General features: G+C 38.3%; 3 protein-coding genes across 5 annotated transcripts; all 3 read right to left on the reverse strand.

The window, feature by feature from the left end:
• Positions 1-8,964: 8,964 nt before the first annotated feature.
• On the reverse strand, positions 8,965-16,793 carry TBR1 (T-box brain transcription factor 1). Its single transcript, XM_066322890.1, has 6 exons — positions 15,873-16,793; positions 15,313-15,467; positions 14,857-14,978; positions 14,402-14,560; positions 13,484-13,545; positions 8,965-11,406 (listed from the first exon to the last, which is right to left on the reverse strand). The coding sequence occupies exons 1-6, from the start codon at positions 16,562-16,564 to the stop codon at positions 10,563-10,565; spliced, it is 2,034 nt and encodes a 677-aa protein (XP_066178987.1). The 5' UTR covers positions 16,565-16,793; the 3' UTR covers positions 8,965-10,562.
• A 3,813-nt stretch (positions 16,794-20,606) lies between these two features.
• PSMD14 (proteasome 26S subunit, non-ATPase 14) lies at positions 20,607-67,608 on the reverse strand. Of its 2 annotated transcripts, XM_066322891.1 has the most exons (13): positions 67,496-67,608; positions 64,261-64,310; positions 62,640-62,713; positions 59,628-59,679; positions 44,816-44,887; positions 44,361-44,480; positions 43,221-43,291; positions 42,127-42,277; positions 30,105-30,212; positions 26,923-26,997; positions 24,438-24,563; positions 23,214-23,276; positions 20,607-21,037 (listed from the first exon to the last, which is right to left on the reverse strand). In XM_066322891.1, exons 4-13 carry the CDS (start codon positions 59,673-59,675, stop codon positions 20,939-20,941), a joined length of 933 nt encoding a protein of 310 aa, XP_066178988.1. In that variant the 5' UTR covers positions 59,676-59,679; positions 62,640-62,713; positions 64,261-64,310; positions 67,496-67,608; the 3' UTR covers positions 20,607-20,938. The 2 variants fall into 2 exon arrangements, with proteins under 2 accessions (XP_066178988.1, XP_066178989.1); XM_066322892.1 differs by lacking the exon at positions 64,261-64,310 and having other exon boundaries at positions 67,496-67,584.
• Positions 67,609-99,413: 31,805 nt separating this feature from the next.
• On the reverse strand, positions 99,414-127,722 carry TANK (TRAF family member associated NFKB activator). 2 transcript variants are annotated; one of them, XM_066322893.1, is made up of 10 exons: positions 127,639-127,722; positions 126,950-127,091; positions 122,538-122,684; positions 119,333-119,441; positions 118,380-118,492; positions 111,137-111,316; positions 109,752-109,822; positions 107,499-107,617; positions 105,263-105,843; positions 99,414-100,934 (listed from the first exon to the last, which is right to left on the reverse strand). In XM_066322893.1, the coding sequence occupies exons 3-10, from the start codon at positions 122,634-122,636 to the stop codon at positions 100,767-100,769; spliced, it is 1,440 nt and encodes a 479-aa protein (XP_066178990.1). In that variant the 5' UTR covers positions 122,637-122,684; positions 126,950-127,091; positions 127,639-127,722; the 3' UTR covers positions 99,414-100,766. The 2 variants fall into 2 exon arrangements, with proteins under 2 accessions (XP_066178990.1, XP_066178992.1); XM_066322895.1 differs by lacking the exon at positions 126,950-127,091 and having other exon boundaries at positions 127,639-127,703.
• Between the last annotated feature and the right edge of the window lie 16,457 nt (positions 127,723-144,179).

Consider the following 144,179-nt stretch of genomic DNA (forward strand, 5'->3'; position numbering starts at 1 on the left):
GATCATCTGCTGCAACCACCAACCCAGCACCACCATAATCACCCCTAAACCATATCCCCAAGTGCCACATATAGACTCCCCTTGAACATTTCAAAAAATAACTCCAACAACTCCCAGGGAAACTTATTCCAGTGCTTAACTACTCAGTGAATTTTTTCTTTTCCAATATCTAATCTGAACTTTCCCTGTGAAAAGTAAGGCCATTTCCACTCATCCTTTTTCTTGGGACATGGTGAAAGAGACCAATCCCACCACACTACCACCTCCTTTCAGGCAGTTGTACAGAGCAACCTACCTTTTGGCTTATTCTTTGCAGATGAAGTATTTTGCAAAATTAAGCAAAAATGTTTGATGATATTGAAAAGACAGCAATAACGAGGGTTTCATATGGGAATAAATTATGATTTAACTTCAATAGATATACCAGAATCACTGGAAAGGTCTGGTTTAGGAATCATTAAGCAGAAACATAAGTTCAATCTTGAAGATAGTCTGAGTGGGATAGGGAGAAGATGGATGTACACAAACAGGAGGTGTTCAAGAGCACACAATTACTAGCATACCTCTATTATGAATCAAGATAAATATGGGGAAGCTTAAAAGTCTGACTACTAAAATCTCTCATGCATTCAAGGCATGCACTGGCTTTGGTGTACACACAGGTACTATAGACTGAAACACTAAACATCAGAGGGAGCTGCCGAAGAAAGCAGTGTCTTCAAAGCCTGAGCCATGGAGAACCAAACACCTCTGCCAACTAACTTCGAAGCAGAGCCTGAGCCAACACTTCTGTAAAGACAGGGTGAGCACTGAAAACTTGTAGCATATGCTGCTATTTACATAACTAATTGTAGCATGCACAGTCAAAAAACAGCCTCTAGCTTTAGCATATACATGCAAAATAATTGATTTTATTATGTACAGAAAATTAGAAGCTGTCAGAAACAAAGCCACTAGTAACAGCCGCGAGGAAGAATTTCGAAGTTTCATCGCCTAGATTGCAGAGGCTAGTCTTCACACAGTTGTGAGGTTTACAGCTAGAATATAAATCTAGACAAGATTCAGTGACAGCTGATACCCTATCCAAGCTTTCGGTAAAACTGACATACACACACCATAGACTCATGGTGGAGACACTCAAGAAAAATATTCCCAGTTTCAGACTAGCTGGGGTTTGTCATTGCAGGCATTGTAATACAAGATTAAACTTTGCAGAGGATATTGCGAATATGATAATAACAACCTAACCTTACACAAAATAAAAAGGAAGAAAAATATGATGGCGTGGAATAAAAGCACTAGCTGAGCTGCTCCTAAATCTCTGATGAATAATAAGAGGACACCAAGATGGGGAAAAATACAGAACAAAAAGCTGCTTTACACCGACTATTTTTCTATGGGAAAAAAAAAAAAGCCAAACCAAAAACATAAACCTCAGTATTTCTCAGGCAAAACAGCACATATGTATAACCCAAAAAAATTGCATCATAGTTATGGAATGTTCTTCTATAATTCAGAAATAATATATTTGAGACAATATTTAATCCTATAGATTAGTTCTATATTGGCTTAACACAACATGCTTTTCTTGCAATTACAGAGCAGATGACAATTTTTTTACAAGTTTAAGCATTTTTATAAAATAATAAATTTTAAGTAGGTATTTTAAGATATCCTCTTGCCAGTAACCTTTTTGAAAATGGTGTTAATTTTTTTTTTTTTGTCAAAAAGCTATTACAAATCGAAGATCAGCAGAGGCCCCATAAATTAAAAAGCAACACCCATAAAATAGGACTTCACCTGCTTCATGCCACTGAAGAGTAAACTCAGAAACTGACACTGATTATACAACTACAAATGCTAAAAAGGTTTTACATTGTAGATTCTTATAAAACATGTCATGTTAAATGTTTTATAGGAGGTAAACCCTTTACAATCAGTAAAAAATGTATGTAAATGTAAATTTAGAAGCTTTGGTGCAAAAGAAAGCAGCCTTGCATGGATCTCCTCTTCTTCACTAATCCTAGCAAGGCTTTCCTGATTTGAGCATCCTCCAGAGAAGGAGCTGCGGGAGAAAACACTTGTCTGCATGCCCTGGTTCTAAACACAAGCGACGGGAGGGCCAGTGAAGTGCTCTCCAGTAAGGAAAAGGATGGTAGAGAGAAAGGCAGGGTCTGGAGCTCCTGGGAAGCTTTGGAGATCTAGCAGGGGAAGAGATCAGAAGCTACCTAGGAACTACAGGTGTATGTGCATCAGCTTGGAGCTCTGCTGCTTCACAACCCAGGAATTTAGCAATTGCATGCATTATCCTAAACAACTCTGGGAGAGCAGGTTTTGGCTTAGAGATAAGCCCATCTCCTACCTGCCTGTGAAAGGGATCACCAGCTTCCTGCTGTCCTGCCCTTGCACCCACCAGCCTGGCAGCCTTTCCCATGCAATAGCACCATCACCATCCAAGTGACTTCAGAGAGCTGAGCTGACAGCAAAACAACCCTCGTGAAAAGGGTTGAGTACACAGAACTACACTTGAAATCTCCTAGATCCTTATCCTGAGGCAACTGTAGATATTAAAGCAAAGTCAAAATTAAATATAGCTACACTTTAGCACATTGTGTATTTAGCACAGGCATTGCCCTTGTCCCTCTATAACTGGGAAATGTGACCGCAGTGACAGAACTGCATTTTAATTACCAGGAGGAAAAAAACCATCCCAAAATCCACAAGAGAGGGTAGTGCCAAAGCAGAAGAGACTTGGGCCCTGATCCTACAAAGACTTATGTGCACACATACACTAAACTTTACACTGTTACAGGACAATTATTCGTGTTGTTTCTCTGGTTACAGTGTATTTAGAAAATAAACATATACCAGTAATGGACTGCTCTGGGGTTTGGCCTTTTAGGTTACATCTGACTATTTAATCCATGGGGCAGTATAGTCCTGAAAAAATCTTACCTTCATATGCCCTTAAAATAAATTAAGTTTATTTTTATAGGCCCATATTTCATTTCTGCCATTACATTTCACATTAGTTTACATCTGCTTATACAAATGAATTCATTTGTGATTTAAAAAACCCACAATTTAAAAATAGTTTTTATTTATATGGTGATGAGAAAGAAGCTATAAGTGAATAGTATATGAAAATAGAGCAACTGAAGCATTTAAAAATACAATACTAAATGTTAACATCAGAGGGTTTTTTAGTATTTAACACAAAGGAAAAAATGAGCTACACTAGATAACACTTCAAAGAAGGTGAAAAGGATTTGAGCATTACAAAATCCTAAACACTTATAAAAAGAACTGAAATACCTGGTTAACTCCTTTCCATTCAATTTCTGAACAGTACTTTTATATTAAAAGAGTATAGCTGGCTAAATATTGCCCCCAAAAGGGGGCAAATTCTTGTATTACATACACCAAACAAATTGCTTTTGATTCCATCAGTAAGACAATTAAATCATCAGAATCAACCTTGACAATAAGCAAAAATGGAGCTTCAATAATTCTTACAGTCTAAACAGTGAAAAACAAAAATGTAAGTAGAGTAAGATGTCCACTGATGTTTTCATAATTATTTTACCACGGGAGAAACAAATTTGTATATCGGTTTGTATATCAATTAGTTACTTGGTCCAATTCTTTCCATCAAGCAGCACCTGCTTTGGATAATATCTCAACCACAAGAGTAGACAATCAGATTATTTCAATACAAAGCAGTACTGAACCAGAGAATCCCATGAAATGACATAACTATACACCAGAAGAGGATTTAATCCATGCTATTCTGACCCTAACTCTGCAACAAATGCCATCCTCGATGCATCACTGAAATAACTGCTCAATGATGTGCCCAAGAATTAAACTGTAAAAGTCATTTAGAACCATAAGCACTGGAAATATTTCAGTGAGATTTTCATAATTTCTAAACACAGGTGACTGAACCACCTGGAGATTTTTAAAAACTGTCCCTACCCTCATCATTTGTGCACGATAGGTTCTATAGCAACGTCAGGAACTGACAATAGAAAGCAAAGCCCTCAATACCCTGCATCTGATTCAAGGGAAAGGTTCCTTCTGATGTAAGAGTAAACTGAGCTTCCAGGAGAGAGCTTCCACAAAGCTTAAAGTAACACCTATGTACAAACCCTTCCTGCTTTAGAAGTGTAGTGGGAAAGCAGCGGGAATGTGGGGAGAGGGGAGATGCCTGGAGGGTTTGCCGAGGGGGGATGCTGTGTGAGGAGCGGTTCTCTCTCTGTGTCACGGCACCACAGATCTCAGTCAGTGACATGCAGGCACTGATCACAGAGCAGGAGGCAAGACAGGAGGTGCTCCTGCCAGGCCCTCGAGTGGACTTCACAGACAATACGGGATAAGCCACAGCTTTCCCCAGGGCCAGAGAGCAGCCACCATATTTCTGCAGTGTCTCCAGCAGGAGGTCTGCGACTGAAGGGTGAGAGAGCAAAGCCGATATTTTGAGTTGGAAGTCAAAAATGTGACAACAAACATTTCCACGAAGGGAAATAAGCTTTAATCAGGGTGTTGATCAATTACAAAATACATTTTTAAGCTTACATTTATGATTTCAGTTTAATTCTTAGTGGGTGGGTGGGTGTCTTCATCTAAACTAGGACACCTTTCAGCAGCATAAAATTTCTCTCAACTCAAAATATCCATGTTGCTCTTTCACCCTTCAGTCCCAGACCATTATCTGCTTTCTGGATAAACAAAAGCAGCCAATGTGTAACTAAATATGGTTAAAGAAAAAAGCTTACTTACAAAACTGAATTGCGTAGCATGGCCCACAGAAATTGACATGACTTTTAGAAAGTTTAATTTATGTGCCAATACCGTCAGTCAAAAAAAATTACCCAAACAAGCCAAAAAATTATATTTCAAATGATTGAAGTGGGAGCTTGGATGATGTGCTTTGGTAACTCATCAATGTTTCTGCTATATTAAAAAAAAAAATCAAATTATTAAGTGTATCCTAAATCAGTCAGTCACTTCAAGGTACACGACTATCACAATTATTGAAAAAGGCCTTGATCCTGAAAACATTTATGTCTGTGAATTTTTAGACAAGTGAATAGTCTTTGTAGGACTGACCTCTTACTTTACGTTGTTCACACATATGAACTTGTATGCACGATCAGAGACTAAAGCAGAAATACACATTTACAAGCTATCAACATTTTACCTAAAATGTCTCATAAAACAGATTCAAAGTCATTACCAGCTGTTTCTTATTTAAAGCTTAATATCCGTGTAATAGTATAGACAGTTTTAAACAGAAGTGTCTGAAGTTTTAATCCTTTTCGCCTTCAGTTTCAAAAAAAATGTCCTAAAAAGTCATCTTAAGACCAAAAAGATCATTCATACTCATATCAGCCCCTTAAAATTAGAAACACTCCAACTATGACAAATCACAGTGGTAGCATGAATAAAACATCGCAGGTTTTATTGGGTAATATATTTTATAAGGTCAAAAGTTACATCTAATCAGGAATGGCAGCCTTGGATTCCAATGGATTCCAAATTATTCTACATCCAAGAAGTAAAATATTACATATGCTCAAAAATTTAAGAGTTAAATACACATGAATTTAAAAAAATATCTGTTTTTTCAGACACACGTATTTGAACAAACGGGCAGCTTCCAAGGGACCATGCTCTGCAATAAGCAATGCTTTTGTCTGCATTTCCAGATTAATACGCATTCTGATAAAAGCATGAAACGTTACCAGTAAGCTGTGCGGCTCTCTAGACCTACCACAAATATATTATCTGGAAAGAGCTGGGTACTGAATGCAAACAGTCTGCTGCCTTCCCTCTGCTTATCACTCTGCTGTTTCAATATTTTTTTCTTTGACTTTGCCCCCGTATCTTAGCAAGTGACACATTCCCTACTGAAAACCACATTTATGACAAGTTTTAATACTTGGAATGAAAACTTTGTCCATTCTGCACAGAACGTACCTGGAAAGTGTATATTCATGCAAAAAATCCTTTCTTTCTTCTTTTCCCAGTACACACACATTCTTTTTTTGTATCACAGAGATTTTTAAATTGTCCTCTGCAATTTAAATAAGACTTCCAAAAACAGTAACCTTTTTACAGGGAAAAATCAGAGCATTTCCAGTTGACAAAGTAATTTGCGAGGGACATGCAAAGCACCTGAAGAAACAGACTGCAATGAAAACCATTTTAACTATAGCAACAGCACTCACTGCATAATGTTAAAAGGAAAATTATGCAATTAGGTCTCTTATCAGACTTATGAAAATTCAGATTATGCCATTTGGGGGAGTAAAAAAAGAAAAATCATTGTTCACCACATCTCCCTTGAGCACTACCTAGGGGAGGGGAGTGATGACCAGACAGTGAAAATTAAGAAGAACGTGTCCCACCTTACGCCTATTCTGCCAATCTGTCGCAGTTGTTCTTCTAGCTCCATAGGTTTACATGATTTTTTTTCCCCTAATTTTTTTTTTTTTATGCTGACAAGTAATACAAGACAGATTCTTGCCTTCTTAGGATCTTGCAATCTAGTTTAGACATAGCACGTCAAGTGGTGATGAAAGAAGGTTAGGGTGGGTTTGAAAAGATGAGGATTCCAACAGTAAACGATGCAGAGACATCAGTTTGGTAATGTACACATGTTTTGCATGATTCATTGGACCAAAATGGCCAAAGGAACTTAAAAAGCTGTCAAAGGCATCTTTACCTCTGACCTACCTAGTCATCCATCTGCTTCCTCATACTGTCAATCAAAACCCTCCCATCCTTATCACTATTCTATTACACACATTTTCCACAACCATTTCTCCTCCAGCTCTTAAAAAATATCTTAGCAAACATTTCAATCAGTCATTAAAAACCTTGTTAAAATATGCAATGTGTCATCAAATATGCATAGCGTACCCGTGCAAAATCTGTAGAGCGTAAATCACTGTATTACATTTGATATAGTATTAATGTGAAACACCATAGAAAGTATTACCAATAGGAACTTGGAATTACTTTCTACAGATTGAAGCTTGATTTTGTGCTATATTAAATAAAGGAAGGGCAATTGAATAGATTGTTTTACACAATAATTACATTTAAACCCCTTCTGCATGCCTAGAACAGTAATACAAACTACACATAAAATTCATGCAATTAATTGCTGTTCTAAGAAATTCATACAAGGGGGTTTGTTTCAACTAAACTGCACACGCTTCACTTTAAACATACCGGGTCAAAACCCGCGCATTTGCTGCTCAGTGAATGCAAACACTTTAACGGGTTAGTAAACATACGTTTAGCAGATATAGAGGTGCATCCCTAAAAATAATATTCTAAAAAATTATAATAGTAATAAAGTGACCTACCGACAGGAAATAGCCTGTTTAACTTCTGTAGCCCTTATCTCTTCCAGTCTCTTGCACAAATAGTTATGGAATTATCCTGTCGAAATAGTTATGGAATAACATCAACCACTCACGCACAGGAAAGAATTTTGTTCAGACCTGTCACACGTTACGTGTTTATTCCAGACCCGCTGGATAACCCTCGCTAAATAAAACCTGTCGGCAGCTCCCTGAGGAGCAGTGTGCCCCAGGTGACCGCCCGGCGGGCAGCGGCCCCGGCCCCGCGGCGGCAGAGGGGAGGCGGGCGGGGCCCGCCGCGGAGCCTCGGGCCGCTCTCCGTGCCCTCTTGGGGGGCAGCGCAGCGGGACTGGCAGCGGCGGGGGGAGAAGGGGGCGGCTTTTGCTGGCCGAGAGCAGGGAAGGAGGGCCACGAACATGCCATGGGTTATTTAGGGTGCGGGAAGCCCCGGGGCGGGCGCCGGGACAGCCCCTCACGGCTCCGCTGAGGGGGCAGCCGGGGCCCGCCGGAGGCGGAGAGGTGCGGGCGCTGCGCGGGGGAACCGTGCGGCGCCCCGGCCCCCGCCGCTCGGGCAGAGGCGGCCGGGGAGAGGCGCGCAGCGCCCGCGCTTCTCCGAGGGGCGGTCCCGGGGGCGCTGCCCCCACGGCTCCTCTCCGGGTGGGGTCCCGGGGCAGGGCCCGGAGCCCCACGGCGGCGCGGGGCGGGCACCGCTCCCCGCAGCCGGCACAGGTCGGCGGCCCGCCGCCACGGGAGGGTGGCGCAGGAGCTGGTGCGCGGGGCTCCGCACCTTGGCGGGGGTGGAGGGGACGGAACGCAATTGGGGTGCTCAGGTCAATACGGCGGCAGGACAGAATACCTCTGACGGCTCCACACCGCGCTTACCCCACCGCGGAATCAAGAGTAAACCCGGCCTGCTACTTCGCAGCCCCTGCGGACTCGGTCCTGTCCTAAAGCCCACAGGTAGTTGTTTCTCAAGGGGATAGAGTCCCGGGAAGGTCGCAGGGGTAGAGATAGTGCTGCAGGAGTGGTGGCTCCGCTCCCGCGCGTAGGGCAAGCTGCTCTCCCGAAAGGGCGCCCGCCTTGGAGGCACTGCGGGGCTCCGCCAGGGCAACCCCCGCCCTGGGAAGGCGAGAGGAGGCTGCGGGCGGGCAGCGTTGTGTCCCTCGCCTCTGCTCCGCCAGCGATGGCACCCCCCGGCCCGCGCCAGGCACCTCTCCCGCCTGCGAAGTGCTGTCAGGGTTTTTAAGCGTCAAACACAGGGATAATTATAAACCTCTCAAAAACCGACGGGGTTTCATCTCCCTCTTTCACCGACTGCAAACCTCCACGCTTGGCCACGCGGTGTAAGCACTGTCCCCTACGCTCTTCCACATCCCCCCCCCAAGCCCTCACTAAAAAAAAAAAAAAAAAAAAAAAAAAAAGGAAAACGCGGGGCAAGCGGACCAGCTCCGTCAGGGAGAGCCGCGGCGGGACTCCCGCTGCCGAGCCTCGCGGAGGGCCGAGAGCGGACGAGTCCGCCAGCCGCTTCCCCTTGGTCCCATCCGACCCCTAACTTGCAAATCGGCGAAGTGCTTTTTCCAACACGACGTTAACGTTTTGCCAGGTTTATTTTACTTGTTATACACAGACGATACAAACGGGCAAAACCCGAAACATTTCTCAATGGAGCATGTACTGGTATAAATTATTCAGTTCCACAGACATAACAGAACAAATATAAAAATCACAACATTCGATTTACAGAAGAGTCAAAAATATACACACGTTTATGACCCTGAATTTCTATTAGGAAATTTCCCCGTCGAGTGTAATCTAGACTGAATATTTAGCCTGATGCATATTTCAGTTCGTAATTTTTTTTTCTTCCATATAAAAATGCGTTGATTTTATAGATTTGCTACTCAAAATTCGAAGACTTATTATTCTGCTTCGCCCGGGGGGAGTCCTGGAGGGATATTACTTCTCCTTCAATAGTATAATAAGAGGTTTACAAGAATGCTCACTCTTACTTTCGATGTGCATTTGATTCCCCAGGAAGTCAGATCTCGGTTAGCTACTTTATGAAAAAGTCAATTCCAAAACTAAATGCAGTAAAATATACAACTCACAACTCATCTTCACTGGACTACACTATGGTTACCAACAATTCAGTCGTCTATATCTTTTTCTTTTTTTTTTTTTCTTTTTTTTTTCTTTTTTTTTTTCCTTTTTTTTTTTTTTTTTTTTTTTTTTTTGATTATCCATTACAAAGATTTACAGCAATATAAAGAAAGAGAGGGGAACTGCAAAGAAATTTGAAAATAGTTTGTTAGCATATTTGGCACCTGCGGGGACCAGTAATGGATTTGGCACTTGGGGGCAGGAGAAGGGAGATTCCACAAAAATAATAATATTGCTGATTTCGAGTTACTCCTTTCAAAGAAAAATAAGAGGCAGTTAATTTTGGTTCCAGAAGCCGTTATGCTCCTTTAATCGACTTTCCTATGAGACGTATTTCTGTTCTTTTGAAGGGAAAGCTGAGCTATTCCGTAGCTGTGTTAGCCCAGGGCACCACGTAATTATTTCATGCGAGGAATTGGAGAGAAAGTGAGAAACCCATTACCCGCTGCTACAGCTATGGACCACTGACATTTCCAGAGGCATTTAGGAAGAGTGTTTACCTGGGGAGGGGCACGAGGAAGAGGGAGCAAAGAGCGGGGAATGGGGTAAAGAAATTTAAACAGGATCTAAGTTTTGTGACTTAACAATGAAAACAAAACAAAAAAATCCAAACAAATAATAAATAAACTGAACCAAAGAAAACTAATCTGTTACAATAAAATAAATACTATGTACAGGCATTTCACAGGCTGTTTTCCCCACTATTACTGTTTCCCCTAGAATCCATCCGTGGTAAAAGGAAGGAAGCGCTGTACGGTTTGAGAGTCTAAGCATCCTACTGATCAGTGGGTTTCGGTGCGGCAGTGCCCCCCACGCCCCCGGGGCGCCGCCGGACCGGGCCGGGCCGGGCGGGGAGCGGGGCGGGGAGGCGGCGACGGCCGCTGCCGCGGCTCAGCCTGCCTGCCTGCCTCCCTGCCGGGCCGAGCCGGGCCGGGCCGGGGCACGGATGGGGCAGCTAGGGGCGGGGGTCAGTGCGCTAACGCCGAGGAGTTATTGTGCAAAAGGACGGCGGGCCGGGGGCCGCGCCTAGCTGTGCGAGTAGAAGCCGTAATAGCCGATGTCCTTGGCGCAGGTCTTTTCGCAGTCCCGCTGGGTAAGCACCTCGCTCTTGAGGGGCGAGGAGCTCTCGGACACCGGGGTGTCCGAGGGGGAGATCCGCCTCCTTTTGGCCTGCTCGTAAATCCCAGAATCGGAGGAGTCGATGGACTTAATGGACGACGGCGTCTCGATCCAGCTGGAGTCGGACAAATCTTTGGGCTTGGAGTCCTCGGCGCCCGGCAAGGGGGACCGCTCGGGGGCCAGGCTCTCCGCCTCCTCCCCCAGGTAGGGGTTGCCGGCGGCCATGCGCGCCGCCGCCGCGCTGTTGGGCCAGCAGGAGAGCACGGAGCCCGACTTGCTGCAGTACTGCGGGGGGCTGCGGGCCCCCCAGCCCGAGGGGTCGGCGTAGTAGCCCAGCGGCCGCCCGGCGCAGCCGGCCGCCTGTAGCGGCAGCGCCTTGACGCCCGCGGCCGCGTAGGACAGCAGCGTGGCCGCGTTGCCGGCGAAGTCGGTGGCCGTGTCGTAGGCGGAGGCGGCGAAGTCGAGGCGATTGTTGGCGGGGGCGACGAACCAGCGCTGCGGCGACGGGGCCCCCGGGTCCTCGGCTTGCTGTGGGGAGAGCAGCCCGTTGGTGTGGGGCACGCTGCGGTCGGCGCCGGGCCCCGGGCCGGCTCCTGCCCCGGGGTGGAAGCGGGACTTGGCGTAGTTACTCACGAACTGGTCCTGGAGGAAGGAGCCGGCCATGGCGTAGCGGGCCCCGGGCACGATCTGCGAGCGGGGCGAGTCGTTGGGGGAAGGCGTCAGCCGGTCCATGTCGCAGCCCGTGTAGATCCTGCCCAAGAGAAGGGGAGAGAGCTGGGTGTCCGCCGCAGCCCGGCGCCCTTCCCGGCGCGGCGCCCGGCCGAACGCGGCCCTCGGGGGACGAACGGGACGGCGCTGTCCCAGCGCGCTCCGGCCCGGCCCGGGAGCCTGCGCTCCTCTCCGGGCTTGGCCTCCGGCATCATCAGAGCCGAGGGCCTTTAACAGGGAAGAGGAAAGACGGGGGCAAGCATGGAGAACAAATCTTTCGAGACCGGTTGGCCATTCCTTGACGGGGCTGAGATCCCTCTCTCCGGTCCGAACCCACAACCCAAAGGCGGGGAATCCCGCGCGGTGACACGGTGACCGGTCCCACCACATGCGCAACAGGCAGCCCGGTCATTTGCCGCGAACAGCATGAGTGGCAGACTACGGAATTCTATCGGCTGTTTAACACTTATTATTGGGAGTCACAGACGAACCATCAACATTTTACTGAGTTTAAATTAAGCTAATCTTTAAACACCTACTGTAGGAAATGTAAAGCCAGACACTTCCAGTGTTCCCTGCTTGGCCTATATATAATTCTCCCATGCTGGGCTGCAATTTGCGATTATAAAAACTTTAATGGATGAATAACTACTATCTGTATTTAATTCAGGCTAAAACTGTGCTTTAATTAACCCTCCACGCCTCCTGGAATTTCTTATCCAAAATAAACTTGGCCCTTAAACAAATTCAACGTGCTAGACAACATTGAATCTTCCCCCTCCCCCCGTCTCCCTTCAAGTGACGCCCTATAAAGTTTTTTTCCTATCAAAAAGAGAAAAGCACTTTCGGCTGGGGCCGAAGGCCACGCAGCCTTTGCCAAGGCCGCACAAAGTCTCGCAGAGCTGCCGGAGAGCGGGCAGGCTCGGCTGCCGCCCTCCGTGGCACCAGCGACTGCCGCTGCCCTCCCGGTGGCAGACCCGCTCCCCGCCACAGCCTCGGCGACCCCTGCCCCTGAGGGAGAGCGACCGCACCACATAAGCTGTTCCCTGGGGAGAGCTGGAGCTCTGTCCCGGGCCCCTCTCGCAGTAGTTCAGCTCTAGTTTCCATCTCGTTTCCACCCTTGCCCTGAAAGCCTGCTGCTGGTGGCTGCTGGACCGCGGTCCAGCGGGGAGGCTGAACCAGGCGCTTGAGGCCAAGTGAGGCCGCTCCTCGCCACAGTTTAGAGAGGAAAAAGGTTTTCCTCCTCAAAGCCGGGGACCCGTCCCACAGGCCAGAGCTTGCAGCAGGACAGGCGACATCCCTGTCGTGTGCTCCTCCGGGTGTATGGGCAGCCCTGCGGCCGCCACCTCCCGCTGCCCCAAGCTGGGTAAGGGGATGCCGGGCGGGTCGTACCCCGGGCCAGGGGAAGCGTGTCCGCAGGGCCTGCAGGCCGGGATAACCCCATTTTTGTCCCGAGGGCCGCGGAAGGCGGCGGCGGGGCCGAGTGTTGGTGCCGCCCCGGAGCCGCAGTCGGAGGGGCAGCGGCCGCCTGTGGGAAGGGCGTCAAGGGCGGGGGTCAGACCGCTGGGAATGCCTCGGAGGCGGACGGGCAGAGGCAGAACAGGGAAAATCCGCGATTAAAACTTCAGAGGCTTTAGCTCCACCCAGAAGGGAGAAGGGGGAAAAAAAATTCAACCCCGGCGAAGCACAGAACGAGACGAGGACATTTCCCTCGGGACCCCGGTTCTGCGGACCTCGGAATGATGCAGACCCGGCGGGTTGGGGGGAACTGAGCCCCTGCTGCTCGGGTGCTTCTTTCGGAGCCTTTACGCGCAAGTGAAACGGAAGCTTGGAAAGAGGCGCCAAGATACGTGCCAGGAAAAACCAACAACAAAACCGCCACAAGTGCCAAAGCGAGATGCGGACTCAGGTGCGGGCAGCGCGGCCTCAGGGCTGCGCAGGGCCTCGCCGCAGGGACAGCCCCTGTGCGGGAGCGGGCGTGTGCTTCCCTCCCGGAGGGCTCTGGAAAAGCCTGACATTACACATCTCGGTGTGAAATGAGCCAGCCTTCATCCTAAATCTCCCCCCTTTGACATGTGTGTGCAGCCGGCAGAAGGGTAGTAAAAATTCGGTTTACTTACGTGTCATAATTGTCTCGGAATCCTTTTGCAAAAGGGTTGTGATCTATTTTCAGCTGTGTGATCTAGAGAAAGAGAGGAGCAGAGAGCACACGTTGTGAAAGCCTGAAAAATATACCCCACTGCAGCCAACACGTTGTTAAAGGATCTAGCTTTGCTCTAGTCAATCATACTGCCTTTAAATGGTGAAAAATAAGCTCTGGTATGCTTATAGAAATCGCTGTCTAATTTTAAGATTCACGTTGTTGTAAAAATTACGAAAAAATCAATATTTAACCCCATATTTTGAGACGTGTTCAGCATTCCTAGTGCATGGTTATGAATATACTGATATCCAGAAATTAGGCAAAACGTACCGCAGAACGGTAACTAGGAGCTTGCATTTGCATCGAGCAAAATAATTAAACCGAGAATGTGGACTGAACATATGTCATCTGAAAAGGGGGCACCAGTCTGTAGCAAAGCCAGACCACTCCGAAACGCATCCAGGCATTAACGAGCTTTTAATTTGAGGAAGTTGCTCCGTCACCCTCGGCGCAATCAATGAGGATGTTAATTGATCTTTGCAGACTTAAAGCTTAAGCTAACAGCTTAACAGCTAACTAAGCTGTTTCCGACTGGGAGATAAACGCCGCGGGCCAGCGCCCAGCCCCGGGCAGAGGGGCAGGATCGCGCCCGTCCTGGCGGCGAGGGTGATGCCGCTGCGGGTGCCCGGAGGGGGCTCCTGAGGCGAAGGCGGCCCGAGCGGCTGCGGTCGCCCTCGGGATGGCCAGGGTGGGATGATACAAAGTGGGGAACAGGGAGCCCCATCTCCCGGAGCCGGAGGCCCGGGGGAGAGTGGGCAGCAGCCGGGTCGTCCCTGGTGGTCTGCCTTGCGGGGAGCGGGGGACCGCGAGGGGAATAAACCAGGGAGCTCTTTACATCGGTGTTTTGGTAGGCGGTGACGGCAATGAACTGCGTCTCGGGGAACGTGAATGTCTGAACTCTGCCCGGCTGGTTGGTATCCTCCGTCCCGTCTTCGTTCACCTCCACCACATGCAAGCGAGGTTGGTACTTGTGAAGGGACTGCAGAACCACCATCTGTCAGGCATGGCAAAAGGAGGGAGGGGGACGCGGGGAGAAAAGAAGAAATAAGAGCGAGAAGGACGAGGAGAGCGATGCCCGCCGGCCGCCGCCTCCCCAGGACAGTTGCGGACTTCCCCGGCCGCACCGGACAGCGCTGTCAGCTTGGACAACGCGCTCAGGGCCGACGAGGCCCGTGGCAAAATAAAATGTGAGGACGTTCTCACCACCCCCCCCCTTTTTTTTATTTTCACCTAATGACACAATCTAGAAAACAAAAATAATTCTGGCAAGGTCTGCGTTCCCCCACTGACCTGCCCGTTGTTGTTTGATGCTCCTTTATTGTTTGTAAGTTTTAGTTTCCCAAAGGAGATTTCCTGACGCATCCAGTGGGCTCCCGTGTTAGGGGAGTCGGGATGCATATACACCCGGTTTCCTAAGCAAAACGACAAAAAACACAACCACATCACAGTTCTCGCCTGTACCCCGGTTCTGCCGCTGCACCCGCACACGAGAGTGAAGGACCCCATTAAGTGGCTAATATTTTACTGCCAAAAACTCTCTTAATTTTAAACGAAAATGATTAAAACAGCTTTCTCCGAACATCTTTTACTTTCTCCTCCACCCTCTTTTTTCCCCCTTTTTTTCTTAAAAAAATCATCGTTGGCCCATTTGCGTTTAAGAAGTCGCCAGAGCCTGTCCGCAAAGGCATTAATTAATCATTCTCACCTACATATGTGTCTGGAAAAGTGTTAATTGGAGGAACTTGCCTTGTACATTGGTGTCCGCCTTGCCGCAAGGAACCCATTTGCCTCCCTGAAATCTCCAGTGATTGGGATCCGCCAAAATTACATCCACAAAAATATTGTAGTGAGCCGTAGGGTCGAGACCAGAAATATTAAAGCTTAGGAAAGGGAACATGCGCCTATAAAAAAAACAAAAAAAAAAAAAAGGAGAAAAAAAAATAAAAGAAAAATAAAGAGAGGAAGGAAAGCAAGCCACCGGCAGCTACGGGCACACGCGGAGCAATCAGCCGTTGTGCTTTATTCTCACGGCTCCCGATAGCGACTGGGAAATAAAAATCAAAAGAAACCCCCTCCCCGGAGCGCCGAGCTTTCCGCCGGGAAGGGATGAGGGCAGCGGGAGCGGGAACTTGCGGGAAGGCAGAGGGCTGCCCCGGCGGGGACCGGCTCCGGCGGGCACCGTCACCGGAGCTCCCCGCGACCAGGGCAGGGGCCCCGGTGACGAGGGGACGGAGGCTCCGGGCGGCTCCCCCGGCGAAGTCCGCGGCTCAGCCCTGACACCCGGAAAGGTCCGCGCGATGGCTTACCTTCCCTGCTTCGTGATGATCATCTCCGTCTGGTGCCGGTGAAATTTCAGCCAGAGTGGCCTGTTGCACAGGTAGACCTGAGCCTTGCCGGGAACCAGCCCCGGCTGGGTGGAGGAGAACTGGTAAAAAGGTGCCCCTTGGTAGGAATGGCCATACTGCTGGGGGTACGGGTAGCCCGCCGTGGGGTAGCCTTGCGGAGAAGAGTTGGACAGGAGGCTGTTATAAGCTCCGTTGGTGATCACAGGATGATGAGCCATGTAGCGGCTGGGACTGGCGATGGAGAAGGCTGGGTGTGCAGGTCCATGCTGGCTGGGATAAGGGAACATGGTACTAGGAGCAGAGGCAGCAGACTGGGGCTGGCTGGACTGAGAGAGCAGATAGCGATCTGCAGCAGATCCATCGAAACTGTGACGAAGCTCAGAGACCCCGTCCAAGACGGGAGAGAGTTTATTTCTCTGGACGTCCCCTGGTGTGTCCTTGGAGTCAGGAAAATTGTCTGTATCTGACTGATTCGTCATCCCCCTGGTAATTTTTTTCAAAGGTGAACTTCTCTCCAGGTTGTCAGTGGTCGAGATAATGGGATGATCATGCAAGGCAAGCTCAGATCCGCCTGCATGTGGGTAACTGCTGCTCACATTGAGAAATTTCTTGGAGAGCATGATAGAGGGAGAAAGACAATGCTCCAGCTGCATAGCTCTAGCACCACAGTAATAACCCTTCAGTCCCTGGATCTGAAAGGGCTTCTTAGTATCAGAAGCTAGACATCCTGGGACCCACACTAGGCAGAAAGCACTTCATCTACCGAATGCATCCCAAACGTTTGATTTACTTTTTTTTTTTTTTTTTTTTTTTTTTTTTTTTTTTTTTTTTTTTTTTTTTTTTTTTTCCTCCCTTCCCAGGGAGAAGAGATTGGCCAATTGACACTATGCAGCAATCAGGAAAGACTCACTTTTGATCTTGCTGCTTGTGGAGAGGATGAAACGGCTTCTGCCATTGGTTAACAGCTGACAGTAATTTAATTAGATAGACATTAATTAGGATAATCACCTGGCTCCTGGTCGCGACGATCATGGCAAATTGAAGGAGATGATTTTATTGTGAGATAGAAGGAAGGGAAAGGGGGAAGGGAAGAGTGTATTTGCTGTGAGACCTCATTATTATGTGACCTTTCTAGCTTTTTAAATTTTTTTTGACTATGGCTGGAAGATAAATCCGAACCCTGCGATTCTCCAAATATTGCTCGCGTGTACCCCACCTTGTGCGTCAAGGAGGAGAGCGGGTCCCGGGCGCTTTGCGGAGCGATTGCGAGGGGATCGCGGGGCTGGGCGGCCCCTGCCCTCAGCTCACCCCCGCGGTTTGTCCCCAGCGGGGCGCAGTCCCTCTCCCCCAGCTCTGCTGAGCGATCCCCGGCGCATCGCCCCCACCCTTCCCACCCGTGCCTGTTTCGCGGGGGAAAATACACCCTCCGTCCCCGCTGACAGCGGCCGCGTATCATCTCTTTTAACTTCTGAAATAATCATAAGCCCCGCAGCCGAAGTGCCCTAATGTATTTGCCGCGATGTTTACGGGTTCTTTATTTTATCTGGGAGCCGTAATGCCGGAGATAATCAACAAAACAGCGTGGAAGGCTTCCACCTCCCCATCCGTCCCCGGATTTCTTTCCTCTCGGCGCCTTCTTTCCCTCAGTGACTCAGTCCCACGGGCAGCTCTCGGGAGGGGCAGATTTTTGGTAGCACCCTTGCCAGGGGCCGGGGCCCGTCGCGGCCGCGGGGTCGATCGGAGCTGAGAAACTCAAACCATGCTGGTGCTGCGGCAGGAGCAGCAGACACCCTCTGCCCGGAGGGGTCCCCGCGGGAGCCGCGGCCCGGGCTGCGCTCCCGGGCGGCGGGGGCTGCGGGGACTCCCAGTGACCGGAGGGACCGGCCGGCGGGGCCCGTGCTGTGCCCGGCTGAGCCTCGAGCTATTGAAAGCAGGACCCTCCAAGGCGTAAAGACGGGCCTGAAGAGTTCAGGGGGCACACTCGCCACCCCGCCTTTGCAAGCACCAGTCTCAATTTCTCTTCCTAGGGAAGCCTGCCCGAGAGTTTATTATAAGCATGGGGTTTGATTTTCGTTTTTTTGTGGGTTTGGTGCGTCTGGGGTTGTTTGACCAGGCAGGAGCTCTCCTGTTCCTTTTTTCTTAGTATTGTCCCCTTAGTGGTTTTGACTTCAGGTATTTTACAGACCACATCTCCTCCCAGGTGACATCAGGAGCCGGCTTCAAATTTCACTGACAGATAATGCAGTCTGAACCACCGGATAATAAAACTGAACCACCGCGTAACTGCCTGAAGCCAGATTGAAACTTTGTAAACTCAAATCCAGAGAAGACTAGAACCAGGATGACTTGTCAGAATGTGTATTTCAACGCTCTCAAATCCCGTGGCCATTTATTTTTCTGTTGCTAGACCATGAGCTACTTCAGTTATTTGGTACTTCGTAGATGCCGATATATTCACACTCTCTGCAAGGAAATTATTCTAATAACATAATTTATGAAGCAAAGAGCAAGCAGTTCACTGTTCTATTCAAGTGGTTCAGCGCATGCAACTTTCTATACACCACCTTCTTTCAGTGTTAAGAAAACAGCTCCATTATTATCAGTTCTAACTAATGTTTCCGACACTTGCTTCACCAGTGCTCACCCTTCCCTTTCCCTGTTTGCAACAACAGAACAGTAATGGACTTATACAGGCAGGAGATGGACCAAAATGCAGATAAACCCTCAGAAACGCTGCCCTGAATTGCAGAGCTACAGCCATGTAGATGCAGAGCTGCAATGAATTCAGTGGTATACTGCCAATCACATGGAAGTGCTAATATATGCCAAAAATCTTCAGTGCACAACTCCTAAACTGGTATAATAGGGGGGATATGCAATGGCAGGTGGTGTTACAGAATCGTCATAGAATGGAGTGAGGTTTGCTAATACAATATGCCCGTCCTTCGCGCTGACAGGTGACAGGGGGTCATGCTGCTAATGAAGGTCTGCTCCGTTGCGGCTGGAGGCTCAGAAGGTGGCTGCTTGAAAATTTCTTTCTTCCTCCAACATCATATACGGGCTGCTGCTTTTCAGGTTACGGCATACACACAGTTCTTCCAAATCCTCTGCGTAGCTCCTAAAGCACTGGACAAAAATAAGGACGGATGCCCCAAAACCCTGCCTTTTTTATTACTCATGTAACATCTTGGTAAATAGAAAATTGTGCCTCCAAGTTAAACTGAGGAGTGAATAGAAAGCAGGGTACCACAGCACAAGCTTATACTATGGGAGATCTGCGTCGCCAACAGACTCCCTTCAGCTACCCTCTGCAAGATGTACATTTGTCAAAATTAATTTAGAATATGTAAGACTCACTGGTTTGTCTCCCTGCTTACACCAGCCTCTCACGCATGTATACACTGCAGCACTGCGCTAGCTCCTCTCCTGTTCTGCAGTGCCATGTTACCCACGACCTGCCAAACTCTGTCTCCCTCGTGGTGTTACACGTGTGTGTGGGAGTAGAGAGCGGCAGGGATGCAGAGCCCCCCTGGCAGACGAGCCCCAGGGCAGGTCCCTCGATCAGCTCCTGCCCCATCTCACCCTGGGCTGCGCATCCGGCAGCGGCGAGGCCCGAACACAGCCCTCGTCAACCACCCGCAGGTCTGCAGTGGCAATCTCCAGAAAGAACTTCCATTTAACTACATGCAGGCAAATGTGGTTTGGTATGTCTCCATTTTCCCAGTCTGATATTCCACTGCCTACTGTGGGGGCAGAGGGAAGGCCATAAGGAGGGCAGCTGCAAAAATCTGCATGTTTCCCTCTGAAGTAAGTGCACGCTAAATATACTTTGAGAGAGAGTTAGTCTAAAATAGTAAATTAAAAGGCCTCAATAAGAAATTTCAAACAAAAGAAAAATCTTTGAATGGTAAAGTGTAAGTAAATATTGGCAAAAGCCAGAAAATAAGACAATTTTATGGGTTATTTCCTTAGTATGCAAATAAGAAGTCAAATTTTTAAAACTTATCTTAACAAGAGATGCAGATAGTTTTGAAATATTTGCTTGCCAGTACTGTCGCTGTTTATTAAAAAACCCCCAAACCAACAGTAAAAAGAAAATTTCTGCCCAGACAAAAGAATGAAATCAGCCTAATCAGCATCCAACATTTGAAAAAAGAACCCTAATGAAAAATTCCAATCAGTCCCTGCCCAAAACCCAGAGTCGCTCCCCAAACCAGATATTTGGCTTTGCCTGCTTCAAACCAAGCAGTCAAACCACTTGCCTTCCTGCAAGTTTTTCCTTCTTCAGTCAGTGGAAATGGTTTTAAATCTCATATTATAGTTGGGACTCTTTCCATATATTTATTTTCCATGGACATCTCATGTACATTCTCTCACAGGAGGGTGGGTTCATCTAACCTAGAACAGCCTCTGTCACTTTAATGTTTATTCTCAGAATACTGCTATTTATGACACCGCTTGTGAGAGTTCTGTGATTCAGTTATCAGCAACTGAATTAATTTCCTTAAGGTCAGTTGTCTTCTGTAGATATTAGGGTTTGAATAATATTTAAATTATTTTTTTATTTATAAATATATTTATCGCAATTTCCTAACAATCTCAGTAGTTTTACAGTGAGGAGAAACAAATGTTTACTAACACTTTTTCTAGTTTGTTAATTCCTGATGTCCTTTCTCAAAAAACACTGTCCAGAACTTAAGACACATTTGTAAATGTATTTTTATTATGTTGCAACAATCAAAATATATATGTACTACTGATTTCCCCCCCAAAATATTAAATGAAAATGTACTACATTTTTCCCCACATTGTGTTCTTGAATGCTTTGGAATCTGTGAGGGCCCTGACATAAAGAAACTGAAGCAAATGCACAATTAGAGACTGAGAGGTGTTATAGTGCTGCACTTACATTGCAAATGAAGTCAGATGTCTCATTTTAATCAAGTAAAGCCTCAACAGTCTCTGTTTTGTGAGTATTAGAAACAATAAACAAATATATATAGAAAGTATCACAAACGGTAAATCAGTTATTTAAATACAACTGTATCCAACATAGCAGCTAAACACTGGACAATGTTTGAGGTCATCAGCACATCCACATGCTCTTCTAAATGACGTTTAGGGTCCTGAAATAAAAAGGATGTCATGAGATGAATGACTGAAACACAACTCTGAAAGATTTCATTTACTTCAAGTCTATTTAAGATGTCTGTGAGTTAATGAACAATGCCAGTAATGCTCCTGAATTTTCCATTCTAGGAAGACCTAGCAAATGACTGAATTTCCATGAACAAAATTTTATTAATTCATACTAACAGTTAACTTGAGGATAGATTTAGGAAGTAAGTTTCTGTCCAGCATATCAAGAGTAACTGTGGCAGCTGTGAGCTTTAAGGACAACAGATAACATGTGAATTTTACTATACATGTCACTAAGGCAAATATTTTAATCTTAGTCCTTGTACATTGCAATTTCTTTTCACATCTTTGCACAAATGCATGTTCTAATCCTGCAAAGATTCAAGCATCATCTAACACAGTCCTTGAATAGTTGTGTTGACTGCAAGAAAATTAGTGTATCTATACCCAAAAAAACATGAAACATGAACAATGCCCTGTTCAAATGCTCTTGGGAATTGAATGTTAAGCCTGAGCAGTTTTCTGAAAATACATATCCCCACGCACTATTACTCAATTGATGTAGGCATTTGTGGGCATCTGCATGCAACAATAAGATTATTTCTGGTCAAAAATCATACCCATGCACTTCTTCAGTTTCACCACTGATATGAAATAATTGATCTCCAAATACTTAAAAAATATTTGGCATACATCAAAAAGATGTATAAACTTTATTATAGTATTATTTTAGTAATTCTTGTGTGTAAAGAAATTAAATATGGAAGACAATCATGCATGGGAATTGTAACTTCTTTAAAAGATGGAATTATTGCCAAAAAGTTAATGAACTCATCTAAATTTATATAGTAGAGTGCTACTGAATCTGTGTACACTGCCCTTCTTAAAAACTCCTTTTCAAAGATCAGACTGTTCTCCAATATTCTTTCTGTTCCCAACAAAATATACACCTAATAATATAATATCCCTGTTGTGAGTGGCTGCTTGTTTACCAAGCTTTTTATCTAAGCTGCATAAAAAATCCCGACTTGAAAATTACTTCATTGAACCATTCTTTTAATTTAAAGAAAACTTCAAAATTTTATCAGGAAAAAATTCTTTTTGAAGAACCATATCAAAATAGGGTTTTTTTCACATATGCGTAACAACTAGTGAAGTGCAAGTTCTGTTTGAGATGACATCATAACCCTTAAAATACAACCCTTCTTACATATTTTATATGTATATATTTATGTATGTGTAGGTGTGCATAAACTCCATTGTTCTGAATGCTACAGAAATACATGAGTGACTGAACAATAGTGCAGATGTGTTATGACATTGCTGCTAGAAGCTGACACATAAGAGCAATCCAGAATCTTTTAAATTCTTCTACTGCTACTAGCAATACAATAAGTACTAGTTCTTTAAGGACACACTATATATTTTAAAAGCTATTTCTTATTTCCTTTGTCCTTCTTGAATGCAAGCTTTTACAAATTTGCTTTTCCTCACAAGAGCACACTTCCTCAATCTTTATGTTGAAATCAAATGCAGAAATAGTTTTTTGTTGAGTCTTTAAAAAGACATAACCTAACATTGCAAAAGGATGGAATGAATTGAGTGGGTGTTTTTGGTTTCAGCTGTGGTCTTAAACAGTCTTCCTCAAACACCAGTACAAAGGAACTCATCCTACCTGCCAAGTGTGTCTGAGAGCTAAGCACTGACAATGTGTTCATGAACTGAAGACAGGGGTGAGCTGGCTCTTCAGCCATGACAGTGTACAAACACCCCCCCCCCACCTCTGTTTCCATGATCACCATTTTTTAAGTGTCTCCACAGCTTGGGTCTCTCTGACAGAGACTTGGATATCTTTATGTCTCTTAGAAGTTTTTAAAACAAATGAAGAAGGAAAATAGAAACTACTGAATTTCAACACTGCTCCTTATCATATAATAAAAAACACATGTAGAACACAGCTTGCAGATATTCTGCCAATTACCTACAGTCAAAGGCCCTGTTCCTTGCACAATGTCCAACAAAAATAAATTTATTATTTAAAGCATCGCAGCATTGAGAATATCATGCACACAGAACTAAAATCACCTATGCGCATGTAAAAAATTAGTATTTAGAATGAACGAAGCATATCATTCCACCTCACTCTAATTCATCACACCTCACCTGCTTGCCAACATTTTTTATTGCCAGCTGTTCAGGTGTCATCTTATCTTCTTCTTCAACAGCCTGTGAAAGAAACACAGAAAAGGTCAGTGTTTCAGATTTAGTTTACTTTTTCCCCAAGCCACAGATTCTCAAAACACAATTCTGTTCCTTAAAAAAAAAAAAAAAAAAAAAAAAAAAAAAAAAAAAAAAAAAAAAGAAAAAAAAATCAAACAGCAACACATTTCAGAAAGTCAAAGGAAAAGGAAAGGTACTTCAGCTTTTCAGCAGACGTGGTTTTAATTACTGAGTGTTAGTGCAAAAGATCAAGGAAAATACTTATGAATGGTTTTATTGTCAGATATTCACCAAAATGTTATTACACAAAAATCTTAAATGAGTGGTATCAATAGTTAAAGATACTTGAAAATAGTTAAAACAGTAAATAAATCTACACAATTTCAACTACTGGAGATTTGATCTCAATAAATTTTTGTACTGTTTAAAGTAATTTATTTTAATATATTTTGATGCTGTTATATTGCCTTCAAATACAATGTCTTCATAAAGTTCATCCACTAACTTAACTAGTGAATGTAATACTGAATTTTGGTTTCAAGGACTTCTAAGGAGTTAAAAAACCAACACTTGTTAAGAAATACTGACATGATTACTATTCATAGAATGCTTGTTGAGATCTAGGATTTGTAAGAAATATTTCTAAGTGTGTCAGGATTAAAATAGTACAAGTAGCTGTAATTCCTCTTACACCACTAGTAGCAAATTTCTTACCTAAGCAGAACATTGAATTGGGCTCTGGAATGCGTTCTAAATACTTATAGCCTATTACTAGACTGATACAGATAACCTTTACTCTGCTAAGTAATTGATCAAGTCAATTGTCCTTGACTGAAGGATTGAAAAACATGACTAACTGCTCATTTTGATCTAAAGAAGTCTTACATTCTCGTCACCAAGTAAAAATACATAATTGATATGATTACTCACATTTCATAGCAAAACATGTAACTAAACACTTTGACAAAAATTTCGGGCAAAAAGTCTGGCGGCAATGCCTGAGGAGCAAATCTGGCAACTTCACCCAGAAACCATACGTAGCTGATTAGTACGAACTACAGTCATTCTGAACAAAGCTTGTGAAAATCAATTAGTTCTGAAATTAAGCAACTAATTTCTTCACTTCATAAACACAGCTACAGTCATACTATTATGGGATATGAATACCTTGTTATAATTTTTAGCTAATTCTAACATCTCCTTCACTACTGTTTCATTGAGTTTGCAATGTTCACTGTAGTCCTGAAGTGTCAAACCTTCCATCCAACTCTTCTTATGCAAATTTAGCAGCATCTGCAAGACAAAACCTCTTTAGAGCATTCACCATAAAATACTTTCAGAATACTATGAAGATCTCTTTGACAGGCAACTGATTCATAGTAAGAAGAATATAAAAAAAAATATCGAACTTACAACATCAGTGTTTAAATAGAGGAAATACAATTATCAACTATTCTGGCTAGAGCAGAAGATAAATTTGCATACTTTTTAAAGATTGAACTTCTTGAATCCTAAATATGAAAATGAGGCATGAAAACATGGGTCACATTTACTTTGACACATTCCTTTGACAGGAATATGTAGATTTGTTACTTTTGCTGCAGGTTGAGAATTGCACAATTGCTTCATAGAGGTCACAATTGCTTCAGGTCTAAGAAAATTGAATACTTTAGCCACCATATAAGGAACAGTTGAAGCTTTTGGCTTGACAAAACTGAAAAATATTTTAATGCTTTTAAATTCATAAAGTAGTCACACAGGCTTCACTGATTATCTCATCTGTATGCAAGCAACTGACAGTTATGATAAAATAAACTTCGAAAGTGACCAAAGCATGACTTTGCCTCATACAGATAAACAAGCATAAAAACCATAAGATAAAATGTGCAAGAGATTTGATGGTGATAAATGCAGGCACTACTAAAAATATTTGAAAGGTTTTACTTGACACTTTCATGTAATCTTGAAAGAGCAAAGGAATAGCTACAACAGCAATTTCTTTATTTTCATGCATGAAGGAAGTGTATTTTGTGGATCTCCTGCACACTTGACTGTAGGGAGGACCTTTTCAGCAAACAGTTGAAGCTTGCCTTCAATTTGTGAACATTTACTAGACATTTTTGAGAACTGGTAATCCCTGTAATTGCTATCACCTGAATAAAAATACCTGTTTCATCCTATGTAGAACTTCAAAGAAACCTGGCTTTGGAACATGTGAACTGAGTTGAAAGTTTGTGTCATAATTTGTGTTAGCAAGATCTTAGCTACTGACAGAAGGAGTCGTAGGCAAACTGCATATGGACAGTTTAGCTAGGCTATCTTGATTTTAAAATTAAGGTTTGGTGTGATGAGCTCCTAATCTAATACATGAAGCATGTACTCTTCTTACCACAGATGGAGATAACAGATCACCACCACCACGAGGGGTGTTTGAGATATGTATGAAGCTGCCTCATGAAAGATGTGAGAGAGAGTTGTTACCTCACAGACTAAAGTCTTTCCAACTTGGTCAAGATTATTCTCCTACTTGTAAAGGTAATTAGTCACTTACGTAAAGCCATTGATGAAAGTACACACTTGGAACTTCACACAAGACTGGATTTGCCAAATTGTTGCATTTGACTGGAAACAACAACCCCCTGGAACCCTCAGGGACATTTCCTGAGAGAGCTGGTTTTGTTGAATCAGTTATTCTTTTCAGTAACAGTGAGGTCTTGGAAGTCTGATACTGCACTAAAAATGGTTGTGCATTTCACACACTCTTTCCATCTCCTTAATTCGCATACATATTCCTCCACTATTTGAAACTGGGTTTTTTTTTTCCTTATTACTTGTAACTCAAAAAGTCTGAATTCTGTGAAAAAACTATTCTGGCCATTTTCCATTTTATCATAAGCTTTGAGATCAATTTATAGCCCTAACAAGGCCACGAAAATGCACAGACATATCAGAGAACATACGCAGAGGACAGAATCTGGCTTTTCAAGAATTAACTTCTGTAGATTGTAAGTAAGCTTTCTTTCTTCCTTTTTGTTTTCCTGATTGAAACTCTCAAGCTAGATTTTGCATGTAACCTGAAGAATGATGCAAAATTAACAAAAAACCCCATTTGTTGTCAGTAACTCCATAGTGTTTCTTCAGTAAATGCAGGATATCACTACTTCTTGATATTCAGTGATGTCTTGGGGAATTGCAATCATACTAACTGGAAGCACCTTCTGTCAAAGTGATTATAGCAAACAATAACACAACATCCCTTGATTATACATTCCATTTTGGAAAACACAGTTAAAAATTCTCCTAGCTTCAGGAATTCCAGCCTGTGAAAACTGAAGGGAGCCAGTATGTCTTTCAGCTTCATCACTGAAAACTTGAAACTTTGTACAAAGTCAGGTGCAGAGAAAAACATGACAACTTTCCATAAGGTGGACAAAAATGTTGTCAAACTATTTATATGGTCATTAGAATGTGGTTGTGGAAAGTTTCATCACCACGACTTACATTCAAGTGATTTCTGGAAGATAAGCCACCTATTCCAGGAAAGTTAAAACAATTACTGAAAGTAACAGCCATTGAAATCAGAGTATTGCCACAAATTTTAAACAGTTTGTATAATGTTCCTGGTACTCTGAATTAAAGATGAAACAATTACCTTCTGTTCTAGTTCGTTCTTCCTGTAGTTGATGGTGATGGAATAGTAATGTCTGTTTAGTCCATGGATTAATGCCTGCAAAATTCAGGAGAGAGATTGAGTTAAATCACCCACCATTGGAATGAAGAAATATCAGAAGGAGAAAACTAATTTCAATATAAACATCTTTAAACATCATTTAAATAAAAGAAAAAACACAAAGAAAAAAACACAGGGACTATAAGGAGATATGAAGTAAATATACCTGGTTCTATTTCTCTTTTTGTGTTCATTAACTGACAGTTATGCTTTCTATTTCTAAACCAGATTTTTTCACACAGTAGCAACTATAATAAAAAAAAATGGTAACTGCCTTCAAACATTTGACCGATACATATGCACAAACATATTTCTCTCAAACCCTTCCTCTCTCAATAAATTTGGTTGTCACTCCTATTAAAATATTCTATTAAAATATTCTGTTACAAACAAAAGACTACTTGCTATCTATTTATTTATAAACACTGTCAGCATTCCCAAGTTTATTCTCCAGGGTACAACATGAAAAGGGATTAACTGAAGCAAGCAAAAACCTCAGTTACACAATGTGCATCAAATTAACCTTGGATATTAAAACTAGTTTTATTTTTAAACTGTAAATGAAAAAAAAAAAAACAAACCACCTTTTTGACTGTAATTATGCCCTCTGCAAATACAATCTGATCAACTGGATTATTTTTAATGATAGCTGTGTGTATATATTTTCTATTTTGCTCACACGTATTAGGTATTTCCTTTTACATTTATGACTTAAGTGTGAGTTGTATTTTTTTGGCAGGTAAAATGCTATGATCAATCCTCATCACAACTAAAGAGTCTATTTTCAAATAAAATTTCACATATGAAGAATACATTTACAAACTATATAATAAATCATATGTAAAGTATGCTGAATTAGTGATAAATACTTCTGTTTCAAGCATTCCACCTAATTATGTTTAAATGTATATTTAGAGCTATACAAAATTAATGTGTATTTGCATCTTATGAAACTTAATATTTCAGCATTACAAAATCATCTGTATGAAAGCTGAAAATGTTTTCATATATATTTTTTAAAGAGATTTCTATTGCAAATACATAGACAAAGATAAAAAGTACTTGAAAAGTTATGAGAATTAGCATTTACATAAAACCATTACTTGTGCGACTTATTTTAATTAAACTTGTAAAATACAGATTTTATCATCAACAAAGGAATTTATAGTTGAAACTATTAGCAAGTCATTTCCACTGCCATTTTCTTATCTCACTCAAAGGGACTGCATATGAGATTTTGGTGTTTGTGTATAAACTGAGGTGTAGAAATTTAGGAAGTTTTCTCAAGTTCTTAAAATTTGACAAACGGGTTTGCATTCTCTCCCTTTCCTCCCCCCGTCCAAAAACTACCCTTTAAAAGAGTGGGCAGATGTCAAAGGTAAACTGTAAAATAGCTGTTGGCAAGGGAACACAAGGAAAAAAAACCACACACACAAAAAGGGAGTGAAGCCAAGGCATGCACTATTCGATTATTCTTCTTTTTGAGATTTTAAGTAATGTCTTATAATTCCTGCTACTAACCTAGCTGAAATCAATATTTAGTTTGCTTCTGTCCTCAACTGGGTCAGAATTCTATTCATGGCTTAAAATAAAAGCAAAACAACACTGTAAGAGCTCTTGCAGCTTTAGGAACATTAGGAGCATCATTTAAAATTATGATTTTTATCTTAACAGTGACATTTGCAACAGCTTGCAAAAACTCAACACAAACAAAACCTACCCATTTTAATAACAGAAACCCAAAACCCCATGGCCAAAATATGCCACGCTGTACTGACAGTGATCTTACAATAATGAAGCAGAACAATCCTGCAGGGGTTTCCAAGGGAAAGCATTACACATGGTCTAGAAAAGCCCAGTTAGAAAAGCCCTGAAACATGCAAGCATGGGCTTGCCTACATCCAATCAAGAGTATTAGTGGCTTATTTCATACTCATTATTGTTTGCAGTTTTGACCAATTCAAAAATCAAAACTAAAACAGCATCCTGAAGCAGACACTCTTCAATTTTAAGACACTTTTTTGCTAGCATTTTTCATCAACAGCAAAGAGTTTCAATGTATTAGTAACAAAAACCCCTCAACTTATGTTTTTAAACATAAGGGCATGGTGGGCTAGGACCTCCCATAGGATGGCTCTCGTAGAGCACGAGTTCAGCCATTATTTCGGTTCTGCTCTGACTAGTGGATGGCCTTTTTCTTGAAAGTTTACCTAGCAAAATATTGCTTCTATTGTTCAAGTAATGAAACAAAAAGCAGGAACTGGGCTTCATGGTTTCAAGGACACATGCCTTTAGAATACATAGGAAGGGGGAAAAGTTTTTTAAAGTAAAAAACTCTGAGGCAGAAGAACAACAGGGATAAAAGCATTAATTGCTCCAGAGGATACTTGTTTCAGGATAGAAGCTATTTCTCAAAATAAAGGCTTGCTTCAGTGAAGACCAAAATTTTTGTCTTTTCAGTGAAAGTCAACTTCAGAAATCAAACTCTGAATATTTAAGTTTCACAAATGTGTATGCAAAAGAAACATTACAGCAGAAGCTAATCAGGCATCCATTTTATCCATTGAATACCCTCCTGCACCATTTTTTCAGCAAATTACTGCATTACATAAAAATCAGAGATTAATTATTTAAGACACAAGGTTTAATCTAGATTACATAATAAGCAAGAACCTTGATAAAATTAGAGCAAAAAGAAAAGAAAGAACTTTTTCCATAATTTGCTCATGAGTAACTATCTTGAAGAAAGTTGAGATGTTGACAAGCAGCAGTTTTTCAGCAGGACTGAAAACAGCACGTATCTTGCATCACATGCTATGTCGTCAATTGTCACTTTTAAAAGTTTGCATTTCCATAAATTTATACTTGAATCTCTGCCGTACACATTAAATACATGCATTCACACTTAAGTAGCTAATTTAGGGCTCAATTTTAAACCCCACACATATACATGTCCAGTGATGAATCATATAAATTATAAATGCATGTGGAAAAATGCAATAGAGAGAACAATAAATAATTTGTAACCTGTTTTAAGCACCTTCCCCAAAAATTGATGAATTACTCTTGCAATTTATAGGACTATCAGCAAGCACTAGGTTTACCTGGATGGATGGCTTGTTTAAGTGACCCAGATTCGAAGTTGTTTGTCTTGGTTCATGTCCTAAGACCATCATATTAGCATTGATCAATCTGAAGGCATCAATAACAACCTGTAAAAACAAGATGTCAAGTCAATTCTTTTTAGAAAATGCAACTAATAGAGCCAAGCAAGAGTGGACAAGGCACAATCAACTCTCATGTGTTTTTGGCCTTTATCCAGAAAATCATTTAATTATAATATTAATAAAAAAGAACCTCCTGCTGGCTATGTGATCAGCACACTACACTACCTTGCATTGTAAAGGTGACACCAATTATTACCTTTTCCATGGAGCTGTAAGTTTTATATACATTATATCATCATATAACACTGAATTTTATGTACACTTACTCTAAGCCTCAAAACTATGCATATGTTTGTCACCTAAATCTTATCCAATCAAAATGAATGACAGAGAGAGACTAAAACTGAAAGTGAGCACAAGCTAAGGGACCAAGTCTAAAGCCCAGTCCTGTCACATCAATTATACTACCACAATACTTGAAATGACAACAAAATTATAGCCAGCAAGGAACTTGCCCCATGTATTCCCTTCTAGTCAGATGCTTTTTGCTTCTTGTGACTACGAAAGGGTCTATAAACTGTCTGATGGATTAAAAAGTCCTTGTCAGTGTCATGCTCAGGAGTAAAAAATAGAGAAAAAGAAAACCAAGGTCATTTATGATTTAAAGGTACATGGCAGGCAGGATTCAGTGCTGTTTTATGGCAAATAATGTAAACTCATCATTGATTCTTACTCTGTCCTGTGCTAAATTTGTCTATGAAATTTTTTGGAAAGAGAAATTCATGGTCCTGTGCAATAAAATCCCCACCCCTGTCCAAAATCTACAGGAGCTGAAACAGACTAACAGACTGAATGTAGCAACAATACACTCAAACCCCTATGTGTCCTGAAAAGCACAGGTTCATAACTGCAAGAAGGATTCTTGTTTAGGTTCCAGTCTTTTAACTGAACCAGTGCAGCTTTGCACATCCACTAAAACAGTACCAGGCAGACTTTGCAGGCATCATGTCTGCACATATTTGAAGAGTTACTAACTTAAAGCTCCTTTTAACAGCTTTTCTATAATATTTTTTAATATTTTCTTTTCTGTACTATGATTTGTACTATGTACAAATATGTACTATGTACTATGACTATAACAGATGCATTTACATGGCTGGTTTGATATTTTGAAGAATTAGATTTGAACCTTGTTTATGTTGAACAAACAAGAAATCAACCACTGTCACTGAAAGTCTACAGAGAAAGTGACACTGAGTCTCCTACCTTGTTTCAGCACCTTCCTCTCCATTTACACATATATTAATAACTAAATAATGTGCAGTTTTTAGGATTACAAGAAAAAATATTAAGGTCCTTCATGTGGAAATGAAATTAATTGGCAAGTATTTATAACAAAAAAATCATCAGGTGTAAACAAAAACCCCACAAACGTATCACCTGTTGTGATTTACTTTTGAGACCCAAGTGAGACAGCGGTGCTGACTAAGTGCCACTAAGGGCTATTCCTTGGTCTCTCAGCTGCTGGCCAGATCCACCCGCATATGCCATGTTTTCAAATCGCATGCAGAAAACCTTCCTAAAAAAGATCTTTATTGAAAATGTTCACTTGTGACCCAATTAAAGTGAGTTACCAGTGATATTTTTCTGAACAATAAAAAACCACCATTCAGATTTAGAATGCAGCAGAAGTATGCTATCTGATACCAATGCTACAAAAAAGGAATTACATTTAGAAGAATTCTCAAAAATATCAGAAACAGTTACTATATATCTATACATTCTTTCTCATAACATAAGTAGTAATTTGGGTTGTTTTCATTTTTTAGCATTTTCTCTATCTTAAAACACTTGTGACAAGCTTTTTGTATGTATCTTTGTATTCCTTTTTAACCAGATGCTCGAATTCATCAACACCTGGAAATGCCCAACCATAACAAACAGGCAGTATAAATTAAAAAGTCAAGCAAAGCAGGAAGAAAAAAAAAAGAAAAAAAAGAAAAAAAAGAAAAAAAAAAAAAAAAAAAAAAAAAAAAAAGCACACCACCAGTTCTCCAGAGACTACCTAGATAATGGAAAAAAAAACCTAAGCAAGCAAAAATTTACCCTGAGGAGCAAGAAACATGAACTTGGCAGTATTCAAGAATGACAAGGAGTTGCTTTATAGCTCACTAACAGCCCCCCCACCCCGCTTCTAGACCTTAATTTAACTGAGAACTTTACTAGACAACATTAAGCTTATCCAAAAAGAATGGTATTGTCCAGCTTGATTTGTCTTAGGGCTTCAGCCATACAAAATAAAAAAAAAACTACATTTTTTTTACAAGAAAATTCAACATTTCTGTTAAGAGTTTTCAGATTAGTTAAATTTCACCTTAAAATATGAGAATAAGTTCCTGAATTATTTATGAGTGATACTGAATATTGCTCAAACATCTTAATTCTGATCAGAAGTAACTTCCACTATGTTTTGGGTACAAGCTGCATGGGAATATACTGCACTCTCTATCTACCCTGAAGGAATGATGTGCAAGTATTTCCCAAGCAGAACAAATATAAATCTAACAGAAAGCAGTATGAGAAACTGAAATCACAAACAGCAAACATTATGCTTTTACAAGGGATAAAATGACAAATGACAATTCCTACAATCTCATGAGAGTGCAAAAAGTACACATGAAAACGCTGTTTTTCATCTTAGCTGCACTCTGATGACCAATGATAACTAAATACTTTAACTACACTAAGATTAAAGGAATTTGCTGCTATCACTATAGCAACCATCTTAAAGAAACTAACATGCTCAGCAACCTGGAGGCTAAATTTAGACCTAATACACAATAAAAACATAAATACAATAATAAATCTTACATATTCATTTCTAGGAAATGTAGTTGCTTTTTTCATAGCCAGCATAAATCAGTCCCGCCTTTAGAGGATTACATAAAAATAAATAGACTCATTAATGTCCAGTGTACTAATGAGCAATGGGTGAAGTAGGTGTTAATTATGCCACAGTAAGATCCAAGAAAAAAGCCCCAGTGAGCACTTGGAGGTGTGTACAAGTTGAAGTCTCCTCTCTATGTTTGTGTATTTCGAAGTACAGAATGATGCAGGCTGATGACAGAAACATGGTCACCCCCTATTCTATGATGGAAACTTTAGACACAGTATTTTGAACAAAGAACTTCTAAAGATTAATTAAACCCAGTACAAATCACCACTCAGTTACTTAGATTTTTTATTGTAAAAAGTCAGTATTTCTCAAACAAAAATTTTAAGCTTTCATTTTACTTAAACAACCTATATAATATAATACAGCTCTTTTAGTAAAAATTTGTTTCCGAGCTTCATGCTAAATTTCTTTCCTAAAAAGACATTAAGAAGTTAACCAGAAGTCTGTGCTATTAGGATGTTTTCCAGAAATTTGAAGGTAATTTTTTTTTAATGCACTTCCATAGTGCAACTCTTTCACCACTCTGACCATTTAATTTTCCCTTGTGTAAGTGTCTCCAGACTTTTCAGAGGTCATTTCAACAGCAGACAGCTTATAACAAAACCATTAGCAGTTTGGCTAGCTTAAGGAAACCTCTTACTTTCCTTTTTTGTTTATTATCACTGCATGAATCTGCAGCATATGAGAGTTTATAATTTCTCAGGCTTGTTAAATTCATGTTAAAGGTCTGTTTTCTTGTTGAATAAATTTTGTTCATATAATGCTGCCTATTTCATATACTGAGTCTTTAATAGCACCTTTGGTCTATGCGCAACTCACAGATCAAAACAGAGGACTAAAATAGGGGTTGATGATGCTATTTACATGTGTGATTCCTGCTGTCTTCTTGTTAGTAGCTTTAATATAATAGAAGACCTTGTCTGTTTTGTAATTAACACATCTTTACTGGAGAGATATTTGGAAGTGATTGCTGTGAATATACTGGTTAGTAAAATAAACACAATCACACACCACTTTCTGTTATCAGACAAATTTGTGAATTGTACACATTATACTCCAGATCAACAAACTGTGATATAACAGCCAAGTAGAAGACACATTTATATAACCCTTTATTTTTCTGAAAATATGTATTCAATCTGACCTTGCAAATATAATTAGCTTGTGGGATGTGTGGATTTCAGTACCATGGATGCTTTACTAATTGCAGTTCTTGGAAATAGATACTAAATATTTGGAAGCTGCCAATACAAAATAAAAACTGCATCTTTTTGTACATCTGTCTTAGCTTCAAAATGTGTAATAATCTAAAAAAACAATAACTATACAGCTTTTTTTAGCATTTGCCTGGAGTCAACAGCCCATACTAGAGTTCATAGAATGTATTTTTAGAAAGAAAATTTACAATTATGTCCTGTGTAAATTTCAGGACAGCTGTAATTAATATGATAAAAATCTACTCACAATCTAAGTACTGGACACCTCAACTGTTAGCTAGACAAAAATCTGGCCTCTTACAGTCCCCACACGGTTTTTAAAAATAATGGCTTGATGAAAATGTAGGATATTTAGTAGCCAGACTTCTTTTAGCTTCTCCTGAAAGTGTGAATGCTATCACTCTTTAGTTTCTTACTATCAACTGAATATTATCAGTTTTTCGAAAACTGTCTTCATAACTTTGTGAGGTATTACAAAAAAAAAAAAAAAAATAAAAAAAAAAAAAAAAAAATTAATTCAAGAGTCCTTTACCTACTTGATTCTTAAATCCTTCCAATATTAAATTTCCAAACAATCTTGAATGAAATAGCTCTGGTTTTCAAGTCCCACTATATTTTAGTGGTAAACTTCAGTTCCATGTAAGTCAGCCTTTATTGTTTAACTTTATAAAATCTAAAATCAATATTTTTCCAGTTAAAAATCTATGGCATATGGTGACTATCTTTAAAAATGCATTGTGTCCTTGGAATTCAAGTATCAGTGTATTGTTTATGCCATATGTTTATGAACAAACATACCAGTGCTTAAAGACAACTGCAAAGGATAGTGTGGTTATGCCAGGTGTGGAAAAAGAAGTAATGTCCCATCTAAAATCTCTTTTATCACTTGCAACTGACCTGTTATCAAGTGCTTAGTTTGTTTCTAGATTCTTTAAAAATGAAATGGAACATGTGACCAGAGAAGTGCAGCTGAGGTTTATGACCATTTCGTTATTTATGCTGCCATGCACTGTTAGACAACTACAAGTGAAGAACATCTTCTGTCCCCTGCAAGCCCACAACATAAAAAATTCAAAGAAATCTTACTTTTTATGCCATTTCCAATGAAAAGCACTAAGAACTGAAACTGACTCATGCCAAATGCATATCACTGAATTGCTGTGATTGTGAGTTTGAAGTTTGCAACATGGAAATTATTTATAAAATGTCAATTTTAGCTCTGGAAAACATATTCCTAGGAGTATGTGCATTTTCCTTCTCCATCCTTGGAGAATTATTTACTTGTGGTCAAATCTGCAGTACAACTTCAATATCCATACTGGAAGGGGAAGAGAACTACAGCATAATACATTTATCTTGACAAGTGAGGGCATGCATCCATAACTCCCATGTAGCTGAGCCACAAGTTTTAAAGCTATATGCCTTAATGAAGATAAATGGACTATTCTACATCCACCACAGCAAAAGGAAATTAAACATTTAATACTTCTCAACCAAGTCTTGGAACTTTCTGTTTTAGGGAAGGGCATGAACTCAAGTAACCTATGTAAACTGTTTAGTAGGTAAACATACATTACTTAATTAAATCACAAGTCCAAAGGACATTACATAACAAACTTTGGAACATCAGGATTGACATTAACAATTTCAGCACTCCATTAAAAAAATAGGAGGTAAAATATGCAAAATACGTTAATCTGGATATGTATGACCACTGTAGGAAACGTAACGAAATAGTGGTGCACTGGCAGTAACAAAACTATGTAGTTTATGCCTAGGTTTACACATCCTGAACGGAAAGTACCAAGTGGCCAACACTGTGATGCAGACACAATTCATCTACTACAACTATGATTCTCCAGGCAAAAGAACATCAATCTTTACTAAATCAACAGTGATCAAACCCGCCACAAACATACAGCTTCCTTACTCTTCAACCCAGGCTCCTATTGAAACTTGATTCTTCCCTAGATCAAACCACCATGTTTCTGTCCAGTCAATGGCAAGAAATAGCATAGTATTGTGAGAGTATCTAAAATTACTATACAGTGTGCATAATGTTCAGAAATGTGCTCTTGATATGTGAATTAAAATTACATACTGCAAAGTTATGTTATCTATTTTAGATTTTTTCCATTTAAAATAGAAAAGTGTTAGCTAATCCAATTCTAACAATGGAAGTTGTTCCAGGTATAAAAGATTCTGACAAAATTGCAGGCATCATGTTTTAAATATATTTTCTTCTAAATGCTATCTGCATAATAATTCACAACAAATAGGCATGTCTCCAAAGTAGTGACAATACAGTCAATTTACTGTTTTGTTTAGTTGGTTCTAATTACTAATTTCAACTGTGTTACTTATTTTTAACTGTACCCTAAAGACTGAATTCATTTGTGTCTAGGGAAGACTTGCTAAGGCAAAAAACAAGACAAGCACATGAAGTGGGGAGGAGGAGTTGGGTATACCAATGAAGTCTTCTTAGGTGGTTCCAATCTGCTTACACTTTTCACAAATTTAATTCTTAATGGGCTATTTTAAATTTCAGACATTACACCAGTGTCTCAATATATCTCATTTCAAGGATTGCCCTTTTTCTGCCTTCTTAAAAAACAATGTCTCCTGAAATCCCGTGGTTAATTCAAACAAAGAAGGGAAAAAGAAAAGTTCAAAGGAAAAATAATAGCGGTTTGATAGAAGACTAGAGGTTTAAAACCATGCAATCTTTCAAAAAACTGGTGTAAAACATGCTCAGCTGAAGAAAATCTTGAAGCTAGATGGTAATTTCAATATTCAGGAAATTGTTAAATTGCTGTCTTCTACCGGTTTCAGTGTTTTAGACTAAGAAGTAATTATCAAATTATGAAACCGTTCACACACATATTTGTTTTGATAAACTGGGAAGATTTGCAGCACAAAAATGGAAGTCAGCATTCTGAAACAGTGTAATATACAGACGATTTAATCTAAACTGGAACATAAAAGTAGCAAAAGAGATCAAAACTACTTGTAAATCACTATTTTTATGGTCAGCACTTTTGACAAAATATTATTGACAAAATGACCATCTATTACTCTGAAAAGTAAAAAACCTGAAACCAGGTATTAACAAACCTAGAATGCTCATATACATCACTAATTACACAGAGGTTGTCACTTAGATTTACAAGTACCAATGGACAAAACCAGGGAAAGAGGTTGCTAAAACAAGTCCTCCAGCCTCCTCAGGGTCATCATTTGTATAAGGAGGCTAAAACCAGCATGTATTTTTCTCTTGTTCCAGCACAATATGATTAATTTTTTTCATACTTCAAAAATTACTGAAATAACAAATTATGAAGTCCAGTACATTTCTTACTCCTTTTAGAGTAAAATTCTAAAGATCTCGTTAAGTTGAACAAAAAAAAGCAATTTTCAACTACCAGTGAAAAGAAACTGCATGCACAAAATGGTTTCAGACTACAGCCCACATTCTGACTCTTTTAAGTAAAAAAATCTTCCAGTTCCAGAAGAGGTTGCTCAGACCACAGAACAAGGGTTCTTCAATGATGTATGTAGACAGAGACAGTAGTAATAAACTGAAAGAAGTTACTGACCATATGCATACAAATGGAAAAAAACCAACTGCAAGAAAAATAAAATATTGGAACTAGAATTGCCATGAGGCTGTTGAATCTCAAGACTCAAGTGGACAAAACACTAAGTGAGCTGATCTGAACTCAATGTTGAAACTGTGCTCAGCACAAAGTTGAGCTAGATGATCTACAGGGATTATTCTCAACTAGAATTACTTTGATTTACGAGGCTACCCAAATGTACATATTTATTTTCTTTTACCATATGAATGATTTTCAGATAAGGATAAAGTACCATAGCAAAATCCTCTTATGAACATGGCAGGATCTGGTTTAAGCACAAGATTAAGATGCACAGCATATCTGTTTTTATCTGTCTAAGGTGACTGAAACAGATTTTATAAAGAAGTTATTGAAAACCTATTTTCCTCAGCAAACAATAAAAAACAATTTGCCGCAAACCAACAAATATTCCTACAAATACTTCTGACAGTGCCTTTCTAGGAAAAAATATGACTTAACAGAAATGAAAGTTTGCTGTGTGAGTAAGAGATTTTGCTACCAATCCTGCTAAACACCACAAGTGCCATCAAGCTTCTCAGATGTACAAAATGGACTTCTGACAATTTTGGATATTTTATAGATCCTTACAAGGGAAACCAGTTAACTCTCTCAGAACAAGAAGTCATTTTAAAGGGTAACTTCGTAATTAATAAAGATCTAAAGGTTAAAACAGTTCAAAAAAGAAAACACTATTTTTAAAAAATTAATTTAACAATACAGTGAGTGCAGCACACTAAGTTAATGCTTTCAGAGTTAAAGATACTATGTGTTACAGTGGGTTTAGTGTAGTTATATTTTCCTTAAGAGGTGATGAACAGCTGCTAAGTTAAGGTCCAAAAAACCACACTTATTTTTAACATTTGGCAAAGGTTTATGGTTGTCTGTACAGACATTTCAAAGTGTATGTTAGAAATAAATATGAAATGTCAATATTTAGCTGTATTCCAGATCTTTAATGAAATTACTGCTTCTGTGGAACATTCTAAATATGTATTGCAGTTTCCATTGCATAGACTGGAAAACTGGAGAGGATAAAAGAAAAGTTTATAAGTAAGTGTAAAATGAAACAACAGCTAGCCAGGCTGCCCCACTGGCCATATTTCAGCATGTTTACTTTGATTTCATTCAAAGAAATCAGACTAAAAAAAAAATTCAAAACAAAGCTTTTCCTCTCTGGGTTCTGAGACCACTGACCTTCAGTTAAAACCCACTGCTCTGTTGGGAGTTTATTTTACAGACATCTAGAGCACTGTAAGCCTAAATATTGCAAAATATGGTACACAGTCATGAAAAAACATACTTTGTTGTGCAAGAATATGTACGTAGAGTAGTAAGGTCAGTATTTGAAATTACTTGTGCTTCATGTGTCCTACTATATTTATACAAAAATATCCCAGCCCTAAAAAGGCCATTAAAGCAGTTGGCATTTAATCCACAGATCTATATGAGGGGCTTATTTTTATATAAGGATTTTATATGACTTTTTATTTTTGCTCATTGGCTTTTAAGACATAAAATGACTGGTTTGGTTTTTTTAACTGATGAGAATTACAGTTATACTTATTTTTAAGCTGCAGTCATACATCTCTGTGCTATGTAGAAAACGTGTATGGAGACAAGGCGGTTAACAAAGAACAAATTTTCATTTTCTACAGTAACAGGGCAAACTGCTTTTTAATGTTTTAGCCAGTCAAGGTGAAACTGAGGTTCCTCATCAGAATTCACTGCAACTTCCTGACACATGAAAATAACCTCTGCCCCAGTTATTCTTTACTAGCACAACCATGACTGCTTCACTGACCATAAACTATGGCAATTTATATGGGCATGGACCTGCCCTGAGGCAGCTTTAAAATTAGCTAATGTGTTATTCTGGTCTTTGCTTTTAAATACATCTAATCTCAGACAAAACATGCCATATTAAAATCTTCTATGCCACATGTTCACTGTATTTTTTTTGCCAGACAGTCCTGCTAGTATAAGGTATAATGAGTAATGATCTTGGACTCACGTAGCTAAAGCCCACAAGTACAGTGGTTACTACAACAGCAAAATTACCTTTGCAAGTGGATCTTCATTTGCTGGTGCTGGCAAATGCAGATACTTTCCTGAAATAGGCTGAGCTTGACTTCTCTAGCACATGAAGAGGCTCTGGGTGCCATGATAAGTTGGCCAGGCACATGAAGCACTGAAACCTGACCTAAGAACCCCCCCTTGAACTATAATATATCTCTTCTTCTCTCAGTTCATCTAAAATCCAAGCACATTTTAGTGTAAGTGATCTTGCCAACCAGGATTATAAAACTCAAACGCATTCCACATCTTCGAAATCAAGAAGTTAATTACAAGTGGTATTCATAATTTGGGAGATTCTTTTTATTTCTAAGCTTTAAAGGAGGCACTTGCCAGAAACATGACAGATGTAAAATTTTTTTAACGTGAAACCCGAGAACGTAATTTAATCTGACTGTAGCAGCTAAAAAATGTGTATGAAAAACAAACATTACAAGACTTCCAGTAATCTCAAGTACTGGCAGTAATGCCATAAGAGCAGCTGTAACTGAGAAATGCTTAGATGGACAAAAATTTATTCATATTCAAAATAAATATGGAAAGATTACTTTATTGAAGATCTCAAAGACCTCAAAGATAGACATCTGTGTTAACAACAGTGGCAATAAAATCGTTTTAAAAAGAAGCACTTAGTGAGCAAACGTGTTTTAAGAGCAGTGTGACTTATTGGGAAGCTTTTCTTCTTAATGGATTTACTAGCTAGTGAGGTCTAAATTAATTACTAGTAATAGTCTTGACAATTATGTTTTGACAAAACAAAAAGACTCCTAATTCAACATTTTTATTGGAGTGGGAAAATAAAAGGAAAAATAAGTTAGGAATAATTAAGTGTTCTTCTGCCTCTTTCCCCCTCGCCAAGACTACCTGTATTTCCTTCTACTCTTTAAGCAATTTAAAAAGGAACAAAATTTATACCGGTGCCTAATACCTTCCAAACAACCAGAAGCTAGTAATTTTTCAATTGCCTGTTACATAAATGTGTTTGCTATAAAATTCAGAATTGAAAAAAAAAAACAAACATGAAAATGCAACTGGAGCTTCAGAACATTCTGCTGTGAAATTAAGACAACCCATAGTGTTTGGTATCTTTAATAAGATCTGCCTCATAGGAAATATGATACTACAGTTTTATACAAGATGAACACTTTTAAAATATTTATAAATTTACATTAATATCATCCACATATACCATGACGCATTTCAATAATTATTCTACAATACAATGGGAGTGCATGCTCAAACAAAACACCTCAGCAGTATTTTAAAGCAGTAAACCACCTAGCCAATTTCTGTACGTTCTGTAGTTTTTCTAATCCACTCTCCCTGTGGTTGAGCAAAATCGAATTGCCTCTCACATTTGCAGACAGCTCTGTGAAGGTGATAATAGAGCTGCTCCCTGCTGTCATGAGGCAGGAAATAGGAAAATGGCATATGGGGCTAGAAAGAAATAAAAAGAGAACTAAACAAGAACAAAAGAGATTTCAACAAAGGACAACTATAACCCAATATGCTTTGCAAGTTAATCTCTTTTCATAATAACTTAACATACTTAATCATTTATCTGCACACTTCTCAAAATTCAAATGCTTGATATCAACTTCTCTGTAAAGTTTTATTGCCCAAAACATTTGGAATAGGAATTTTAATAAAAATCATCATATGAAACGCCTGCAAATCAATGCATTCTTAGTACCCATGTTAAGGGGCTGAATCTATTCCAATCTGTTAGCAATTGATCTCAGACTTTGTAGCTAAAATGTAATGTATAAAACAATGTATACTTGGATTATTAGTTGTAAACCTGTTAAGTGACAGCTGAATAGCAAAATATTAAGAGAGGATTATGATTGGTTATGGGTATTGACAATGTCAAAGACTTCCAGCCTGTTTAAGGACTACTTATGTAAGATGCAGAACAAACTGGAAGTTATCTTTTCATTAACAATGAGATTTTGGTTTTATTTTTTTTAAATATAGTGTGGGCCTCCAAAAATGAAGTACTTAAACATATTTACAGTGCTTCAGTATTAAATCTTATTGAAGTACCTTAAAAATAAAAAGCAAGCCTACTATACCTTTCCTTTTACACTCTGAATGGGATCCACCACCACAGCAACAGCTCTTTCTGATAAGGCTTCAAAGCTCTGCTGAGTATTGATATCTACACCAGACAACCAACAGCCAAAGCCAGGATGACTATGATACCAACCAACTACCATCTCAGGTCTGAAACAAAGAGGACATTGAGATTTTTAAAAATACAAACACTTATCACAAGAAGAAATAGGAACATATCAGGACATAAATTAGGACAAGCTGTGAAAAAACACCATTAGTAATATTTAAATTACTCAGCACAGGATGGTGAAAACATGGACGTGAATAAATGCGACAAAAGAGGGCTATCATTAAGGGATACACATTAGCAGTGGTAGATCAAGCTTTCAGTTTTTCACCCTGTTACCACACCTTCCCTGAATCAGTTTTTACCCTTTCAGCACTTGAGTAAATATCTACTCTTTAACTCCTTGGCATCGAAGGTTGAATTTTCACGGCAGAAAGTCCATTTCAGACACGGACAACGGGAACCAACGGTGGGAAAGGATTAAATATCAATTAAACCAGCAGTAGAACTAGGAACTCAGTCAAAAAGCAATTTGCACTGTTCTGTTCAGCTGCTGAGCCTTTTGCTAACATTAATTTTGAAGTTTTTCCCACAGTAAAAGAATTTGAGCAAGCAGACGACAACTGTTGAGAGGTAGGAGTGAAATAAAAATTTGCTTAAATACTAGGAACTTTTGGAAAACTATTTTCCCTTTCTTTTCATTAAAATTGCTCATGAATAAGTTATAACTTCAAAAATTTTATATTTTTTATTTAAAGGGTTAAATAAAAAAATTAATCTTTTAAGCAGGTGTTGTGTAGTAATCACCTATGCTAAACTGAGCAGCATTCTAATCTTTCTGGGCGATAATCAAAGCTGTAGGTTTAACAGGAGTGACAATCTCCTGACAATTGAAATGCATGAGTGGGACTGAATTACATGCTATGCTACTTACCTAATTTGTGGGGCAATTATTTATTTTTAAACATGATTAAGAGCCCTTAAATCACTAGTTTTTCATGGAGGGAGTACTTGCTACTGTCAGCCCTCTTTACAGTGACTTACCTTCCTGTCTGTTTCAGCATATCCAACATTTTTGCTTGAAATACAGGATCAACTGCCTCCACACTGACACCCTGATTTAAAAGACAGACAAAAATCATAGTAGTTTTACATGAAGCAGTATTATCTTTTAACTTGTAACTTCGCACAAACAAAATATTCATAAGCATCTGTTTAAAAAGGCAACCTGAATACTTCAGTACTACATGACAGAACACCCTTAAATGTAAAATACAATTTTTAGAAATATATTTCAATGCGATTTTCAAAATGCTAAAAGATTATTTTGAATTGCTATTAAAGTAATCTTTACTATGAGTTAACATGATTAAATAGGCATAGGAATTCACCTTTTTCTCCTCTGTTTGGTCTGCAAACAGTGGCCTGTTTGTTCCAAGTTCAGCTCTACACGTTTTATTCAAGATGAAGTTGGCTTTTTGCAGATTTTTATATTATGCACACATATAGAACAAACTCAGGACAAAAGAATTTGAAAATTTCATGGAGTGCAGCTCTGAGTTACAAAGGAACCATTCCATGCTTGTTTTGAGAATATTTCATTCTAGTTACACAAAATAAAGCATCATAAATTCCAGTTACACCCCTTGACTCTTTAGTCTCTTTCCTCTGTTCATAAAATGGATATTTTTACTCAAAATTTAAATACTTTTTTTTTTTTCATATCACAGAAGTATCATTTAAGAGGCATGCAACTAAGATCTGTCAAAGAGAGCAAGTTTGAAGTATATAGCATCATCAGAATTAAGGGCATGACACACTTCTAATCAAACCTTTAATCTTTTGAATCTTTCTGCTGACTCATAGCATATGAGTTCTGAAAGTCATCAATTTATAAGTCTTAAAAGTGATGTTATACCACTACATTTATATATAAAAAAGGACATAATATCTGCATATATCAAAATACACGCTGAAGTACTAGCCTTTGTTAAAAAAGAAGCTTTGACTTTTTTTTTACTGAAACTCTTTAACCATTAGACTTGTTTATATTATAACTCACAGCTTATACCTTCAGATTGCTTCAATGAGGTAAAACACAAAAAGCTTTTAAAAAATAAATTTACACTAAGGAAAAAAACCCAAGCAAATAAAATTATCAAGGTCTAGATGCGAAGAACTCACCGTCCCAGACTGTGGCATTGCAAAAACATCAATCACTCTCACAGTATAATCATCAACAAATTCCCCAAGCATCAGACCCATAACTTCCATAGGGACACCAGCACGACCATGCTTCAACATCTGGAATTAAGACCAAATGACACCACACGTTTAACAGAAGGTTCAAGTTTGATTGAGGTAGTTTTTTCAGCCTTTGTTGAGCTCTAGCTAATTTGAAACTTGCAGCACTTTTGGAAACTGTAACAAACTATAAATAGTAAAAACAAAGCCAACAAAAGAGAACTAATTAAAATAAGTTTCTGAGGGTTCAAATCAGTATTAATTGATTTTTAAAATACATCTGGCCTTAAAATACATCAGCACTTAAGCAACACAACTCCATTAACTCTGGACTGCTTCCAGGTGTTCTAACACCAGCATTATATTCAGACATAGTATGTACACAGAACACTTACTTTCAGCAGTGCAAGGGAAGAGATATAAACCTGTTCTGCTGTATCGACTGCGGGAGCATCTGTTGGTGGCCCCTATAAAAAGAATAAACGATTATTTTCAGCATCATTGTTATTCTGCAGTTTCTAAATATTTTGTCTTGAATATTACAGAACTTATAGAAAAATGCATATGTAATTGTGACTTCATGGGTCAGATGTAGTTGTTATAAACAAAACAAAAAACAGCACACCCAATCCTCTAAACCTTCTGTCAGTAAAATTATTCTGTAATAGGTCACCCAGCCATCCTCCTGTCACCCCCCAGCCCAAACAACAGTCTAAAGAACAATCTTATCAGAGCCAGTTAAATAGAAAGCAGGCAAGTGTTACACTGGATACAAACCTGTTACAAGCCATTCAGGCTAAGAGTCAGATAAGTTTCCATTAGTCAGCCTTGCTGCAATGCTAACCATCGTCAGCTGTAAAATATGGCCAGTTCTCCAATTAACTATGTGTTTCTTACAGTGGTGTGAATGTAAATGCTGCTGGGCTAGCATGATTAACTGGCACCAACACAAACAGCAATCTCCCTTTGCTTCATCAGCTTTCAGCTAAAGAGGACTTGCAGATAAAGGCTATGGGAGTACTTTGCAGATACACTGGTACAGTGAGAGAAAAAACGGACCTCTGATCCCTAGGTGGAAAAGCTGTGAACAAAATACTTTGCTCTTTGCCTTATGAGTAGTTATTCAAAAATTAGCACAACTGTCCCAGGTGTGAATGATTGGTTGAAACAGGTTCTGTGTACTGCTGAAATTGAAAAACACAGGAGGCAGCAGTTTAAATGTCCCTTTCTTGAGGAACAAGAAAATATTGCTGTTATATACAGAATTCCATATCAGCGTGCCTCATTACAGCCAATTAACAGCACATTCATTAATTTATTACCAAATTTCCACTGAAAGGACACAGCTTACTTCTGCACGAGGTGATGTAAACTTAGAAGGGCAACAAAGCAGCAACAGAAAAAAAGGATACTCCTCACCAAGTTAAAAGAGGAAATATGGTGCATTTACACACTTTATAGATTTAGAACTTTGATTCCATAGTGATAAGCAAATTTGAAAAAAAAAATTGTTTTGAATAAATTCCTAGTTTTTCATTTCAAGTGAAAAAATTCAACACAACGTGCATCCACATAACATCACACAAGACACAGCAATCAATCATTACCATTACACAAGCCATTACCTCCTAAATACAAAACCAGATACTTAAGTAATCAACACATTACATCTGTACAGGAATTACGCTTTCTGCATATTTTGATTTTCGCACATACAGAAAAGTATCAGTCTTCAGAATAAAGCCTTAAAGACAGTAAGAAAATTCAGTTCTGGGGCTTTTCCCCTCAAAGTCAATGAATCTATGAGTTCTACATCCAATCTTTATATTATGAATCCAATTTTTGTATTTTGAAACTCACATACAGGCATGGATACATCAACCATACCCACTTCCTAAGAGCTTCAAACCTCTATTTCCAGCTTTGATGCTGCTGCTCATCATCTCTTGATATTTGCCCTTCCTCACTTCTTACAACTCACTCCTATTTCTTCCGTCACTTTGGCCTTTTCATCAAATCTTCCAACAGCTTTCTCTGCTTTTCACCTTCCACAGTATTCTTACCAAAGGTCCATTTTTCATCAGCTTCACCCCTTCATCAAGTATTTCCCTGGCCTAGCCCTAGCCCAACAGTGAGATGCTCCAGCAGAGAAGTGCTCCTCTAGCACTGACACTGAAAAACTCTATAAGCAGTCTTCAGAACATTTCCCAGAACCACATGGACAGAGCACCTGCATTACTTATCCCCAATTTTCTGCAATTAAATTGTTTGACCAGCAAAACTTCAAACGTCCAATCATTTTGTAATGCTGTTCTCATGGTTTCTTCTCCATAAACATGTCAGTTTACTTCTTAAACTGTATCTCTCCTGCTTTAAGTCGATTCACTTAGAAGTGTTCACTTAGAATTTTCAAAGCACAAAGACTCATGTTTCCATTTAATCAATGCAAAGAAAAAAGCCCAGGTAAGTTGAGCTTTAATTTTAAAAGTAATTTACTAGTTTGTTAACAAACCCCTTTTTTAATAAATAATGCTCTCCCAGTTTTTCTCCAGTTCTAGACCAGAGATGGTCTGAATGGAAGATAAAAAAACCTAGTAACCTTGTGCTTCAGGAAGAACCATAATACCCATGCTGTGATCACCAAATGCATTCCACATTTGTTCCAGATTCACGGTAAGCGACCATCCCATTACATCATTCAGTAATTTTAAAAATAAAGAACAGTGTAATAAAAATCTCCCCCAGATTAGCACAAATAGGTCCATGATTTCTGGAAGGCTAATCTTGCCGTTTGACTGAGACTAGCTCCTCAAAAATCAGGAGCCTGAATTAAAGCTTACTCCACAATCTATGGCTCTTGGATGAGTTCTCCTCTATAGAATTTCTAGTGTCTGTTAAAATCACACTGACACCTGTCCTGCAGCTGAAGCATTAATCCCAGCTCTGTCCTCTATACAGATGCCTGTGCCCGCAATTTATAAAAGCCTACTCTTCAAAACTTTTCTTATTTTAGGATCAGTCAGTAGATTCACCACTTACAGGGAGGAAACAAAGACAAACATTAATACATTTTGCTTCTGTAAGAAGGCAAATGAATCACCTTTAGTTAAAGTGAAGGTAGGAACTAAAGCAGGGTGTTCCTAATATTCTCTTATAATTTCTATATTCCTTGGAGCATCCAAATGCTTATTTACCTGGATGATGGTGCAGAAGAGGGGATACTTAATCAAATACTTCATCAAATACTTCATCAAATCTTTAGGTATTATATGAACTAAAATAATTTTTTTCAAACTTTACACTGAATTCCTGTTGCAAGCACTCATAGTAAACAATTTATTTTCAGCATAGGAAATCCTCCTAATCCAAAAAGGAATTCTTCATTGGTATAAACCAATTTGCTTAACTTTAGCTATTTTTTTAAAGCCATAGTATTCACTGTGAAGGATTTTACATACTATATGTGTTTAAATATATATAAAAATTACTACATTAAAGATTAGGCAGTATCTTTCATACTGCATACTTCAGTGCTTCATTTGAAGCCCATGCAAGACATAGTAAAAATATCAAACCCGAGTTTCTACTCTTACCACACAGTTCAACCAACCTACCTAACTTGTAAAAAATTAGCTAATGGCAGTACACAAGGCAGGTTTGATAATGCTCAGTCATCTTATAAACACACAGCACATACCAAGTATTTCCTTGGTCACTGACGCTTGTGTGACCTCACACAATATGTGTATGAATTTTCATGTTACTATTCCTTCCTTTGTTTTGGATATCACTTACAATGAACTGCTTAAAAGAGTACTGAAATTCAGGAACTTTGAGGAGGAAATGATCCATAAGTCAAGTTTCACATTATTTTTCTACCAAAGACAAACTGCCACATAAAATACTATAAGCACACATTTATTTTTCTCCAAAAAGTTCTAAACTAAAGTTCATCAAATTCTCAACATAAAATCTTCAAAGATTTCACAGATAAATGCAAATGGAACGTGCGTCTTGCAAGTAGTTTACTTGACTTTAGATGATTTGAAAACAGAGACACTTGAAAAGTGGAACCAATTTCTTCCATCTCTGATCACCTCCCTTTCCACAAATGGCTGATAATCTAACATAGCCATGGAGTGACAGCCCCAGCTTCTGCACGTTAGTTACACAGTATGTGGGAGCCAGCTACGAGTTACGTGTTTTGAGATCTCTTTGGCCTGTTTCTGGTAGTCTTTCACAAAAGTTTATGCATTTCTTTCATCAAGCAAAGAAGAAGAAAGATTTTATTAGCTAATCTCTACATGGAGGCAAATATTTTACACTGACCCTCCACAGCATGTGCTATTACCACTGTTCATAAAATTCACTGCCTGCCAACTTTAACAAAGAAGCACCATCCTTACGAAGGCGAGCACCAAATTAAATTAACTGGTATCAGGAACCCAGACAAGAAAGTGTTTGTGTCTGCAATGCAAAAGAGCTGCTGGTATCTTTGGTTACATTATCATATTCAAAAGGCAGCTATCTCATTGCATAGTTTTGGAAGACTGTTCATGTCACTGCAAAACAATATTGCATACCTACAGCTTTACTGGATTATTTCTTGGAGAACTGGATAAAAATTAGATTTGGAAACTGCAAGGAAAACTGAACATTTTTTTCCCAAACTATGCATAAGCTAGATACAGTAATTATTAAAGAACTGCTGTAAAAAATACTGTTATGTGTTCCTGAAAAATTGATTCCTCTCCTGAATCAACTCTATGCTTCCAGTCACTGAAATGAGCTGCCTAATGGCCACCTCATGAAACCCAACCAAGCTTTAGGTTTTTGTTTAGAATGGCAGAATTCCAAGTTCAATAATAATTGAAAAAATTAAGTTACCACTATTCAAATTTTTTTTTTTTAGTAAGACTTTTAAGGGAAAAAAAAAAACCACACACACGCAAGTTATGGAAAGAAGATTACACTGTAATATTAAATTATGCATGTTACTATTTTTGTTTCAAATAGTTAAAGAGATGATCCAATATAAAAAGCACTCCTTTACTTGGGTAGCCCTAGCTGATGAAGTGTTAAAGGCATTTGCCATTCTTACAGGATAAAAACTAACGCCTTGAAGTGTTACCTACTAGGGCCTTTTAGCAAATTTGTTAACACTTTTAGGAATATTACTTCACCTTTCTCTTAGTGTGAACCAATATAAATTATTTAGCTAATTTTATTATTAAATGTAAACTAAACTGTCATTTTAGAGCACTGCTCTTTATTAGTACCATTTTATATTTATTCAAATAGGTATAGAAAGTGGACTTGATTAATTACATAGGAAACTGAGAAATATTCCACAAATGGATACACTTTGCATTGTTTAAATGGATCTTAAACACTGCTCTGGTTTCATGCTAATATCACAAAAGATGATTTTGAAATACACCATAGCTGTTTCAAAGAAAGTCAGTTTTGCAGGGGCATCTGTAATAAAAATCCAAAGGCAGTGAACTTAAGTGCTGTAAAGCACATCTCAGCTTTAATGCACCAACCAACATATTACTGTGTAAAATAAAAGAATCATTACTACTTCTATTTATTTTTGTAACTGGAACAATTTAATCACAGACACAGGACACACAAGCAAACAATGACTGCTATCATGTTTTATTTCTTTCCCAGTAAACTAAGAAAGAACCTTTTAATAGTTTAATTTTGTGAGTATTAAACAACTAGTGTGAAAAACAAGCTGCATGTAAACTATTTCTACTGCCTCTGCTTCAATGACTAGCTGAGGCAACCTGTTATAGGAGGTGTTAATTGGCAATAGGAGTACAAGTCAGAAGCATGTTCCCCATCGTCCTAACCCAGCAAGGCTAGGTCATTAAAGTGGAAATGAATTCTTTCATGCCGACTTAACCCTTTCACTACATATTTTCAGCTGTTATATCCAAAGACAATTGAGAAAGATTAGCTTAAAAAAAAAAAAAAAAAAAAAAAAAAAAAAAAAGACAACTCCCCCCTTGGATTATTTTTGAGTTTATTCACCCCACAATTTTTCTTCACTACCCTTCTCTACCTCCTCCAGAACAAGTGTTACAGGTAAAGATGACATTTTATTATGTAGACAAGGGGGAGAAAGGCAACTGAGGTAGAAATGCAATGACAATCATTATAAAAAAATAATTTATCATATTAAAAGGTGCACGGAAAGATGAGGCACTTAAAGCGAGCTTAAAGCTACTATTTTGTGGAGGTAAATTTAACTTTTGTGTATACCTTAGTACAAGAGAGCTGCAGAGAGGGCAAACGTGAGCAAGTGTGCAGAGGAGGTAGAGGTATTAATGACAGCAAGGCCTTAAAAGTCCACCAGAGTACAACTGCTCTTCTCTACTTTTTGCCAGTAAGTAGTAGAACTTGCTGATACATTGATATAAAGAATAAGAAATTTCTTAGATCAACACAGTGTTTTTTACATATTGCTAGGTCTAAAAATCCAAGCAGATTTAGGACTGTGGAACCATTTTCTTCCTGTACTGAGACAATACACTTATAGAAATTACTAACTCATGTTCCATCCGTGGAAGTGGCAAAGGGAGTGAGGCATATTCTGGGATCTCAATGATTCTAACAACTTTGTCATGACGAGCACCAGAAGCCATGTATTGCATTTTCTGCAGTACAGGAAGTTAACATGATCAGCCATGACAGAGAAAATTACTGAGGTTATACAAAAATGTTAAAAAATTAGTGAACTCAATAAAAAGAGAAAATATATTACTGTGCACTGTCAATCACACACTAAAATTAGGAGCAATTTGAAATTTTATTGCTATTTTCAAGGTATTACATACACAATTTTGTAGTTAGTTCCACATCAACAGGATTAGATTTTGAAGCTACCATTATGTCTAAACAGTTTGTATGTTTAGGTCCATTTTTATACCAATTATAATCAAGCATGCATAACAGACCACAAAATACCATAAGTCTCAGCAAACAGCCTAGATTTCTCAAAGGATCACATAGTCTTGTTACACCATATGTCAGATGAAATAAAAATTGTAGTAATATGTTTAGTCTCAGAGACTCCAAAATGGACTAGGGATACTGAGGAAACATTGTGGCATCAACTGCTACCTGAAATCAAAAAATCAGGAAAAAACCCACCTTAACAGGCAGGATAAAAACTGTTTCAGTATGCTTTACAAAACTCTGTCTCCTAAAAAAAGTTTACCTAGGTTCACATTTACAACAGCACGAACAGCAATATAGATGGACTTGAAATATATAACATTTCCCATCTCCCTTCCTCTTCAAAACCAAAATTACAAAACACAGAACTTTGTATAGCTTTGAGCAGTTGGTTAAACGGGTTGGGATCATAAATTTGCCAACACCTCTTTGGTGCAGAGCCAGAATTTTACTGCTTAGCTTTTCTGCTTATTTAGGATTTTAGTTTCTGTGGGGTGGTTCTGTGGTTTTCTTTTTTAGTGTGTGTGGGGTGGGCTTTAGTTTGGTTTTTTGCTAGCATTTTTTGGCAGGGGGACGGGCAGGTATTTCTGTTTTGTTGGTTGGTTGGTTATGTTGTTAGTTTTTTGGGAGGGGTTGCGGGTTGTTTTTTTGGTGGTTTTTTTTTTCTCTTTTTTTTTGGTTGGTTTGTTTTGTCATTTGACTGTTTTTAATTAAGCAGAACTTCAAATAAAAATAGTCTCTAGTTTAATAGGACAACTCAGACAACATTATTATTAGAAATAAACATTTCCTTTTCAATATTAACAAGTATTCATGATATAAAATTACTTACATATATCACCTTGATGCAATTTGCAATAGTCACACTTCCTGCAATGTTCCCAACACAACCATTGCATGAAATGGCTGTTTAAGTTCAATCTTCCCTGGGTCAGTGTTTCCTCTGTCTTTACCCCATTTAATCTACACATTCATTAAGGCACATAACCCAAAGGGATAGGTGTTGTGTAGTACTGTAGTTACTGCTCCTTATCAAAAATAAGGACAATTTGGACTAAATGACCTTTAAATGTCCCTACCAACACCACCCATTCTATGATTATATGACAATGCTACAGTTAGCAAAAACCATAAGATTACGGACACAAAGCAAATTCCCAGTAACACTATACATCTTTTTCAAAAGAACTATTGTTTTTCACAGCCTCAATCTACTGGAAATAGAAAGAAAATACAGAGGTCAGTTTCATTCCAGAATAAAGTCAGGACTAATCTGTTATCTACTCCCATCAGCATTACAGAAGGTATTGGGATTTGGAACTGAGAGCCTCAAAGCAGATAACGAGTCAGCATCTCTAATTTCATCTGCCTCCAATAGTCTTGCTCTGATGCAGATTTCTAATTACCTTATTCTATACACAGCTCTGCCAAGAAGCCAGGGTAGCCCTCAGCACGTTCTGCTTAAGCTCACCCTGAAGTACACTTTGTGAGGCAAAGCAGTTAAAGGTATCTCTTCAATATGAAGAAGAATGCACTGGGTTCTATATGCCTGTAGGTTCACTGTTGTGAAGAGCTGGTCTTCTAGATACAAGCAGGTGAACTGGGAGACTCAGTTACAATATACAGCAAGGTCACTTGTTTGCAACACTTCAAAAAACAAACCAATCAGCCAACACCCACCACCCCATCAGATCACAATGCTATAACACAAAAACACTTCAAACTTTGAAGAAGAATTTGCAGAGGACTCTTTTACACAGCAGAAAGATAAACCCTTGTTCAAAGGTGCTGCATAGTAGCATTGCAACTTAATATTCAATTGCATGGGATTTCACAGAGATACTATTTCCAAGAGAAATAAATTAAATCAATAACTATAAGGCAACTGTTTCTTGCTTCCAGAAGGGAACATTACAAGTGAATAGGTATAATTCAAAATGCACAGATATCTCTTCTTTACTCTTTCTTCCCCATGTTCTCATTATGGCTACACTCATTTCCTTGTCCAAGCTCCTTTGTCTCTTCTGGGGAAAGTCAAAAGTCAGCTGGACTACATTGCCAATTAAATTGAGGAGAGAGAATCTAATTGCCTAATTATTAGAAATATGAAAGTTTAAGATGTGAGGCCAAGAAGAGGCAGCTAAAAATGTTCTCCAGAGTAAAACAGCAGATCAGAAGAAACTGGTGCTAGGACACAATCCACTAGCTTTTTTAGTTTTATGTTTGTTTGTGATTAAGATATCTAAGACATGTCTGTCGTGCAGCCATCCTATCTAAAGACAGCCTTTATAACACAAATTATACACAGGGTTTAAGTAAAATTATATGACTGCTCCTAAACCAGTTCTGGAAAGTTTTTCTTTCCCTCTCCAAATTAGCTCCTTAGGAGACAATTCACATTACAATGACCCAACTGTACTTCAAATGTATGAGAACTACTCTTTGCTTTGCCACCTCCAGCAACTATCAAACAAGCCTAAGTGACCTGTGGAGTTACTGTGACCAGACCCAGGCCACACCTAAATTTGGACCCTAAATTTGATATGAAGCTTTTGTTGAACCACCCTGTACTAAAACATTAATCAATGTAGTAAAACATTCATCCCAGACAGTGAAAGTAAAACAGCAGTTTACTATCTCTAAGATGTTTTTTTTCTTTTCAAAGCAAAAATATATTTTGTATATAAAAAGTGATTCTGAGACCTTCTACAGAAGATAATGCAGGCAATTAAGTCTTCTGAGCTATGGGATTTCATGCTGGATATTTTTAATGGAAGAAAAATGTTTGTCACTGAGAAAACTTTTTTTATTCCTTAAATGGGTTGACAGCTTCCAAGGAAAAAAGGTAGAACGTGAATAACCCACCCAAATTGTACACCACATCATCTACCTGGAATTACATTTGAGTTCTAGGAATAGTAACGTTCTTTGTACTTGAGAACTTTGCTGGAAAATGTCTCAAAAGCAATGGCACAGAAATGATGCACAATTTTAAGAGCTATAATTCAGATTTATTCTCCTGGCAAAATATTCTCAAAAGGTGCATTTAAAGCTTCAAATACATATGAGAAGCAGTCAACAGTGCATCACCACAAATCAAACCATATAAAGAACCCAGGAGACACAGAAAGCAGAAAGTCATACAGCTGAACAGACGCTGAGATACCAGAACACTCTACAGCTTCACAATGAAGAAGATACTTAATTAAAGACAATGGATTTGCACCCTTCAAATTAAAACACAAACTGTTTCAAGAATCAATGAACCAGAATAATTTTCAGTAGGATATTAAGGTGTTGCAGCTTTTCCTGTTTAAGTTGTTGGTCTGGTTTTGGCTTGTTTTGTTTGGTTTGTTGGTTGGTTGGTTGTTTTTTTGGGGGTTTTTTTTTTGTTTGTTTTTGTGTTTTTTTTTTGGAGAGGAGGGATGAGGGTGTCTGGGTTTGTTTTGGTTCCAAGGCTTTTTTATTGTCGGTGGATGTTTTTGTTTACATGCGGAAGATATAAGATGCAAGAAAAAGTCATATACTTCAAATGACACATCAGCTTAATGAAGTAACTCAAGCAAATTTGCATCTAATTTTTAATTGGGAATGATCTACACTGAGCCTGACCCTTCTCTGTCTGCCATCCACTCCTCTTTGGAAGCCTCACAAAAGAGTGCACTGTGCTGTCCTCCAACAACCACCCTGACTAGATTAGCACATGAAGGAGAACTTTAGAGCAGCAGCAGGTCTCCCAAGTTCCCATGGTGCCACAGATTTACTAAATAAGATAAGCATGTTCTAAAAAACCCAAGATCCTATGAGGGGAAAAAGGTTCCACAGCACCAAGCAGTGCAATATTCGAAACCTCTTAATCAAAGTGACAGTTTTCAAGTGCCATTTACAATGCCCTAATCTGGAAACATCCCAGCTAACCCATCTGATCAACTATTTCACAGATGGAAGCACTTGATGGCTAATTGGCAAGTCCATGATTCAAATAAAATAGCTATCTGCACTTCTTTTTCTATATTCCAAGTCAAGGTGTAAACACTCCTTATAAGACACAGGTCAGTTCTCTGTCGCCCCCTCCCTTCCCATTGGAATTTTCCCCCTTCCCCTCTGTCATGAAATATGTTAATTCAAAAATACAGAACTAGTTTTATTTTTCATTTATTGTACTAGAACAGTTGTCTGCACTAACAGAGCAGTGTAAATGAGTATTTTCAAAAATCTACCAAGCAATGAAATATTACCTTAAAAAATTCTTTTAAAAAAGTGTCATTATTTCACTGCTTCCTATCACATCTGGATTCAGAAAAACAGACAGCATGTGTAGTATGGACAAGAACTTGCTTAATTTGAATTACTGTTCTGTAAGTTATGGGGAGAGAAAGCTTGGCTACAAATGTACTTAATTTGCTCACACCCTTTGCAGTGGGATTGCCTAATAGAGGCATATGTGGAACTGATTTCACCAGCAAACAATAGTTCAGCATACAAAATGAAGAGGAGTGTTGCTCCAAATCCCCGCCTGCTACATAAGCAGAATGCTTTTATGTACCCCACAAACCTGTTCATTTGTCTGCAGCAAATGTACAATGCAAATCAAAGTACTAAACCACTAGTGAAATTGTGTGGTAGGCAGTATTCCAGAGGGACAAACAGAAAAGAATGGATCAGGAAAGAGAAAATAACTAGAAAAACCCAACATGACATGGGGCAGAAGGAGAGAGAAAGGAGACCATATAAGTTAGGAAGAGCAAAGGCATTGCCAAAATCTTAATTTCCCAAATCTTAATTTCCTATTAACTACAAGAGGGAAATTGAAGTACTAAGATTTTCTTTGAGACATCACAACACTGTCAATCTTTTACATCTTTTCTAAAAGGCTTCAATCATTCATTCATCTTGTGCGTTTATCCCAAGAACATAAATTCAAGACAAAACAAACTTATGGAACAGGTCTACAGCACCAGTCATGTAAGACACAAACAACTTCTGCATGAAGCAGTGTACCAAAGGAGGTCATACTTCCAGCATTAAGTTCAAAACTAAACACAGGTACCTTGCCATAAAAAGAACACACAGTTAATAACCAGCAGCACTGTCAGAAAATACTGTGAATGTCTTATGTGATGCCAAAAAGTTGTAAGATTCTCTTCCCTTTTCTGCTCTTGTCCACCTCCTGCCCTACTAAGACAGCTCTTTGTCCACCTACGATTGAAAGAGAAGAAATGCCTCAAGATTTCTAAGCCACATGTCACTAGAAGGAAAGTTTATTGCCGAAGTATCAGTTTAAGATTACTTCCTTAAAGATTCGTTCATTAGCCATTTGAAGACAGGTAGATGGGATTTAGCACTGACCATCTCTGGACAGCTGAATGCCAATCAACCATTCAACAGTGTCCTGAAGGAGCAAGAAGTAAGGAAAAAGAACCACAAATTCAGTGACAGCAGTTCTCAAGTGTAATACACTACACCAAAAGAGTTGAAAAGCATATTGCAAACACATGAATTTGAAGTGCATTTGGGACAACAAAATCTGAGTTTGGACTTTAAAAAGATCCAGAAAACCTAAATGAGAAAATAATCAGAAGAGGTAATTTTGCCAGGGAGAAAGAGCCAAGTAACTGCTGCTGAAGAAGATAAAACAAGTCACTGAGAAAGAATGCCTTGGCAGAAATCAAACAGGAACTGTGCTGACCAAGCATCTGCTGGTACTTTAACATCAGTTACAAAGCAAATCAAACAGGCTCTTAGCAGACATATGTGATGCAATCCCCTTGCTATGCAGATTCCAATCTAGAAGAAAATGAAATCTCCAAACTATGTGATAAAATTACTTTGAAAATGCCTCTTTTTCTACCAGACTATATACACAGATGATTCTTATGCTGGGAAGAATGACTCAATCAGGTGTTTTTACTATGTTCAACTCCTAGAACAACTGTGACACAGCAATAAGAACAAAAAGCTTTATACCATCGTTTAAAACACTCTACAGCAAACAAATGGTAACAATTTCACTTTCTAGCATTACAAAATATATCTAAGAAATACCTTCCTCCTCTCTTCTATCTCAAAGACATCTGATTCACTCTGGATTATCTCTCAATCTCAATTATCATCAACTAATACTCAGAATATAAGTGACCCTTCAAGATCCTTTGAAACACAGTATTTTAAGGACATAAAAATAATCTATTTGAAAAGCCTTTCTGCTGATTCAATAAACCAAAAGACTACAAATGTAGTCAAGACATCCAGTGCAAGCAGCAATTTGAGTAAAGAGCAATTCAGTTTTATGCTTTTTTTTAATCCAACACATACTCATCAACTCATTTAAGAGACAAATCCATATTTAAACAAACACAGAGCAGCTTTGCAGGCCAAAGCTACCAGAGGAGTTCAGCGAGCTTCCTCTGAATGTTATGTTCTATTGTCTGCCACAATTTTTCTAGCAAGCTTTAAGTTAAAGATGAAAAATTCAGGAAACAGCAGAGAGTTAACCGTAAATTTGAAAAACAGCTTTGATATGCATCAAGTTCAGAGAGGACTAAGAAGTGAAAGCTTGAGAGATTAGACTGCACAGATGTTAAAAAATGAAGAGTCATGAAGCAGGCTGGCAGCTCAGAGGAACAAGAGAAATAACTGTTTAAGAAAGTGAAACTAAAAATAACTGAGGGCGGCTTGAAGATTCACTAAGAGAACGTGAATAGAATTTTAGCTATAAAAAGGGGAAAAAATTATGCACCAAAAGTTACAGCTTATTTGGCAAAATATCTATAGTCTGTATATCAGCCTGGAATATTTCACCAAATGCTTCAGTATTAAACTGCTCCTGGAGTTATACTGGACACAAACACAGTATACACAACCAAAAGGAGCTAGGATTTACCAATTTCAAACATCCCAAAAGAAACACTGCACACACATCCTGAAGCCCAAGACATACAGAACTGATTCCTCCAGAAGAACAAGAGTCCGGATTCTTGATTTAGAAAGAGACCAGGAGGCAGATGAGGAAACAGAGAAAGGCCAGCTACTGCAGCCAACCAAAGGAAAGGACTACAAAGGGAATTACACTGGAGCCCATTCTTTAAGGAAACAATTCCTCCTACAGACCTCAAACAAAGAAGTTCCTTATTATTTTTCCCCTGTACTCACAGTAATCAGCCCAATGTAACAAGATCAGCTTGATTTTATTTTTGAAGGCTGCTGGCCATGCCAGTTGATCAAGGAAAAAAGCACTAGGACTTGCTGTAGGGGCAGGAGAAGCCATACAATGTGAATAGGTCTGTGGATGCTGACAGGCCTGGTCAAAGAGAAATTTTTAGGCATCAGGCAGCAACAGATCCTGTGGAAAACAAGTCAGATAGAGTTTCCCAGGCACTGCTCTGGAGGAGCTGGGAGAAGACATTCCGAACCATTCCTCATCTCTGCACCTGCTGCTTTGCCAACTTGTTTACTTGCAAAGGTGTTTACACCAAGAGGTGTTGGTTTGAATGACCAATCACATCTAGTTGCATCACAATGGTGTATAAAAAAGGTTTGCTTTCTAATAACTGTTGCTATCTGCCCTTCAAGAAGACTTGCAGCATGATATTGTTATTCTCTGTCCCAACTACATGATACAGGTCACTCACTGGAACAGGACAGCTGCTGGGGAGCCCTTTTTGCTGTGAGCAGTTACAGAAGTGGGGACAATCAACAAGAGGACAGACAATAACACACACACAGGTAGCTACAACCACCCATAAGTGATAAATTCAATTTAAATTACCTCTTGAAATTTATGTATATTTCAGTATCTTATAATGCCCCACTCACAATGCAATCCAAGGATTGAAACACATAATTTATGAAAGAGATGTGGATGAACTTGGCCATTAAAAATACCCCTCATGTTCTGAAATTACGTATTACTGGAAACTTTAAAAAAAATGTATTATGTGCTTCAAATGCTTTTCAATACAAATTTTTAGATGTTCAGACACAAAAAGAAAGGTTTATAAACATTCTGTAAACTTAGTGCCAACACAGGTATTCATGTTTACAAAAAAAAAAGAGTCAGGTTAACAGAGATTTGCATAAATATATAAAATTTCTTGAGTCAAAGATTATTACTGTGAACTGTTTTTTGATGCTGATTTAAAATATAATAGCATAATAGAAGGAATACTCTAGGAAGTAATAGAAGGAGTACCAGAATTGATTAATTTTAAAGAAAAGATTGACAAGCTATATACTAACCTGTCCCAGCCCAGGCATACCTCCTCCCAGTCGCAGAAGTCTATCCATATTTCTAGAAAAACAGAAACAAAGGAAAAATGTTCCCAAGCTCGAAATGTTTACTAAATTGTTATCTATATAATTCACCTTCAGTCACTCAGTATGTCAAAAATATTGGTGGTAATTACAACACAACATCAGACTTCCTGTTAATTAACACCACATATTAATTCAAGAAGCTGTCTTCCATGCTAATTAACAGACTTTGTTTTATTGCTTTGGTTTTGGGTTATCCCCATTTCTGAAGATGAACACTCTTGTCAAACTTCTCAAAACTTTCCCATCGTTCAATTAATTGGGGGATTTTTGTTGCTTATGATCAGCACCTACAGCCAGAAAGTTCCTAAAACTTATTAGATATACAATCAAATTTACTTTAGTTTGCTCAGAAATCATCAATAAAAATCTTAAAGTAAGAATTTTAGCATCCTCATTAGTAAGTTCCGCGCTAATTAACTTACAGCTTGTCAGTTATCATCAAAACTACATGTGAAAGACACTAAGCAGATTATGGATCTCTGAATTAGCATCAAAAGCTTTTTTTTTTAATGAACTCATTATACTAAAAGAAATACTGTAAAGTAAACATTTAATGTGTATATAGTTAGAAGACTAGTGACAGTACAGTCATTTATTACATTCCCAGTGTTGCATGTGCCATTGCTTTAGTGCAAGATTATTGCAATCAGTGAAACATCTTACTTAAAAAAACCCAGAAAAACACCCCACTCCACCATTAGGTTTTGTGTCTTGTAACTTCCTACAAAAGGTTGATCCCCTTTTGTAACAGGAATAAGGGCTGTTAAGATGCCCAAACAAAAAAATTACACTGCTGTTTTTCTTTACAGTTTCTTCACTTTCTGTTGTTGAAAAGGCATCTACAATTTCAGGGTGGATACCTAATTACAGGTTCTGACCCAGCTTTAGCAGAACTTTACCATGCATACTTGGCTTTTTCAAATTCTTAGCTCTATGTAACAACAAAACCTACAGATAAAATAAAAAAAAAAAAAAAAGCCTACTGAATATTAATTTTTAAACATCTGTTTTCAGCAAATCAAGCAATTTCCAAGGCTTACAGGAATCAGAAAAATTTACTGGCTTATTTGTGAAATAGAAGATACAACATACAGCATTGAAAATTATGGTCTTAATTGGACAAGTTTTAATACAACACAACAAAGCCTGTTTAGGTGATATGAAAGCAATTGAGAGCACCAAGTCTGATTTCCAAAATACACTCATTCTGTTGCATGTTACATTACACATAAGAGAATTATATACTTGATTTCAGATAACATTAACAATACTTATTCAATAGCCTTCTTTTGAAAGTGATTATGCAAAAGAACTTGAAAACTGTATTTACTTTGTATATGATGAAGGTGAACTTCACCATCATTTTCATAATGTCTTCTGATATTTGCCAGAATTTTTACTGGCTAAAGACTAACAAGTTTTATTTCACTATAAGTTTAAAACAAATAGTTTAACAAAGAAGCAGCATTTTACTTCCAACAAAGAAGCAGCATTTTACTTCCAACAAAGAAGCAGCATTTTACTTCCAACAAAGAAGCAGCATTTTACTTCCTACTTTAATAACTTCATAACAATATCCAAGATACATTGATCATAAATACCTGCTCTACTTTCTAGCTTAATATGCCTCACTCTCCTGATTTTGTAAAACCTGCAAATCCAACTAGTGCAGCCTCACCATGCAGTAAGTACTTTCTTAAAGCTCCACTGGCACAATATAAATTAAAAAGGAGTTTATTAACGGGTCAGTGGTTATGCTTCACTTTTTCAGTAAGTCATTGAAACCAAGCTTCTTTTTTAGAGGCAAAAGCTGCACACAGTGTATATGCTTTTCTATCCTGAACTACAATAAATTCCAAATCAAGTTGGAGGATTTCCTTGGAAAGGTTAAGTTTCTGTTTAAAGATATTATGTAAGCATATGTTAAATGGCTTCAATAAAGCAGTCACAATGTTAACACAAATTAACGCCAACTACAGTTCATTTTACCCCTCTGTGGTAGATACTCCTCCATTGAACCCACAATGATTCATCTTCCGTGACACTAAAGAGGGCTGAAGAGTAACTGAGAAGTATATTTAAACTACTAAAACTATTATTTTAATCCATCATGGTTGTTAGTTTATTTTAAGAAACTTTTAGTCTCTACAACTGGTAACCCTAAAACTGCTAGTTCTGACAACTACAGCAACTTCCACAGACTGATGAGGTATGTACATTTAAGAAACAATACATTTGTACATGTACATTTAGAAACAATAAATAAATAACAAATCCTGTAACACAAGTGAAAAGCAATAGCTCGTACTCATTAATTTTTTATTTACACGGTTTATTCAAGTTTCTAACCCAACAGTATAGTACATCAGTTATAAAAGCCATATATTTTGCCATATTAGAGTTGGATTAGACTGATAACAGTGTTAAACAAACTGATTACAACAAAATCTCACTGTCTTACAGAACTGGAGGGATGTAACATTCCCACAGATGAGTCAATGAACTGAGATAATCAGATTTTCAAGACAGCAGCACACACAGGAAATATTCGAAACCCAGTTCTAGATGCACTGCAAATCATTTCACTAGTTCCATGACTTGATTCTGGTTAGAGTTTTGGCAACCGATGCTTTACTTGCCTATCTGCAACTGAATATGTTTCTATATATAGAAACATATATAGTCTATACGGATCTAAACATATTTATTGAGCTGTATAAACATCTGAAAAATTTAGGTTAGTGAACCATGTTCACCAAAACAGATTTTAATTTTTGTTAATCCATCTAAATGTTATTTCAGCCATAAACTCCATTCCTCAAACAATGCTTTTGTAAACCTTGAAACAGCTTGAGCAAAATTTTCAGACATTAATGAAGTTAACTTCAGCCTTTATAAATAAATAAATAAATAAAGCAACTATACATTTCTAACCTGGTGCTCAGAGAACAAACTTGGCAGCAGCTCCCACTTTTTGACTGTAAAGATGACACCAGTAGGTTTCTTTCCTGTAGAAGGAAATAGAAACGAGAAAGGCAGAAACTCAGTAAAATTTGGAAACCATGGCACATGTAAAAAGAAATGTTACATTGATAAGCTGCAAAAGGACAAGGCATCGTTGAAGAATAACCCAAAGAATTTTAACTGGTTGTTTTTGGGTTTTTTTGTTGTTGTTGTTTTTTTTTTTTTTTTTCCTTTTACCATACAAGTCCTTGAAAGTGGTACTGGACTGGAAAGCATACAAGTCCTGGAAAGCAATGTCTTGCTCAAGTATCCATAATACTGCAAGAAGCTTCCAATTTTCTCAAAATTACATGTAAAAATATTCTAAGAATTCATTTAAGCAATTTAAAGCTAATTGATCATTTTAAGCACCAAGGGTAAGAGTGGTCTGCAGGTACAGAAATCTTTCCTGTTTATTTCTGCAAGAGCAGTTGGAGTGACTGGAAAAGTCACAAAGATCTTTAGGTTTGCCTGAATTCAGGTAGAGAAAGGCTGCTTCACATTCAATTTAAAATTCATGTTATCCTTCTCCCTGAGAACATTGCCCATTAATTGCATCCACTCAATCATTTGTAGAGCAGTGTTTTAAAACAGATCTGTGAAATGATCTGTGGCCATGATTTGATAGACATTTTTTTCAATGTCAGTGTTAACATAAGGAGCAATGAGGAAGCTGCTGCTGCTCACCAACTTGATGCTGCTTTCTCAGTACTGCCAGGACAGCCATTTGTGCAGCCCTGCAGCAAACTGAGAGGCTATCAAAAATGCTGGGTTTAACCCTATTCACTTCTCTGAGAGGCTTCACACTGCATCCCAGAAATAGTTGTCTTGGCATAACAGAAAAAGAGGTCCTGGAAAAGCTGATTGCTTGTAACACTAATACAGGCTCCAGAAGACATTTCTGTCAAATCATTCTTTAAGCTAAAGCTGCTCAAAGAATGTCTGTGGGGTTTGGGGGTTGGTTTTGGATTTTTGTTTGGGTGGGGGATTTTTGTTTTGTTTTTTAGTAACTGAGGCAATTTAACAGAGACCCTTTTGAAGCTGATCTCAAAGTAGTACAAGAGTAAAGGAAGATGTGTTCACCTTAGCAGAAAGTTGGAAAGAAAGGACAAGTCAGAGTTTCTCAGTGCTGACAGGCTGCAGTGGAAATCACTAACAAGTTGAATGGAAAGTTACTATCCTTCTGCCAGCTTTGCAGAAGGAAATGATCCAGGAAAGAGCACAAGAGCCAGTAGCCCAGGCTACAACAGAACTGCAGCCACTTCTTCAACTGGGCTTTAGCCCCTCACCACCCAGTCGTCTTGCATTACCTTCCCCACTTATGACAAAAATACAAAGGAAACAAATCTCTGTGAGCTTAGTCTGTTCCCCAGGGAGGCACACGGTAACTTACAGCTGAGAAGTACTGCTACAAAGTGCAAAAGCTGGGTTGATTAGCAACCTCTCTGTTGGCTTTTCCCTATATTCACACCCACACACAGAGATATTTACACTATATATACACATAAATAAAAGCCAGAAAAGTAAACAAACAGTTCACAGTAAATCTCACCTCTTCTCCTTCTCAAGTTGGCAAAAGGTATTTTGATTGTTTCCCTCTGTCTGCAAGGAAGAGTTAACAGCCTTTGTTTAAAGTGAAATTTTAAGGAAGTAAATGTATCCAATGGTTCTGTATCAGAAAAAATACAGCAGGATAGTTATCATAAACTTGCATTTTGGTGCACTGCAGGATTTGGATGGACATGCACTCATCACTGAAATCAATATGGTCACTAATGGCTTTAAAAAAATAATTAAACAGCTTCTCTGCACATATATGTCCATTACTAGAAACACCATAACTAAAATTAGCTTGGCCATAGGATGGTATTTAAAAATCCAAACTTCCATCACCGAAATTTTCTTTTAACTGCCCTTACCTCAAAAGGGAAAAATAGTTGATATTAATAATGCAGTGAGAGTATACATAGAGCATCTCAAAATGGATCTGAACAGAAATTTTTAAACCCATATCTAACATTTGCTCCTAATACTACTGTTAGGCAACTGTAATAATTGGAAAGAGTTGCCCATTTGGAGAGCACTGGTTCACTACTCAGTTGTTCTTTGGTATTTTCAAGTCACTTAAATTCTGACTTTTAATAATGAAAACGTTTTTTCTTAGGTAGCATAGGGATGAAGTTATATAAAAGGACTATGCACAAATGTGTACACACACATAGGTATAAACCAATAGCTACTGTGTTTATACTTGACATGTTTCAGCATGCATTCTGAAATCAACTTGAAACAGTCTTAAATCACTCTATCTCCTTGCATGAGACACATGAGTTTCACACTACAGTGCACTATTTTTATCTAGCATTAACACTCCACGATGTGATCCCTCAACAAAAGACGGTTCTCCTGGTTTGGCAACTTTTGAGTTAGTAGAGAAATAAATATCAAAATCAGCTTTGACATACACAGAAAACAACGGCTACTAAACTGCCCTATTAGTGGAGGATGTATCAGGCTACACACAGGTGACAGCAATTTACTTTGCAATTTGTACACTGAGTGACTTGATGCAAATCATTTCATCTTCGGTAACTCGGTTTCTCCACCTGAGACTTCATAACAAGCTTTGCACAAGCACTTCCAGAGCTCCTGTTGAGGAGTTACATGCAGCAGATGATCAACAATTTTATTAACAGTTCTCAAAAGAGGCTCAAGGTTTTTGGTGCAACTGCAACCATTTCAGCTTCACTTAGGGATGATAAACAGCTACAGAGGTAAGTCAGCTGAGAACCTGTTCATTGCAGAAAAACTTTATTTCACCAAGGAAAAAGACTCGCTGCAATTAAAGTCATCAAACCTAAACGGAGACTTCACATGTGAAAAGCTGGGGGGCAGGTGCATCTGTCTATCTTCCTATACATTTTGTATGAAAAGAAGAAAAAAAATGTACATTACCATCAATTCTAAGTAAACTGTTCATTAAAGCTAGAATTTAATCATGTCATGCATGAATGCAGTCTCAGTAGCGCAAGTCCAGAGTTACAGGACTCTTGCTTCCATACTATGCCCAGTTCTGTAAACCCAAGCCCTGTTTCTGGACCACACAGACCTGAATCTCAATAGACCTGAGCTGGACTAGGTGCTTTGCAGGTCAGGTTCCCACACTCTGCTTTCTGACTTCCAGAAGTACAGCAAACCTAATTCTACTACATTGATCGCTGAGCTGGAGTTACTTCAAAAACAGATTCAAACACACTGCTCTAAAGCTACTGAAGTACATTCACATAAAACTTACAGATAACAAAGATTCGTTAATAAGCTGCACCACCACAGAAACTGAGAGAATTAATTTTATGTAATATATGAAGTAATGGCCTTCTCTGAAATCTGCAGAAAGGCAAGCAGACACACAACTATTGTGGAACTATGCAGTAATCCAGCAAGTAGTACTGGACTCATCATACCAGTTCTCTATTATTTCAGGTGTCCTTAACACCTGCCCTTTCCCATCATTCTAGATGTTACAAGGTAGTTATAAGTACTACTAGTTTATACTCCATAATTCTTGTCAGGAGTGAATCACTTCCAAGAAAGCTGACAAACTAATTTATATACTGGTATTATTCAATACTACTTTTTAAGTATTCTCTAACTTATAATGTCCTAAATCATAGTTTTCAAATGAGTATCACTGAAATGGCATGTTACAACAGAAGACAGAACACAACATTTCCCATTAAGCTACAGACTAAACCCTGTTGCTCCAAGCAACACTAAATGATTCAGAAGTAACTCATATGCAGGCCAATTTCTGAATTTCTTCACAAATAGGTATTTTTCACTGTCTCAATAAGATCACAAACAGCAAATGCTCCGCTCCACAGAGTTTACTCCCTACCCGAAGCACACAGGACACCTTGGACTCCCAGGGCCGACAGCTTTAAGATGAACACGAATCTGTCAGTGTTTTCAGCTTGCCTAGGACCATTTCAGTTATATATAGCTTTGAGACACATTTACATAGGTCTTCTTTCTAAAAAGTAAATCTCAATCCCTGTTGGTCTTCAGTTTTTCCACAGTACACCGAAAACAACTGCAACCTTAAGACATGACTCCAGCACATTGTTTACAAGTATCCAACTATATGACGCAAATCTGTTACAGAAACATTACTTAAGTCAGCAGCATACTAGAAACAGCGCCGTTAATTTTTGATTATCGCTCCTTTTCTACTTAATTCTGCTTCCTTCCCCTTCAGATATCCCCGCCAGTGCTTTGCCTTCCTTTCCCCCCGTGCCCCTCTAACTTCAGCTGCCTTGCCGGGGACCGTAGCGGTGCTGCGCTCCGGGAGCAGCAGCGCTGCCGTCCGTGAGGCGCCGCTGAGGGAGCCCAGAGCGCTGGCCGCAGCACGAACCCGCGGCTGCCGGACTCTGGCGGCCGCTGCGGAGGCGCCGGGTGCCGGGGCCCGAGCGGCGCCGAGGCCCGTCCGGCTCCAGGGGCTGGGCCCTCGCCCCGCGCCGCTCCGCGGCCCTTCTCGCCGCCCTCCCTCAGCCCGGTCGCGGCTGCCCCCGCCGCCCTGAAGCGCCCGGACTTCCCAGCAAAAGCCCAGGGGCCCGGCGCGTTCCCCGCCCGGGCCGGCGCCGCCCGGCAGACCCGCCCCGTCCCGCTGCCGTCCGCGGCCTGCCCGGCGCTCGGGCCGACTCCCCGGGCCGCCTTCCCGCCGCCGCCGCGGAGAGGCCGCCGCGGGGCCCCTCAGCACCTCAGCGCGGAGACGGCCGGGCCCTCACCTGGGCCGGAGCCGCCTGGGCCGCGGTGAATCAGCCGGATCTCATTCAAACCGAGCCCTTCCCGGTTCACAGGGCACCCGGCAGCGGCTTCCGGCCCCGCGGCCGGCGAGGAGGAGCTTCTGAGAGCGGAGAGCGCTGGAGGGGCGCGGCCTCGGAAGGGAACGGGCCGGAGCGAAGCGCCGTAAACTGCTCTGCTGTAAAGTGCTGTGGGATGACTTGGTGCCTTTGCAGCCCAGCGTCGCCAGCGCTGGAGCGACGACACGGTGGGATGGCAGAAGAACCGACAAATGAGTCATCAGTAAAAGAATGATTACTGTAATAGGAACAGCATTACAAGCGCTCCTCGCAAAAACACTGTAACAAAATATACGAGGGTTTAGAGAAGAGAGGTGTGAGTGACCATCTGTATAAAACCAGCACAAGCAGAAATGGGAAAGCGTGAGAATTTTGGCCAAGCAAAGATACTAGGGAGATAATCACATAAAAGCATGCATGCTGATGAATGATGCAAACTTTTCTGATGCAAACAGAGCAGCAAATTGGAATTTCTATTACCCATATGTTAACTGGAGCAAAAAACTTTGTTGGAAATTAAAAGAGGAGGACACAAGGCCAGGGGAGTGCATTACTAGACAGCATGTGTGCAAGTTGTGGATCTCAGTGCCCCTTACAAACTCACTATGGCTAACAGAATAAAAAATTTTAGAAGTTGGAGTATATGTAGTTACTGAAATACTGCAAGTATTTTAGACAGTATTGGGACAGCTTAAGAACCTATACAAGCAATTTATTAGGACTCTCTGTAGAGAGTTTCTGCCATGAAGAGCCTCATGGTTTATGTGAAAGCTACTTTAAAGACCAAGGATGTAATATTCGAAGATGACCAGCATTTTCTGCTCACAGTCCAACTACATGGAAGCAGATGAAAAGGTACTGAGTTATATATTACATGGGAGTGACCTCAGACAGATATAGTCACCACTTCCAAAACACTTAAACACTTAGTTTTTTATACCATGAAGTATAAAACTAATGCAAAGAAGGAGGAAGGGAATTACCATTATATGGTATTCTGCTTTTTAAGAGGAGCGTTATTTTCTCTTCCATTTTGTTTTCAGATGGAAACATCCCTAGGCTGAGGGAATCTCAAGAGTTAAAATTTCCAAAAGATTTATTTAAAAGCTAAAGGTTTAAATTGTGGTTTAAATTGCAAGTCAGTAGTTTCTTTCTCACGTTACTAATGCAAAACCTATTAGTGTAATTTATTACTGCACCCACTGCCAAATTTCTCAGAAACAAAAAGTAAAACCTATGTGTGTCTGTCTATGTGTATATATTTATCTGGGTGTTTGTCTCAAGCAGAAGAAATCTTGCACCCAGCTTCAAACAGGCTATTACAGTCCTTCCTGTTTTAACCTGGGAAAGCTTAGCTCCTATAGTCTGGAGACTGTATTTTGAGACTTGTGCATGTCTTAATGTTCTCAGAAGTCATTATAGTAATTATGCGGCCAAAGGTTTTCCTTTGGATTAAATTAATGAGGTGAAGTATTAATTCAGTGGATTGAAATGCATTATATGTTTTGCTGGTTTGTACCATGAGTTTGAGAGCAGTCCATTTATTCCTCCATATTCTCTGGAATTCTGACACCTTAAGGAGAAGCACCCATTGTATTTGGGTTCTCACTCTGCAATCATGTGTCTTTAAGGTACCCTGCATTTCTGAAAAAAGAAAGAAACACAAATATTTATTTGTGAAAAGTCAGCGTTTCTCTGGGTTAATGTCTATGACAGGGAAGAGCAACATAGTTAAATCTTTATAATATGCTTATACCCACTGACTTAAATGAGCAATGGCATTTCAAACCATTTGAAGATTTGGCCCTTCTTCGAAACACAAAGTGAAACAGACTTTCATTGTTATTCCTAATTACATTTCAAGTCATAGTATTGACTTTTTAAATATATACATTTATTGAAATTTTATAAATAAATATAGTTACAGAGAAAGAAAAAATGAGAAAATAGGAGAAATATTTACACTAGAAAGTATAGTGAATTAATTGGATATATAGAGGCAGTATCATGGTTGGAACTTATGACAGATGGTATTTTATATTTTTATATAAAAAAGATATATTCTTAATCGTGTATGTCAAAGAAAAGAGACCATATGTTGTTAAACACTTCCAAATTGTCATTTTATCTGAAGGGCACTCTCTCGCGTGCTACCAAATCTCTCATTGTTTTGGTCTAACCAGTGCTAATCTATAGAAGATTTTATTTAGTGATTTGCAGTAATGCAGTGCAAGAAAATGTTCAAGATTTTTTCCCTTTTATATTATTTGGGTGGCTCTCATAAGTGGTAAATACTAGCTTTGATTGGACCCTTACATTTTTCCTGGTTTCCCCATGCTAACCTATGCTTGTTTGTAGTGAAATGATCAACAGAGATCAGACTTGCTAAGAGATCACATCATTTTTTCCTAACTCCTGGTATATAATTTTCCCTTCAAATCTGTTTGTGATTTGACTAAAGCAGCAATACTGCTGAAGCTTCGTAATTAAATAATTCAATTTTACATGACTAGGTGGCAAAATTTAAGAATGGCGTGTAGAATGCGAAGAGTATGCTGAGAGATTGGAGACAATATTCTGGCAAATCATATATGTAGAGAGTGCTGTTTCTGCTAAGACAGGAGGAATTCTCCAGGACCAAGTTATAATAATAAAAATAGAATTGTCAACACTAAAACCACCAAACAAACCTAACAGAAGATACAGTTTCAGAAAGCCTGGTGTTCGAACACCTGATGCACTTTGAGTTCACCAAAACAATGGAGTTGTGAATATTTTTGTTTTCTATGTTTAAACATATAGAGCAGAGCATGGGGAATGAATATACATCAGGGAGTATAAGAGATGACATCATCTTTTTGAGAGGGTAATAGAGCCAGAATCACACTATTTTATTGGTTGATTGATTTAGAATTATGTTTGGTAGTTATACATTGAAAAAGTAATGAAGGAATAATATTGTTTAAAACTGCAGCCTTTCACCCTGGGAATGGACTGAAACTCTGTCTTGGCAAACCTGTAAATGGGGAAATCGTTTCTTCTGTTATCCTTGGCAAGCACTCACTCTGTTGGAAGTGCTGATGGTGACCTCTGTGACATCCCCAACAGCTTGTACAATGCTTGATCAACTCCTTGCTGCATGCAGAGTAATAGCAAGTCTTGTCACAAACAATGAATAAAATTTTACAGGATTAGTTAAAGATAGTATATGAGTGAGATTACTTTTTTTAGACTACTCAACAATTCTACAATCAGCTGCAGAAGGCTGTTAGAGGCTTGAAAGAGGCTTCATTAATCATGAAACATATGATTATTGAAAACCTGCAAACAAAACTATTTGCATCTCTTTCAGATTACAGACCTGCCCATTAAAGTATGACAAGTATAAAGTCAGTTTGAGTGAGAAGAATGGTAACAATGTATTTGGATATAATCCATCCCAGTTAAGAAGGCAGAGGATATTAAGAAACATTCCTTGCAGTGAGCCATAAACATCACCCCAGCCCCCCTCCAGCTGGTGCCAAAAGATCTTGTTTATATTGGAATTTTTACCAACCACAAGTTTCACATGCACAAGTTCCTAAAGGAAACTGGACTTTTGTCTTTTTAAAGCCTATTTAAAGTGATGGCTGAGTTGTGAGAACTATCTACAAACCATCTGGAGAAGATAAGGCCAAGAAAAAAATCAGTCTTGCTGGAAATGCTTATGTTGGGGGTGTCTATGGAAAATTTTTATGAGGAAACAGAGAAGTGGGTTTGTGTCCCTGGCAATTGCAAAGGTGCTACTCTGTGAGAGACAGTTTATTTAAATAACTGTGTAGAAGACTGTAAATTGAAAACTGTAAATTAAGAGAAAGGTGGTATGTAAAGTGGACATACTGTGGCGTTTTTTCTGGATTGCTGTGGGATGGGACAATACTACACCTTTTTTCCCCCCCCCTTTATTCAGTGGGAGATTTTCCCCTTATTTGTGACACAATAAAATTTAATTTTATACTTCCTTTAATACTTACGATATTTCTGATTGGGCTGAAACATTACTTTTATAGAAGCGCTGTGTAATTGGCATAATGCTTTTCATCAATTTCAGGTAGTGTGAGCCAACCAACAAAGACAATTCTAATTATTTCTGTGGTTAGGGAGTAGTACAGACTAGAAGGAGCAAATGTGTGGGGCTAAATACACGTTACATTTCTGTTAGCATTTTTTATTTTGGACAGCTCTACTTATGTCCCACGGGTGAATGCCCATTTGCAACCAAATAGTATGAAGCATGTTTCTGCTCTGCCATTTTTCAGTGCTACTTCCTGCACTCCCAAACTTTGGTTTCCTTCACAGAGCAAACCAGAGCACCAAACTGCTTTGAGAGTTTTGCTTTAAGGGTACACTCTGGATGCAGACTTAAACAATCATGTAGATGCACGGTATGTATCTTTTTTTTTTTTTTTTTTTAACACACAATTAAAGAATTGTGTGTTAAAAAAAGAATTAACACACAGTGTGTAAAGATAGCATGGCAGAAAGCTGGAGAAGAGTGAAATGAAATTGAAGAAGGTGAAGTCCTCCACATTGCTACACATGGCATGCCCAAAGCACTGGGTATATACAATATGTTCTATGGAGAGCCTGAGGGACCTGTAAACTGCTAGATAAAAACCCATTCAGTGAATATTTTGATCCTCACAAGAATGTCACTTGGGAAAGGCACATTTTTTACAAGAAACCAGCTGCCAGATGAGACCATTGACCATTGTTAAGATCTTTAAAATAAAGCCAAGTAATGTGAATTGGAGCAGTTAACAGATGGATGAATTACTTGTGATATAAGTGATAACCAAGTCAAAGCAAGGTGAGAAAAGGACTTGACATTGCAAAGAACAGCGGATATTTGCAGGGCTAGTAAAGACTGCTTCCCAAATAAAAGTGTTAGCTAGTGGTGAAAGAACTGGAGTGTATCTAATTAAAAATGCATACCAAAGCATAAAGAGAGAATACAAGGGTAAACAAATGGCAGAGACCAGACTTGTTTTCAATAGATGTAAAATCAATCACAACATGGTGAAAAGGTCCTACACAAGAGGTTCGGTGTCCTGTATACAATGAAAGCAGCCATTTTGCCGAAATTAAATTGCTTTCAACTCAACTTATAAAGATCTGCCTAAGAAAAGCTGTCTGTGACTGCGCTGCTGGAGGACAGAACGGATGACAATGGTGATTACAATGGCCGAGTAAAAGGATGGTAGGGATGATACTATTCTATAAAAATCAGGTTTTCTACTGGGCCAGAACTTTACCTTTGAAATTAACTCACAAACAGGATTGCAATTCACAGATTTTGGAAATTGTCTGATGACACGAAGTAATGAAGAACTCCTAAATAGCTTCATTCCACAGAGTTCTACATAAATGAAATAAATCTATAGAGATGACATTACTTATCACAGAGATATTGCAGTGAATAAAGTATTTGCAATCTTAGTGTCTCTACAAAACAAGGTCTGTCCATCATTTGTAATTTGCGCTGGTACTCAGGATGTGAGGAACCTGTACTCTATTTAAATAGAAACTGGAGGTAAATACAAAATAATGTATCTAACTTGGACATTAAATTTGTGACTTCTATATAATCTTCAGAATTATGAAAGTTATCAGTCAGATATATTGACTCTTCTCTTTAGGGTGGTTTTAGTTCTTGCAGCCCTTCAAGATACACCATGGCATTTTTTCCTCTTCATTACCCTGGCTCTTTTTTGTCGTCCTTCGTAGAATTCTCCACTGTCCTTATAAACATTAAATCATGATGGAGCCCAGTTGTATCTGGAATTTTTATGCGATAATACAAATTATTAATAAGTAGCTAAGATAAACTAGATATTCCTCCTCCTTGACTGGTTTAGAAAAAAAGCTATTTTATTGATTAAACATTTATGGCATACTTCAGTCAGTTCAGCTTTGTGGAACATGAGGCATCAGTAGAAGGAAAAAGAAAATAAAACATAGCAATTGTTTTTCGGCTGTGCACAGTCTGTGGAGTTGTGATCATGCCTTGTTCTCTGTCTTGTGTCACAGAAAAAATACTAGAAATACATAGGAAAGGTTAGTTTCATTCTTGTAGTACCCAAATTGACAGAAATGTAATTATTCTTGACTTTATTACTGAATAGACAAGCTTCATACAAACACTGAGAGAAATATTATTTGGATAGGCACAGTACTTGCAATTGCCAATAAACTATTCAGGTAAGGCTAGATCCTTATTTTAGCTATATTGGCTATGTGCCATAAATAAATACAGCAGCAATTTATCTCATCTCACTGGCTTACTTGATTCAGTTGATTAAAGGCTATAAACTGACTTTAATTATATGTTGAAACAGTTGGTATTTGGAGACCTAAATATTTGGGTCCATGTGGTGGCAGTTTTAGTCTCCATTGTAGAAGGGATCTGGAGAAGCTTTAGTACTGCCCAGATTTCTAATTTCAACTTTTTTTTTTTTTTTAATTAATATGCCTCCAGATTTTTTTTATTCACTTAGGGGGTCATGATTCTTTCAGTTTGACTACTAAACACTTTTTTTTCCCTGTCTTATTCCAGGTCCAGAGATCATTTTGAGCACCAATTGAACCTAAGCCTTTTCTCTGCAAAGGTAGGATGTGGAAAATGCAATGCATTCCAGATATTTTTTGCTAAGATGATTGAGGAGTGAGACATTTTATCCATGCAGAAATATTACACTTGCACATGCTATTGTTTTATAAAATTATTTGCAATTTTTTTAAATTCCTGAGAACTGATGAGGCAACTCTCAGTATCAGGTGCTTAAGGCATCATTGATTTGTTCTTTGAATACTTTATTAAATTAAATTAAATTAAATTATTTAAAATTAAATTTAAACTTTATTTTACTATTTTATTTCATATTTAGTTACTCTTCTAAAAAGAGTAAATATTATTCCCTTGTTTATTCTTGCTGTTTAACTATTAATCTTCACAGCACTGTCTAAGTTATTGTATTTTGTTTCATAGATAAAAATTAATCTAAATCCAGGTAAGAAGAATATTTAAAGCAAAAGTAAATACAAAAGCTTGTTGTAACTAAATAAAAATATTGAAATCATAATGAAAAAGGAATATTCATTGGGTCTTACAAACTGTTGTATTGCTGGTATTTAAGTTGCTGGGTTGTTAAAATGTAATACAATACACATCCTTTAACTCTTGTATGGAGTATTTTGAAGAAAGTGGGTTTGAATTATTATAGCAGAGAAGTATCTTAAATTGTCTTGAGACCACTGATTTTTCTACCTATCTGATTAAGTCAATGTAACTGGTTTAATACCCAGATAACTTAATGCAATAACTTAAATGGCCAGTTACTGAAGCACAAGCAAGTGCTTCAGTATCTGCTACCTAGTTTTGGTCATATTCAAACTTGATACTAGCTAAAACCTTAAAGTTTGCTTTGGCTCTTTAATGTACTATGTATGCCAGTATATGGCAGTAGTTTTTAATTGCTTTTGAGTTGGGAAGTCATAAAAATTTCAGTGGTCGAGGAATTACATTAGAAACATAGTTTGAAGACAAAGAATACTCCACAGGCACTTTTTTACCATAGTCCACAGGTCACTAAGTCAGCACTAAACATCAGCACTTTAAAAATCCTTTGGAGTATTTGACTGTTTTTCATATATGTTTAATATATATGAAATAGAATATGATTATTCATATAGCATATTTGCAATACAGAATCTGGGGTGGAATAAATGCAATGGTGATGATCTTGATAATCTTTTTTAACAGCAATTATACTCCCTAGTAACTACCTCATGCCACAGAACCTTATACTATTTTTGTGTATATTTTAGGAGCTTGGAGTTTTTGAGTAGTGTTTGTATACTTAAAACTTACACTGTTGCCCTTTTGTGATAACCCTCTCAGTATTAGTCCAACAAGTCAATACAATTATTTACTCCTTTCAGCCTAATTTTGCACTCATTATTGAGAACCTTTCCTTTCTCCACAAAACTTGGATTTAAAAATTAATTAAATTACACATTTCTAGTTTACTGAAAAATATGTTAAAGCAAGAGCCATAATCTCTTCTAGCTAACAATTACATTTTATATTCAACATCCTTCACTTGTTATTTTCAGGAACTGTGGATAGCCTCTAAAAAATCATCAATCCTTTGTTGCTTGTTTCTTTATGAGCACAGATGCTTACAACGTCTATCGAGTGACTGTAAATAACATCATTTTTAATTAGAAATGCGCTGATTTAAAACTGCCTGCTCATCTTAGCTCCATCTTTCAGGTAACTGGAGCTGCTAATTACTTTCAAAAACCCAGGTCAAATGGTCAGTGTCTGAATTCATTACCCACTCAGCAAAATATCTCTCTCCCTCTAAAAAAGAGGGAAACTTTACAAATATTTTTAAAGGTCAAATGTTGTGCTCCACTTTACCCATTGACGTTGCTCTTGGTAATAGATCTGGGATTTTGTAGTATCAGTAATACATAAATTGTTAATATTGTTTAAATAAGTGGTAGTTAAACAAGCTCTGTTCTTTTTTAATGGAAGACAGCAAAAAATTCTGTTAATGGTGTACATAAGCAGCAACATTTTAAGATCTCTGTCGCTCTGAAAAACATTCAAATCCAGTTAATTTAAATTTTCTTCATGCAATCTTTTATGTTTCTATTTTTCAAGTAAGTAAGAGAAAAATAATTAACATTTGTGATCATCATGTGTAGACTATCAAATAATGTGTTCAAATAAGCATAAAAATTTGGTCTAAAGCCCAGGTGTTTTAACCCATTTGTTCTGACCACCTGAGTGGGACAAAATTTTAAAGGAAATGTTTTCTACTTTTAATTTTTGAGAAAACAGTTTGAAGCTGTTGTAACTTTTTTTTTTCTGACAATATGGAAATTGTCCACTCTAGATCTGTACTTTTATGTGACTGATATTGTTATGAATACAAATATTTAAGGAACAATTTTATAAATGCAAGCCACTCTAACTTTGTCTTGAAGCATAAGAATAGTCTGCCCACTGTGTGAAAAATAATTGTGGCTTTAATTCTTTGAAAATACTTTTGATATTGCAGTTAGTTTTCAAACAACCATTATACTTAAAGCTGGTGTAATGAAATAAATTTGTATTAACAAATTTATTTCATTAACATGGTGTAGGCCTTTTAATTTTGTGGTGCTTCTTTCAGGCCTTTATTTCCTGAATATTTTTTAAACTTTATTCACTGCTTTACCATTAAAGTTCTAGCTAGTTTAGATACTTCTCTTGTAATTGAAACTTAGTTTCAGATATACTGGGGTAATGTGGATTATATTCATGTCATCAATAAAAGAGTGTAAGGGTTTTTTTAGTTGTGTGTTGTTATAATTTTGTGCAGTTATGATGTAGTTAAATTTTGTTTCTCATTTGTTCTAGCATTTTTACTACTCAGATAGAAAAAACCCTTGATATCAAGTCTTTTTTGTGACAGAAAAAGGAGCTATCTCTTATATTTTGGATGAAGTGGTATTTTTATGGAGGAAGAATGCACTCCACCTAAATTTGGACATTCAGATATTTTGCCTCTTGAGGTCTTTGTCATTTTAGTAGTTGAAGAAAGAGGGTGCTTTCTTTTCCCCAGAAGCTAAGAGTGCTAAATATACTCTTTCATAGAGCTTATTGAAGAACAATTAAGAAGTTTTATTTTATTTTTACACTGAGTGATGCCAGTAGGAGGGGGGGCATATATTATTATGCAATATTGCATACAAATTTATTTCATGTTTTTATGAAATATATATTTATATTTCTTTAGAAAAAATTGTTCAGGTGCATCTTCAAACACAATGAAACACTGTGAATAAGGCTGTCTTTCCGTTCTGAGTTACAAATGTGTTCTATGTGACTCAAGCCATCTTTGCACAAACCATTCTACAGTGCCCAAGGAACATAGAATCACAGAGTCGTTTAGGTTGGACAAGACCCCTGATATTGAGTCCAACAATTAGCCTAGCACCGTCACCCCTCAACCATGTCCTCCAGTGCTACATCCAACATGATTTTTGATCAGTGATTCCACCAATTCCCTGGACATCCTGTTTCAGTGCTTGACCACACTTTCAGTGATGGCATTTTTCCTAATATTTTTTAAAACCCAGTCTAAATCTTCCTTGGCATAACATGAGACCAGTGTTTGGTTTTATTGGTCTATATTTGGTCACTATCGTTATTTAAAACTTAGAGTGGTAAGTGGTTCCAGAGTGGTATGATCATTTCAGCTAGCATTGCTCTTATTTTAGACCAGGAGTGCCACTGCCTTTCAGAAGAGCACATAGTAAAGGTCTTGACTTTAAATGGTCATCAGAATTTATGATGTTTAGTATAGTTGCTGAACGCAAAATTCTTCTTTAGTAATTGTTCATCTAATCCATAATTATGTTATTACTGATTTCAACTAACAGCAAGAAGAATTTTTTATATACGTTTTCCTTCTTCTACATTAAACTATTGCAGATGATGGCTGTTGGACAGGTGTGCATCTGTATATACAAAACCATCCATCTATAGAGCAGCATTTTAAAAAACCCAAAGCAATAGACTATATCTTCAATTTGGATGAAAAAAAGAGATTGCAAATTTGCTAGTATTTATGACCATTTACATTACATATCTATGCTAGCTGCATGCGTTTGTTCTGCAAATGTTGGTGGAAAATAAGGCCATGCATATTCCTACAACAAAGCTGTTCATTGTATAATTTAGTTTTTAGCTGACTCTGAGCTTACTGCAGGTGAAAATAAGATGATCCAGATCTGTCAGCACTGATATACATGTAGGTGGTTCCATTATTATAATTTGTGAAAAGCTCACAAGCTGTCTTTGTGAGGGTGCTTATATAGAGTAATGTATTAAAAAGAGGCAAGATGTTCTACCTTATGATGGCATTGCAGTTGTGCAGTTTGTGTAAAGTAATCAAGTCTTTCTAAAATACACATGAATAGTGTTTGGAGAGGAAAATTGATTAATATTCTTGTATGGGTTTGTGTGTAATGTAATGCTTCATACTTTAAGAAGGAATTTCCTTTTTTATGGGACAGATATGTTCCAATCAAATGAACTGATAAGTATTTATAAACTAGATGCTCTTTTCATGAGTTGTGAGTACTACAAGACTAACACCACTATTCTTGTAGAGAACATAGATGTTAAAACTGCCCCTCTCTTGAATAAAGAGTTGTTGCATTAGAACTGGTGAAATCTCTGGACTTCTTCCACTCTTTTGAGAAGACCACCCTGCTTTTTTCTGTCTTTTCTTAAATTTTTGCTTTCAGTTGTTGTTTAAATTTTCAGTGATGAGCTGTATAGTATGTATAATAGGTATTATAACCAGTCTGCAACTGATGAAAATAAATTATTGGGGGAAAAATTACTTCAAATATCTACTTCTGATAAGCTTATTAAAAATTTTTAATGTATAAAAATAAAGTAGTAATGTATGTGGATATAATCCAGTATTTTATAAGATGAATTTGAGTCTTCCCTCCTTCCTCTCCTCCACGTTCAGAACAGTGGCAAAATGATATTATGAGGTTTTATTGAGACTGGCTGATATACTTAGAAAGAAATAGAAGAGCTTTTGGACTCATGGTGATTTCATAAAATAATTCTGCTTCACTTACTTTCAGTGAAGCAAAAAGAAAGAAAAAATCTGAAATTACACCAATTTAAGCTTGTGTTCTTGTAACTCTATAGGTATGTGATTTTGGGGCTCTCCGTGGGGTCCACATATGAATCCATGTTTGATTCATGTTTGATTCTTAAATAATAGAAAATGGCCAGCTCTATGATGCAATAAAATTTTTATGAGAAGAGAATGAGCTGTACTCACTTAAAATGTGTTAATCCTTTGAATGTTTGACCATATTCTCTACTTCGGTCACATGATTACAGACAGGTTTGGATGAATAGAGCATTCCTAATCTGAAGAAATCATTTGATGGGCACTTGAATAAGCAGGGTATTCCTCCTTATGTGAAATGAAGGGCAAAAGTGTGCTGTATCTATCCTTGAAAACAAAATTCCTGCCCTCAAGCATAGTCAACTATATAAAAAATAAAGTATTGTGCAGCCTGCTTTATCTATCTCAAATCTGCGCATTGGAACCATCAAATTTTTGTTTAAGTAGCAGCTCTGCTTTTCTCTTCTTAAGTTCTGGCCAGTGTGCCATTTTTGAAATATTCAAACAAAGAAACCACAAACCGCTAGTCACACCACAATACCAGCTTGTGTTTACATTTTCAGCTCTCCAGATCATGATCCTATTGAGTGCACATAGAGCGAGTGCGTGTACACGCGCCCATCCACCATCAGGAGAAACGAAACTGTAAACACAAGCTGGTATTTTGGTGGGGGCACACTAATATGGCGGTTGGTGGGGTCGGAAGGTGGAGGGTGAATTATGGATCCAGAATTTCCTTGTATTTTTAAGTCAGGCTGCTTGCAGTATCTGCTTTTCAAAATGAAATGTTAGGTTGTTTTATAAGACTAAGGCCTAGTTTCATTAATTCTAAACTATGCATTCAGACTTGAAAGATGATGGATGAAAGCGCTAATGCATGACAGATTTAAACTGGACAACGACTTACAAACGGTATTACAGGGAGTCCTGATTCCTTGAGTGAAGGGTGGGCAAGAATGATCTCACAGTTATTACCATTTATGGAATTCTTTGCTGAACCAACTAGTGAATCATCTTGCTTAATATTAAACTAAACACTAAAGACATTGTTAAAAATAATTTGATGAGACCAAAGTGACTATCTTTAAATTTGCAGAATCTAAGATACATATTTGAATATAAATTCTTAAAATATAGAGCACTTGATGGGCAAACTGAGATGATGAAACATATTCAATTAGATATCTCTCAGAACTTCTTCATGTTATTTGTTGGATAATTTAAATATCCCTGCAAGTCCCTAAACTTTTTTTTTTTTTTTAAATCAATGAAGCAGTATTATTTAATTAAAGCTAGAGTGCCTGAGCAAAGCTTTTATCTGGAGAAGACTTGGTTTTGCTGCTTACAGATCAGCTGTTGCCATTAATCTTTATGGAGAGCTCATATTTGTGGCCATCTGAAGTTGGTAGGTCTTCCTTACTGGCCATTTGCAGCCACTTTATTTTGTCTGCTCCTCGAAGAAGAATAGTATTGCTGAAAGAAGAATTATATTGCTGTTTTGAGAGAACAGGATGCTGGAATGCATGATCAAGTCATGGCCTTAAGGAATAGAAGAGAGACAAGAACAAAAGGGAGGCTGTTGACTTCAGAAAGAAAATAATCTCCTTCTAAAATCTAAACAGTTCAATAGCTTTTCCCAGTGTGAAAACAGCATGGCCTAATTTTCAGTCCTGCTCTTGTATTAGCACATTGTGTTAACAACAGTATTTCTGAGCTCACTCCTTTACAATGCTATGTGTTGTTCTTTCCTCCATAGCAGACATTCTAAAGCGCTACTAATTAAACCACAATTACAGATACTAAAGTAGTTCCTTTATGAATTAATTGAAAATTTAAACCTTAAAAATAATAACATGCAGACATAATAATTTTATCTCTGAAGCCATAAATCCATCTTTTAGCTGCAAGTTTGATTACTTAGCACACAATGCCCGTATTTATCTGATCCTTAAAAAAAGAAGTATGTTAGAGGGAACAACACAGTACTGAAAAAAAAACATATCATAGGCTTTGTTGTGAACTGTCTACACTTTATGGAAATTACATAACATCTTAGTTCTTAGTAAAAGTCTGGTTAAATAGAGTGGAAGAAGACTGTGTACCTGCACTTAAAGAACTTCTGAAATTTGATATGTGTGTATTTTGAGCATTTGAAATTACTAACTGTGGGAGACTAAATATAATAATTGCTTATCCTTACAACTGATGTGGTCATTTTGGAACAATAATATTCAGAAGACTGTAATTTTACCACAAGATCTGGAAATATACCACAGAGCTTTGAAAAAAAAAATAAAAATCAGGCTGCTTAAGGCAATTAACTGAGATATTTTCATCTACCCCTTTAGATAGTTCACAGAATATCAGAGAGAGATTAGAGAAAGAGCCAAAAAAGGATACATTTTCATTCTTACTGCTGTCATGCTTGTGCTGTTAAATCACTGATATTTTTTAAAGGTAACCTTTAAGTTACTTGTGTGAAAAATCATGTTTTGATTTGATTTAATGGAAGATGAGATTGTCAATGAAATCCATCACACAATATTGAGAAATTTTCAGTAAAATCATTAGGGTTAGCAAACAGCCAAAAGCTTAGTGTACTAAAGCTGAAGTGGCATGACTTGTTAGATGACTTGTTAGGTGGCGGGCAGTCTCATCTCACACTCTTACCTAAATAAATGGATGATAATCTATTGTTTTTGCAAGGTTTTTAGTTTGTTGGGTTGGGATTTTTTCACGTTTAGATCCCCTTTCTTTCACGCTGAAAGACAACAAAATATTCCCACCTAGACTTGCTCCTTATTTCTGTGGACCTTTCATCTCACTTGTTATTCATGGCCAGGGAACTCATCCAACAGCAAGAAAGAACTAACCTTTCCAAGAAGCTACAGTAGCCTCAAATATGAAAAATTTGGGCAGAGCAATAGAGCTCCATCAGGTAACCCATCAATACTGCAAGGAGCTGTAATTGTGAGAGATCTGCTCAGTGTTTTTCCTGGAGAAAATTACGACAAAATTATTTAGCAAGAAGTGATGAATACAAATACTGCTAATGTTTCTCCCATAAGCATTTTTCTAGTAGTAGGTTTTTACTACATTTTCCTCTAAAATTTTGTTACTATGAAATCCTGTCAATCCAAAATCTTCTGATTTATGAATTAATACATTTTTCTGTCAAAAATACTAAATTATTATGGTATCATATGAAGGAACATTAGACTAAAACATTAATACAGCTGAAATAATAACTATAACTGAATAGCCACTAGTATTTAATAGTTGCAGTCCTGTCTTGTAATACTTCTGTTTCAATACAGAGATGAAAAAAGTTAAATTGGGAAGATTCCATTTCTGAATGCCACATCTGAGGAAACTGGCAGAGATCAGTCACTCTTTAATTCCAGTTTAAGATGCACAGAGATAAACCCCCTAATATTGAGCTAATAAGAAGGAAATTCCTCAGACTGATATGCAATTGAATGATTGGTGTAAATAGGAACAGTGTAGCCAAACCCCACCTCTACATACTTTTACCTTCTGCCAACATGCTGCTATGACACTTTTGCTTTATTTATTAATATGAACAATTATTAACAGAATTTTTAAGTGTCAGTGGATTGTTTTCCATATTTACTATATATATATGTGTGTTGCATATATTTTGATGCAATTTAAAGAAAACGGCTTTAAAGTTTTCTCTTTACATAATTTCAAATTTTATATTAAAATTAAGCAATAGTAGTGAAAATATTAAGGAAGTATATAAATAGAATATAGTAAATAGTTTCATTATATATAAACAGATTTTAACATCATACCACCCAATAGAGGAATACTTTCAGAGTTGTTTAAATGGAAAATTTACTCCAGAGAGAGCTATTCTTTTGAGAGGCTTTTACTGACATTTCAAAGTAATTTGATGCATATTTCACAGAGTAAAGAGTAAAAAACTTTTAAAATGCATAGCTTTGCATTTACAGTTTAATGCTTTAAAAATATTCTTTGAAGGGTCAGATTAAATCTTGCATAGGTAAAACTCAGTTCAGTATCAAGTATAATCAACTGGTAGACTCACATGTTGTATGCCAAGTCGCTGAAAATACATTACATGAAGTAAGTTACTATTACTATTACTATCACTGTAATTGATGTGCTTCTTGGGGTTTTTTTCTTGGAGGAGGAGTATGAAATGACTCGCCTTATGTTTGTTTTGAGGAAGTTCCTTCAGAATTAGATCTTATTTACAGTAAATCCAAGCCTGTGGTTCCACTGAAGCTGAAGCCAATCTAAATGTTGATTGCTGCAAACCCTACTTTTGGCCATATGTTACCACCGCTTTCCCTTGAGCTCTCTTTGCTGTGCTCTTCTCCAGCATTTTCACTGGCACCTTCATTCATCTGACTTTAAACTGAACTGACTTGTAGCTCAGGAGCCTTCTTCTAGTACAGAGATCTTATCTTACAAGATTTTTTTTATGCCTCTTTAACTTCTCTCTGGGGTCAGATCATTATGTATGCCAGGGAGGATGGAGCCAGGTTTGGGAACAAACCAGAAGTTGGATAATTTCTTTTTATAGGGGATTTGGTTTAGACCAGCCTAGTTGCATTGTCAGGCTTCACTCCGAATAGAATTCTGCCATGAAACAACTCATCTCTGTGGGAAGGCAGTGGGGGACAGTGGCCTTCATACTCTGATGCAAGAGAGAAGGCAGAAACACTTGGCACAGCACACAGTGGCAGCTCCAATGTAGAGCTGTTCAAAGTGTCATGAAACTGCAGCTTTAACTAATGAAATTGTATAGTTGGATACATGTTGCTTAGGCTATGTTAGCTTTTAATTTAAAATAATGTCATGTTTATCATTAAACAGAAATACTGTAGTAATGTTTAAATGTATTAATTTAGGATGGCACATTAGAACAATTTGAAATCAGTCATAACATCATTCCATTTTTAAATTATTGTACAATAATTGCTATTATTGTAATTAATGTTTTTGTAAATATTTAAGAATGGGAATCTGAACCTGTTTTCCTTCAAATCCCTAGAAGTTCTGGTTCCCAGAGCAGGATTAGACATACTCACAAATACCCTAAAATTTGTGTGTGACAGCATTGTACTACAGATGCCTAACTACACGTTATAGCAGTATACCCCCTCAGATTTTAAACATTTAGATCTGTCATCCATCAAGGCTGTCTTCTTATTTAGGAATGTCCTGTTATTGCATCAATTGCTCCAAGACTAACAGTGCTTCTAATGTGATACACAGAGCCTTTAAAAAAAATAATAAATAAAGACTTATTTAAAAGTATTTAAAAGAAATTTTAAAAAGTCACTAGCTTAAGTTGTATCATATTAGAATGTGCAGTATTTCATCATTTAAATTATCCTTAAGCATTGTATCTGAATAGTATTAATGAGGTTAATATCCATAAGAAGACAGATTTAGAATCTCATTGCTAAAACTGGTCAAATAATTCATAATGAATTATTCACCTTGTTTTTTTCATGAACTCTTAGTGAACAGATTGTGATTTTCTCGGAAGGATTAATTATTCAAAGTTATTCACCAAAAAACTTAATAGTTCTTGGGCTCAGATTCTTAGTGAGCAATATATTGTGAACATCTGACCAGCTCCAGTATTTCAGATCATACAAAAGTGGATTTTTCCTACTTCTCCCAGTGACTTCTCCCAGTCAGTTAAGGTGTCTCTGAGATGAAATGTTTATGATACTTTTTTTCTCATACCATCTATGGAACTGTCCCTTTAAATCTGACAGAGACAAACAGTAGCAGTCCTGCAACTAATACAATATTGTTCTTGCCTTTCAGTTACTACGTACTGTATGCTCTATTATGTCTTTACCTGATTTCCCTTTACTTATTCTTGGGGAGTTGATTCATTGTCAGTTATGTATGGATGATATGGGTTTATATATTGAATATCACATTCAAAATTTTTTTAGAATTATTGCTGAAAATGTTCTGTATGAGTGAATAATATTGCAAATTGCTTATACAAACCAAGAGAATTAATTTTAATGTTTTAATATTATATTATCTAATTTGCTTAGTATTCGGAGGACTTTTTTTTCTTGTACTGGTTAATATCCACAAGAACATTGCTTTCTTCTTCTCTCAAATATGGAAGTTATCAATCGCCACTGTGATCTCTTCACTTTCTGCAAAAAACATCTTCAGTGAAATGGCTGCAGTTGCTGGAATAGCCACAGATTAGCCAGGGTTAATAAAGTGTTGCAAATATTATTTAGAGATGTTGGTTCTGTCACACGTTAATTACTTTCCTGTATAGTCCTTTCTTTCTCTCTTTCTTTCTTTCTTTCTTTCTTCTTTCTTTCTTTCTTTCTTTCTTTCTTTCTTTCTTTCTTTCTTTCTTTCTTTCTTTCTTTCTTTTTTTTTCTTTCTTTTTCTTTCTTTCTCTTTCTTTCTTTCTTTCTTTCTTTTTTCTTTCTTTTTCTTTCTTTCTCTTTCTTTCTTTCTTTCTTTCTTTCCTTTCTTCCCTTTCTTTTTTTTCTTTCTTTCTTCCTTCCTTCCTTTCTTCCTTTCTCTCTCTCTCTTTCTCTCTCTCTCTTTCTTTCTCTCTCTCTCTTTCTCTCTTTGTCTCTCTTTCTCTTTCTCTCTCTCTTTCTCTCTTACTTTCTCTCTTTTTCTCTCTCTCTTTCTCAAGAAAAATCCAATTCTGAAGTTTACTGAAGAGCAACTCTGCCTTTCAAGGAGGCAATATTCTAGAGAATGCCTTGTGGTTCTTCTTTTACAGAATGCTCCTTTTTTTTTTTTTTTTCTTTTGTTTTAACTTTAATAAGAAATTTAGTCTACAGTGTTCAGATCTCATCCTTCAAGTGCAAGAATATAGTATCACCTTTTAACATTAGAAGACTATATTATTAAAGTGCTTAAATATTGTGAGAAAAACAATAGGAAGAAAACAAAGTCTTTTTCATTGGTCTCTCAAATTGAATGGAAATAGCCAACACAGGATCCTGCTGGCTTTGTGACTCTTCTTTTACCATCACATTTAATGGGCTTATTTTCTTCTTCAGTCTTGGCTGTTCACAGCTTCTGTTTAGTAATGTCTGGAGAATGTACTTGTAAAAGTGCATCCAATTTTCTTCTGCCCCAATCAACTGCTGTAAAAGTTGAAGGATTGTTTTCTGCATCACAAAAATTGATACTGATTTGATGAACAAAGTTCTGAAATTCACTGTGAATTTCTTTCTTACCTGTTGTCTCAGGACCATGGAAAACAGTCCAATAATGAAATACTAGAATACTTAAAGTGAAAAGCTGTTCAATTAACATTAAAACTGATTTGTTATGGTTCTGTTCCCTGTATTGCCCTACCCACTCCCACCTCTTCAGTATCCCAAGTTATCCTTGGGTTATTTCTATATCTTAAGACCTCCAAGACATGCTCTGTTCCTTTAATGGAGCATCCCCGGGAAGTTTCTGGCTTTCCCCTTAATCTCTAGTTTTGAATTCTGGCCTGCTAGCTAGGTAAGAGACATCACATGGTGAGACAGGTCCAGGAGCTTATGTAGATTTTTTGATCAACCAACTGCTGCTAATAAAGGTTGGCTTCTTTATACCTTGCACATAGTAGTAACAAAGCTTGTTCTCATTTATAAAAATGGGGGGGGGGGGGGAAATCAGTATCTTAATGTGTATTTTTCACTCAAATTGGTTGAACTTTGCTTACAAGTTTAAAAATTATTAGACAGTAGGCCATCAACCCACTTTTTCCTTTTTTATCTGGAGATGAGAATTTTAAAAGACACCACAACATGGTCTCCTAAAGTGAGATAAATGAACACATTTAAAGTGTATGAGCAGAGTACTCAGAACATTTTTTAAAAATTGCTGTTTGCACAGTTGTGTGTGTGTATGTATATCTGATGCAAATATTCCAGCTACCAATTGTGTGAAAATCATACCCAAAGTTGAGAGAGAGAGGTTGTGTTCTGCAAGTCCAGATGTCTCAAAGCAGTGAATGCAGTTGTACAGCACCGCATGTTTTCCACTGTGCTGTTTTAATTAAGTGAACTCAGGATGAAGGTCCAAACCCTGTTCTCCTTAATAATGAAAATAAGCACATTATTTTTGTTCTGGATTTCCTGGATACAGTAGATTGACATGACACTGAAAACAGAAATTTTTTATTAGGTTATGGCTTACATGGCTTACAATTATGTATTCAATATTTTCTATGCCTAGTTCTTTAAATTTAGCTGATTAATGAGATTTATGTCATCAGTGAAACAGAAGAAGCAAAGGATTTGTGTAAAGGCAAGATATTTTCTTTATGTATATACAAACATACATTCAGGAGAAAAGTTGAAGGCCATTCTTTGTTCAAACTAAAACTTGAAAAGCAAATGATTTAATGAGAGAAACTATTAGGTCCTATTGTATTCTATACAAACTTTGGCATATTGGTGAGAGTTAATAGTAGGAAGCTTTCAGAGAAACTGAAGCACTTTTCAAGGATGGCTGTGTTCTATGTGTTTGTGAGACGCTGGAGAAAATAAAGGAGTGAATTGACAAAGGTGTTGCAATCTGGAAAAAGGCATCACAAATTATAATCCCAACAAGCAGGGAGATGGTAACCCATCTGAATGTAAATACTGCTTGATGAATATCCTACAAACAGATTTTCCTGTCTGTGTCCGATTGAATTGATATTTTAGTCAAGCTAGTCTTCCTTTTGCTGTAGTTGACTTCAGGTGAGGATTTGCATCTTTCTGCCTTTGGAACCCTGGTATTTCAGGGCAAATCGGCCTTCTCAAAGATCTGACATTTTAAGGATCTGTGAATATAAATGGATATATTTTCCAGTTCCTGCTGAAAAGCAGAGCGTTGGGATTTTTTTTATATCTCCGCTTTCCTTTAAGTTGTGTGCGATGTTGATTTGATAATGAAACAGAACGGTGGAGAATTAGCGTCTACTCTAAAAGAACATTCTTTGTCGGAGTGCCTGGGCACTGCTTGGAAAGCCGCGGAGGAGCTGGCGGGGGAGAAGAAGGGATGGAGAGATGGAGGGATGGAGGGATGGAGGGATGGAGGGATGGAGGGATGGAGGGATGGAGGGATGGAGGGATGGAGGGAGGCGCAGCCGGCCGCGGGGCTGTGGCGCGCCCCTGGCGCTGGGCTCCGCGCGGATCGAGCGGCGCCGGTTGCGGGTCCGTCGGCAGCGCCCGCCGAGCCAGCGCTGGGAGCCGGCGGAGCGGAGCGCCGAGTTCCCGCTGCCACGGGAATTACTGAGCCGGGGAGTGGAGAGAGATCGGGACGGGAGCGCTCGTGGCCGCGGGAAAAGACGGCAGAAGTGGCGGTGGTCGGAGGCAGGCTGCCGCCGCACGGCAGGCGCCGCACAAACCGCGCCACGCAAACCCTTTGCTGAGGCGCCTGCCTCTAGAGAGGAGCAAACTTTCTGGCCTGCCTTCGTGGAGAATCCTAATCTTAAAGACGCCGAGATATTTAACCGTGAAAATAAGACTATTAAGAATTCACAGATTATCGAAAACATCAGTTAATCACCCCACGCCTGTCCTAGAAGAGACAGACAGACGTTGGGGAAAGCGCTGGGGACGGGCTGGTGTGAAATGCAGCAGCCTTGCAAAGTCTCCAGCTCCAGCCTGCTATAACAAGAAAAGGATCATGTGAGGATCCTTTGAAAGGCAATGTTCTGACTTAAGCAAGCAACTGCATTAATTGGGAGTCTTGTATTCATACATGCTGGGCTAAATAAAGCAAGCTGGTCTGCTGCGGCAGCCTGGGGAAAACATATAAAACTAATCCTTCAATTACTCTGTCGCTGATTAGAGTATCCATAACAAATGTAAGAGTCCCATGTAGCACGGAACATCTTTTCAAGGAACAGGACAAGCGTCCTAAACAAAAAACAAAACGACCTAACTTTTTGGGAGGGTTGTTTTTTGACATTTGGTGAGGGGCGGAGGGAAGCGCAAATCGCCACGATTCCCTGCTTTCGAGAGTTGCAGCTACAAGGTATCCCCTTTTTCTTTTTAAATCCCCTGAAGTTAACTTTCATGATGGAGAGAAACTCGGCAGGACAACAAAGCTTTGATCTTTGTGTGAAGAAAGAAAGTAATAGAGTGAAAGTCTCTCCAGAGGGTAATTATTCTTTAGCCGCTCAGGAAAGAAGTTCCCTGTCACTCTTAAGGTTAATATTAAGGTAGCTCTGCTATACTTTCCCATATTAAAAAAAATAAAAAAAAAATACACAACCACCAAATCAACCCTCCCCAGAATGTTATACTATTAATTGCCAATTTGCATATGTGTGCAGCTGCTGTTTTGGCTCCGATCTTCCATCCGATAAGCTTGCTGGAGGTATCACAGAGCACTTGGCAGCTTTCCTATTTGAAAAGAAAGCCTTCCTAACTACAGAACAGCTGATAGTCTATCAGTGATAGACCCTGATGGCGTGAATTACAATTACACTACTTTTCACACTAAATCTGGGTGATAGCTACTTGGAAAGAAGTTTCATCATTTTTTACCACAAACTGGAAAAAGAATTACATGGTCATGCTGTGCTTTTAAAGGCAGTTTGGTTCACTTTTGTCTATTTAACACCTAATTCCGAGGAGTCCATAGGCATCTGGAGATCTGAACGTCGCGTAATGAATTCACTGTTTAGATGGGAGATTTTATAAATCTACCTCAAATTACATTTATTAACAAGGAGAGCAGGAAGTGTTAGAGTTGTTAGACGCTTCATTTATTAAATAATTTGTGGATATTTTCAGTTGTCATATCCAGAGTCATGGGGGTTTACTTATTTTTTAATTAGCAATTCCAAAACAATGCTACCACAATTTAACAATTCATCACGTAATCTGGGGCTGTTCAGTTCAGCCACTAATGCTGGATAATTCAGATTGTTATTTTGATCTGTTGATAACTCATTTTGTTGTGATAAGAGAACTGCTGCCTTGAAATTAAATGGCACGTTTTCCTATGGACCTTGTTGTGACCTAAAAACTAACTATATAATCTTTGTCTACCTATTTCTTAACATTATGCCTAGTATAGCAAAGCAACAGTAATTTTAAAATGTCACTTATTTGTTTTCTCACTTGATGATTGGTCTTTATTTCACATTAATGTGTTTTCATATACCACTGCGCAGGAGGAGGTGGGGAGAAATGCAAGTGTCAAAGTAAATTTAATTGTATAAGTAAGTAACCCACATTGATGCCAAGGTCAAGATATCTAAACTTTTTCCTTTATATGTCAGAAAGTTAATTTAGTGATGTGCTACCCTGATAGTTAAATGTAGCTGCTTAAATATCTTATAAAGCCATGGTGGAAAGCCTGACTCCTGACGTAGCTAACCCAACAGAAAATAGACTTTGTTTTCCTTTTTTAGTTGCTAGCTTTATTAGATTTCTCACTCTCACAGATTATCCAAAAACTACCCATTGATTGATCGCCCGTAGAGCTGCATTTGGTGTAAAGAAAAACTTCACAGCTTTATTGGCTCCCAGGAGACAAAACAAACATAACAGATATTCGTATTAATACAAACAATGCAACAATGAGAAAACCATCACATTTAAATAAGATGGTAAAATCAGTCCAGTGTACATCCCAGCCTCTGATATAGTAGACATGGCAGTTCAACTATTCACCAGTGCTCTCAGGCATGGGTCCCTCTGGGAGTTGTGTTATTGCTCACAGCATCTCATCACCGCGAACAGTTAACCTCAGAAAATGCCACCAAGTAAAACTCAGAACCCAGCCGAATGGAATTTCACTGCAGCTTTGCAACTGTAAATACAAAGGTTGAAATTAGTCTGTTTCTTCAAAAATTTTTTGAACTATGGGGTTTTTTTGAGGTTTTTTTGTGCGTGCCTGGACCTGGAAGTTGTTGCTTATTTTTTTAGGGCATCACATATCTGATCTTAATAAAGCATTTATTTGGGGAAGTGTCAAGATTCGAACTTTCTGCCATTTCTTCTGAAGACAAAGAAAGGGATGTGTCCCTTTAGCCTAGGCTAAAAAAAAAAAAAAGGAACAGTTTTATTTTTAAAGAAAGAAATTTTCCCTCCCAGCACAAATACACCCACACATGCCACAAATACTTTTTTAAAAGAAAGCTAATGCCCTCTTAACTTCATCTCAGAAAGGAAAGGTACCAGTTTTGAGGAAAGCAAGCTAGCAAGTCTACTCTCTATGTTTTTTCCTCCAAAGTCTTAATCAAAAGATGCAATCAGCCTGTTACATTTTCTTCTCCACAATTTCTTATAATAACAACTTTAATAGAAAAGTCACTTAGGCCCAGTGGAAAATACGGGCCTTCTGAAATGCTATGGGAGTCTTAAAATCCTTATCATCTTGCTGCCCTCACACAAAGGCTGGGAAATTACTGTTCTGCCATACTGATGGTAATCTTTTCTGGTGATCTCTATGATGAACTACTAAATCAAAGTGAAGCTGTACTTGGTGGCCATGTGATTCCTTTGAGGCCCATAAGAGATCTGACAGGTCTGAGAATCACATCACTTTCCAGATCTTGCATCCACTTTCCACTGGATGGTGAGGTCAAAAAAGGCTGAGGGGATTGCCTTTTCTTTCTGTGTTTGTAGTGTTCAACAGGCATTTCTTGGCATTCCCTGCTATTCTACATGAAAGAAAAAACAAGACTAACTATAAATTGTGGCTGCAGTTACACCTATCGCATTTCAATGGGGTTGTGAGCTTGCATGCAGGACTGCAGGCTCTCTGCCAATGACATCTATGTTGGTCTTTTTGCACACTCGACCATCGATCGCCCCACACGCTCCCCACACAGAGCTTTCTGTGGCAAATCAGATGCCCAAAGTACACAGTATCCAGTTGTCTGCAAGGGTATCACTTAGGTAGTAGCCTCTTTTGTGGGTAGATCAGTGAGACATGTAAAGGAGCAACATGCACATGCTTAATTAATAAAATTTAAAAAGTAGAACTTAACTAACTTTAAAAGAATTTGTGAAGCATACAGCATTTTCTTCTCTTAGAAGAGGCATTCACAAGTTACTACAAGTCTTCAAAGAGTTGCACTTGCAGTCATGGCATATAATGCCAAGTTATCACTACACAAAGTAAATTTTAAAATGATGACTCTTAATTTCTTGCAAAGGTGTAGGAAGATATTTCATAACCAACTGATGTGACATTTCATATTACTTTCCAGCTGCGTATTCTTCTCAATATTACTTGCCTGAAATGCCTGTGTGTGTACACAGAATTATATAGGATAGAAACTGCAAAAATGCAAGTATGCTGAAAGAGATATCAGAAATGATACATAGGAATGAGAGGAAGTATGTTAGAAAGAATGGTAGAAGTACGGAAAAAAGTAAATTGAAGGTAGGTGTAAACCTGCTGTTCATCTTCCCTGGGCAGAAGGAGGTCTAAACCTAGCAGCTTTATTCTGGAAGATTTTTATCGTTCTTTGAATACTTAGGGACACTAAACTCCCTGAATAAAGAAATCAGATGAATCCATTCTAATTAGGGATATTCCTGTTGCTGCTGTCTTGTATCACTTGAGGCAACTGGGAATCTATAAGTAACAAGCTTATTTGATCTGTATTAACTGCAGTTAAATGGACACATGGATAAGAACTCTATTAAAAAATCAGTGTATGCGATTTTGGCTGCTGAGTCTCCGTGGGCTTTCACATCTCGGATGGCATGGAGCCCGAGGTTTCTCTCCCGTGATCCTATTGAGCTTGGACGTGGCTTTTTCTACGCCCCCACCCTTATGTCCAGAGTTATGTACATGTTTCCACATATTAAAAATGCAGTCTATACTGTTCAGATTTATATTGCTAAGCCTCTCCCAGACGTATCCATCACCAGGTCTATGTGCACTCTGAACAGTACCATTCCAGCCAGCTAGTTCCTCTGGGCTGGTCCTGTACTGGCAGAGAACTTGCATAAAACTACAGTGATTTTTTTTTTTTTATGCTCACTTTACATTCTGTACCTCTTCCGACAATTACCGTAATCCCTTTAACCCCACAGAAACCTCCAACACTCGACTGTTGATAAATTGGTAGGTCGTATGGCCTTTCACCTGGTTGTCACCACTGGAAAGTGCTAATAGACATTTGTAGATAGGATTGTCCCCTGACCAGAGGCTCAGTTTCTGCTGTGCAGGCATGGGCTTGTCTCACACGCCCTTTGTGTTCATATACTCTTTTGCATGCACACTGACCCCAGGAATAGTTTCTGTGTTTTTTCAGGGCAACTGTTATAATAAGCAGATGTTCTTATTAGAACATCTTATAGTCCGTGAACTCAAGGACTCATTTCATTCTGTTATCCTGTGTGTGTGGAGTAACCCATGTAGAGGAGGATCATGATGGTGAGAAGGGCATCTGATCAATTAAAAACAAACAAACCCCCCTAACAAGCTACACCCCTCCCCAAAAAGAAAAAAAGCCCAAACCAAAAAAACCCCCAACCTTTATTTGTCACTCCTTTGCTGGCAGTCAATTATAAAGAAGAAACTTTGAAAGACTGCTGTTAGCAAGGATAGGAGGGGCAGCAGTGCAGATGTACTGCCTGGGTTCATCCATCATTACCCAGCAAATGAGCTGACTAGCTTGTGGGCAGGTACAGAAGCCCTGGCAGGCAAGCAAGAGAAGAGATTATTTTTGCATATCTTTTATGAATCTCCAGGGAATTCAGTGGCATTCCTTATCTCAAAAGCTTGTAATTAAGAGGATGGCATCTTTGGGCTGGAGAATTCCGGAGAAAATCATTTTCACAGCACCTAGAGGGCTCAATGTTGTGCTTGATGACAGATGGGAAACCTTTATGAAGGCTCCATAACCTCTTGCCCTCAGAGACTGTACTTTTGACACTGCAGAAATTGGGAGGATATAGATGTTTTTACTCGGGTGATAGTGTGGTGATTTTTTAAAACAACGAGTCATTTATTAAAGTATTTTAATGAACTCTACAAACAGTGAAAACCTGACAAAGCTTGTGTCATTGCTGAGAGCGAAAACATAACTATTAACTATAGAGTGTTTTGCTTATGGATACTTTTCTATTGCACGCAAATAAGATATAGGAAAAGACTAGCAGATAGAATTTCATGTTTCATCTTTTCAGATCATGACCTCAGGAGTGTCATGCCGCTTCCATTAATCCTTTCTCAACTTAAAGACCCCTGTGAATATGAATAAAGTTGTATTTTAAAAACGAAAGAAAGAAAGAAAGAGAAAACAAGACTCATTCACATTCCGAGTCTGGTTTCTGTCTCACACGTATTACATTTCACAAAACAGATAGAAACAATAGAGCTTATTAAGAAAAACTTGTTTTGAATGGCAAATTAAGCATAATGAAAATACACACGTTTTTACAAGTAGTTATTTTTTAGACCAATTGAATATTTTAAACCTTTTTAAACTATGTACTTGTCTCTGCAAAATGTTTTTCTTTTAGCTCATTTGCACCATATCACCCTGCTATATATTTTTATTTAAAAATTTAATTCAGTCAGTTCAGAAACCTGGATAAGCACAGCACCTGGTCCGCAGCCAGGCCGCAGTAACAGTAACCAATAGGGATGCCCTACCCTGGATATTTATGAGCAATATCAGTGTTGGTTGCTGAGCTGAACAGGCTGATGCATGGATTGCTCCACACTGTGGCATGTTAGGCAGGAAAAAAGTTATTATATTAGAGAAGGTATCTTGGCATTTGTCTTTGATCCAAATACCTTTTTAGTGTAAATCATCAAAATAGATATAATAGTCTGTTTCCAGTGTGAAAAATTATATTAAATCAAGAAACAATCCAAGAATCTTTTAATGAAAAGTAAACTTGACCTAATGAAAACTTATTTCTGCATTTAATCCTTATGTACAAATATATTGGTTTGGCACAGCCTGGTTTTTGGTAGCAGGGGGCCGCAAACAAACCACAACCACAGTTAAAAAAAATACAGACAATAGCAAAGGCAAGTTTTTATCTCCATCCCCCATATCTCTAAATTCAGAAGCACATAAAAAAGGGTGCAGAGTTTATCTTGAATTTTGCTTTATACTGTAAATGTCTTCCTAATATGCACAAACTTGTGTATCTAGTATATAAAATCTCTTAAAACATAAAGGACTCAAATTAAGGTGGACTGCATTTTTCTATTTCTTAGGTATTACAGCGATCTGGGAATTTATTTTTACAGCCTGAGATGTCAGTATGCCACAGAAGCATGAAAATCTCACCATCTGTATGCTCATGGACAATCTCATCAAGTACACTCAACGACAGACTTAGAATAACAAAATTTAAACGCTATTACTACCGCCTAGCTGTACATGCACTCAAATCTATTTTAAATAGCATTCAACCTGAGTTATCATGCTGCTTACCTCAGGCCTAAACCAGTTTATTCCCTTTCAGTGTTTTCTTATCCCCATGAATCCTGCTGTAAACCAGGCACATGCTCTTTGAAATAACATTTGTTTAATTAAATGTGAGGTTACACACAGACTTACATCATTTAATTTGGCCAAGTGCTGATCCTTAACCCAGGAAAGGTCCAGGAGTCGAGCAATGGCTTCACCTGAGAGTTTACCTAATGTGCTGGGCAATGTCCTTCTGGATATGTGTTTCTTGTCAGTGCCAGCAAGCAAGGATATGTTTTAGTTGGAACTCTGTTATAACAGACACTACATAGTTTAGATTAACTCCTTTCAGTAGTACAGCATCAATGTGTTATTGCCTTAACATAAAACATACAGATTATGTAAATCTGTAATAAATACTATTTTGAAGTGTATAGTAATCAAAAATCTTTCAGGGCAGGATGGAATGGAAACTGAGAAATATTGGAGAGTAAACATTCCAACGCTCATTCCTCTGCTTCTCCCTGGCAGAGCGGAGCACTTACTGTAGCTGGGCTGCTAATGCTCCAGCCCCGGGGTCTGCCCTGCTAGTCCTGCGGAGCACGGACTTCCTGGGAAAGCCAGGGCCAAAGAGATCCCTCAGAAAGCATTTCTGCTGGCTCTGCAGACCCTGTTGCAGTGTTTTGTGAAAGGGAATGGTTTTTTCCCGGTCCGAGAGAGGGCCAGACCTTTTAGTACCTCCTCACAAGGCACACACTGTGTACATGCAGAGTCATTCAGGCTTGCAAGGCCAAGCAATCCAAGAGGCAAAAGGCAGTGGTGAAGAGAGGCCGCACCACTTGCTTACTGCATGTTTTAGCATTCCGGTCTCTAGTTCCTGTGCAGAGCTGAGAGGGCAACGGAGCCCCTGGAGTCCATCAGTAATTGGCACAGCTCTGCATCTCCCTCACCTCGGCGGCCTGGTCTGGGGCGCGGCAATAGATTGTCTCTCACAGGGCAGCCTGCTGCGCTGCCGGCCGTGGCCTGGGCTCTGGCGGGGCGGCGCCGGGAGGTCAGCGCGGAGACCCCCCAGGACTCGTACGAGGAGCTCCTCGCCTCTGCCCCTCGCGGGGAGCGCATTGACGGGCTCCTGCCAGCCCGGGCGCCAAGGGCGAGCTCTGAAATCTACCACTGATACCCAGCAGCCTGCCAGGTCCCCCGGGTGCCGCCAGCCCCGCTGCGCGGTCCCGCTGGAACTCGCTCTGGGTTACCACCTATGCCGGGTGCGGTGCCGCCTGCTGCGGAGGGGCCGGGTAGCGTTGGGCTTGCCATGCGGCCAGCGAGAAGGAGGGATCGCGGCAGGCAGGCAGGCGGAGGGAAGGAAGGAAGGAGGCCGGGCTGATTAGCATGCAGCAGCGCTCGCAAGCCCGGCTCCATTGTTTTAACACCTCCCCTCTCCTCCGCGCCAATCTGTCACCGTTCAGCAGGCGAACGCTGCTGCCTCGAATGCTGCTCTTCTCAAATGAGACGGATAATTAGCTGCCCCGCACGAATGGCGCACTCTTCTCACCCCTGATTGCTATCACCTTCTTGCTCCTGGCAGTTTTGACACCTCGTAATCAGCCTGCTGCTTTTTCTCTTTTCTTTCCCTATTTCTGATTTTTTTTCTCCCCCTTCCTTCTTTTTTTTTTTCTTTTCCTTTTTTTTTTCCTTTTTTTTTTTTTTTTAATGCAATCCCAGTTGCCATTTGGATTGAGACTCCTCTGTTGAGTTAACCTTGTATGATTGCGGGGGAAAGGGGAATGTACGGTAGGGAGGGGAAGAAATCGCCTCCTCTATGTCTCATCTGCTGAGTGAACCATGGATGGGGGTAGAAGCATCTCGGTTTGATCCTCCTATGCTTTTGTTCGTAAGGGGGAACAGCCTCTCCTGAGCATCTCTGAATTAATATTATCTCGGATGGGGTAGGATCGTGTGTTGAGCGACTCCTCCGCTCAGTTAATGGAGAAAAGACTGCATTTCTGTTATCTGGTTAGATACAGCGTACGGGGAAAGGATTTTAAAAGCAAGTTCACAAGGCCAGGAAGCTCCCTCTTCCTCCCGGGTAGGCAGGGGAAGGAAGATAACTTCCTCAGCCTTTAGAGCGAATTCACGGTTTCATAGGATTCAGAAGAGAGATCTGATTGGAGTGCGAGATGGGAGAGGGAACTTCTTTCCTTCTGATTCTAGAGAAATAAGAAATCTCAGTTAATGCTCTGGTGATTTCTGCGAGATTTTAAAAAACAAGAGGACTCGTGGAATCTGTCATAGGAGCGTTTTCCTCTCCTTTAACAAGCAATGACAGTCTAATTACTGGAGCTACGAGCAGCTGTCGAGTTAGCCGGGGAGACAGAGGAGCTACATGTGTTCTACCCGGCCGCCGGCACTGAGCCCTCGCAGCAGGCTGAGGCAGCCGTACCGCCGCAGTGTCCCTCAGAAAGCTCCCGACAGGAATTTCACTAGAGAGCTCCCGATAGGAAACGGGAGCAGTTTGTTTCCTTGCGAGCGCTCTTGCGAACGCTGGCTGTGAGCGCGGGGGTTCACGCGTCGCGCACCGTCAGCGCGGGGCGGGGTGACAGTGAACTCTTGCGGGAGCCCTGAAACTGCTCCAGCCCCGGCGCTGCCCCGGAGAGGGCTCCGCTGGCCCTGGCGGAGTTGGAATTCGGTAGAACACCTTGGCACGAGTTTGCTGCTCTTCCTGTCCTCTCAAGTTCCTTCCACCATATTTATTGTTTTTAATGACATTCTACTTCCCATTTGGATACAACCTCCTCTGCCGGGTTGAGCTTGTGTGGAAGAGGGAGGGAAGAGGAGGAATACTGAGCCTCCTCTGGTGAGTGTAATAAAGCAGATGTCCCTGCTGGCAGCAGCAGCCGCCTCCAGGAAAGCTGTACAAGGGGGGCCCATTCAGGGACCGCACTCGCCTCCCACTCCGAGTCGCTCACAACTGCTTAGCGTGAGATCTATCTATCTATTTATTTATTTATTTATTTATTTATTATTTCAAAACTAAACACTGCGAGTGCTCCTCGCAGTGGTCTGATCGGCGAGCCTATCTGGATGCCCTCAGGCAGCAACAGTTTTACGCACGCAGGATTAAACAGCTTTCTAAAACGCCGCGCCAGGCAGGAGCCCTCACAGTGGGAGACGGATGGGTTCTGCTGGTCGACGAGACTTTGGTCAACCGTGTTCCCCCCACCTCCTGCCGCCCCCCTCGCTGTGCCCTGGCTGCGGGGGACACCAGGCTGCCTCCAGCAACAAAGAGCCGTGTCCCCGCGCGGGGACTCGGGCTCGGCGCAGGGCTGCCGGCTCTGCCAGCTCAAGGGCTCCTGGGGAAAACGCATCCACGCGTGGGGGCGGGAGGGAGAAACAGATGACTTTATTTTCTTCAAAGGTGATTCGCAGTTTGTGCATCTCTTAATAACGCGAGCTTCTGAGCTCGAATTTCACGGCTGAGAGGACGAGTCGGTGCTGCGCGTCGAGCTGGCTGGAGATGTGCGAATCCCCGTCTCCTCCTCCCAAGGCTGGAACTTGCGCCTCTCCCGGGCACCACCCCCAGCCGCGCTCTCCGGGGAAGTGCTTCACACTCGGCACGGCGCGGCCGAACATCGCCCCTTCAGCGCTGCCGACCCGCAGGGTTTGGAGCGCCGAGAGTAACAAACTCTTCCTCCAGGTCATGTAGCAGACGTGCACTGTACACTGCTCTTTATTACAGTACGCTCTGTTGACAGGCCGTCACAAGCATGACGTGTTTAAAATAGAGAAAATAATTGCAGAAAAATCCATTTCTAAAAAATTTCGCAGGTGTTAATTCTTCCAGAAACTTGTCACCTGCAAACAAATCTTTAAAGAGTGTTTTGCTTTGCTGCTATGAAAATATTAATGCTAATTATCCATATCAGGGCCAAATTCTATATTCAGTTCAAATGCAAAAAGCAAGCACCCTTTATCATTAATTTAAAATACTTGGCAACACCCCTATTTTTAAATTTGATATCAGTAAATCCAGAAAATGTGCAAACTTTATCAGACTTCAATGTTTCAACTAAATACAAATTTTAATTGCATTGAGAAAGCCACTAAGCATATTCAGGTTAAAAATAAAGTCACTGACATTTGGGTGATTAGGTTTTCCCCTTTCCTTTCTAGTCTGTACCAGACTTGGGCAATCCATCACAGCAGACCAGAAGGGAATACAAATAATCTTTGGTATTATTAGTTTTGAGGAAAGTTTAACCTTTTCTATCCTTCATATTAATATAACATGTTCCCTGAAAGCATTTTCAATTATTATTAATGCTATAAAGGTACATGAAAAAGTTGGTTTTTTTGTTTTTTTTTTTTTTTTGTAACATGTAACAGATATTCATAAAATCATTACAGTTCTACTTTGGCAAAATGGTATTTTCTGTGTTACTTTTGATTACACGCTTTAGTAAAAAATTCATCTGGGAAAGTCAACCATTCATTTATGTTACTAGTGAACAAGCCCATCCTAATTCTGGCACACCTGGATTCAACGGTTATGACAATTTTAAAACAATCTGAATTAAGAGGTTCACTATTATAAGTTAAATTTGGAAATTATATAATATATATGAAAAATGAGGGCCTACTTATCTTTCTGTTTACTTCAGGGAGAACACAATTACATCAGTGGACACTGTAAAAAAAAAAATCCTAGCATTACACCAATTTTTGCCAGCCAGATTAAGGCATTAATCCTGCACATCTACATTCATAAATACAGTCACAACTTCAGGCCTATTCAGGCAAAGATTAATTGGGAAAAAAAAAGTGTTTGACATCACTCTCAAAGTTAATAGTGAAGCATAACAAGCAATAATGTGAATTACACTACCGAGTGACTTAGTTTCATTTTGCCTTGTCAAAAGACAACTAAAAATGTGCTTATCTGACAATTTCAGTCATGAGTTCTTGTTACAAGAAGTCTTAATTCTTAAACTCTTCTATCTATTGAATAAAACGTATAAATGTATGCAAAACCAGTGAACCATTGCATTCTCATACATTAAGACTGTACTTTAAAGTGGGAATTGAGATGCCGAAGAAAATCTTCCTTAGATGTTAGAGATGGTGGGAAAACTTCTCGACAGAATTCACATATTCCACACTGATTCAGTTCAGAGTCTGCATATGCTTGTGCCAGCAAATCATTGTCTTGAGGCTGCCAAATGGCCTAAAAGAAACAGAAAATTATTATTGCTGAGGTTTACAATGTGGTTTACATTATGCTGTAGTTTATATTTCTATTAAAAAAATACCTGACTCTTTAAGTTAGGATTTCTTTACACCTGCCTGGCCAGAGACATTAACTAGAGGGTTCTCATTTAAGAAAAGCAAGATAGGACTTTGGTTTTTTTAAGGTTTTATAAACACACTATCCTTGCAAATACTTAAAAATACCATGGTATTTATTAACAATAAATATTGCTATGAACAGAAATCTGTAATATCAGTCTGGTACATACTAAAGCTTTTCTTTAACTTTGCATTTCAGTATTTTACTGTAGAAGTCACAGTACACAATAGCCATTTAGCAGAAGTGAGAAAATACATTTTAGCTTAGAATAAAATGTTTCTTGTACAGAGTCAATATGATTAATATTTTATTTCCATTCTTATTGACATACAACAAGTTTTCAGCTTATTTCCAAAATTACTACATCCATGTCATGGCTTAAGGTACTTATTTACTCTGGCTGCCTTTTAGTATAAATGTGTCATAAATAATCTTGTTTGGGATCCCTCCTGCCATGACAGCATCAAAACTCACTGGTACCATCTGAATATCTATCCATGCACTCAGGCAATTCTATAAAATACATTGTACTTGGTTCAGCAGCTGCACTGCTCTTGGTCCCTGAGCTAGTTAGTTTCAAGCTAAGAAGACTGTTTATTCAACACTGGAATTGAAGGCACTTAAGCTCAGAGTCTTAGTGTACACTATTTAGAATTGTACCAAATAGGAATCAGAAAGTCTTCTATCAGTTTTCAAAGTGAAGTTAAAACTAAAGTTTCATAACTTTAGTATTAGCAACACAATATCAAATAGTTATGTTACATATAACTTAATATGTACCTTAGGCCAGGACAATCAGGTTTTGAGTAAATTTAAGATCAAATGCATCCTGTTGTGACTACAAAGTAGAAAGAATGGCAGCAAGCTGGTATGAACTCTGTGTGGGGATGGAACTTTGAAGAGAGTGTGCCCTAAAGGTTTTTATTTGGCGTAGCTTTTTCCTCTTGCCTCACTCACACATGGGAAGGCAAGGAAGAATACTTTACAAAGTCGTTTCTTTAGAAGTTTTAAATTTCTTGCCACTGATACCCACGATTCTTTATTTTCAGCTCTTCTTTAAATTTCATCATGGCAAATAGTTACAATCTATTGTTTATTTCTCCCACAGCAACCCGCTGTACAACTAAGCAGGCTTTCATAGCAGTTAAACCTTTTAAAACCGCCCTGAACTTCTCGGGAGTCAATTTCCTGCCCATTCTGTATTTAAACAGTGTTTAGCTTATCACACAGCAATAGCAGATTTACTGTCTTTCATTATGGTCAGCAATCCATATAATTAAATTGACTAATTAGTAATTAAGTGCAATCACACCACTTTTTTCGGCTCAAAGAGTCTACTTATTGTATGTTGCTGGTGTAAATTGCACATTAAATCTATCTAGACACTGACACACTTAAACAAGTTAGCACACTTAAATATGCTACATAAATGTGTTTAGAATTATTTGTTTCTGATATGATGTAAAGCACCGTTTGAAAAAAAAAAAAAGATAAAATAGTATTGTAAAAAGTATTTGTCATCTTGGAAACATAACAAGGGGAGGTACCCATGCAGCAACCCACACACGCAGGCACTTAACTTTCATTTCTTGAATGCTGAGCTTGTGCTTAATATCCTTGTCAGAACAGGGATCTATTTAAGCAGACATTCAATTTCAAAAAACATTAATATTGAGATTAATTGACTACTGATTTGCTTTTAAAATCATGAACATACTTGGAAGTATTTTGGTGGAAACAACTCCCTCAAACTGCAAATACCAATAAACATGTGCATCTATATAAAAGTCTCAGCTAAATGTAGTCTGTAAAATCCTAGGTTCACTAATATCCATGTTTATTTTAATCTACTGCTCTTTTCAGTCACGTTTTTCTTTTTTTTAAGTTACATTTTAAGGAAACAGTACTGAGTTTTTAGATTTAGTATCCACATAGAAGGAAAGAGCTAAATTTATTACACCAACTGAGAGCAGTTCCAAGAACTTGCTGTTGCCAAATCTATTGCATTTATGGGGTTTTCCATTTTATAAGTTAACATATGTAGTAAATACTTGAAAGTTTTATCTACACTAGGAAAGAAAAAAAGAGGCATATAATTCTCTCCTTTTTGGCTTTTCCTTCATTTTTGGAGGGGATGATAGAAGCTGTAAGCAGTATAACCACCCTCTAGAAAGGTGGTAAAAATACTAAGAACAAGCTTATGCATAAATTTTGCTAAGGTTAACACCGTGAAAAGGGCATGTATACAAGTAACTTTAAAAAATACTACTTTAATCTACATATATATTAGCTGTGACCAAATCTTTAGCACAATTTACAGTCAGAAAAAACCTCTAGAACTGAGTCCAATTAATTGGAAAAAATACTTAAAAGCCTGTTTTGAAAGCAGCTGAATAAAGGTGATGGATATTTAAATATACTGATATACACAGATGTACATTTAATGGATTCTAAAGTAATACTGGCTTGTTTCAAACAAACTTCTGGATAAGAAGTAACATTTTAATCAATGCAGTGTTATTGTAGATATGACTTCAAATACTAACCAGTTCACTATTAGCTTTCTTTTTCTTTGAGTGCTAGCATTAGTACATCCTTCTCCACAAAATAGATCATTCACATTTTAAAAGCTGTCTCCAAATTAATTTCCTTATTTTGCAGAAATACCAGTGGTAAAAGCCTTACTGCTATTCAACCACTGTTCTGTACTTTTAAAGCTGCATACTCTCCTATCAAATTATAATCACATACCAGCTGTTTCACTTGCTGTAATGTACAATGCAGGGTGCCATCTATTGAAAAATGAATACACAGACTAACTAGTAAAAGAACAGGCTGGAGAGGGAATACAGAAAAGGAGGATAGTAACAAGCAGTGGAGTGAATTCTTCACAGTTCTACAGGAATTCTACTAGCAGTAAAATGAATGTGTTAATTTGTTTAAATTAGTCACAACTTTACCTGAGAACCCAATGAAAAATACAATAAAAACTGTAATTAATAAGTTGGTAAAGAATTGAGATCGCTTACATTACAAATAGGTATTTAAAATAGCTTTTGAAAAAAATCAAACTTATAGTAGCAATCTTTCAATGCTTTAAAATTTTCATTCAAAAGTGGTTTGCAATAGAAAATTAAACTAGACTGGGTAAATTTTAGGAGAAGAAAACATCAAAGCTATCATGTCCTACAACACTCTCCAAATGCTGGCTTTGCAGTTCATGCAGTGACCAAATGAAGAGGTAAAGCTGCTGCATGCACCTTGTCATTGGGAAAGAACATAAAACTTCATCCATGTAAAGAGTAAAAATAGGTGAATTCTACCCTCAGAGAATTCCTAATTGTCACTATTTGCTTATTCTTGAAAATCTGTCCTTTCACAAGGTACCAGAAAAACCAAAGAAATAAAAAACAAACAAACAAACACAAAACCAGTCTAAAAAGCTCCATAATTTTGCCAGCTTTCAGCTGAGGCAGGATGTTACACAAAAGAAGCAAAGCACCCAGAGACGTGAGTGCCAGAATATGTCAAAATGTTTTTCTGCATTACAGCTACTGGGCCTTGTTTTTGGAAGCTCCCATGGACTTCAGGCTGTAACTGAACTTTAAGCCCAAATTACATACATAAACCTAAAAGAAAGTATTTTAGCAAACTTTTCTTCATTCAAAAGCATAATTTTTTTTCCTACGACGACAAAAAATTAAGTTTCTTAGAGCAGAGGAAAAGGGTATTGTCGATACCTCAGATTGAGACAAAAAGTAGTTGTTTTTTTCATAGTGAAAGTATTTATCTGTTTAGCTTTTTAATTGGTTCATTTTTCCTATTCTCTGCTGTACATGAAAAACAATTAAGACAAATGTGTGCCCTATACAACTGAGATCAAGGGTAGAAAGAAAGCAATCTAGGGGGCAATTTAGGATTAATGACAGCTTTGAAATAGATATAGAAGCAATTAATATCTAGATGAACTGAAATTTGTAAAAGCATCCAGTGCTTATGTCTGCTTATATTCCTGACATTTCACTGGAAAAGCATCTTGAACACATCCTGCAGCATTAAGAAGAAGAAATGACAGGAGATGTTGTCTTAAAAAAAGACTGATGAAGTTTCTTAGAGAATATATTAATCCAGTCTCAAAGATCTTTGCAAAACGTGTGTCTGAATCATTACCATTTTTGAAATGTAGAATATTTATAGAAAGATACCTGATGAGGACCTCTGACGGTTGTTCCAGCAGCTTCTAAAGAAAAAATTACTTCAGGTACACCCTGGTTTGTGTGCTTAGGTGCAAATGTGAAACCACTGTCTGTTGTTTTTAAACATGGTTTGTCACAGATATTTTCTATGGGCATCTTTGCATGATCTGAGGGGTTTGTTTTGTCAACAGTAGTTAAGCTTTGTAAAGCTGAGGTCATGAGATCAATGCCATGAGCTTCAAATGAGTTAGGTTCCAATTTACTGAGGTTAACAGCATGGTCTCTGTGCTCCAGGTTAAAATGGTGATCTTGAAGCATGTTTTCAGATATACCAGTACAAGGAACTGTTGGTTTTTCCTGAGTGCTCTGCAAGAAAGCAGAGTCATTGTCTGTAGGTGGAAACTTGACATTAAATTTAGAAAGTGATTCTACAGAGTTGTTGTCCTCATCTTGGCCCACTCCTCTTGGTGTGATAGATGTGATGCATGATGCACCTCTATTTATATCCTTTATAACCCGAGGCTTAAAAAGCTCTTCTGCTTGTTCATCAGTTTTATCAGTGCACTGTATCGGCATGGAAAACTGTATTTCTGTGAAGAAAAAAAATGAAGAAAAAATTAAATAGTCCATTGAAATATAGTTATTAAAAATGTGGTGTTGAGGGGATTTTTCCCATCTTCCTTCCCTGCTTTTTTAACTGTTTATTTTCTCTTTAAAATCAGACTGAGGTGTAGTTTTCTTTCACAATAGTTCTGACACAAAAAATGATCAGAGCAGAAATAAAAGGAAATACTCTCTCCTAGTAATTATATTTCTCTTTGATTTATGGCTATAAACATTTTCATTTTATTGAAAATTATGTTGTCCCATACTCTAAACACATACTTGCAAATTTGCTGAAGTGTTCTGGCAGAAATAGAAGCTGGAACCCAAACCATTTCACACAGTGCCAAGAACATGCTAGGCACCATAAGCACGATTTTAGAAGGTATTCAGGTACCCATCTCCCACTGGTTTCCAAATTAGTTAAATATTTAAACTAAATAACTCTTCAGAAATGGGACCATGTTTTCCCTTTGATTCGAGAATTCACCCTTTATTTTTGGCACTATATTAATAAAAATGGTAATGGTTACACCTAAACAGGTGAGAGAATAGCTTCAGCAAAAACTGTTTGTACAGCAGCCTTCTGAAAGTGGAACACAGAAGTAACAAATCAAACATTAAATCTATATAACTTTCATGTATACCTTTACACACAGTTGACTTAAGCACTTCTTTTATCATCTATATGGCTTACATCATGTATGGCTTTTCACACAGTTGAGTGAGGCACTTTGTTGGAAAAACAAAACCATTCTTGTAAAGTAAGTTGCAAAATACACTTCCTCCAAAATTCCCACCCTCAAATAATGAATTTATTAGCATTCAATCAGACTATCACAATACAGTTCAGACAGAGCAATTTGAAGCAACAAGATACATGTCAGCACTTTATGTAACAAAACTTCAATAACAAATGAACTAAATTAAAATCAAGTGCTGAAATCAGCATCTTTTGCTTCAACTGTGTGCATTTGGCAGGTGTTTACTGAAATCACTTAGGAGTCTGATCCTACTATTAAGAAAAGCAAGTAAAGAATACCCAAAGTAGCTTACATTGTATTAAAGGTAAGCATTAGTGGAACTGGACATTCAGGATCTCTTACAGTTTCAACAAAAATCAAGCCTTTCCTTTGTTTTCAGGAAGTGTTGGATTAAGGTCTTGTCCCATTTAAGAAAATGGTATTTAAAAGTCTGCACAAGGAAGTCTAGAAAATAAGTTCTGAGTCTCCTCAGTCCTGCAGTTTTCCTCTAACAGATATGGGGCTAGAGGCATTCATAGCAGACATCTTTTGAACTGACAGCTAAATTAAAAGCAAGCAAGTGCTGTCATTCACACAGTATGATGGGATATCACATGTAGTAAGTGCCTGCCTCTCACTCCAAGGGACAAAACAATTACAAGAGCCATTGATGTGATGACTGTCTTTTATAGCATGTGATTTGGAGCATTCGTCATTGAATGCCAAAACTGGCGGTGCGTTTTCTTGGTGAAATACTGAGCACCATGTGAACAGACTTGAAAAAGGCAGATGGTAAACAGTGGAAGTACTTCTATGTATGTGTAATTTGCAGTATTTTCAAATATAAAGCAAAGCTTTCAAACAGTTGAATCACAATAAGAGCTTAAGTATGATATTACCAGTTTCAGGTTCTGGCTTTATCTTAAATATACTCAGTTGGTCTGTTTGTTCCCTGGCTAGCATACATATTCGATGACACTCTTCTTTCATGTCCTGGAAAATGGTCTCCAGATTCTCTCTGGAAGATCAAAATTGTAAATTAAAGAGTCAACCAAATCAGCTTGCTGTGACCTTTAACCTAGTCACACCCACAAACCAGAGAAAAACAATAGTATAAGCTACTTTTCTTGGATATCTTGTTCCTCAACATATGTATACATATTTTTGCTCTCCTCAGTAAAAGCAAGCAGAAAAAAGGAAAAGGAAATGTTGTCAAAGAGCTTGTTTAGTTCTATCATACACATATATATTTGAACATAGGAACTGACCCTGCAAGAACCATCCCCAAAAATCCAGCCTTTCAGTTCTTTCAGTCTTGCAGGTGTTTTGTGGAAGAGTTTATCTTTTCCAAGGATACTGTTTCCACCTCAGTTATAGGGAAAATAAGATGCTGCCACTATTAGCATTAATTGTTTTCTGTTGTTGCCAGTGTACTTCAGACTGCAGAAGAAGGAACACACAAGCATTTGTTACAGCTCTTTCCTTCTCTGTCTACCTTGCATTTTGGGGAGGAGTTTGTGAATTCAGCCCCTCTGGTTTCGTACAATATCATATGATTTTTCTTTTTATTCTGAGAGATGTATTGTCTTATATCTTTTCCAGAGTATAATATGGAAGTCTGATATTTAGTTATCTGCACTGAGGATGCTAAAATAGTTTATGTTGGTATGATTTTATTTGTCCAAAGGCAATGTTATTTAGATAATGATGCATCCATAAAATTCCACTGTGAAATTTTGATAAAGTTGCTGAGTAATTTATATTTTTAAGCACAATAAAATGGATTTTATAAAATGAACTTCAAACATAAAAAAGTGAAATTGGATTTGTGTTCTCTTTTGCATCTTTACATCAAAAGATCTCGAAAGGGATTTTTCTTTAATCCAGTGAATTGTTTTCTCTTTTTATTGCTTATTCATATAGCAATCAGACTGTGTTCCTACTTCTGTCATGTTTCTCTCTTTGAAGACACAAATGTCTATTTGTATTTCATTTGAAAAAAGATCTATAGAAGTACTTAAAATTGCTACTGTTAACACATTCTGATGATTTTCCAGATGTTTTGATAAACAAGAATTTTTAAAAAATGAAGTTTCTAATCAGAACTTCAAAATATAGCTATGATTAGATGAAGCAGTCTTAATTTGCTAGACATTTGTGGTACTATAATCTTACTAGTGTAAGATTACCAGTAATCTTACCAGTCACATACCTCTTTCCAAGAAAACAGTAAAGTAAGGAAGCTATTTGAGAGCAGGGAGACAGAAGACAGGTAAAGGTTTTTCATTTTTTAGATATAAATCAAAAGACAAACAAGTCTTTCTCACATTACAGTCTTATTTCCTCTCTTTCTTATCATAAAAGAGTAGTGAGCCAGACTAAAGATCCATGTGGTTCACCTAGCCTATGGCAGTGGTCAAAAGCAGATGCTTAGGCAAGAGAATAAGAAGACAGCAAAAATTTGATACTTTCTCTTATTACTCCCCTAACCTCACCTTAGAGAATCTTCTATTTGACCCCAGCGAAGTTGTTAAAAGTGGTATTACTGCCTATCCTATGAAAAATGTAAACCTCAGATTTTGGTCAATATTTTCCCAAAATCACTGGCAGAGAGGAAATCAACTGCTTTTGACCTCTTGGTCATAGCAGTGGCTTGCTGGCTTCAGCTTACAGATAAACTTGGTTTCAAACCATCTCATTTAGGATGGATCAGGCCAAGACTTATTTCTTCATTCTGCCTATCAGACCTCTTCTTGGGAGCACAGCAGACTCCTGTGCTGTGCTGCCATCAGTTAATCCATAATGGCTGTACATTCCTGTCCAGAAGAGTTAATGCAAGGCAGTTAATGCTTATCCAAAACCCAGCATTAACATCCACTGCTGTTTCCCAGAGTTTAACCTCCTGCTGAACCAAGTGGCTTTCTCCCTGCCAGCTAAGTCCTCCATACTTGTAAAGCCCCAGCTATGATTCTACATAGTTGTTGGCTCTATTATCTTCCTGCATTAGCTCTTTGACCTTTGATGCTCTCCCCCTCCCGACTCCCTGCCCAGCCAGTTTTTAAGGTACTGTGTAGAAAAGAGGGCAATAGCTGGCCTTACTTAATTGCAGAAAAGCCAAAAGCAAATTTGAAAAATGCTGCAGAAACAGTTACCTTTCAGGTGAAATACAAGACATCCCTAGAGATAATTCAGGCTTATCTGGAACAACTTTCTTACTTTTCCCCTGGAAGTAAAATATGAAAATATTGAGCAGGTTAGCATATTAATTTTGTGTTTCACCTTAATATGAATAAAAATGTCATGGGGTCCTTCACCTAGTTCTGTTGAAAGTTTTTCCAAAAGCTTTGTAAAAGCATTGTCAAACAAGACAAAAGCAGTTTGTATGAAATTCCTAGTTCCTTTTAGGTTAGCTTATTAACTCAGTGTGGCATTTCTCTGCTCATACTCCCTTGAAAGGGAACTAGTTCTAAGAATATTGCTTGATCATAATTAATTTTCAGTCATGTATAAGGTAAGATTCTGTCTTTTGTATAAGCTTGTTACCCAGCTATTTTACCTCTTAAAAATCAGTTTATTCACTGAAAATTTCAATGAACACATCGGAAGCTAATATGTCAGGCGTTCTAGCAGTTTTTAAAATAAGTTATTAACTTTGACTACCACCGTGTGGTTCACTCCAGTATTACATGGTTTTACATCTGCCAGGCATTACGGGAAGTTTTCATAATAACCAGTCACCAAGCTGCAGTTCCACTGCAGCTACATTACCAGATGGCCTGGGTAGTTCATATGTGCTCCAAGTCAGACACGAACTTGAGCACGCCTGCCAAATCAGCTGATTTCAAAGATGTGTAAGCTTAGAAATCTGCATAAGCTGATACTTCTGATACTTTGCCTATTACCACAGATGTGTCTTACCTGTAAGGCTGAAGTGCGGCTGCAGCTCCTGTAGATGCATTTGAGCTGCATTGCACCCAGCAACACAGAATACATGTCCTTGCCACAGTAAGCCAAGCAATGCTCAGGAAGTCTAACAGCAACAAGTTCTGTGTTGCTGTGCTCCTCCCTATACCTGTGTTCAATTTAAATTAGGTACCTAAAATGTGCACACATGGTTAGAGTCACATCAATGACTGCACTCTAGGTACTCCAGAGACTAGTACCCTGGATGCTATTCTGTAGCAAAAAATAGGGTGGCATAAAATTGAAAAAGTCAACTCAGTTTTGGTGAAAACTTCCAACTGAAAATTATAAACCAGAAATGCTAATCTGGAGTTTTCACAAACATGAAAATTTTCAAGACATACCATAAAATAATTAACATAATTAACATACCAACTAACCAATATGTATTTAATGGTGTTCCCTATGTGCTTTGTATAACTTGACAATTTCCTAGTATTTATAAAATGGTGAAATTTAAAATAAATTTATTAGAATAATTAGTATGAATTCAAAATATTTTATGTTTGAAAGAAGTAACAATTTACAAATGTTTGTCATTTTTATTTTATCACTACTTGGTTTCTTATCTTACCTCCCTTTTATACGTTGGCATCTGTATACCCTTTTGTGCTTCATTTAATTCTTGCAATCTGCTTTCCAGATTTCTTATTTTATCGTCTTGATTGGAAATAATAGATAAAAGCTTCCTTTCCTTTTGATTGCTTTTGTCCTCAAGTTGCTTCAATTTCATGCTCTCACTGTCTAACTGTTCCTAAAAAATAATTTTAGAAACACCATACAATTAATAAATTTGAGGCTTGTGGAATATCACTATTCAGCAGTCTATAACAAGCTTAATATAGGTTTTGCATCATAAGCAAGGGTCAGTTTTGTTTATTACATTAATAATTTTCAATTGATAAGAAAGACCTTCTACCACTACACATAGTTGTAACTCATCATAGGTATTACTCAAGACAACTGTATCTTCTGAACTTCTGAAAGTTAAGTTAGTATTTATACAAAATAAGGACACTTTCTCAGTTCACTTACTGTATCATCTGCATTAACATTTAATGTAATATTTTGCATATGATACATAGTATTTAATTAATTTCAATCTTATACCATTTTGAATATGGTGATAATTCCACAAACTGAGCGAACCCAAGAACACAATCACACAATCACAGACTCCTAGAGCATCTCCAATTGCAAGGGATTCATCTGGGTCAAGTCCAACTCCCTGCTCTTCACAGAACTACCCAAACCTAAACCACAGAACTAAGAGCATTGTCCTGACCCTCTTTGAATTCCGAGAGGCTCGATCCCATGATGGCATCCATAGGGAGCCCATTCCAGTGACTCACAACTGTCCTAGTGAAGGACCCTTTCCTAATGTCCAACTGAACTTCCCCTGATGTGTCTTCATTCCATTGCCTGGTCTCCTGTCGCTGCTCACCAGAGAGAGGAGAGCAGCTCCTCCCCATCCACGGTCGCCCTTGAGGGAGTTGTCATGACGAGGTCACCCTGAGCCTTCCCTTTTTCAGGCTCAACAAACCAGTGACCTCAGCTGCTCCTCCTCAAAACCTTTCACCATCCTGGTCATGCTGGACATGCTGTAATAGTGTGATGTCCTTTTTGTGGCACCCAGAACTGCACACAGTGCTTGAGGTGGGGCCACACCACTGCAGAGCAGAGCGGGACAATCCCACCCCTTGCCCAGCTGGAGGACCCCCTAGGACACAGCTGGCCCTTCTGGCTGCCAACACACACTGTTAACTCCTGTCAACTTGCTATCTACCCAAACTCCAGAGGTCTTTCTGCAGGACTGCTCTCCAGCCTCTCATCCTCCAATCTCTACGCATAACCAGGATTGTATTGCAAATATTACATCCTATAAAGATTTGTGGAACAAAAAAGCCCTGGCTGCTCTCACTTTGATGATCTATCTAGTAATTCATGAAACTTTTAACCATGTGGGGTTTTTGTGAAATAAAGAAGATAGTAACAAACAATTTTTAAAATATGCTCAAAGATAGTAGTTGCAAAAATTCTCAAGAAACAGTTAAAAACTGCTGCTATGAAAACCTTATAGTTGTTAGTTTAGGAAATCTAGGAAACTGTATTGAGTGTCACACAAAGTGTCCTCAAGCCCCATGATTGTCCCTGCAAGAGAAGTAAGCCCAAAGGTTTAACTCTTACAGAAGAATGTAAGTGAAATGCAGTTAAATAGTCTGTAGACAGGTAGGATAAGAGGAAGAGGAAAGAAGCAACTAAGTGGTTTTCCAAGACCTTTTGTTTTATTTTCAAATGGAACTTACATAGGGTGAGGTTGTGCATTTGGAGATTAGGTAGGTAGGGGCTACCCTACAAGACAAAAACAGCCATGCAAGGATAGTCCAGAGCTGGTTTACCAAGACACCAGCTGGCTAAGCATGCATGTGTGTACATGCAGCTGACACAACTGTTTAGCCTCAAAAAGTTATACTAGTTGGATAAAAAAGAAAAACCTTTAGAAAAATAGCTTTGAAGGCATTGGTTTATAGTCTCAATTGCAATTTTGAATAGCAAATCTACAGTAAGAGCTTCAATGCAACTCCAGACTTGGGTGGTATTTTAAAGATCCAGATTAGGCCTTATTCTGATTCTGCTCAGCAACTTCAAAACATTGTCTAAGAATGTTTTAATCCCAGCAAAACTCCTTAATCCTAACTCTTCTATGATTTGCATTTCTGATAGGTCAAATTCAATTTCCCATTTAAATAAGGTGAGGGGATATAGCTTCTCCAGAGCTTTCCTTCATCATTATTTGCTGGAAATCCAAATACATAGGAAAAAGTTTTTAGCAAAGGTAACACATGCCCTTGAGGAACTATTGTATCTTAAGGACAGTAAAATAACTCACTGAGCCTGTGATACAGCATAATTTATCTCTTTGAGACTACTACAGCTTCAATTCACATGTGGGCTTTCAAAGGCATTCAGATAACTGGAGGCACTGCAGTAATGGCCAGTAATCTCCTCCATTTCTCCTACATCTGCAGGAAGTGAGGACAAGATTTAAGCAAGCAGAGAAAAGAGCCACACTAGAAGAGCCACACAACATGTTACAGTGAAGATGTATCAGTACACACTGATGGAAATCATCATTCCTGTGCATGATCAGGATACCAGGAAAAAAACTGCAGAAACAGTTATAGCTTTTAGGATCTTTCAATAATACAACCCATCATAGCTTGATGGTCTTAAGAGTTTCCAATACTATGCCTGGTGGTTTGCAGTGGTGTGTTAATCTTTATAAACTGGCTGAAGACTACAAAGCTAATGCTTGATAAACTTCATAAGCTTTATAAACTTTATAAATAGGTCACAAATTCCATACCTGCTCAGTTAAGTACTTGGCAACACAATGGATCTTTTAAGCATGCTGGTAGTAGCTCCCAGCAAAGTGGTTACACATGTATTACGAATAGATCAGTATCTTTTCTTTTGCAGAGGCTTCATAGGATCAGAGGATAACTGAAATTGGAAGGGACTTCCAGGATCTTTAGCTTCTAATCAAATCAGGGTTAGTTACAATGTCTGATCAGGTTACTCAGCTTGGTCTAGAATTTCCCAAGCATGGAGACTGCACAACCGCTCTGGGCAACCTTTTCCCATGCCTGGCTGTCCTCATGGTGAAATGTTTTCCCCTATGTTCAGTGTGAACCTTTCCTGCTTCATCTGCCCATGGTCTCATACTCCTGCCATGCACCACCATTAAGAGCCTGGCTTCATCTACTTGGTAACCTGAATGTAGGTATTGGAATGCTATTAGCTTTCCCCAAAGCCACCACTTCTCTGGACAAGAGCAGTTTCTGCATCTCATGGGATATGTACTCCAGCCCCTAGTTACCTCAGTGTGGCTTCTGCTGAACTCACTGTAGTTTGTCAATGTTTTTCCTGTACTGTAGGTCCCCAAGCCTGATGTAGTATTCTAGATGTAGACCAGTGAACACTGAATAGAGGGAGATACTCAGTTCCCTGGGTGTGCTAGCTTGTGTTCCTGTTCATACATCACAGGGAGCTATTGCCCTTCTTTTCTGTCAGGACACGCTGCTGGCTCATACTCAAGATCTAACAAGATCCCAGCTCTTTTCCAGCAGAGCTGCTCCACAGCCAGTCAGCCCCCAGACTGCACTGCAGCAAAGGCAAGTCCCATTATTTTTCCCTAAAATGTGCTATAATGGCTGATTTCAGTGGCTTCCCAAAACAAACAACTGGTCAGGTAGTTTCAAGGAGGAACACAATTCAACAAGATGAACTATAAGTGGTCTCAAGGAATATTAACTGAGGCTTTTAACAGTTTCCCCACAAACTATTCTCTATTATTGAGTAGAGATAGATTAAACAGATGAAGCAATAGGAGAAAAGGCCATCAATACCAGAATTTCTTATATTATGGCCTAATCCTACTGCATGCATCGTACCAGCAGCAAAGAACAGCTAAATGCACAGTATTATCAGCCAGCAAAAAAATCAAGTACAGTTTACTTTGCACTGAAGATAGGAAACAAAGTGACACTAGTGAAGCTGGTATGGACTGGAACATGGAACTCCACAAGACTGCTGCAGTAGCTGCTCTTAGTTATGTAAGTAATTTTAGCCCCATAATTTAGAACATTAAGATGGCTACTATATGTCTGCCATTCCTCTGCTTATGTCCTGCACAAAAAAGAAGAGCTAAACATTTATTGCAGGGTGAAGAGTTTTGTATAACATTTGCATCATTCATTCCTGACACAGTTTCCTCTTCTTTTCATGGCACAAGACACTGTTGACAAACAAATTCCAGACAGTGTTTAATACTGAGATTCTTGAACCAAAATGGGATCATTGGCATGTTTCCTTGTCACAGGAGTTGACTTTAGCTTCATGTCTTACTAAGTTTCACAAGGATTCTCATGTCTGACTGTACTAAAAAGCGGAAGCTTGACATCATCTCATCTCCAGGGTTTTTGGTTCACTGCACAGCTTTGGCTCAGAGTCAGTAGTGAGACCCCAATTCTTCCTACTTAACAAAATTTAGCCAGGGTCTCAAAACTAGGCAGCAATATAGGCAGGCCCCTTTGGTCTTCTCAAGCAGAGGGCTGAAAAATTCTGGTAATCTTGTTTATAGTTTGGTACTGGTCACCAGGCTGATCTGGCACACTCACCTCTTTCAGTGAAGACAAATTTGAACAAAAAAAAATCGTAAAGTGTTTCGTGACACACAGTCAACATACCTTGGCAACAGCATATAAAATACACATGTATGGCTGCCTACTAGAAAACAAAGAAAAGATAGCTCCTCCCTCATTTTAAACCTCTGAAATTTAAGCTCTAATCATGCACCTATTATAATCAATTCAGGAATTCTATTAACTTTTCTGCTGAACAGAATACAATCTACTGAAAAATCCCACTGGACTTCGCAAATGACAGTTTCAAAAGGTATCAACAAACCCAAGCATCTTCTGCCATGGGAGAGACTGAATTTCAAGGACACTGTAGAGGACAATGGCTGTAGGAATAATTTATTTGGTTTAGAGCAGAATGTGGGTAGAATATGATTAGAAAAAATACAGGCTTTCAAATAGAATATTCAAACTTCCAAATTTCAATACCTGAAAAAGCCAATACTTTATTGAATAATGTACAAGAAAACTATACGAGACAGTGACAGGATGGTGGATTTTGAGTTTAAGAGATGTCAAAATACGACATCTGGAGAAAAAAAAAAAAAGTACAAGAAAACAGGAGACCCTCATGGTATATCCATTAATAAATTCTCAGATCTTCTTAGTAGTAGTTTCTATCTATTTATTAACTCTCAACAGATGTCTCTTCCATGGAGTTGTCCAATTTTCCCTTGAAGAATGAATTCTACTGGCTTTGTGGGTTGTTTTTTTGGTTTTTTTTGTTTGTTTGGTTGGTTTTTTGTTTTGTTTTGTTTTTGTTTTGTTTTAATTCAATAAAATGATAACTTGTGTAGAGACACTGCTGCGTATCTTCACTTGGAGCCATGAATTGCATGGCCAAGACGCAGCCAGAGCCGTGTGTGTGTGCCTCTGCTGTGCTGTCTGGACCTTTCTGTATCACTTTTGCCAGATCAGTGCAAGTTTACTAAACATACTTTTCCTCAAGCTCCACACTTTTTCCCAGCAAGAGGAACATAGAATAGGCGAGGTCAACCCAACTTTGCACGGGTTTAAATCTCTACACATCCCTCTAAAAAGACCATATTTGAATAGCAATGTGCCTGGGTTTAAATGCACCACCATGCAGACAGACTTACATAGTTCGTTCTGCATAGAGGTATTTCAGAAATATTTCTGTTCATGGAATAGAGGAAGGAAAATCCAGATTATATATCTGATGCTGAAAGGTAACTGCAGTAACTGGCTATACAAAACAAATATGCAGATAAAGAAAATAACCTACATTCCATTAGGAAAATAGCTCCAGAAATAATGATTCCAGCTTCTCATGCATTGCCTATAATCTCCTGTAGTGATCCCATTATTTTAGTGTTTCCCCATAAGAAAAGCAGATAACACAGCTTCCTTTCATTCCTAACTCATTTTATGACTACGTTGCTTAAAGCTATTGTTCTTTAGTAAGCATTCAGAAAGAAGAGTATGAAATACTAGAGTTGGTCAGATCTTCATGTGCAACCATAAGATATCATTTTTATCCAGCTCAAGACAGCAAACTGCAAAAATATGCAAAGATGTTCCATCAAAGAATTAACTCTTCAGCTGTGTTTTAATCCAAGTAAGTGCAAAGATTAGGAAAGAAGTGACATTTTATAACTACAGATTCTGGTGTAGAAAAAATATATAAATACTTCCTTTTAAATAGAGAAAGAGTGTATATAAATATTTTCTGACAGTATGTTTAAAATGTTTGCAAAGGCTTAATCTCGTATAAGATTCCTTCAGGATAACTAAGCAAGCACCAGTAATCCAATGAAATTACTTTGGGGATCTAATGGAATTACATTTCTAATAAAAAATGTGTTTCTGTGAATTTTGCACAATTAATTTGTTTGTAGCTTAGGAAATAAATCCTGAAATTGATTATTTTTAATTCTAATGCCTAATTTCTCACAAGGGTCTTTTTATAACCCTTACAAAGTCTCTGCTATGGAGATTCACATTCAAAAATAAGAGACTTTATGTTACAAGACAGTTCTCAAAAACCACAGTGAGATGATTTACAATAAGAAAATGTCCATCTCTGTCACGTCTTTCCTCAATGTGTAAAATCCACTCAAGGCATTTCCCAGATATTTTGGGCTATTACTTTACTCTTACTCCTGTTACATTTAATTTGATGTAGTGAAAATCTTAATGTTAATTCAGTGAGAAGAGGCAGAAGAGACATCATCCTAACTCTGGCTATTTAAAAAACCCAAACAAATCAGCATCTCCGGAGCAATGTTCACATCCCACTCCACTACTTTTTGAGTGCAGATTCTCCATTTCTTGCAAAAATACAGAGACCATTGGCAATGTGAAATGCTCTTATAAGAAAGAAAAAGCCCTTTTTTAGGTTTTGGCAAGTTAAGAAATAAATAAGCAACAAGTTCCTGCTTTATGATTAAAACTGTTCTAGAGAGCTTGATGGCCAAACAGAGATTTCACTGAGAAGGATCAAAGATAATGCTTTGTTCAGCTAAACAGGCTGCAGTGGCACAGCACTCATGGACCTCATGTGCAGGTCAAAGGCACCAGTAAAAATCTCACTTATCTTCTAGGTTCCCATAGTATAATCACAGCACAAAAGTGAACTTACTGCAGGTGACATACCTTTAGGAGTTTTTCTCTTTGCTTTGCTATGTTCAGTTTCTCAGAGAGCTGGCTGAAAGGAAAGTTGGATGTTTCAATGTCTTCCTGCATCAGAATGTAAGGATGCGCATTGCCTGAAATGAAAAAAAAAAGCAACTGACTATCGCTGCATTTTTCACAGTCAGCTTCTAAGTACAAGCAAAATTAAAAGAAGCTAGACTTATATTAACTTCTTTATGTTCTTCGAGCCTTCAAATTTAACAAGCAAGAGGTGCTAAATTCTGTGCTTAGACAATGCAAGACTAAATCAGCAATAAAGAAATGAACATGTACTCTTAAAAATAAAAGTCAGCCACTTTGCTAGTATTTATGAAAACCAGGAGTGTTAGGCTAGTGTGAATAAATATTTAATGAGTATGGCAGATTAACACATGGTTACTTTGACTCTTTTCTCTTATTTGTGTAATACAGTCAAACAGTGAAAAATTATCCATCAATGACTATTTGATTTGAAAGAGAATTACCTGCTTATAAAGTTTGGGTTATGCAATAGGGTTAGCATCACAAGACTCATCTAACATAAAAGACATATGATCATAGCACTCACATCTAGAACAACTTGAGATAAACTTAATAACAGGTAAGGGGAAAAATAATTATATAACAATTAAAAAAATTTTGTAGTGAATGATTTGAACCCATATTTTCATAACTTTTATTGGCTTCAGTGTAAGCAGATTCTACCTCTATAGAAAATCTCACCATTTCTTGAAGAGGATAAAGAGAGACCCCAGAAGTGTTGAATTTTATAAATAGATCTTGAAACGGCACATTTGTGTTAACTCTCACATTCACAGGAAAGTATGATACTCATTTGAAATATGTATATTGTAAAAACTGAAGTAACAAAGTCAGAACTATTCATCAGTGCAACACAGCATAAAAAGCAGTAATGTGCAAACTGGAGTACATACCTCTATTAGCATTCAGAGCAGCCAACTGTGATTTCAGTTTTGCAATAATGCTGTTTTGAAGCTCTATCTTTTCCTGCTGTTCACGTATTTGCTGCATGTAGTTTTCTGTCTGCAAATATAATTTAATTAGCATTAATCTTACTCTGTTTTGACTAGGGGTCTCCTGTTTGGCATATAAAAAGCAGCTCTGATTTTTAAAGATAACTGTAGTTGTGGTCCTCTGTGTAAAAACCTTTGGCAAGTCCATCTTTTGGGGACTGTACTGATTAGAAAAGGTATTATAGGAAATAACCCCTGAGTTTTAATAACTTTTAGCTGTGGCAGTTGTAACTTTTAAGTTAGGATTCTTCATTTGCAGATGTAGAATACATGAGGCTTAAAATTAAAATTTTAGTATTCTTCAGAATGCTTGTCAGTTAGTTTACTTATGGAAAAATGTAATTTTCTCCCCGTATTTTCTACAAATTTTATAAAAATAGGCTTTTAAAAAGACAGATTTTAAATGGGAAGCAACAACATTGTTTATTCCATACAACAGATACTCTATAAGCCATTTTGACTGCCTATGAACAGTTTTGTATGTTTCTTTGAATGTAGCGGACTAGTTTTCTAAGCTACATAATGGGGCTGGGGAGGAAGGTAAGCAAAAAGCCTTATCCTTTGTCTCTAATACTACAACTCATGCTATAAACAGGCCACACAGACTCGTCTAATAATACTGCTTGTATTTCATCCAACTATAAATTTTGGTAGATAGTCCATTAATTGAATGAATAGCCAGGTGGCAGGAAGAAGCTAATATTCAAAACTATTATTTCATTAGCACATGCCTAATGCTGCAGTTACAGCAGTGCTAAAAACAAGCAAGAAAACTTGTGAAATCCCAGCAAGAAAACTCTCAGGAATGCATTGAATTTTTCTGAAATTAGGAATATGTCTATTACTAAACAGGTCACCACCTGTCATCATCTGGGACAAGACTCAGCGTTGTTTTTATGTCTATTCATAGTTTATCCATCGTACTATACCTAATTTTCAAATCTCAGCCACATTTAAATTCTACACCCTCCTACTGTCCTCTGTGTTTGTCTGTAAAGCAGGCAGGAAAAAAATCTACAAGCAAAATTGATTTTAAAAGGCCAGGTAGTAGTTGGTAGTAGTTGTACTATGAGAGGATTTTTGTTGTGTGTGGTTTTTTTTTTTTTAAATTTAAAAAAAAAAAAAAAGTGATCAAAGAGCAGTACACTCCAGCAGCTATAAGAGACCTCATGAAGCAGAAAAATCACTGAGAACCAAATTGAAAATGTACAACAGCAATGTCTTGTCAACACTTCTGTACAGAGCACAGACATGACAGCTAAAACAGACAGAAGAGAAGATGCTTTTGACAGCCAGTGTGCACAAATTATTCCTTGAGTCAGATGGCAGCAACAAGTTACCAACTAGAAGATCTGCATGACAACCAACCATCCATCTGTATCAAACACCATCTGGCCGAGATGACTCTGGCTTCTGTGTGCTTGACATGGCTCCCAGCTCTAGAGACTGGCAAAACAAGTGGCCTACCGGTAACTTAAGTAGTAAACTGTTAACAACAGCATGGTGGACAATCCAACAGTGTGTGGAGGCCACACAATGAACAGAGGAAGTTACTGGAGTAAAGCACTGTACAAAGGTCATTCAAAAAACAGGAGTTTGGTTAAAAAAAACCCAACACAAATAAAAAAAAAAAAAAAACAAGTAATTTTAGAATCAACTCTTCTTGAAAAAATTTCTTTTGAAATTATAAAATTCAACTACTGAAAGTTTGATTAGGACAAATATTTAAACTGGCAGTAATCTTTTATCAAAGCTTTAAATTTTTAATTACTGAACCAGTGAAACTGCAGAAAGCAATCTTGCAAGCATTTAGTTCACTTAGCACTGATGATCTCACACTTCTCTGGCTTTCTTGCACAGACCTTAGAAGGACTATCTGATCTTGTACTCGATGCCTTGTTTCTTGGTCAGAAGATTCTTTCATGTACTTTTAGATGATCCAGGAGTATTAACTTAACTGCCTTTCCTTCAAATAGTTAATAGTTCATCCTAAGAGACAGAATTTAAAAGATCCCTAAATGTTCTAAAATGTCTTGCCTTTTGTTAATTAGTTGCAATTTCAGCACAAAAATCACACTACTTATGCTTGTTATCTATAGAAATCTCTACAGATTTACACCAGCACTGCTGCAAGACTGTGAATAGAGACAGACTGCACAGTGGATGATTGCACACATGACTGACTTGGAATGTGTTCTGTGATGCCTTGGCTAATTTATTTTGCCACACAAGGAGATGGCAAGATTGGGCCCAGATATCAGACTATTCTCTATTAGTTCCTTCCCTGCTTCCAATTCTACTACTGCTCCATAACTTGACACAGAATATGGTTCATCAGCCCCTGAACAAAGTCCCAGCCTACCAGCTCTACTGAGTATCTGAAAGTCCTGTAGGAATGAAAACATTCAAGCCTTCCAATGTAACAGAGGTTACATTGCTGGGCAGAATATGCATGATAAAATGATTGTGACAAAGCCCAAATCTGATAGCACTGAAATATGCTGTCCTACTGGAGAAGTTCTAGAGGAGTTTTGACTGAACTAACGTTTTCTGCAACAGACTAAGTAAAACTTTGAAGGTGCCTCTTACTGGTCAGAATGTGTCCAGAAACTTTGTTACTTCATTAAAGAAAAAATATACAAGTTATTATTTTTAAAAGAGGAATACTTATTTTAGCAACTTTCAGGTACATTTGTCACAAAAATTGTTGAAGCTATTTATATTAATAATATAAAAAGTTTATTTTTAAGAATGCAAATTAAATTCCAAAAAGTACTTCGTTAAAGTTAGGTAAATTTTATATACTTTTTTTTGTATATTTTATTGTATTTACATTAGAAGACTTCATTAATCCTCCAGTACAGACAACACTTTTCCAACCTTTAAAAATAATTAAAAAAAAAATCCAAGGTCAAAACCCCACCTACTAAATTCAAAGCCTAATGAGTTACTTTGCAGTGTACTCGCATGGTTTCATAATGGCAATTTCCAACTTTAACAGATGCACTAAAGTGTGCTTAGCTAAAGTGAAACTGGTATCTACATCTACTACCATCCTCCATGGGAATGATGGCTTCAAAGATAGAATTCAGATTCCAACACCTACTTTTTGCTGTAGTTCTTTCACAGCATGGTCCCTATCCATGCATGCTTGTCGATAGGCTTCATAAGCTCTGTTAAGCTGCTCTCCAATGTTTTTGTCCATAATTCCCAACGTTGTTTCATCACTGGAAAGATGGTCAAGTTAACAGACCTGAAAAGTAATCAGAAGGAAAAAGAGAGAACACTAAGAAACAGCAGTATATAAGTGAATTCATATATAGCATGACTTGCACCAATGTTGTATTCAACTGATATGTGCAGTATGTTTTACCATCAACAGCATAGCTTGAACTATAACACAGTTCATCTCAACAGTTAATTTTATGTCCAGGAATAAGTTTAAACAAAAGCAGCTTAACTCTGAATCCATTTCTGGATGTACAGAATGTGTAAATATATCTGTAGTTACAGTGTTTGAGACTGAGTCTTAAAATGGGTGCTAATTACCAGTTACCTGATTTTATGCGATCTCCAAAAGTTTAACGTTTGAATAACTGTGAAATAAAGACAGTATTAATAACCAAAGCTAAACTCAGCTTTTGGCATTGTGCCGGAAAACCACACTATGAAAAACCAGTGTCCAGAGACAGAGAAGGCCTGCAACTTTATTTGAATAAAGGGAGGAAGAGAGCCCACTGGGGCACACACCTGCGGAGTTTTCTCTCTCAAGGTTTCGGAGGGCACAGGCTCCTTTTATCCTGAACTCCCGGCCGCATGTTGCCCTCTTCCTTTCCCTGTTGGCTGAGGAAGATACAGCCTTCCCAAACTGCCTACCACATATCCCCCCTTGAACCGACTGTTTTACCCCAAAGTTCAGAAACTCAGGTTTGTAAGGACCCATTTGTCTGCTTCAGGAGCCAACCTGTCTGGGCTCTGCAACAAACTTCCTGCTTGAAGTTGGTAAAGACATTAAAATCCATTTCAAGGATCTTAACACCCATACCCTCAACCATGGAATTCTTTGTAAAGACATTAGCACACATCTTTCCCATCAGCTTTAAGAAATAAAAAGATAAAACCTCAATTAGATCACACAAACCTCTCCTATTCTGTGCTAAATTTGAAAATGTCAACACAAGCTACCCTAAGGTAGAGTTAAAACATCTTTTATCTAAAAACCAGTGATATCAACCAGTACGAATTATCAAGACTTGGACCTTTTCACACAATATTATGAACTTTTTGCACTTTGTGTACAATTTCAGTAACAACTCCCAAAGCTACAGCTCATGAACTTTTACACATAAGACTAGAACACTATTAAATGTCAGACTCCAATTACAAGAATTTTGCAAACACAGGTAATTTGCTTGTATAGTAATATATGATACTAATTTTAAGATCAAAATTTAGCATAATACAAATACAGTAGGGAACGAGTTAGTGAAGTTTTAACCCCCACCCCATAAAAAAGTAAAAATCTTTTTTATGCCTCTCCATAAAAAAGATAGCAGCGTTAAGAAAAAAATTAATCTCTCTTAATTTCTTTTAAAAAATATTTTTTTAAAAATTTCATCTCTCAGGCTATTTAAAGCAGTGTAGACTGCTACTATCATCTCTCACTATCTCTTAGGATTGTGCATAAACCACATATATTACTAAAGAAAGTCACATGAGGATAAGCAAGAAGAGTATGAGGGTAACTTGCCTTGGACACTGCTCAGAATTCTGCAGATTGCAGCTTGAAGATTTTGTTAATGTTTCCTTGCTTTTGAATAGCTTCCCTATTGTAGGGCTTGAGTACAGAAATGTGGTCTGACTTTTCTAGAAGGTTCAACAGAGTACTGTATGGACATCAAACTTTTTTGTCCTGCAAATTTTATTTTACTGATTTGTTCCTACAGAAAAAGAAATCATATCTCACCTCTGGCATGGCTGTACTTTAATAGCAGCAAAGCGAATTCTTTAACAACTTGGAATTTTTTAGGGATCCTTTGATGTAACAAATGTTACTGAAATCCAAGTTTACAAGTTTTGTATAAAAGGCTTATATTGTTTCACATGAAAGGCTTAGTTTGTTTGGACTTGTTTTGTTTTCCTAAACATCAGTTCAGTAGTTTACAATCTCCAACAGTGCATACTGTCTCTAAGCATTGTTAGTAACACAGGCTACTTCATCCACCTCTTTCCTCCCCTCAACGGTATCCCTTTGCTAAATGGAATAGTCATGCTCATATCTTTAAATATATGGCCAGGCTTTCCTTCCTTTTCAAGTGAAGGACTGTTCTATGTAGTTCAATGAATAAAATCAGATATTCCCTTCAGGTACAGGTGTTAAACTGCAGAGGGCATTGTTATAGCTGATAGTGACTGTGAAAGTGTGTTCTCACAATCTTTAAAAGCTTGCAAAGTTTGCATCAGTATTGATTTTGAACTCTTCTGAAATCCTCCACTGTTAACAACTTACCTAGTAAATGGCACATCCTTTACATATAAGAGGTAATTACAAAAAATGAGTGCAATGGGATTTAAGAAATTATGCTCAGCTTCTAATGGAGAGAATAAGGTTCAGCTCCATGTGACTCACAGTTCACAGAAAGTGAAGGTCTTAATTTCATTCATGCAAACTCAAACCTCCATTTGAATAGCAGTATTTAAAAGTTATATCTAATATCTAGCCTTTTAGTCATGTGACTGGGAACATTAACAAAGAGTGCTGCTGTCATCTGGACTGATGGTATCAAAAGGAATTGATCCAACAGGCAGAACTGTAGCACAGTGCCTGATTTCCTACTTGGTATGGAAAAATTACTTACTGGTAGCTCCCTAAACTTCAGACTCCATGCAGTAAGAAAAGATCAGTGAAAGTCATCACTAGTGACACTTTAAGATGGCACTGTAACTAGAAGAATTGGTCCTATCTTTGCCCCATATCCTAGACTTCTTCTTCAACCTTACCCTTGCCTTTCTTCAAGCACAGGCAACCTTGCTGTAAACTGTATCAGCAAACCAATCCAGTTTAAAACTAAATACTAAATGTATTTTTGCTGCATTAGTTTTACTGCAAGTCAGAGCCATAGATCACTTCAAATTTCACAATAACACAAGGAAGCCTGCACAGGGACAGAAATCCACAATAGGCAGACAGAACTCCTGTGTTCAACAGCAGCACTGGCTTTGAGTTGTAACATTAAGTCTCAGTTACGTAATAGTGTCACAAGTCTGCGCTGCCATTGAGAAGGACAGGCCAGCCTTCTCCCATCTCTGGCCGTGCATTTTTGCTGCTTACTGGTACTGCTATCAGTGTTTCCATGCTACACAGTTGAGTATGCCAAAGTAGCTCCCTACTTCCTCAAAAAAGCAACAACAAACCCCCTAAAAAAACCAACCTCGAAATTAAAACTGGAGCTAGCTCACTGCAAGGCTGCTGGAGCATTACTACCAGCACAAGGAGGCAGTGGGAACATGCGACTAGCCGTGGGCAGGACTGCCGCAGTCTAGATTTAGATTGGATTAAACTACTCTGTAGTCACACCCCGGGTTGCCTGCTGCTGGAATAAATAACTGCTTCTTATGTTATCTGTCTCATATCCAGAACTCCTTGCAGTTAGAAAAACTGGCTCATTTTCCTGCTTCTCCTCCATAGGCATCAATATTTATCAGGGAATTTGCCAACTGTTCCTTGTCATTTACCCTTCTCCCTGCATCCAATGAGGAGGTAAAAACTCCCTCCCAACAGGCCTAAAAAAAAACCCCCAAAAACCCAACAAACCAAAAAACCCCAACCCAAATATCCCTGCTATTTTAATCAGTTATGATTAGTTATGCTGTATCCAAATGGCAGCTGGAACATAATTCAGCTCAAAGCTGACAATCCTGATCTTTAGCAATTTACATTCTGGATATTCATTAGATCCTAAAGACTTTTCGCAATCATTAACAGCAAGATGTAGTCAGCAGAGATGCAGCACTACAAAATGTTGCATTTATTCTAACAGGGACAGAATTAGAGGAAGACATTAATTACAGAGGTAGTCCTGCAAGTGTGAATACCTGTGAGTGCTATGCTGCTGGAGCTATGGCAATGACAACTGGAATTTCGTATTTGAGTAAAGACTTGTACACTGGATAACACTGGACAACCACTGGGTACAGCTAATACTTTAAGACAAAGTTCTAAGTAAACACACCAAATGAAACCTCCCGATTATCTTTAAAAACTTGCTTCAAATCAGAAACATTTTGTTGATATAAGTGTCGGGAAAAAAAGAAATAGTAATATGCATTTTCTCAGTCAAATGCCAAAAAAGCTCCAACACAAAGATTAGCAACATATTTCTGCTGCAATCCCAGCTCCACAGCTTGCTAGTTTTCATACTAGTTTTCATATTGCCTCAAAAACTACCTTAAACTCTGAAGGAGAGGTTTTAGCTAATCATGTGTATATGCACATTAATCCATAATACACTTTCCTACCTCTCATAGTTTCATGAGAGATGAGAACACAGGTGCCATCCAACTTCTCTATGTACTTCTCTACATATTTCTGCTTTCAAAACAGATTTTTCGATTGCTCTATTTTGTAAGTTACACTGCCATCATCTTGGGAACTGGAAGCCTGTTGAGGTAATCATTTGTGAGAGACTGAGAGCTCATTGAACTTTTTTGTGTTTCGTTTCTTCCCTTATTTTTTTTCTGAGTAGACACAATTCTCGCTTTGCCCGACGGCGAATGCGCGGTTACCACAGCAGCAGCCCCTCAGGGCGCACCGGCGTTAGAGCCGGGCAGCCCCAGGGCGCTCAGGGCTCGGGAGGCGATCCCCGGAGCGCTGGGGTTCGCTCCCCGCGCCGCGCTGCCGCTGCCCGCGGGGGCAGCCGCCTCTTCCTGCTGCTGCTCTCGCCCGCCCGGGCCATCGCCTCCCGGCGGCGAGCCCGCTGATCCCGTCCCCCGATCCCCCGCTCCCGGAGCGCCTCCGCACACAACCACCCGGCCCCGCTCCCGAGCCGGGCCGAGCGGCGCCGAGGGGGAAGCGGCGCCCCCGGGAGCGGGGGGCGGAAGCGCGGCCCGGGAGCCCCCGGCTCGGGATCCCCCGGTCCGCGCTCCGGCCCCGCGCCGAGCCCCGCCGCTCCCGGGAGCGCGTGGTTTCCAAAGCGACTCCGACTTACGAGCGCCTCACGGAGCCCGCGGCCGCTCCCGGCACAGGGCGCTCGCTCCTGCCTGGGCGCCTTAACCCAGGAACCAGAACCGACTTCCTGCCCTGCCTCTCCCCGCCCTGTGACGGGGCGCCGGCCCGGGTCGGGGCAGGGCAGGGCAGCGGCCGCCGGAGCCGCCGGGTTCGCTCCGGGATGGGAGCCTGTCCGCTCGCCTGCGGCTGTCGGGCAGTGCCTCTTCTGTCTGGCTGCAGAAGACCCCTCTGTGCTGCTCCTGATGTCCACAGCCCCTATCTATTTCTATCTTTCCATGACTTAGAGTGATATAAAAATAGTTACATTTGTAATACGCTTTTCACGCTCAGGGTAGTCTCTCTCTGAATGATCTGTTGTAGGTTACTACAGAGGCACTTCCCCGCCTGCATTTATTGCATGCAAGCAACGAATAATCTAGGTAAGAATAATGGAAACACAGTTTAAATTTTGCTACTGCTACAAGCCCTTCTCTCTCTAGGTCACATGTATAAATACAATTTTTTTTCCTGAAAGTGTGTAGGAGGATAGGAGCTGATGGGAGATCATGAGGCGTTTGTTACATACCTGCCCAGGATACCATCACACAGAGCCAGTGGGAGAGAAGCACTATGGATTTTGAATTAATCTTGGCTGTCTCGGAATCCCAGTGAACATATCCATGCAGCCGAGCTATGGTGTTTCTTCTAGGGCAGAGCTTTTTGCTTTGCCCACTCACACAGTTCAGAACTTGCATTCCAGCTATCACAAGACGCCTATCCTTGGAAGCCTGAGGACTGAGCTCAAACATAGCCACGGGAAAAGTAGCCAGGTGTTGCTCTTTGTGCTCTTTTGAAAATTATTTCTGTTATAATTTATCTTTCCTGCAAAGACTTTAGCAAGTCTTTTGATCTGTTTTGGCCTATACTAAGGCTAAAGAAACTTACAGGCAGATAGCTTACTGAGTCTATAAATATACTTCCTGTTTGGCCATTTTTAAGAACTTCAGGTGAGGTCCGAATGAACTACTAAAATTCAGAGAGAGTTTGCTCTTTAGCACGTTTCCAAGAAAGGGAGATTCAATTTCCTTTTTCAGAGATGGGGTTTGAGATGTCCATGTTAAGGTTCATTTAATGGGGTCTTAATAAAATAGGTTTTGGGCAAAAAAGTCTACTGTTTCTCTTTTAATTCTACATGTTACATTTTTAGTCAGTTTTGGCAAGTAGTTAAGCACTTAAAATTATAATGGATATATCAGCTGAAATATAACCTGCATTTCTTAAATTCAGATCAATAGATGCAATATAATTTAGCTGATGCTATATTTAAAAAGGGATAATGTGCAGAAAAGTACAAGTGGGTGTTTCCTGATGATAAGCATGCCTTAACTAAGATTATGGCTACCTAAATTCAAACAGAGCCATAACACCTCTGAGACACTATCGTTGCATGTTAGTTGTTTTAGGGGGAATTTTTTTTATTAAATTCTAGGAATGTATTTAATGTAAATTTGCTGTGAAGGTCTCAAACTCAACAACTCAAAAGTGACAACCATCTAGAAATGACTTTTCAGTTCACATTAATCTCTTAGTGCTTTATCAGTAATATTCTTTCACACTAAAACGTGGGAGAAGGTGTTTTTTCCTCTCTCTTATTTAGTGCCTTCTTTCTTCACATTTCCTCCCCTAAAATAATAGGGTGTATTTAACAAGCTTTACAGTAACCCATCTTGAAAATCTTAGGGACCTTCAACCTTTGAATAAATTAAATAGAAGAAAAGAAAAATACCCACTAAGATAGTACAAAATCTCCATTTCATAGCTAACTAGATCTCTGATTTTTTGAGCATTTTCTGTTTTACAGTCAATTACTAAATTACTTTTTCTCCTTTCCTCCTCGTCTTGTTTTCTTTGTTTTTCTTCTTTCTTCTGTTTCTGTATTCCCTTCCCTACAGCTATTCCAGAAACAACTTTCTGTATTTCTGCCCCACATCAATATTTCACACATTTATGTCATTGTCAAGCCAGGATTGCTTTCCTATGTGTAGTCCTCACAAGATAGCTGGAAAGAAGAAACATATATCAGTGTATTTAAAAATTATTTACCATTTTAGGAATCTACCGATCTTAAAAACACTTGCAAAGCACTTATCTGGGGTTTGGGAGTGGTAGTGCAGGGCTTCTTGTTTTTACTACTTTATTTCACTTTGTGTTCACAGTCAGAGAAAGCCTTACTTTGACTACTTATGTTTAGAATCTTTGAGTGGTTTTTTTTGTTGTTGTTGTTGGTAGGGGATTTTGTTTTGTTTGTTTGGTTGTTTTTTCTTGGTGATTGGGAATTAGCAAGTTGATACTTTTTTCATAGTGAAAATTCAAGTTTGTGCTCAGTGGGTTAAACAGCCTATTTAAATACTTACATCATCTATATGCAGTTTACTGTTTCACATTGCTTCTGAAATGGTATTTTAAGAGGAATTTTCCTTAGTCTGATGTGTTGACGCTGCTCATTGGTTACACTGCGCTGAAGTCTGGGGAGGAACTCACTGCTTTCAGGAGAGGCTGCTGCTGGAGCAGCTGGCAAAAGGCTGTAGTTCATCAAAGGTTTAGGCCGATTCCTTTTTTTGTGAATCTCTGAGTTTATAAATGCAAATTGGCGTCTACTAGAAAGAGGTTAAAATGTTTCTTGCAAGTTGTTAATGTAGCCATTCGTTCAGACGCTAGGTGGCTCACGTCAGATGTTAAACCTGTTCCAGAACTTAAGGACTGTGGTCCCAAAGGAGTGTGCTGGGTGCTGAAAGAGCCTCTGCTGCTCTGCAGTGTTTCGCCGTTCTTTTAGTCTCTTGCTGCTTTAACAAAATAAAAAGCATGTTTTGATCTTGAAATGCTTTTCCTGGTCAGAAAATGAGATCTGTGGATTAATTTAGAACAAATGTTGTCGTTCCTTAGTGTGAAGGAAGGTGAGGCTGGTTATTTTTTTCCCAGCATTAAGAATCGAGTTGGTGACCCTGTGTAAACCCAAGTATGTAATTTGCCTATAGGTTGTAACTGACAAAGTTAGTTTCTGGGTTCCAGAAATGACAGGATATTTAATCAAACTACAGATATACAGATTTGGAGCACTATAAGCAACATCATAAAAGTAATGTCTTACTTTTTTTTTTTTTTTTTTTTTTTTTTTTTTTTTTTTTTTTTTTTTTTTTTTAGTGTATCTGAATGCTGTAGCTGATAAGTCTAATTTACTCCTTGTCTTTACAAAGTATAGGAACAAAAAGTTTGGATTTTCTCTTCTCGTCTTTCTGGTAAGAGTATAGGAAATCCTTATGTTTCCTGGAGGAGTATCAACAGGATTATGAAATGTGGTTTTGTACTGCTTATGACTAATATTAGCTGGGAACTTCCACTGAGAAATACCCAGCTAAAGAACTTCCTTAAATGCAACTGCATGCAGACAGTCATGCTCTGAAACAGAGACTTTAGCAGAAACAGCCTGCAAATCGGTTTTGGACCCAGTGCAACATTCTTGTATTGTAGAAAGTGATGTCTGTGATTTCTGGAGGCTCCCTACCCTGGAGAAAGGTTACCCTGCATGAGAAGGGAGCAGTGCATGAACAGGCAACCTGCATGCGTGGGAACAGTTAACATAAAGAGCAACTGTTGTACCAAATATAATACACACTTTCTAATATGTTGTGAAGAAAAAGCCCGTGATGATAATGACACCAAAAAAAAGTAGCAACAGCTTTGGAAAAAAATTGCTACTCCTCTATGTAGAATATAACCTGCATTACATATAGAGGGAGTAAAAGATGTGGAGAGTAATACTTCTTTGCGAAGAATAGCCAATCCACTGATTCTTAGTTAAGCTCCAAAGTAACTGTATTAGACAGACCCTTGAGCTCTGTTTTATCATAATTGCATCCCTCCCCACTTCCCCTCAAACCACTGAAACTGAGTTCTGTAGAACGATGTAGGGAAAACACCTTGAAAAATTCATGTTCTATCATGAGTGCCTTTTTGCCATAGAAGTGAGTATTCAGGAAATTTGACATATAATCATTAATTCCTTAAATGTGTCAATGTGAAAAAGTGAGATATTTTGATATCAACTACATTACGTAGGCCTTTCCCCTTTGTTCCATGTTAAAATTCATTAAATCTTGATAGCTGATTTGTGTAGAACTACATCATATACAGTATCAAATTTAAATAAACACGATTGATAAACAGAGCCTTTGTACTATTTATTGAATGTTTTTTGATCCCAAGCCTCTATTTAGGTTTTCAGCATGGAGTAAGAGTGGAAGAAGTCAAGGAAAATGTATTTGAAGTAAAACATTTAGTTTCTGGAATCTTATGACCTCTTTTCCTCTTCTACAAAAGGGAGAGTGGTGTCATGCAGCAAGATTACAGATTCCACAGTATTTTTTTTTTGTTAATGTAGTGTCATTCCAAAGTTTGGGGAAAAGGAGGAGATAGCTTTTGTTGATGCAAAGTCATTATGTTAATGGACTTGTGTTAGTATACCTATGGAATTTCTTGTCAGAACTGTTCAAGATGTGAAAATTTTGGTGTTCAGGGAGAGATTGGACAACTGAATACTTGAGAGATTCACTGAGGGAAACTAAAGAGAGAGACAGCATCAATCTCAGGAAGTTCTCTGACCTGAAAATAGCTGGCAGCTGGGAGAAGACTCTGAGGAAGTATTACATATGCTTGCCCTGTTCTCATTCTTCCCAGGGCATTGATTTCTAGCCACTGCTGAAGAGAAGATGGGTCTGAACCAATGTGGCATATGTTCTTACGTTAATGACTTCATGCTGATACAAATGTGTAGGAATTTCTCTACATTAAACAACCCCCTGTGAAAGACTGGATTCTGTAGAAGTAAAGGGAACATTACTATTGCAGAAGCTCCAAAGATCTTGGAAAATCCATTTAGAATTATTTTGTAATATTTTGAGAATATCCATTTGCAACATAAGGCCTTTGGGCAAGTTTGTTAAGGATAATCAGCTTTATCTGGTTTCTCAATGATGCTGTGTATAATCGTACTGTGTTTTTAGTTAAATTACGATGACCAACAGACCGACTGCTTAGTATCATTCTAACTGCTCACAAGCAGCTATGTTTGTGTAAATACACAGCAAGGCAACCTTCTTCTCCTGTGTAACCATTTAACACAACCACTAGTCCTCCTTAGGTACTTTTACAAGATGATAGAGCAACTGAAACTATATCCATAATTTTCCTAATGCATGGAGTTTACATACACTATTTCAACATTATTTGATTGCATATTATAGTAGAATTTGAAAATAAATCATTCTGTTTATTTGCATAGTGAAAGGAAATTTTTGAAATTATTGATCTTTGTCATTTTTGTTGTGTGATGTTGTTGTTCTAACTCCTCATTTTAATTTTTAAATCATTTTATAAATGAAAAGGTTACTTTGTGACTTCGACAATGCACTTTTCTTGATTCTTACTCAAAATCTTCCTATGAGAGTTTGGTGGGTCTAAGCTTGACTAATTAGAGTGGCAAGACAAAATAAAATGCTCAGATGAATGTTTCTGTAAGTCTTAAAATGTACCATTGCAGTGAAGTTCTATAACTGAGTAAAGAACAACAACAACAAAACAAATGAAGACCAAAACTGGACAAAAATAAAAATAAATAAAATTGAGCAGTCATTGAGCAGTCAGGCTGTTCAAGTTTTAACTAAAATTTCTTGATATCTATATGCACCGAAGAGAAATCAGCAGCTGTGCCTGCTGAATTTTGTGGTAGATTTTTCCCAACTTTAAGCAAAGAAAGCTTGAAGCCATGTGCTGTGTAGCTCATCGTGTGTTCACACTGTGCTGGGTTGAATAGTCTCATCATCTGTGAAGCTAAGAGGAGCTAATGATAATAAAAGTTCAGACCAGCTTCTTGCAAATGTTATTTGTTTTTACCCTGCAGTAAACAGGAATATATATACAAAACATAAAGAAAAAAACGTATTATTTATTGTGTGTTGTCAGTTCTAATACAGAAATTACGTCACTGATTATAACTCTGACTTTCTGGAAGAGCTGTCACACTTCAAGATTTATTCCTGGTGAAGTAGGGAAAGATCAATGGGTTTGGGCCTTTTTGCATAATTAGTGGCAAAATGCGTGTGCACACACACACATGCACACATTCACTTCATTTGGCACAGCTTAAGTCTGCTGATACATCAGCTGCTAAGACATTTTCTTATCTGTGGCTGCTTCCTCTGAGTGAAAACACACCTGTTCTTCTAGCATTGTATCCTCTTATTGTTGGCTTTCTGGAAGCAAAAGATGTAAGAGAATTTTGGCTTGTAGCAGAGATCTGAACTAGAATGGGATAATTCAAAACAGTCTTATAAAAACAATTATATATTAATTTGAATTTATTGATTACCAATTTACTTATTTAGATACACGCCAAGAGTGTGTACACACCAACAGGAATGACATGTTCAAAGTGACATTTTGCTCATATTATTTTTTGTCTTTGTATTGTTTGAAAATACTCTTACTTGAACATTGTGGTAGTGTCATCACATACCTGCCAGTGCTCTTAAATTGCACTGCAATCAGTTTGTTGTGTATTAAATCAAATGGGAGGATTCTACACGGAACTGAAAAATCAGTTCCTGCAGCAGTGAGTAGCAACTGCATTTTAGACTGCAAAAGGATACCAGGCAAAAAGAACATTAAAGAAAAGCAAGTCTTGATATGCGGGATAAAACCAGGAAAGAATCATACATGTCAGGTTAGCTGGGAGTAAGAAAATGAAGTATCAGAGGACCTCCTTCCTTGGAGCTTGGTCTTACCTTTTTGCCCATCATCTGAAGCACAGCCAAACAGTCAGTTCTCTCTAATTCTCTCTTATAAAAGATGTGACCTACACTATGGCCTGGAACTTAAAGAAGGGTTCTCAAGTCTTTTTCTCCAAATTCTTCAGAGGCAATGGACAGATAAAATATTGTTCTATCCATCCCACCCCTCACACACTTTTATCTTCCAGCCTATCGCTTCCTACTTTGTTGACAGATGGTAGAGTAGCTAAAGACAAGAATCAGAAAAGAAATTTAGGGTTATGGTACCAGGGGCTTCACAGAGGCTGCTACAGCCTCTGGTACATAACTTTGTTTCACAGAATGTGGAGCTCGCTGAAAAGCAGTGTTTAAGTATAGCTGCTATCTCTGGGTAGTACTCTGTAGTTCTGGATCCTTTCTAGTCACATCTCCTGGAGATGGGAATTAGATTTTGCATGGATTAATTGGGACAGATCACAGAGACTATATTTTTTTCTTGGATACAACAATCTTTGGGTTTCAATCTCTTTTAACCATGTTTACATGTTTTTTGGCACAGTAGGCAGTAGGTCATTCCCACTTTTCTGCTTTTGACAATCAGTTTTACTGACTGATTTTCTACTTTACTGGTGCCTAGAACAGCCCTCTGAAGATACCATCCTTGCCAAAGGCAGCATCAGCTTTACCTAAACCATTTCTAACATATGTTTGCCTGTTTTGAAGATCTATATTGGTGATAAAGATTTCACAGCCTCCCAAGGGACCTTCTGTTCTTTCTTACAGATTTTTTTTCTAAATCTCTAATTATTCTTCAGTTGAACCACATTTTCCACAAGGTACAATGAACAGACTGGACAACATGATCCAGCTGACTTTCCACTATAGTTTTCAACAAATACCTGCTGACTGTTTTATATCTTTAAAATGGGACAAAACCACTTAAGCTTTTAAGCAAACTTGTTCATTTATTTGCTCCAGTATTTTTCTCAGGAAGAAAGATAGAACAGTATGTAATTTCCTGATTTCTTCTGTTCTCTGCTCTTAAAGATAAACATGACATCTGTCCTTTTTCATTCTTTTAGAAGCTCATCTGTTCTCCACAAATTCTCAAAGATTGTTGCTAATGACTCCAAAATGTCTTTATTCTATTCTCTAAGTATCCTGAAAGGAATTTGTTCGAGTTCAGCTGGTTTGAAAGTATTTTATCTAAGTTAATGTCCTGTCCTGTATTCTCTCTCCTTGTCTCTGAGACAAATTATTTTAGCCAGCTGATTGCGGCTGATCCTTCTAGTGAAGAAAAGTAAATAAGGTATCAACTTTTTTGGCATCATCTCTAATAATCTTTTTTCTCCACTGAGTAGCAGATCTCCCTTTCCTTTGTCTTTGTCTTGCTACGAACATATTACGGGAATACATATTTTTTCTGCATTGCTGTTTATTCCATTTTGACTTTTCCATTTTTTTGCCTTTTTTTACATTCTTTTACACTCATTGGAAACTTTATCGAGCTTAATTTACCTAGAAACACCTTCTTATTGTTATTTTGCATGTTGGGATTTTTAAAATGTATTTCTTGCTTTGTTCCTAGCATTGGGGTGGTTTGTGTTACCTTCTTCTCTAAAGCAGATGGAAATCTCTCAAACTCCTTTGTTTATTTCTTTTTCAAGGATCACGATGATATCTGAATACTAGATTTAGGAGCTACAATTTCTGTGTAGATGTACTCCTGACTGATTTGCCAGAAATCACACTGGGCATTTATGTTAGAGATGGGTCTGAAGCATAGAAATGTCTTGCTCACATCAGTGGCTTCTGCTTAATTTTTGATCTTATTAAGGCAGGATTATTTGGTTAGTATCTCACTTATGTAGGTTTATTTTATGCTAACAAATTTCCTTACTTACCAGTTCTTCTTTGTGTGCCCTTCATTGTCCTTGATTATTTCTACATTGTATTGTGGGAAAAAAAAAAGAACTAAGGAAAGAAAAAAAGTTTCAGTATGTATTTTTCCCATCTGGTTAGTCCAGCACTCTTCTTAATTAGTAAAATGCCATCCTGTCAGATTCTCTCCTGCCAGGAAGTCATTCAGCTCCGAAATCACTTCTTCACCTCCATCATATATTTTAACATTTGAAAAAGGCAAAAGTCTGAGATATTGTATTCTTCCTTACAGCAGAAAAAGCAAAATCAACTATGGCAATGCTAATTAAGTGTAGTTTAGGATTAATTTGTATTTAAACAAGGCCTCATGGGATTTCAGAACGTGTACTCAGAATGTCATAAAATATGTAACAGCATTTCTCAATTAATATTCATTCATTTGGGAACAATGAAAAACAGCAAAATAGGTACAACCTCTTCCTTACTCTTTCCCCAGAGATAATGCAATGCCCATTCTACTTTCCCAAGGCTAAAGGTTAGCTCCTTCTTAGTTCTGGGCAATATCAGACTGGATCAAGAGTAATTTTATTCCTTTTCTTGAGTATTAAATCTCTTTTTCCACTATAGAGCCACTTATAGACAATGTGTTGCGTATTAACTCATAACCCAAATGTTTGACTACAGCAATTGTGTTGCAAAGACATTATTTTTCTGTTTCTATTGTCTTCTCCATTGTGTCAAGAGAAAAGCCAGCCATTTAAAAATTAATGGTTTAATTATTTTATTTTAAAAATGATTTTCATATCAATATTTAAATCTGTCAATACAATCATACTGAATATCAATAACAAGGGAAATTAATGTAAAGTTCAGAATTCTTTCAAAAAAAAAGAGGACAGTTTCAAGGAGAGAGGCACATCTGTATTCAAAATAACTAAAAATATAACTAAATGTATTGGAATAGTTTGTGAGCAATTAGGAAACAGGAAAAAAACACAAAGTTACAAACCTTCATCTACAGTTTTAAGTGAAATTTGCTGTATAAGAATTAAATTCGAGAAAATTATGCATATTCATGTAATTTTAAAGTAGATTTTAGCATTTTTCTATCTTTGTTGATTTTTTGTTATAGAATATATAATCTGTTTCTTTTAATTTCTGTAAGAATTTTTCCTTTTACATGGAAGTAATCTGAAAATAATTATTATCAGTAATTACACCCACTGGGTATTTCTTCAAAAATATTGCTCCTGTATTCTGACTCCTCTGTGGTGGGGGCTTTACTGTGTTTTCTGGCCAGCTGGCAGGTGTTTAGTTGAGCTTTAAATAAAACAAAGCAGAAGTAGGAAAGGTGAACTAAACTACACAGAGAATCTTCTGTGCATAGTACTCAGTTCCTGGGCATCCACTCCTGATTCCTGTTGGGATCTCTGAATCAATTAGGGACTTTTGCTATGCAGGAGCTTCTACTTTAGTGGAAGAAAGCAAGGGAAAATGAGATGATTGTCAGAACACCACTAAAGGTAATCAGTTCTGTAGATGTGACTGTTCCAATGTGTGAGAAATCTGGGTAAGATCATTGTATATACCGGGTTTTAGGTTCCACCACTAGTATCCTAGCAGAGAATTAAAACAATTATGCTTTATGTTTCATAATGTAGCTTGTGAAAATTGGTGTTAATTGGATGATACAAATTCACTTTGAGTAAAGGCCATGCCCATAATATGGAGCCAGGCTAAAATGTTATACAAATGAAATGCAAAATGTAATGCTAGTTCAACATAATTCTTATTTATGCTTCTACTCCAGCTAAAGGAACTGAAGACACCCAGCCATCACTTTGGTAGTTAAGCAAATCTTTCTTCTTGTTTCCAGCAACATACCATTTAAGATGTCAGCATTTCAGCCAGTAGGCAGAGACTCAGTGAATATTCCTTGGTTCCCTGAAGCTCTCCCTAGCATGCTTACACTGTTTTCTCATACTGGAGTCACTCCAAAAAATAAGTATATCAAAGCCAGTATTTTAGAACATGGAAACAACACCCCCCCCAACTGGTCTTTATTAATCACTGTCTCTTTGGACAGCATTTTGCTTCCCTAAGTGTTTGTCAGATTTGTGCCCCAGGCATGCATACTTGAGAAATAGAGTTTTATTTGGGTATTAAATAACATAATACATCTCATTAGTAATAAGCTGCTTTTTCTGACAGAACATAAGACTTATTAAACATGACTGTTGGGTTCATTCAGTGTCTAAACAGGACCTTGCTGCAAATCCCAATCTACTTGAGCAGACATGCAGTAAAATGCCATGGGTGATACCTCATCATATCATTAGGAATAATGATAATAAACAGTGATAATGAATCTCTTGGCCACTTTTATGTTAAAAGAAATGAGAGGATAATATCTCACTACAGGAAAAAACCAGCAATTGATGAGATGTTAATATGGATATATAGTATAATGAAAAAGGTTAATTATGGAGAGATGTCAGACAGCAGTTATTTCATCTATAATAGTAACATTTTGTTACATTACAAATACAGCTTTCGCTCCTATTCCTAGCTTTGGTGACCAATAATTATGCAAAGCATCTTAGGAAGGGTACTGGAATTTTTTTGTCAACAAAGCTGGGCAAAGCTAGGTAAAGCTTTCTTTCTTTCAGTATGTGCTGATATTTCTGTTTGTTCTTTTTCCCTTCCGTTTCTTCTAGATCCTCCTGTCTTCATCCTCTGCTGCTTCTGCATATCTTATTAGAGTTTCTCAGTTTTTGCTCTCTTTGTCCAGACACCACCAAATCTCCCTATCTTAGCCACTCCTTCCTATTCTGCTTCTTGTACCTCGAAAGCCCCTTAGCCTTTGAATGGTACAGCCACTGCAACGTCTCTGATTTTTCAACTAGCAACCTGAAGGAGCTGTGATCATTGTCAACTTTACGTTCTTTCTAAAGAGTGGCTGCAATTGTAACAAGACAAATTCTATTTGCCAAGATGCTCCCTTCCTCTTGATTGTTGAAATGACAGAAGACACTGGATTGTGGAAAATAAAAGAGAATATGTTGAAGCAGGTTCTAGGAGTGATAGAAAGTAAAGAAAGGACTTCTTGGGTTCTAGCCTGCATAGCACTCATTACTTCTCTGGCCATCTTTGCCTTTTCCCTGTCTGATCTCACTGCCTTCACAGCATCCAGTGTAATGTTCAGACTGAACCTTTAAATCCACTTAGCATTCAGAATATACTAGATGAGGGTTTGAACCAAATTGTTCTTGTTTAAACTGGTGAATTTTCAAACTGAATTGATTTGAAAGCAAATATCTACTTACATTTTTTTGATGTTTGAGAGCCCTACAAATGTTGGCCTGGCAGTGAGGGTAATGAGTATACAATTATGATATCACAATTACATATAATTATATCAATTAGTATATCTTAAACTTTTTCTTGCTAATCCTTGAGGAGGAGCATGCATACCTTGCTAGTAAGCATGTCTCAGCTAATGTCTACATGAATAATACAAAGGAGATAAGTAGTCTGCTGCAAATACAAAAGCACTAAAAGATTTGGAATAGAAAAGGGCTTTTTTGGAAGTTATTAGAAGTGCTGTCCTCTTATGACATTAGTTTTTGTAACTTTTGTGCATATATCATAAAAAGCATGATTCATTAAATACCTAGTTTGGCATTTGAGTTCATCATATGTTTTTGAATATCAAAACCACAGACCTACTACCTCCATGTTTTATTCTTATAATATACATTTAACAGAATATTACAGATGGTGCTTCTTGACTGCTCACAAAATTTCAGGTTTGTAGTTTTTCCAATAATTGTCTTATATAATGGATTTCAAGACTTTGTGTTAGGCCATTGAGACAGTGGTGAACTTCTGCATGAAACTCGAGTTATTGAAGTGTAAGGAATAATACAGAGTACTTAAGCATTATCTGTGGAAAGTATTTTCAGATTAATCATATTTTGCATCAATACAGTCTTGAAACTTGGATTGTCTCTTGGTCATTCATAATGTCACATAATTACCATTCACATTCTTGTAATTTCCTCTTGGCAACTCAAACACTGAAAGACAGTGTGCATAGGCATGAACATGGACAGGCTATCAAGAAGGAATATGGAAGTATTGCTTGGGCATGCAAGGATGGAAGTAGGAAGACCAGAGCTAGAGCAGAAACTGAAGGAAATGTGAGTAAGAAAAAATGCTGAACAAACTTGAGTGGGTACACTGGCAACAGATGGAAGACCTCATAAAAGTGGTTCCCCTTGATGAGTGGGGCAGGCCATCTAATACTGAGGATGAAGGCTGACACCAAGGATGTCTTTGCTTCTGTCTTCATTGGCAAGGTCTGCTCTCAGGCCTCACAGGTCCCTGTTCCCAGCAGCAAAATTCATGGGAGAAAGTTACTGTCCACAACAGACAACTGAATCAGAATCAGCTTGAGGAACTGGGCATGTGTTAAGACCATAGGATTTACTTGGTATTGCTAAGGGAGTTGGCTGGTTTTCCTCAATGTAAGGCATCTCTAAAAAAATCTTTTGAAAAGCCATGATTATTAGGGAAAATTTCTGCCGACTAGCAAAAAGACAAATATGCCCATCTTCTGAAAAGGCAAGGAGGAGAATCTGGCAAACTACAGATCTGTATTCTTATCCAAAGTATAGGAACAAGGTATTTACAAACACACAATTTCTAAGAAGATAGGATGGTGTGATCTAGACAATAAATTTTTGTAAGTCTTTCTTACTGCATTTTCTTAAATAGGTTTGGACTCTTGATTTTCTTCCTGTCATACTTCTTCCTGCAAAAATTCTTTTGAAAATATTTCCACATGACACCTGGCGTCCACATTGAGTCTTTTTCATGGAATATTGATGGCAAGGACTACAAACTAAATACTTTTTGGTGGGCATCAGCTTGGATATAACTTGCCTTTTGAACTATGGATTCAAGTCCTGACATTGTTCAGTTAATCACTTGCCTGGTCTAAAAGCAAGTTGATTTAATTTTGGTATTTGGCCTAATATTAACAAAGTAGAGCTATCAAGGGGAAACAGTAGGTTTTATTTTGGTTTTTACCTTCTGCTTAAGAGATGACCGACCTTGGTCTATGTTGTCTCCTTTTCTACGTTCCATTTTTTCACCAGCCACAGATGGATAGACTAGTAGCTGAAAGCTCACTATATCTTTCTTTCCTTTTGGCAACAATCTGTGATTTTTCATCAGAGCTAAGATAGCCTTGGACTTGCTAAGGTGTTTTATAGTGAGTTTTACATCACTGAGCTTGATAGTGTCTTAAATCAAAATTTCCTTTTAAAATATTTAAACTGGTATTCTAAATTTCTCAAAACTAGGTAGTTTTTACCAAAAGGCCTTATTATTGCTTGCTGACCCAAGCAGACAGCCAGTGTCTTGAGACCTTGTATGATTGGTTGTTACATGAAGAAGTTAATTAATGGTTGAGAATGTTTTGGGGTTCTTTGTTTTGTTTTCTGGTCAGGTAATACAAAGTCTTTTTCAGTACATACTTTATGAATAAACAACAATAGACAGTTTGCTATTAGTTTCTCTGAATTTCCAGTTATTCCTGCACCCCGAGGGAGCTGCTTTGACTCCCTTTTAAGGTCTAGCACATGGACTGTCTCATGTTCATGTTTTGCTGACCCTTTTCTTTGCCCTTTTTAAAATTTGCAGCCACTCCTAAGAGGAACCTTGGCTTAGAGCATCACTGTTTATCAGATCTGTGTACAATCTAGTGCCATTTGTTTCCATGATAGTTTCTAGCTGTCTCATTAAAATGTTTCTCCAATTAGGAGAACCAAGAATTACCTGACTCTAATTAGGCTTCTGTTTGCTTGCAGATCAAACACAGACTTGATGGCTTTATGGTTTCCAGTATAAATATATCCTAAACATTTCTAGTGCACAGAAATGTGCATAGATTCCACTTCCTCACAACAAAAACAGAAGTTCTCTATTCCTCTTTGCTCCTTCTGATTTCTTTTTTTTCAACTCTTTAACTTAATATACAACAGCAGATGGGCTTAATCCCTCTTTTATACCATACTCTGTCTTGATGCTTACTACATTTTCTGCTCTCTATGCCTATATCCAGTGTACCAGTATCAATGATGACAACTTCTTTACCTGGGCATGCTTTGAAAAGAAGCTCTGTGGTTTATTCACGAGGGATTGAAAACATTCTGAACATTCTGTTCATTATTTGCCATTGACTTTTGACCTGCTCAAAAATAGGTATTTTTAACCAAATTTCTCCATCATTGCTATCATCTGACCTGTACTTTGGTACTAGTAGGGAAACCTTCAGGGAGATCAGCAAATCAGGCTTTGTGATTTACTCAGGTCTTTTTGCCCTGTGCCAGTGAAGACTACTCAAAAGACTCCATCAACACAGTGCTGTGAGAATGATTGACTTCACAAATATCTGATGAAGGTGTACATTTATTGTGTGGTAAGAGTGCCTGCTATGTGCAATCTGTTGGTGACTATGTTGCTTTTGAATACATTTCCTTTACACTCATCAAGCCTCAGTTTCATCTATTAAATGTTAATTATTCTATAGAGAGATATCTACATATCAATTTATAATTTCTCTTCACTACAGCAGTTTGTCTTATCATTTTATATGTTGGCATTTCGAGAAGTTTTTTGTTATTTGCAGATACCTTTCTATGCACATTATAATACAAGCTGATGACTTCCAGTGGGAAGTCAGGTTTGTGGGTATGTGCTGAAAGGAACTTCTGCAGGAAGAGGTGCAAGAAAATGTTTAATCCAAACAGAATTACACAAAGATAATCATTAGTACACAAAAGTTTTACTATAAACCGTGGATTTTATAAGGAGCCAACCTATTTATTCACAAATGCCATGTCTTTAAGTACCTTTGTTTCTTTATTTCAAATGGGAAAAAGAAGCTAACATCTTGAATGCAAAAACCACAAACAAACAAACAACAAAAAATCCCCCAAACCCAGAAAGAGCAAAAAGAACTGAAGTCCTGTAACATATGATAAAGAAAAAATCTGTGTCTGACAAAAGCAGTGAAGAGAGAAAATTGTACATGGTTTGGTGAAAATCAAGTTTCATATGGTCAGGGTCCCTTTTTTCCCAGTGATGTGTTCAGGTCAGGCCAAAATAGCTACATTTCTTGGCATTTCACTTCGTATAATAAAATGCTACAGGATCTCCCCTCATTTCTCCCATAGCACACTTACTAGATCAGTCCAAATTCCTTTACTCAAATCTGGTAGTTCTGGCATATGGGCTACCAGCTGCCCATAAAGCCGTGGTTATCTTCATTTTACAACAGGAAGAAAGCCTTTTTAGTGAAACATTATACATATATTTTATCAGCATGCCTATTTTTATTTGAGTTTCTTTCCTCTCTTATCTCTCAACACATTTAGATTTCAGATCATGGGTTTTGAATTGTTTTGAACTAAACAAAACAGAAATGTCTTTGCAGCAATATGCTGCAGCTTTAAGTGTCCTGTTCTGACCTATGAGAAAGAGAGGAGGAGAGCACCATACCTGTCCTATAGCTTTCATCTCAGGCAACCAGGGATGCCTCTCAATCACTGAGGCGAGGAGGGGTAAATTCAGAAAAAGAATTTGTCCTCTTCTGTGATGACCATCTACAGAGTCACTTAGAAGCCTATTACTATTTCTGGGGTATACTAAATGCAATTAATAATTCTAATATATTTTCAGTCTTCCGGAACAGAACAGCGCAGAAATCAGTCACTACAGATATGAAACTGTAAAGCTTTGTGTTACAGATAGAAAACTTTTAGTTACA

The sequence above is a fragment of the Sylvia atricapilla genome, chromosome 7 (assembly GCF_009819655.1).
Source record: "Sylvia atricapilla isolate bSylAtr1 chromosome 7, bSylAtr1.pri, whole genome shotgun sequence".
NCBI lineage: Eukaryota > Metazoa > Chordata > Aves > Passeriformes > Sylviidae > Sylvia > Sylvia atricapilla.

Bases quoted from the DNA above. Each gene is read 5' to 3' on its own strand.
- PSMD14 (XM_066322891.1), bottom strand. From the start codon at position 59,675: ATGGATAGACTTCTGCGACTGGGAGGAGGTATGCCTGGGCTGGGACAG. The intron at 42,278-43,220 runs GTAAGTCACTGT...TCTTTGTTTCAG, and splicing joins ATGCTGAAACAGACAGGAAG to ACCTGAGATGGTAGTTGGTT. The intron at 30,213-42,126 runs GTATAGTAGGCT...TTGTTTTTACAG, and splicing joins TTCAGAGTGTAAAAGGAAAG to GTTGTTATTGATGCCTTCAG.
- TBR1 (XM_066322890.1), bottom strand. From the start codon at position 16,564: ATGCAGCTGGAGCATTGTCTTTCTCCCTCTATCATGCTCTCCAAGAAA. The intron at 15,468-15,872 runs GTAAGCCATCGC...TTTTTTTTATAG, and splicing joins ATCATCACGAAGCAGGGAAG to GCGCATGTTCCCTTTCCTAA. The intron at 11,407-13,483 runs GTAAGTAAACCG...TCTCTTGGGCAG, and splicing joins TTCCGAGACAATTATGACAC to GATCTACACGGGCTGCGACA.
- TANK (XM_066322893.1), bottom strand. From the start codon at position 122,636: ATGGACAAAAACATTGGAGAGCAGCTTAACAGAGCTTATGAAGCCTAT. The intron at 119,442-122,537 runs GTAGGTGTTGGA...TTATATTTGCAG, and splicing joins TGAAAGAACTACAGCAAAAA to ACAGAAAACTACATGCAGCA. The intron at 109,823-111,136 runs GTAAGATAAGAA...TTTTACTTCCAG, and splicing joins TGCCAACGTATAAAAGGGAG to GGGAAAAGTAAGAAAGTTGT.